Below are 116,438 nucleotides of genomic sequence, written 5' to 3' on the forward strand. Positions count from 1 at the left end.
TCCCTGACCAGGGGATCGAACCCACGCCCCCGCTATTGGAAGCGCAGAGACTTAACCACTGGGCTGCCAGGGAAGTCCCTATTCAGATTTTTATAGGAATAAGTCCCTTGTGTTTCTTTATGTTTTTTTGTTCCACTGGAGTGCACATCTCTAGACACTGCCATTTATTCAGGCCCATTTTTGTTTGTTTGTTTGTTTGTTTGTGGCCATGCCACATGGCACGTGGGATCCAGGATCTTAGTTCCCCAACCAGGGATCAAACCCATGCCCCCTGCAGTGGAAGCACGGAGTCCTAACCGATGAACTGCCAGGGAAGTCCCTATTCAGGCCCATTTTTTAAAAAACCTTGATACCTGGGACTTCCCTGGTGGCGCAGTGGTTAAGAATCCGCCTGCCAATGCAGGGGACACGGGTTCGAGCCCTGGTCTGGGAAGATCCCACATGCTTCGGAGCAACTAAGCCCGTGTGCCAACACTGCTGAGCCTGTGCTCTGGAGCCCGCGAGCCACAACTACTGAGCCTGCAAGCCACAACTACTGAAGCCTGCACGCCTAGAGCCCGTGCTCCGCAACAAGAAAAGCCACTACAATGAGAAGCCCGCGCACCGCAACGGAGAGTAGTCCCCGCTCACCCCAACTAGAGAGAGCCCGTGTGCAGCAACGAAGACTCAATGCAGCAATAAATGAATAAATAAATAAATAAAGGTTAAAAAAAAAAAAACCTGCTGTATAAAAAATAAATAAAATAAAATACAAAAAAAAAAAAAAAGAAGTCCCACCTGAGCCGCTCTACCCTCCAAGGTCTGCGGTGGGGTCAGACCTTGCCTCTCTGACCAGCATCATCTCTGCTCCTCCCTCCAGCCCAGTACACCAGGCAAGTGGAATTCTGCTTCGTTTCCCAAAGGAGCCACACTCTCCCTTACCTCCAGGTCTTTGCTTCTGCTGTTCCTTCAACCGGAAACACTCTTCCCCTCACTTCCTCTGACTGAGCACGGCTGAGCCTTCAGGTCCTAGCAGATCTGTCCCTTCCACCCCACTAGATTTGGTGGGTATCTTTTAGTACCCTCACTTCTCCTAGGCTAACCTCATAAGTAACCTAGTAAATAGCACTTATACCACTACATTAGCCTTGTCTGTTTTCTTATCCGTTTCCCCTTCCAGTCTGAGCTCCTAGAAGACAGGGACCCTGGCACAGGACCTGGCACATAGTAGGTGCTCAATAAACAGTGGTTGAATGCATGCATGAATGAGTGAATGAGTTGCACTTTACAAGTCACAAGGAGGCAAATCCAGGCCCAGTTTAAGACCTTACAGACAAGGAGAACTCTTCTAAGATGACACCCACCCACCCAGGGGTGAAGATGCAGAAAGAATTCCTACCTGGGATAGGGTCCATCTAGGAAAATGGGTCTCAGTTCTTGGAAAGTAAGAGAAACTTTTCTTCAAATGATCTTATTAGGAACCCCTAGATATAAGACAAAGTCAAGGGGAGAAGCACTAGTTTCAGCATTGGCAGAGGCAGAAGCCCCACCTCTGGGCCTCCCCTTGACTTGAGCGCTCCTCTGAACAGTGGCCTGTCATCTTCTCAAGTCGCTTTATCACAGCTGCCTTGTCTATGATTGTAGGAGGCCACAATACTGAGGACAGAAGTGTCCTAGCTGACACCCTAACTCTACCCTCTCCCTGTGGTGCCCCCAAGGGCTCATCCTGTCAGCGGACACAGATGCCCCCAGAAGCCCCCTTTCTACAAATGGCTCCTCTGGCCCTCCAAGGTCACTGGATTTCTGAAACAGTGTAGCTCTGGGGGTCTTTGGGCAGAGCTAGGTACAGGAGCAGGCAGGGCTGCAGGCCTGCCTACTGGGGCACAGAGCCAAGGGCTTAGTCTCAGAATTGGATTATTCAAGCGAATTTGGAGCTCCCAGCCACCCTGGCCTCGGGGACACGAGGATTACCCAGGCCTCTGGCGGGGGGCGGGGCCCACAGTCCTTCCCTGCCAGATCCGAGAGCACGAATCCTCCACCTACCTTCTGCTTCCAGCCTTTAGCCCACAGCACACCTGCCTCCCTCGTGTCTGGGATTTACAGCAGTGTTATCCAAATTGAGGTCCTGACAGCATCAAGCATGCCCTGGAACTTGTTAGAGATGCAAATTCACTGAATCTGAATCACTGGGTGGGGCCCAGATCTGGGGGCGGGGCTAACAAACCCTCCAAGCGATTCTGATGAAAATACTCAAGTTTGAGAACCACTGGCTTGGAGAACATGGGTCCATCCCACACACCTGTCCGATTATGCCGCAAGCCTGTCAAAGATTCTGGGCGACTTCTACCCACAAACTTCTCCTTTGGATTCCTTCAGCCCTTGGCTTATAGAAATTAATTACAATGATTACAATGGATCCTGTTTAATAATGCCACTTTGCACAATTTCACAGCCCCTGGAGGTGGGCAATGCAATACCCTGAGATCATTTACTGTGGACTTTATTATCCTTTATTATCCCCTTATTGCACATGAGGAAACTGAGGTTCAGAGAGGAGACGTGACTGGCCCAAAGTCACACAGCAAGTGAATCCAGCACCTAACTATTATACCATCCTGCTTTTCACTCAGCAGAGAGGCTGGCAGCTGATTCCATTCTAATACATTCGTGTCCTCACACGCACTGGGATTTCCTCCAGGGCAAAAACCTTGTTATCACTTCCTCAGGAAAGCCTCTCCTGATCTCCCCAGAGAGTAGTCCAGGCCTCCTTATCCTACCCCACCAAAGGTCCCTGCATTTTTCCTTAAAAGCAGGATCACAATTTGCAATCACATATGGATGTGATTATCTCGACCAGCGTGAAAGCTCCAGGGAGGCAGGAAATGAGGCAGACCCTGCTAGATGCTTACCCAACCAATATCCAGTCTCCTTTCCTTACAGAACTTGACTTTGTTTGGAGTAGCGGCAAATCCAGCTACATCACTATATGCCCCAGTCTCCCTTTCAGTTAAAGGTGGAAGAGGCTGGGTGCCTAATGGGAACTCAGTACAAGTCGAGTGCAGGGAGGTTCACCCAGTTCTGGGCGCGCAGCTGGTACTCAGGAAACGCGTGTGTCATCCAACCAGGCTGGAGAAGCAAAGACCCCCACCCCCCACCCCCGCCCAACGGCTGCCTTTCTCTTGGAAATATTTTTATTGGTTCTGAGATAACAGGGCTGAGGCGAGGGGGGGACGGGCACAGAGCTAAGGAGGGCGGCGAGAGGCTCTGCCCCGGGGGGCAGACATGCTGTGTGGGGCGCCCCCAGCCAGCAGCGGCTGGGTCTATGGCACTCGGCGCCCGGCCTGACTTCCGCCGGCCTGGCGCGGTGGCCTCCTGGTCGGCGGGCGCCCCCTTTCCAGTTGCAGGAGTTGTAAGTCTTTCACAGTGCGGAGGGGCGGGGGTCCGGGGTGGGCACCTCCCCGGGGTGCAGGCAGGCCCCATCCGCCAGTACGTCCCGGGCTCTGGGCGGCGGCGGCGGCGGCGGGATGAGGCGAGCTCCGGCTCCTCTTCTCCCCGCCCGTGGAGCTTGGCAGTCCTGGAGGGGCCCTGGCGGCCTCAGCGGGACATCATTCGGACAAACTCTGCGGTGGGGTGCACAGGAGGGGGTGCGGAGAAAGCAGCAGTCAGGGCCCAGGACGCTGCCTCCAAACCTCCCTCGGATCGGCGGCCCCGTGTCTATTGCCACGGCCCCTGACCGATGCTGGTCCCCAACGTCCACCCAGCATCTTCTTTTTTTTTTTTGCCCGCGCCACACGGCATGCGGGATCTTAGTTCCCCCACCAGGGATCCAACCGCGCCCCCTGCAGTGGGAGCGCGGAATCCTAACCACTGGACGGCCAGAGAATTTCCCCCATCGAGCATCTTCCAATCCACCTTCTACACAGCAGCTAGCAGGAGCTTTCTATCTGCATATCTGACCCCTCTCAAACCTCTCATGGTCCCCACTGGCTAACGTGCTGGATGCTGACACGACCCCAGGGCCTCCCTGTTCCGGCCCTAGCTGACATCTCCAGCCTCACCTGTCACCACTCACCTCCAACCACTAAGCTCTGACTCCACAGAGCTCCCTGTCAGCGCCTCAGGGGCAACAAACACTCGCCCCTCCCGCTCACCTCTCAGCTTTCCTGCAGCCTATCCCTGCTCCCTTCTCTTTTAACTAGACTTCATTTTTTAGACCAGTTTTAGGTTCACAGCAAAACTGAGCAGAAAGTACAGATTTCCCATACGCTCCCTGCCTGCCATACACATGCACGGTCTCCTCCATCGTCAACATCCTCCAGCAGAGGAGGACGTTGGTTACAGTCAATAAAGCTACGCTGACACGTCATTATCACCCCAAGTCCACGGTTACATTAGGATTCATCCTTGGTATTGGACATTCTGTGGGTTTGGACAAATGTATAATGACATGTATCCCTATTGTACTATCATACAGAATAGTTTTATTGCCCTAAAAATTCTCTGTGTTCCCCGTCTTCATCCCTCCCTCTCCTCACAACCCCTGGCAACCACTGATCTTTTCACCGTCTCCACAGTTTTGTCTTTTCCAGAATGTCATATCGTTGGAATCACAAAGTATATAGCCTTTTCAGACTGGCTGCTTTCACTTACTATGCATTTAAGGTTCTTCCATGTCTTTTCATCACTTGATAGCTCATTTCTTTTTAATGCTGAACAATATTCCATTGTCTGGATATACCATAGTTAATTTATCCATTCACCTACTGAAGGACGTCTTGGTTGCTTCCAAGTTTTGGCAATTATGAGTAAAGCTACTATAAACAACAAATCGGTTTGCAGTTTTTTGTGTAGATATAAGTTTTCAATTCCTTTGGGTAAATATCTCTTCCTTCTTTTTCACCTGCTGGCTCCTACTCATCTCTTAGGGCTCTACTTACTTATAGCCTCCTCCAGGAAGTCTTCCCTAATCCCCCCTCCCAGCTTGGCAAAGGTGCCCCCATTGTGCTCCACAGCCTGCTGTACTTCCCTCAAACAGCATGGGCTATACTGCTGGCTTCGGCTTTCCTTGCTGGTCTTGGGCTTCTCAAGGCAGGGATCAGGTCTCAGCACACACTAGGTGTACAACACATGCTGGTAGAATGAATGGGGGATGCTGCGCTTTCAGGGAAGAGCTGGCATCTGTGGGAGTCACTACCTGGACATGGGGTGACCTGAAGTGTTCAGCTCTCATGGTAGCAAAGCCTTCTCTCCATTGCCACACTCTCTTTGACCTTGAAGACCAGCTACTCCCCAGAAAAGGCCTCCCAGCCTTTGTGTTCTGGACATATTCACAGTCTTGCTCATGTTTATCTTGCCTTTCTGCTCAGAATGCACGTTCCTGGAGTGCAGAATCAATGGTTTGCTGTTTGTTTGGGTTTTTTTCTGTATCCCACGGTGCCTCGGACGGTGTCATGTACAGTGTAATGTATGTAGTGGTTGAGATTCCAGGCCTGAGTTTATGACCCAGCTCTGCCTCTTACCAGTTAGCAAGTTATATTACTTCTCTGAGCCTCAGTTTCCTCATCTATAACATGAGGTAATAATGTGCAGTCCCTAGAGTCATCATGAAAATTAAATGAGATAATATGTGTAAAGCTACTTAGTACAGTGACTGGTATACAATAAGTGTACAGTTATAGATGATCACTATTATGATTATTATTGGTTATTTTAAAAACACTTTTACTGAGCATTCATTATGTGTCCGGTACTGAGTTCTGTGGGAATGACAGAGATAAAGAAAGTGGGGTTCCTCTTCTCCAAAAGTTCAGAGTCAAGCAGAGATATAACTAGCATTTAGGGGTCAGTGTGAAGAATGAGGGTGAGCCTGAGGTGCTGTGAAAGCCCAGAAAAGAGGAAGTTCAATCTGGGGAATGAGGAAAGCAGTGTTGGAGGGAGTGGCCCCACTGCTGGGTCTTGAAGGATGAATAGAATTTAGGCCCAGCGAAGAATAGGACAAAAGGCATCCTGACAAAAAGAACAACGTATTCAAATGAGAGCTTAGGAGGTTCATGGACCACCTATGGCTTTAAGGTGGAGTGTGAGTGAAGGAATGGTAGGAGCTGTGGCCAGAGAGGTGAGCCGTGGAGAGATTTTAGGGGGCCTGAGTGTCAGGTTGAGGAATGTGGTATTCAGAAAATACCTACATGGATGGATGCAGGAGTAGGTGGACAGGTAGATGGAGAGAGATGGATGGGGGCAGATGGACACAGGGATGGATGGATGGATGAGTACATGGATAGAGATGGGAAAATGACTGTACAGACTGATGGACAGATCAGTGGAAGTATGGGTAGAAATATAGGCAGATGAGTAGAGATATACAAATGTATGAATGAATGTTGAGAGGTAGAGATGCATGGATAGATGGAGAGAGGTACATGGGCAGATGGGTGCATGGATGAATGCATGGGTGAATGTAGAGAAGAATGAATAGGTGCATGGATGGATAGATAAGGCCATAGATAAATGGTTCTATGGATAATTGTTTAGACATGGGTGAGTGGGCACCAATTATAAAACAATTTATAAATAGGCACCTGGACAGATAAAGAGATAGATGGATGAAAAGATGGAGAGATAGATATGGAAAATGGACAGATGATTGGATGGATGGATGGGTGTAGGGATGGAAGGCAGATTAGAGGGGTGGCAGGATGGAAGGGTAGGGGGATGGAAAGTTGGAGTGCACTGATGATTGCATCATGGATACACACGTGGAGGGCTCTATGGATGCCCACTACTGCCCTGGTTTCTCTTCCACTCTCAAGACCACTTCCACCTACCTTCAAAGTCCACTCGTCCATCCCCATTGAGGTCCACATCTCGGATAATTTCCTCTATGTCTCGGTGTCCCACCTGATGACCCAGGAGTTTCCTCATGGCCTCTCGTAACTCACTGGTACTTATCTCCCCATCACCATTGGTGTCAAACTAGAGAGGGCAGGAAGGAGGGAGGAGTAGCTACAACATGGAGACTGTTGGAAACAGATCCCGAGGTTGAGCCCCTTCTCCAGCACCACTGTCTCGCCTTCCCCGGATCCCTTCTCTGTCCAAGCTCCTTCCCCTGGTCTGGGATCCAGAGCTCACGTTTCCATCCCGGGTTGGAATTCTAACAAGCTCCCCGCCCCTGCCTGTCCACTGCCCATCACTCACCTCTCGGAAGGCATCTCGCAGTTCCTTTACTCCAATCATATCTGCTGTCTCTGCCAGGAGTTTAGGTCCCATTAGCTCCACAAAGTCATCAAAATCCACATGGCCACCCACTGGGGACAGAGGAACAGGCTGGATCATCCATCTAACCACTGCCCATCTGGGACTTCCCTGGAAGTCCAGTGGTTAAGACTCTGCACATCCACTGCAGGGGTCACGGGTTCGATCCCTGGTCAGGGAACTAAGATCCCGCATGCCGCGTGGTGCGGCCAATAAATAAATAAATAAATAAATATTTTAAAAAATAAAAATTTAACCACTGCCCATCTCCAACTAGGCAACCGAGGGAACTGCCAACCCTCCTTGACCTGCCCAGCTCCAGGCCCAGGGTATAAAAGCAAAGGCCAAATGAGGACAGAGAGGTGACCATGGACGGGGGGTTGTCACAGAATGGCTCAGGGGAGTGGCTGGAGGTTGACTAAAGGAACAAGTCAGGAAGTTGACAGGGGTAGATATGGAGGGGAGAAAGAAATATTAGGTCACAGAGACAGGCAAAGAATTTCAGAGAAGGAGGGACAGAGACACACATGCAGAAAAGCAGAGAAAGAAGCAGAAGCCGTGGGCACCTGGCCCACCTGCCCCTGCCTTTCCCTCATTGTGCAAATAGAACTCACCTTCCAACCGGCCCTCAGTGGGGAGAAATACAGGGGACCTGCCCCCCGGGGCCTGCTCACAGCACTTTGAGCCAGTGACTGAGTTTGGGGGCTAAATACCCAGCCTGAGAGGTAAGGGCCGGGGACAACTCCGAGGCGGGCCTGCTACACCAGCTTCCCGAGCTCCCGGCAGAACTAGACTCCATCACCCACAGTGGCAGCTGCTCCAGCGCCTCCTGCCTTGGCTCCTTGTCTTCGCCCTCTCATCTCGCTACCCCCTACCGATGCCGTCCTGCCCCTACGGAGTAAACTACCGCACTCAAACCCCTGTCTCCCGGTCTGCTCCTGGGAGAATGAAAATGAAGACAGAGAAAAACATAATAATGGCATCCTCTGTTCACCTCTTACTGTGTGCCAGGTATTTGGCTCTTTTAAATACGTCCAAAAAAGAAAAACAGACTCACAGATACAGAAACAAACTAGTGGTCACCAGTGGGGAGAGGGAAGTGGGAGGAGGGGTGAGATAGGGGCAGGGGATTAAGAGATGTCAACTACTATGTATAAAATAAATAAGCCACAAGGATATAGTATACAGCACAGGGAATAGAGCCAATATTTTATTATAACTTTAAATAGAGTATACTATATAAAAATTTTGAATCACTATGTTGTACACCTCAAACTAATATAATATTGTAAATCAAGCATACTTCAATAAAAATAAAAAAGAAACTTCCATAATAGGCAAATCTGCTTAGACAGAAAGTAGATTAGTGGTTGCCTAGGGCTGGGGAGGGACTTGGGGGTAATGGCAAAGTGATACAGGGTTTCTTTTGGGGGCCATGAAAATATTCTGAAATTGATTGTGGTGATGGTTGCACAACTTTAAATATACGAGAAGCCACTGAAGTGCATGCTTTAAGTGAGTCAGTTGTATGGTCTATGAATTATATCTCAATAAAGCTGTTACCAAAAATAAAAATAAAAAATAAATGAATAAATAAACCAAGAAAAAATAATAAAGAAATAAACATACCCCCAATTGACTTCCTGTGCTCTACTCCCTCTATTCCACCCCTCATTTTACAGGTGAGGAAATCGACGCACAGAGAGAGTGAGTGGTTGGCCCCAGGTCACAGACCTGGGAAGAGGTGGGCCGAGAACTTGAACCCAGGCAGAGGACAGCAAGGGCGAGGCCGGGGAGGAAAGGAGGTACCCGGTGGAGGGACTCACGGTTCATGTTGATCTGCTGAGACAGCTCGATAAGCTCCATCTCGGTGGGCATGTAGCCCATGGTGCGCATGCAGTTGCCCAGGTCCCGGCAGTTGATGTAGCCGTCCTTGTCTTTGTCAAACTCTCTGAAGGCCTCCCGGAGCTCTGGGGAAGAGAAGGAAGGGGGGGAGGGTAGAGTCTCTGGGGCAGAGGCAGCCCGAGGGCCTGCTGACTCTTGCATTCCTCCAACGCCTGGCTCCACAGAGGATGCCCGGCTCTGCACCAGGCCCCGTTTGCAGGAGGCCTAGATATCTCTGCCTCTCTTCCCACCCACCTCCCTCTCCTCATCCTTCTGGATGGCTGAGCGACCCTCTCCCCTAAGGGGCCAGTTCTTACCTTCAATCTCCTCTGGCCGCAGTGATCTGTCCTGAAACAAAAGAACATGTCCTATTAGCAGCTGCAAGGGGCCCAGAAGTCATACAATGCCCAGCTGAGGGCCGTCCCAGTGGCAGCAGGCACTGGGCGGGAGATGATGGGGCAGCAGTGGAGGCGTGCCTGGACCATGTCCTGGAGGGGAAAGGATGCAGCCCCACCCGTCCCACAGACATGGGAGATGCCCAGGGAACTAGGAGCCCTCTCCAGCCTGGGTACAGAACCTCTGGGCCCCCAGCCCCTTATTCCAGACACAAGAATGTGTCAGCGAACAGAGCTGGTCTGGAGGCCAAAACCTGTAAATAAAACAGGGTTAGCGGGAGGTCACAACAGAAGGAAGAGGGCTCTACCCAAAGAAACCAGGAAGAGCAAGGGAGAAGAGGCCTGCAAAGCAATGGGAGAAGTGAAGGGCTGGGGGGGGAAGTGGGGGCCCAGACAGGCACCCAAGAGGGAGGAACAGGAGGAGGAGGAAGAGCCGAGGGAGTGGAGGCAGGATGAGGGCGTGCCCTGCTTCCTGGGCACCGCCCCACCTTCTCCAGTTGGACCCCCATCCTATACCTCGCCCTGTCACAGGACACAGCATAGGACCCTGGGGGCTGCCAGTGCCTCTGGCGGCTGCCAGGGTCCAAAGCACACGTCTGCAGCCTCAAACAGTGCCCAGGTCTCCTTGGGGAGTCAAGGAAGCCCTGGGGCGAGGCATCTGAACGGATGGCAGAGAAGTCTCCAAAGAGCAGGCCCAGAGGAAGCAGGGGGCAGGCTCCGGCTGGTGAGGTGCCAGTCGCCCCAGGCCTGCCCAGGAGGGAGACAGACTGGCATGAAATAGATGCGGTGCCCAGATGGACATGCTTAGCAGGCTCCAAAACTGGTCCACGGGGCTCATCCTCTCCATATGTCACAGCTCTCTGCCTTTGGGCAGGGAGAACATGGGGCAGGGTGTGTCTGCCCTGAGGAAGTGCACACCAAGTGTGGGTACACCGATCACGATCACAAACACACAGGTGTGCCACAGCGAGCGTGCCACAGCGAGCGTGCCACAGCGAGCGTGAGGCATCTCAGCTGTGCACACAGGCTGTTCTAGCCAACAGGGCCAGGGCGGGTGAGAGGCCGCTGCCCACCTGCTCCAAACTGGCCCCAGGGCAAGGGACCCCAGTGCTGGAAAATCTGAGAATCTTCTAGAAAGGGGCTGCTGAGCAACATTTTGTGGGACCAACAGCTGCGCAGGAAGGACCCGGCTCTCAGAAGTGGCCGTACGTGGCAGGACAGTGCTGAGAGTGTACGTGCGCCTGGAACAAGTAGGCTGCAGGCTACCAGGTCCTGCTAGCGGCATTTCTAGCTGAAGGTAGGATTCACCTGACGGTGTCTGTTTCTGTGAAATGACTGTAAGGACTTCCACTTAAAAAACCTGTCACTGTGCACAGGGAGGGGTTGTCACTCCCTCTAACACCTACCTAATCCTACCTCTATCACCCACTAGCTGCTCCTAGTCAGACTGGGATCTTGGGTGACCAAAAAGAATGTCTTTTACAATGCCCGGTACCCCCAATAAGTGAAAGTGTCAGCGACTATATGCGTGCACTCACACGTGCAGAGTATGCTCGCTGGGACAAGTGACACAACCTTTCCCACCCTGCAGGCCTCAAGTAGCCTCTCACATCTCCAGGACCCAGCTCTGCAGCCCCCACCATACTTCTTATAAACCCAGAGTCGGGGAGCAAAAAAGCTGGGTACCCCTTGGCAGTGTGCCCGTGGCCGGAGCTGGTCCAACTGAGTCCTGCTGGCTGGTCCCTGAATCATACACTCCCCAGGGCAGAGCGGCGGGAGGATGTGTAGTAGAGCTGGGGATTCCCACCGATGGGGCAGAGAAACGATGAGCACCGATTTGGGGGGTCAGGTGGGAATGGAGCCCACCACACCCCTCACTCCTCAACTTAAGCAGTCGAGGGACGAGCTTGGCCTCTAGAGTCAGATGGACTCAAGGGCAAAGCCCAGATCTGCTGCTTCCTAGATGTAGGACCTTGGGCAGGTCCCTTCAACTGTGTGCGCCACAGTCTCCTCATCTGTAAAATGAGTTAATACCAGTACTCACCTTACATGGCCTTTGTGAGCATCTGTGAGGCAAGATGTGCAAAGTGTTTAACAGGTGGCATTTAAACCTACTGATGTTTGAACATGTAACATCACTATTAATACCCTCCTCTCTGTGACTGTTCAGATACCCATGGGAGGCTGTCCAAAGCAGTGGCCACATGTGACTATTTAAATTGGAATTGGAATCAAAGAAAATTAATAATTCACTTCCTCAGTTGCACTAGCCACATTTCAAGGGCTCGGTGGCCACATGTGGCTAGTGGCTACTGTAGAGGGAGGGCAGCACAGATTGGACAGTGTTTCCACAGAAAGTTCTACTGGATGGTGCCGCGTATTCAGTACTGTTGTTCAGAGCACAGGAGGTCTTTGAGCCAATATCCCTGAATCTGAATCCCACCTCTATCACCCACCAGCTGTTACCTTGAGCATGTTACCTCTCCAACTCAGTTTCCTCATCCGTAAAATGGGGAGGATAATGGTACCTACCTCTTGGAGTTGCTCTGAGGCTTAAGGGAGGTGATGAGCCAACGCACTTAGCACAGTGCCTGGCACATAGTAAGTGCGCAAAAAAAAAAATCCAAATAAAAACACCCAAGCAATATTAGCTGCTATTATTTCTTGCTGGTGGATGTGGACTCACTAGGGCTTTGCAGCCATCAATGGGAAACTTTGGGGGTCAGATTCACAAGTTGCGGGTTTGAGGTGTATCCGTTGGGGGACGCGCACTGCTGAGTACAGAGCCCTCTCTTCTTCCCAGCACCTCCTTCCTCACGCCCTGTGAAGCCAAGTCGAGCGCGGCTCCACCGGGGCCAACTTACGTACAGGCTGCCTGTTCTCCGCGAAGCCCTTACGCAGGAAAATGCAGGCCGGCCCCAGCAGGTTGTGCATGACGGCGCAGTTCTGGGCCAGCATCAGGAGCGGTCCGGGGAGCTCGCCGCTGGCCGCCAGCCCCTCCTCACTCGTCTGCACCACCGTGTAGCTGGTCTCCTCCTGGCGCATCTTCAGCCAGCACCAAGCAAATACAAAAGAGAGGCAGGGCATCACCTCCTTGCCCAGCTGGGTCCTCCTGGCCCCAGCCTGGCTCCTGGTCCTAGAAGGGGCCCTTCTCAAGAGCAGACCTTGCGAGGCAAACAGCAGGGTGCAGAGAGCCCTCAGGATGCTCTGGGGCAGGCATCAAACTGGTCCAACAGGTGGAGTCCCCGATCCTTGGCCAAAACGGATGCTCCAGGGAGAGCTGGGTCTGATACCCTCTGTGTGGCCCATGTGCACACACACACACACACACACACACACACACACACGTACACAGAACCACACACACTCGTGTGCATGCAGAAGCTCAGAGAGAGAAGCAGGCAGAGGGAGGCTTCTGTTCATTCAGGGAATAATGTCCTTTCCCAAGACGCTCCCAACGTCCCAGCGCAATTCCCGGGGCTAAGCTCCCCGACTGACCTCTGACCCTACCCCCACGGGAACCCACTGGAAGGCAGTGAGGACCATCAGAACTGGTGACACAAAGAGCAGGCTCAGCTGGTCTGCGAGACCGGAGGTTGCAGACACAGGGGCCACAGTGAACAGAAATGAAGCAGGCAGGTGTGAGAGGCGGGGCCTGGGGCAAAACGGATGCTGTGTGTCCCCTTTGAAGGGACAGCATTACGTAACTCCAGCCCGGTGTTGCCAGATCTTCTGATTTAAAGCACCAGGTGGGCTAAACAAAGCACGTCTGTGGGTCAGATTCCACCTAGTGTGTGGCCTCGAGACTAGACGCTCTCTACCACCAGCAATTCTCCTCGTCCCTCCCGCCTTCACTGGCTCCCTGCCCAGCCCAGCCTGCAGGACCTCTAGAGACTGAGGCAGAGGCCCTCTCTGCTGGCCGAATATAGCTGTGCTGCCAGGTCACGGCCAGCCCACCCTCTTCCCTGATGTTTCCCATGCAGCTATAAAAAGTCAACACTGCCCACAGACCGTCCCCTTAGGGCAACAGCGGCATCCAGACACAATATTCTCTTCCACCCCAGCCTCCCCCCCAGAATCCAGGTCAGGGCAGTCTGCCTTTGGCCCTGAGCTTGATGCCTCCCCCCAGCGTGGGGATTTGGAGCCAAACCTTCCAAGGAAAGAGAGAGTGGTGGAAACTTAGAGGGCTGTCTTTGTCCAAGAACCCCAGAGCTGCACGCCCTGCCCGTCCATCCTGCTGCACCCGCTTTCTGACAGTTTCCTCCAGCTCAAGGAAGGGCACGCCCAGGAGAAGATCCCACGACCTAACAGGTAGCCTGTCCTCCCAGGCGGACAAGCAGAGCAAACTCTCCCATCTCACCCTGTCCTCGAGCTCCTCCTCCCCGGAGCCCCACACTGTGGAGCTATAGTCTAGACTCTCTTCCAACTTCCTAAGCCTCTTCCAGGCCTAGAGACGAAGGAGCAATATTCTGGCTCCTCAAAGGGAAAGCAGCAACTCAGACCCGAGGTGCAGGACCTCAGTCCAAGGCCTGAGTCCAGTGAGTGCAAAAAAGGGTCACCCTAGGTAATCTTAGAACTTGAGGGGTGTCAGACATGACCAGGGTCCATTCTGGTTTGATGACCAGGAGAGGTTCAGCGCCTCGGCCACACTCACATAGGCTTCGGGGACCTGGCTAGAGCCGGGGCAGGACCAGAGAGACCTTCCTGACAGAGGGAGCCCAGGAGTCGACCATGGCTTAACCCCAGGAAACAATCTCAGGAGATGTTTGTAGAGAATCAGCCTTTTCGTTTCTGGTTGATTCTCACTCACTTGGCTTGGATGAACACACCCAGAAGGAGGCAGCAGGCAGCACAGAATTCCGAGAGGAGCTTAAATATAACTGGCTTTGGACTCAAACAGTCTTGGGGACAAATTCTGGCTCGCCGCTTGCTTGCTTTGTGACCTTCGGCAGGTCACTTGACCTCTCTGGGCTCTGGTTTCCTTCTCTGTCCAATGGGTATGATCAGGGCAACTCACAGGATTCTGTGAGAGGTAAATGGGCTATTGCACGGTGCCTAGAGCATCGTAAGAGCTGACTATGTGGCGTTGCCATGGTGATGACAATGATGATGACAACGATGATGACAGTGATGACGATGATGCAACTTAAGAGATGCTGGATGCCAGAAGGCATTTACTTCCGGCTGCAGAAGAAGTGGGAGAATATTTGCCAATCAGGAAAGAAGTGAGAAGGACAGAGAAACATTTGCTCCCACGAGGGAGGAACCAGTGATGGCTGGGAAATTTCCACTGCATCTCTTGATCTTAACCCTGCCTGGCACCAAGTTGCCCCAGGGCGCTTCTGTTCTTCCCTGGCCAGTGATGGTACCTGACAGCCCAGTCCTGCCCTGCTCAGAGCCTGGAGGAGGCCTCCTCTTTCCATTACCAATTCCCAGCTACTACTTAGGAAGCCAAGTGGGCAGCGGCCCACAGGCTGACAATGTTTCCTGGCACCGAGGGGACGTCTCCTGAGTGTGGCAGGGCAACAGGAGGGGCTGGCACCACTCATGACCTAACAGCTCTCTAACAGCACAAGCTCGCCAAGCGCGTGCTCCCTCTCACTGAAGGTATTCAAGAAGTTGAGTGAGGAAGCACTTGGTGAGGTGGGCGAGAGCATTGCCCAGTGAGTGGGAATTTGGACTAAGATGACCTGTAAGGTCAGGTTCGCGAATCTATGAATAACATCTCTGACAGCAGGAAAAAGAGAGAGGCAGCCTCTCACAGAGGCAAAAATAAAAACAAAATACCAGATTGGGATTGACATATATACACTAATATGTATAAAATAGATAACTAATAAGAACCTGCTGTATAAAAAAATAAATAAAATTCAAAAAAAAAAAAAAAAAAATACCAGCTCTGGATTTACACAGACCAGGGTTTACATCTCAGCTCTGCTTCTGGTTGGCTGTGGGATCTTAGGAATGCTCTTATCTCTGAGTCCAGCTCCTTTCTTTAGAAAATAGCCAAGAGAACTACTTGGTGGAAAAGAGCAAATGAGATAACAGGTGTTGGAGCTCTTTCAGATACTCAGGAAGAAGCAATGATTACTATTACAAAAAAAACCATGAAATTGAATGCAATACGTTTTATGATCTTTTGCCCTACTCCATGGACTCAAAACCTCTCCTATTTCCCTTTTTACTTCCATCCCCCTTCTCAGAAAACCCAGAGTGGAAAAATTATGATTATGATGCTAATAACACTAGCTAACATTTACTGAGTACTATATTCCAGGCAGCGTTCCCAGCTCTTTCTTTAGCCTCCAAAATCACCTTTGGAGGTAGATGTTAGTATTTCCACGTGATGGACAAAGGAACTGCAACCCAGAGGGGTCAAGTAACTTATCCAAGGTCACATGGCTAGAAAGAGGAGACCCGAGAAGTCTGACTCTTAAGTACTCTGCTGTATAAGGGAAGATGGGTTGGGTAGGACAGAAGGACAATACTTGTTCTTGAGTTCACCTCTTTAAACTCTGGACAGAACCCAGGGAAAGGGCCTTCGCCCTGTGGTCCTCTAAACTAATTCAGATCCGTTTCTGCTTTTCTGCAACAGTGTGGAGGCCACCTCTGATGCAAAAGACTCTCCTTTAAGATGACAGATGATTGGGGGGTGTGTGCACAGAAGAAACAGTCAACCCTCAGAAGGATCCAAGGAACAGTGAAGATTAAAAAGAATTTGATGTGAGCAGCTTAGCTAAATGAGGAAGATGATGAGCAGAAAAGCCTGAAATGTCCTAAATTGAGAGGCTGTCAAACTAACAGAGGAGGTAGGATGGGGTTGGGGGTAGAGGAGCCATTAGCTAACCTGAGACCTTGGGTAAGTTACTTAACCTGAATGGCAATCAAGTTCCTCGTCTGGTAAATAAAATAATTTGGAGGAAAGCATCCCTCACATTACTTCTTCCTTTAAGTAATATCTATGAGTTTCTTCTATGGCCTGACTACAGAGGGCTAGAAATACAGGCAGAGCCCACTTAAAGCAAGACCCTACAGATGTAAGCCCAGGTTTGCAGGAAAGATGACTTGGAGGTGATTATTTGCTTTCCAAAAAGGATTCTTGCAAAAAGATACTATCGTGGTGTATAAGCAATACATCCACTACAGTAAGCAACTTACAGACGCCTTTGCTGTACACTCTATTTCTCAATGGAAACAACCCTGGGGCCTCAAACCAGTCTGGTCCTAGCTGTGAGTCTCTGACCTGACTCAAGAATTATCAAGGGTAAAAGGGGACACCTGGCTTGGTTCCTCTCAGGAGCAAGGCGATCTACTTCAAAATCCACAACTCTGAAGGCTTAGAGACCACCAGAGAGGCTCAGAGACCCACAAAGGAGATGAATGAGCCCCCATCCTACTGCCGGGAAGGAACCAGCAGCAGCAGGGTCAAAGCCCAGCTCAACCCTCTTCTGATCCTGTTGGCTCCAAGGGGGTCTGTCCACTCACATCCTAAAGATCCACGCTTTTCATGGAGCTACGTGGTTTCTTTCCTAAATCTTGCACAAATTCCCAAACACAGCGCCCCATGCAGCTTTAAGTCCCAACTTCAGCTCAGAGCCTGGGACATAGAAATCTGTGATAGGAGGGAATCTGGAGGTAGAAACAGGGAAGCAGCTCTAGACAGAACCCAGGGGAAGGGTAGCAAGCTTCAGATGCCCACCCTCTCTGCTCCCAACTTCTGGGGCAGAGGGCAAGATGCCCCAATCCCCCGCCCCAGGTCTTAGGAACTCCAGAAACATACCTTCCTTGAGAGATTTCTCAGGGGAGACTTGACACAGTTGCCCATCCTAAGCTGAGGCAGCCCCTCTCAGGATCCCCGGGTCCATGAAGGAGGCTCCTGGGGGCTAAGAGACCTTAGCCTGGGTCCCCACCAACCCTAGCCTCCCTCTGCCTGCGCCGTTCTTCCTCCAAGACCGATCTGAGTCCTCTCTCTTGCGCGCGTGCTCTCTCACTTGTCTGCCTGCTCCTGCTCCCAGATTTTTTTTTTTTTTTTTTTTTTGGTAGATTGTGTGTGTGTTCATGTGTGTGGGTTTAACTTTCTGGACACTTTCTTAAGGAGATGAAGGCAGGAGGGGAGAGTGCAGGCATAGAGGAAATCGCCCGGAGAGCTGATGGCAAAGGGCAGCCGAGCTGGAGAAGGCTGCCGGATCATCTACATCAGATTACAGCTGAGTCCTCTCCCCGGTCCATTCCCCTTCCCTCGGCCCCTCCTCTCCTGCTGTCAAATCTGCAGGGAGATTGCCTCGGGGAGGGGAGCCCAGAATGGCAGCTGCAGCTGGGAATTAGGCCAGCAGACCCAGAAGGGGAAGCAGGCTAGTTTGGGCCCCCAAAGCCGGGGTGCCTCCCAGCTTCCAACCTTATGTGTGCATTCACACACACACACACACACACACACACACACACACACACGCGGGCTCAGGGACAAACACGCATCTTAATCGCCCCCGGCCATCGCAGCTGGATTGAGAGCAGGCAGCTCCAGTGAGGCCCTGGGAGATCTTGTGACGACTCTCCATCACGCTCCGTTTTTCACACTTGCCTCCTCACGGAAATGGGCTGAGGCTCCAGGGCTGGAAGCACAGCTGAGCCGACGCAGCTCCTTCCTCTCCCTTCACTGTGCGTGGTCTCTCCGACCCAAGGGAAATCAAGAGCCGGCCCTGATGGAGGCAGTGCTGGCACGGCGGGCGGGCGTGAGCGAGCGAGGGCGACAGACCTCCTAATCCTCTGCCTGATCCCCATAGAGGATCTTTCACCGGTTTCCTTGGGGGTGCAGAGAGGCCGCCCTTTGCAAAGCGGTCTTGAAGGTCCCATGAATGAAACTTTTTAGGTAACTGGCACGTCCTCGTCCCTCCAGCTTCCAGCTTTGATGTGAATTCATCTCAAGCCTCAGATGTCACCTCTGTGACCTACAGCCCCAGCCAGATGACCCAGGAGAGGAAGCGTCCCCGCTTCCCTGCACCCGGCTTTTCCCAGCAGGGGGCACCAGAGATAGGCTGGGAAGCCGCGCTCTTCCCAGGCCCTGAGGCAAAACCCTTTACACGCACGGCTGAAAGAGTTCCGGTCCAGAGAGGCTCCTCTCGCAGGAGTTTTTGTCCAGTTTTGGGTGGCTGGTCAGAGCTCCCGTTAGGGGAAGACGGGTGGGGACGCGGCCCAGAAGGTGCCACAGGCCAGCTCCCAGGGAGCTGGGGAGGGAGGTCCCTGGATAGCTTGTGAGGACCGTGCTGCTGCCGACGAGGGAACGGTTTAATCGGGGGCGTCGCTCAGCAGCCTGGTGAGCACCCCCTGAGGACAGAAGGAGGAGCCTGGGTGGGGCTGGGGCGGCGCTGCTACACTTAAAGGGCAGGAAAGGGGGTGAAGGTGCTGCCGGGGAGCTGGTATGGGAAGAGCCAACAAAAATGCCTTCTTCAAAGACCTGGTCCTCGGAAACAGAGCGTGAAGGCAGGGTCGTGGGAAGAGAAACGGACTCAGATGGATGCGAAGGATCTGGAGGTCTGGGGTTGAGTCCTGGCTCCGCGGCTCCTGAGCGCTCACATGGCGGCCCTCAGTTCCCTCGCCTGGTGATAAGGTGCGTGTGGGGAAAGCGCGTGGCACAGGACAGGCACTGGATAAGGAATTATTAAAACGGAAGAAGGAAGTATCCTTTGTCCCATGTGCTCGGCTCTGCGAAAGTTGTGGGAACAAGATACACACGGTCCCTGCTTTCAGGGAGCTCACATTCTGGCAGGCGGGCAGGAGATATTAAAGGGCTATCAACATACTTAATCTCAGTTCAGGTAAATGCTCTGAAGGAGAAACACAAACACTCTGAGAATGTGAGACAGGGGTCTGACTTAGTGTGGAGGGAGCAGGAAAGACTTGTAGACAAAATGTAGAACACTGACCATCTGCAGACTCTTTTGAAAAGCTAGGTCTCACCGCGGACCCCAGAGGGGAGATGAGTTAGGCTCCAGGTACAAAGCCAATTCGTATGAACTAAATGGGTGGATACATGAAAAGGCAGCACAGTGTGAAGCAGGGGGTCTGAATGCTGGCTGCAGACTAGAATCACTAGGGACCGTCCCCAGAGATGCTGATGGAGTAGGTGTAGGTGAGCCCCGGACGCTGCTGTTGTTTAATACTCCAGGTGATCCTAACCTGCAGCCAGTGTTGAGAACCACTGATCTAGAGGTAAAGAGCTCAGCATACAGAGTCAGACAGACCTGCGTTCAAATCTTGCCGACCTGCCTACCAACCATGTGACCTTGAGGACTTCTTAATCTTTCTGAGCCTCAGTTTCTGTATTTATAAAGTGGATACTCTAATAATCCTTCCTTCATAGGACTCTTGTGAGGAGTTAATGAGATAATACAGGCAAAGGGCTTGGCACAGTTCCAGGCACACAGAAGGTGCCCCTTCCCCTGCCCGGTGGCGACGTTAGTCCTCAAGGGCCCAGCAGGGCCTCCATTCATTCAGCAGGGCACCCACAGGCTCAGACCTGGTGACTCCTGCCCCCCGCAGGCCAGTCCAGAGCACAGCACCCATTTGTCGACCTTGGGATATGCCTCTGTCCTTAGAGACAAGGAGACAAGGAGACAGCAAAACCAGGCCCTTGTGGAAAAGTCCATGCACTTGGAAGAAATCCCATCCTTCTTTAGCGAAGAGGGTGCTGACACCAGCTTGAGGCTTAAGGGCAGCCAGGGATTCGGGATTCCAACCCAGAGCTTGCTTAATCTATTTTAGGTTGAACAGATGGGGTGTGTGGTGGTTCTGTGTGACGGGAGTAACTACTGATCTTGAGGAGGCAGATGGCTTGACCTTTGGCAGAAAATTTCACAGAGGGCTGAATGGTGGGGGCTTCCCTAAGGAGTAAAGCACATCCCATGGCCCCGCCTCCCCATCCCTATGCACTGTGGCAGCAGCCCCTGGGCCTCCAGAAGCCACACTTAAAGTTCTGGAATGGAATAATAGGATCAGAGAGATGAGAAGGATAAACCCATTGCTGATTATTCCTGATTAGGAGGGAGGCTGGCTTTGGGCCCTGATCAGTCCTAGCACCAGCATTTGAACTTGGATGGCAGCCCAGTGTTAAGACACTTGGGGAAAGCTGGGTCGTAACCTGAGAAGTGCTTTGTGGATGCTTCTGACAAATAGGAAACACGCTTCTGTGACTTTCCACCGGCCAGCATGGTGTGGCACTGGCAGGTTGTTTGGAGACAGACCCACCACATCACAGTCCTGCCATTTACTTACACTGTGACCCTTGGACAAGCCACTTCCCCTTTCTTGAGCCTGTTTCCTCATCTCTAAAATGGGGCAAGATAATGCTAAGTTTCACAGGTTGTTATGAAGATAAGATAATGAGAAGATACTTTGTCCGTTGTTTACTGGGCTCTAGACAGAGGTTGAAAGTGCCAATGTTGCTTCTGCAAAACCTACGAACTGACACCAAGTGATTCCTATCATCTATGATTGATCTCAACCACAAACTGACCTTCTCTTCCCCTTCCCCAGGACCCAGAGAAAGGCCACAGGGACTCCCAGCCCTCTCAGAGAGCAGTAGGGAGTGACTTGGCTGGGCAGGAGTAAGTAATATACACAAGCCATCATTCTAGGCACACAGGCCTAGTGCACTTGAATCCATTAGGATCCGAACTGTATGATTCCTCTCCCTCATCTAAGCTATAGGAACCAAGAAACTGAAGTCCAGAGGCTGGAGATTCATTCATTCACGCATTAAATACCTTGATCCTCTTACGTACAAAGCAGTTTGGGAATTGGGCTAGCCTACTCAAATCAGAAGAGATGTCTCTATAGTGAAAGAAAGGGGAAGGATGGGATGGAGCTATGGGTTTTTTTCCTCTTTGCCTTGTCTACAAGAGGTGCTTCTTCCCAAACTTAGGGTAAGGAACAGAAAGACTATTCTTAAAATAGTTTTCCAAGACCCAGTGCCAAGAGTTGCCCCCAAGTCATGCCTATTCTGAGTTAATTTCTGATACCACATCTTCTCTCTAGGCAGCTGGGTGGCTTGTCCTTAGCTGGCCACAAAGAGGGTACTAGAGGAGGTCCTTTGTCATTCAGCTCCTTTTTTTTTTTTAATTTATTTAATTTATTTATTTTGGCTGCATTGGGTCTTCATTGCTGCGCGCGGGCTTTCCCTAGTTGCAGCGAGCGGGGGCTACTCTTCGTTGCGGTGCGCAGGCTTCTCATTGCGGTGGCCTCTCTTTGTTGCGGAGCACGGGCTCTAGGCACGCGGGCTTCAGTAGTTGTGGCATGCGGGCTCAGTAGTTGTGGCGCACGGGCTTAGTTGCTCCGCGGCATGTGGGATCTTCCTGGACCAGGGCTCGAACCCGTGTCCCCTGCATTGGCAGGTGGATTCTTAACCACTGCGCCACCAGGGAAGTCCCTCAGCTCCTTCTTTTAGTGGCCTTCCTCACTTGGCTCAGAGACAGCTTTCAAACTACCTGACGCAGGCCCTCGTTCTGACAATTACTCTATTAATAATAGTATTAATGAAGCCTGTGCCCTTTTCCAGCACTCACTCTGAGCCAGCCCATTTGACATCCTTAATTTTGTATAACCCTCATAAGAGCTCTGCAAGGTAGTTTTTTGTCAATCTTATTTCTGGACGAAGAAACTCAGACCAGAGAGAGAAAATAACAGGCCCAAGGTCACAGCAATAGGAAGTAATATTGCTGGGACTGGAACCTGCAGCTCTGTCTCCTAAGCCACCGTCCCATGCCTTAGCCTCAAAACCACACCGTCTCCCTGCAGGCAGTAAGGATGCTCTGTGAGGTCACTGGAAGAACCCTAATTCCTGTTACCCCTAATGAAGGAGTCCACCTTGGTACCTTCAGTGTCACTTTGGCCCCTGGCCCTCCCTGACTATATTACAAATGGAAGGAAGTTCTGACACAGTCCTTGGTAGTTAATCAACAAAAACAACAATAATAATAACTAACATCCATAGACCCTTGCTCTGGGCCAAGCTCTGTGCATATCTCCATAACCCCTTTAATTTCCCCCGAAAACCCATTGAGATACTATGATTATCCCTATTTTGCAGATGAAGAAGCATAGGCTTACTGAGGTCAAACGATTCACTGAAGGTTAAAAAAAAAAAAAAAAAAAAAAAAAAGGAACTTGGGAGACATGAAAAATATACTTCCCCAGGGCTATATTTTGCCCAAAGCAGATCCTATCTGAAAGTTTCTATATTCAGAACCTCATTTCCCTTCTCTTTGTCCTGACCCTGTCTCTAAGGACAGAAATCTCAATGCAAAGAGAAGGGAGGGAAAGCCTAATTCCTGCAGGAGACTGGAGACTCTGACACAAAGTCCCAGGCCGGGTTTTGTTGCTGTTGCTGTTGCTGTTGCTGTTGCTGGAGCAGATGCCTTAGAGCCATCAGCAAGAAGGCCAGACGGGATGTGCCCAGCTTTAAAGAGAAAGCCTGAAGCTCCAGGGGCAAGAGCTTCCAGAGGGAGGTAGTAAATATTTGATGGGACCTTCCAGTTCTTCCTGACTCAGGTGACCCTGGTGACATTTCAGAACATGGGGCTGGAGAACAGCCTTCATTTTATGACTGAGAAAGTAGAAGAAGGAAGACAAGCACATGAGCTGAAATGCTCTGAGCTCACAAAGGGCCCAGGCAGGCAACTTCGGCAAGACTGGAAAGAAAGGGCCCTTTTTCCAGAAACAAAGTCAGATCACCGGCAAACTAAATAACCAGAAAGTGTGTGATCCTGGGCCAATGACCTACCCTTCCAAACTGCTAGATTGTAAGCTCCAAAATAGCCAGAACCCCGGCTATCCTGTCCACTTTCATCTCCATAGTGCCCAGCAAATGCCTGGGCAAAGTAGGCGATCAAAATACATTTGATAAATGGATGAAAAGTTGTCACCAATTCAACGACACAGTATCCCTTTTGCAATCCAGACCACTCCTGCCCTAACACCTGACACCCCCTCACTAATACAGAAGCCACCGCAGTCAACTCTTCAACACATCACTGCACTAACTTTCACAGCTCTGCATTCAAATCTCTACTCTGGAGAACCGTTTCCAGATAACTTGGCTAACGAGGGCTCCTGGCAGGAACAAAGCCACACTGCTGCCCTATCACGCCACCACAGCAGCCCCGTGCAACCCGAGTCTACGTGCAGCTGCCTTCATGTCAGACCTCCACCGGCATCAGCCACTGCAGAGTAGTATTTTGAAAAGGAATGTGCAGATCTGAAGCAAAACACGCACGGCCTCCTTGGAGTTCTGATCCAGCATGGCAAGCCAGGAGCTTGAAACGGCTTCTTTACGCTACATCCTAGCACAGAAACGCACAAGCCCCACCTTCGCCCACACACCACGCAAACACTCTGATCAGACCTGTGTTACACCCCTCCTCGGCTGCCGCAGAACTGTGTCCATGCTGTGCCAACGAGTTTGACTTAATTATGGACTCAGAACTAGAGGAAATCCTGGCTTTGCTCAGGAGTTCACAGGTTCCTTTCTGCTGAGCCTCTCTCCCCAGCAGCACAGCCCCTAACTGTAGACCTGGATTATGACCACGGGGCCATTTTTAAAGGGCAGATGCCCAGCTGCTTGGGGTTCTTGAGAGAAAATAAACAAAACGAGCCACTCATGACCCCTTAGTGACCTTTCTGACCCTAGAATACACACTAACTCAGACTAGGGGTCTCTGGGTGTTATTCCATGTCCCACAACTCGACAACTGCCCACTACTGTCTTAATCTCATCCCTAGATGACAACCTCCTTAAAATACCCCCGAAGTTCCAGTTTGAGCCATAGCTCTGCACATCCCTCCATGCCTACTCAGACACTTCTCTTTTCTCATATTTTTAGCTCTCCTAACTTTTCCCAGGTCTTTGGGGCCACCACAGGCAATGGCTAGGGTCCCTCATCCCCAAGCAAAGCTGTGTACCCCGAGGTCCCCACTCTTGATCCCCAGACTCCATGCCCATTGCTCTCTTGGGTCGCTCATTGGCCGTCTTGGCCAGAGGCCGGAGGAGTGGGTTTGGCGCCACCTGCTCGGAGCACCCCTCCTTGACCCCTGCAAATTTCCAGGCGGTTTGTGGAGGTCGCTCCCGTCCAGGACTGGCTCATTCTGGCAAGTGGAGGGAGGCTAGGCGGTGGGGCCTCGCCCTGAAGACGCCCGGAGCGTGGACAGCGCACAGGGTGCTGAATCAGGCACGGGGGAGGAGGCGCGCGGGCTAGGGCGCCGGGCGGCGGGAGGACCAGAGGAGCGTGACCCGGGGACCCGCGGGCAGCGGGAGGAGGGCTGTGGGCGCGCAGCCGCGGCAGGGTCCCGAGCGTCTCTCCAGGGAGCAGGCGGGAGGCGCGGCCCTTACCTGGCCGAAGGCGGAGCTGAGCATGGGGCGCAGCTGGTGGAGGAACGGGTCTGCCTCGGACGCGGCGGCTGGAGCGGAGTCCCCGCGACCCGGGGCTCGTAGAGAGCCCCGGAGGCCGAGCGCCGGGGACAGCCCCCGTTCCTCCCCATCCCGCCCGCGGGCCGGCGGCAGCGGCGACGGCGGCGAAGGTCGGGACGCCGCGGCCGGCGGCGCCTCCCGGGGCCTGCAGTGCGCCTGGGGGAGCCCGCGCCGGCTCCCCCGCGCGCCCTCCTCTCGCGGCGCCGGCCGGCACAGGGGCCTCCGCGAACTGGGGTCCCCGGACGGCGGCGGCGTGCCCGGGCAGGGGCCGGGCAGCCGGCGGCTGGACAGCACTGGCTCCCGGGCAGGGCCGTGGCGGGGAGCCCGGCTGCCCCCGCTCGCCGCCGCCGCCTTCAGCAGCGACGTCTTGGACTCGCTTTTAGCGATGTGCGAGCTCATCGCGGCGGGGCCCGCGCTCGCATGGCCCGGCGGGGGCGGAGCGGTGCGGCGCGGCGCTGGGCCCCCGGCGGGCAGAGAGCGGGGCGCCCGGCGGGAGCCGAGCCCGAGGACGCGCTGGAGGCGGGCGCCGTCCCCCGGCCGCTTAAATGCGGCCCCGTCGCCGCCGCCCATGTGACAGCGCAGCCTCTACGCCTGGAGCCCCGAGCTCCCCGGCGGCTGGCGGTGCGAATCTGGGGGGGCCGTCGGCTGTCCCAGAAGAGCCCACCCCCGGCTCCCCGGCTGCCCAGGTACCGCCGCGCCCCGCCCCTTGCCCCGCCCCGCGCTCGAGGAGCCCCGCTTCCCGGCGGCCCCTGGCGGCTGAGGGGGCGCTGCGGCGCGTAGCCGGGAGCGCCGGGAGCGCCGGGAGCGCGAGGGAAGGGTCTTGGCGAAGGGCCCCAAAGATGCCCAGACCTTGGTGGCGCCGGCAGTCCCCCTTAACACGCCCGGAGGTTCCCAAATGACCCAGAACCGCCAGAACGTCCAGAAATGCTGGCGGGGTTCACCGTCCACGGGGTACAACTTTGGAAACGATGACGAGAGAGGTGAAGGAAGTAAACTCAAGACCCAAGGAGGATGAAAGCACGCTATGCATGACACCACCACTACAAAGCCCAGAGCCAGAACGGCGGGGAAGGACACTGCTGGAAGGAAAGACTCCACTCTATGGAGGCTTCACCCACTCCCAGTACCCTGGAGTGGGACCAGGACGACTCTGGTGAAGCAGCCACAGGACGTTCAGTTCTCAGAACAGAAGCCAGGTGGTATCCACTTAACCTGGGCTTTGCAGGGTCTGGTGATGCTCAAGTCTCAGGTAAGACCCATTTGCTGCCCCTCCACCTCTTGTCCCCCCTCTCACCCTCTTGCCCTTCTAGATGTTAAAGAAATTCCTGCTCTTGGTAGGCAGCCAGGAAGTCACACAGGCCTGGTTTGAATCTCAAACCCCAGCTCTGCCACTTACCATCTGGGTAACTTGGGCAAGGGTCATCAGCCTCTCTCAACCTTGTTTTCCTCTTCTGTAAAATGCAGATAATAATCATAACTAACTTCTCTTTGACATCCGATGACACCATCGCATAAAAGGCCTAGTCTAGTGTTTGCAACAGGGCCGCACGTGCAGTTAAGCTAGTTCCCTTCCCTCTGCGCCTATGAGGCCCCATCCCCTACTCTTGTTTAGTAATGGGGTACTGGAGATTTGAAGGAGTGGGGTGTGAACCTCCCAGGCTCTCCCTGTTCTGGTCTCTGGCCCTGATGCCATCCATGCAGGAGAATAGGGCAAGTCTGGTCACCGCTTGGCCTCAATAGAAGGACAGATGGACAGATGCTACACTTCACTCATGCCAGGGGTTCATCCTTCTCTGCACTGTCTGCATATGCAGACATATCATTCCATATGCAAGGAATTAAGAAAAACAGGATGGGTGGGAAAAACAACTGCCCAGAGGCCAAAGCGAACAAGGGAAGTTCCTCTTGCTCTCCAGCAATTGTTCCCCAGCTCACCTACTCTCAGGGGCTGAATTGCCACATCAAAGCCTGGGAGTTTAGGAACTCCCAGGTTCCTAAAGCACAAATACTGAGGCCGGCTGGGGTGCAGTAGCCCTGAAGCCTCATTGCCATGTCCACTCTCTCGGAGTCTGAGGTCAATCAGTGTCTTACCTGTTCCAGCCCTGAGAATAATCAGTGTTGGGCAGGATTAACAACAAATGTACATTCTGGATAAATCACAGGAGATAAAGTACCTTATCCGAATCCCCCAGGAGCTTTTGAAAGCAGTGGGCTGAAGGGTATCTAAATCCCTGCTGTGCCCCTCTTGGTGAGCTTTCTGAAATTCCCTAAATATTCTTGGGCAAGACCTCAGTCAGAGACTAGTTTCTGAAAAAGTGAAGAACTTGGTTACATCACCTATGAACTTAGAGTAAATAAAACAAATCAAAATTATGTTCGTGGAGCAAATGGATGAAACACGTGCCTCCAGATTCTGGATTATCGTGGATATAGGCCAAGATGCCATTTCATTTGTAAAATTCGTTAATTTGGTCATTTACTTAACAAATCCGTCTAGAACCAGGCACTGTGTTAGGCACCTGGGATACACAGATTCATCCATTCATTCCACAAACACTTGAGTGCCTGTTGTTTGCCAGGCACTGTGTTAGGTACCAGGGACACGGTGGTGAACAAAACAAAGTCTGTATCCCTAGCAACAAATGAACAACTAGAGATGCACAGATAATTAATAGTGACCAGCTGGTGGTTTAGTGCCGTGAAGAGATTAAAAGCGGGTAGGAGAGGAGGGCTTAATGGAGGATGCTATCTTAGCTGGTGATTAGGGAGGGCCTTTCTAAGGAGGGGATGTTTGAGCAGAGGTCATAATGAAGGAAGGGAGCGAGGCAGGCATATATCCAGGGTAAGCAATTTTCTGGCAGAGGGGAGACAGTTCAAAAGTCCCGAGGAGGGAATGAGCACAGTCACAGAGAAGCAGAGACCAGTGGGGCTGGCATGAGCAAGGGGGAGAGTGATAGAGATGAAACTGGTGAGGAAGGCAGGGGCCAGAGAGTCCAGGGCTTTGGGGTTTTGTTGTTGTTGTTTGTTTGTTTTTTGGTCATGCGGCATGCGGAACTTCCCCGACCAGGGATCGAACCCGTGCCCCCTGCATTGGAAGCATGGAGTCTTAACCACTGGACCACCAGGGAAGTCCTCTGGAAGTCCAATTTGGTTTTTTTTTAAGTGTCAAGGGAAACCACTAGCAGGTCTGTAGTAGAGGCGAGGCATCTGGTTGTTTACGTTGTTTGAGGAGCATTGGCGGCTTTGCAGCAAGTCCATTGCTGGATGGCGGTGTGGCAAGGGGGAGACGGTCGGGTGCTGTTGTGTGGCACAGGCGAGAGAGGGTGGTGGTTTGGACTAGCTTGATAGTGGGGGAGGCGGGAAGGAGTGGTCAGATTCAGGAGATGTGTAAAGAATCACAGTACGATTCAGTTCCTGCTCTCCGGGAATTTGCAAAAACAGAAAAGAGAGGATAAACCCCGCTATAATATAATGGGTAGCATGCAATAAGGGAAGGACGAGCAGGCTTATATGGGAGCGCCAAAGTGGAACCCTTAGGGGAGTTGGAGAAGCATCAGAGAGGGTGACATTTGAGCTGCATTTTGAAGAAGTGAAATTCCACCAGGTGAATAAGGAAGGTAAAAGGAAGGTCATTCCAGGCAGGCGGGACAGCTTTGGTGAAGGCTTGGGAGTGTGAACCTGCAGAGGGTGTTTGGAAACTATCTAATGGTTTGGCGGGGCGGGGGGATAAGGGCTGGAAGACAGGCCTGGAAAGGTGGTTGGAACCAGACCATGAAGGCTCTGGAATGTGATATTCGGGAGTCTGTCCTTTATTCTACAGACAGCAGAGAGTCCTCGAAGGTTTTATGAGTGTATATAGGACATAAGCAGAACTGTGTTTTTGAAGGTCATGCTGATGTATCGTGGAGTAAACTAAAAGGACACTGAAGGCAGGACCAACCAGGAAATTAGGTTCATTTATGTAACAAAATGCTTGAGTGCCCACCATGTGCTAGGCACTGGGAACAGAGCAGTAAATAAGGGAATATCATGCCTTTCTTTATGGATTGTAAGCCTGATGGGGAGGTAATAAGGCCTAAATGTAGAGGCTGGGTCAGATTCAGGAAATATTTCAGAAATGTCACTGTTAAGACATGGGAAGTTCTGCATGTGGAAAATGAGAATGGCTTGCCTCTCTGATTATTGCTATAATGGGAGTATAGTTACTGCAAGGTATCCTGCCACGTAGAAATAATTTTTTAAATAATCCTTTTGGATTATACATATTTTTATAGCTTTAAAAGCACTTTCACATAAAGCCTCTCACTTGCCTTTAAATGTTATACGAATTATAATTATTAAGTAATTACATGTTGCTATATTATTTGACTGCAAAACCCTTGGTGAAAGTTATGCAAAAGAAGAGCTGTTTTGGAGTGCTAGAAAGACACAAGGGCAGTGAAATAGAGAAGATGGGTCTGGGACCACGACATTCGTCTAGAGAGAACAGTGTGTTTAGCTATCTTTGCATCTCATTTCTTTCTTTCTTTTTTTTTTAAATAAATTTATTTATTTATTATTCATTTTTGGCTGTGTTGGGTCTTCGTTGCTGCACGCGGGCTTTCTCTAGTTGTGGCGAGCGGGGGCTACTCTTCGTTGCGGTGCGCGGGCTTCGCATTGCGGTGGCTTCTCTTGTTGCAGAGCACAGGCTCTAGGCACGCAGGCTTCAGTAGTTGTGGCACGTGGGCTCAGTAGTTGTGGCTCGCGGGCTCTAGAGCGCAGGCTCAGTAGTTATGGCACACGGGCTTAGTTGCTCCGCGGCATGTGGGATCTTCCTGGACCAGGGCTCGAACCTGTGTCCCCTGCATTGGCAGGCGGAACCACTGCGCCACCGGGGAAGTCCCTGTGTGTCATTTCTAAGGGCATCCATTCAGATGAGTAAGGCAGGGTTAAGGGCAAAATTCTTAAAATGTACACGGATCTCTCATTTAAAATACCTCTGTCTGATGATGTCATGTCCCTGTAGCAAACTCCTTTAAAAAGTTTTCTGTCCTGAACCGAACCATATGTCACGTTCAGAGTTGTGAAAAAGGTGGGGAGCATTTGGACAGCGGTGCTTGGATTACTTCTCCAGGACGTTTCTTGTCTAGCTGGTTCCTTTCTGCCATTGTCAGAATCAAATTCCGTACTTAATCTCTTCCTTGTTTTCAAATGACAAAAATCTCTCTGTTAGGTTTCAGAAAGCTGGGATTACAAAATGTTCTTATGGCTTTAAGTCCTCTGTGGTGATTGGGGAACTCGGGAAAGGATTGGATGAGAATTTTTTTCCAGGGGGTGGGGGGAGGGGACAGTCAGTGGACTGAATAGGGGATTCCTTTTCAGAAATCTGCCTTTGGACTCAAATGTTCATCACTTAAGAGGATTCCAAGATTTTTAAAATAAAATGAAAAGGGATGTGGGTTATAAGAATATATATGCATATGTCAAAACTGAACTGTACATTTGAGACTAGACATCCTGCTGTGTATAAATTATAACTCAATACAAAGAAAAATCAAACAAGCGGGACAGACAGAGCAAAAATAATTAATACTGACAAGTATAACCAACTACCAAACTGTTTTAGGGACATGAATTATGATTTTCAAAATAATGGTGACTGAATTCCATTGGGAAGAGGCTCTGACAGTGAGGCCAAAGTTGTCACGAGCTGATGCCTACGTAGGCCATTAAGCATGCATGGTTTTGGGGGTGCAGTTTGTACCCCTCCTCCTAGCTAGCAAGTTCTATATTTATTTGTTCCCTGGTTTCAAGGGCAAAGGAGAGAAAAAGCATAGATGAGAGAAATTCTATCCCCTACCGATGACTGATTGGTCAGAAGTTACCCTCTTCTTTTAAGAACAGCATACCTGATCTCCAAATATTAAATATATCATCATCATCATTCTCATTCAGAATATTCCTTATTTTCTTTCCCTAATCCAAAGCAGTTCTCAGCCTCTCTGAGATCTTGACTGGATACAGGAAGTGAACTCACCCCCCGACCCTCGCCCCGCCATTATTCCTTTAATACTAATGCCACACACCCCTGTACTCTAGCAGTGTAGACACATGCACTCCATATACAATTCACCGGAAGTCACCATTACATCCATACAGTTTCCATCAGCTGAAATGCAACCCATGTTCACATGACCTAAGGACACTCCAACCATGGTGGCCTCCTTTATTATCTGTCTCCCCCACTAGACTGTATGTTCCATGAAAGCAGAGACAGGGTCTGTTTTATTCACTAGTAGATATCCAGCACCTAGCAAGGTGACCGACACCTAATAGCATAGTAGGTACTCACCTGACATTGAGGGAATGAGTCACAAATTGAAAGAAGCAAAGCATTCATTGTTTTTATAGAAATTAGTTCCCTATGCTTGGACTCAGTGCGGGGCAGGGGATGGAACTGAAAGAAGATTCTACACGATTTGGTTTGTTTTCCTCTTTCAGACAGATCGTTTCTGTCATCTGTATATACAACCTGGATCCTGAGTGACCAGCCAGCATAAAGGTACATGTGACCCTCAAGGACCAGCCATGTTTGTGCCACAGGCAGGAGGGCTCTATGCTTTAATTGCCTGGAGGTTCCATCCAAAATCCGAGTCAGCCAACAGTCCAGTCTGTGAGCAGGGCAGTTACATCTGCGGCACTTGGAGTTGAGCCTGGCCCGACACCAAGCAGACCTCCTGGTACCACACGGTTGGAAACAAAGTAGCAAAGGAGGCTCACAGTGCTGCATGGAAAGGTAGAGCTGCTCATGAAATCACCTGGGGACTTCCCTGGCGGTCCAGTGGTTAAGACTTCGAATGCACGGGGTGCGGGTTCGATCCCTGGTCAGGGAGCTAAGATCCCACATGCCTCGCGCCCAAAAAACCAAAACATAAAAACATAGAAGCAATATTGTAAAAAATTCAATAAAGACTTTAAAAATGATTCACATCAATAAAAAAGAAATCACCTAAAATAAGAGCCTCTCAACAGACTTACGTATTAGCAGAAGGATGGGAGGCACTTGGGAGTGCAAAGATATAACTATTTACCAACTGATATGGACGTATTTCAATATTTTCACAGCCAGAGCATGTCAGCTGATTTCCGGTCCACAGTATCAGTAGAACTATACCCACCACAGGGTGCTCAAGAAGCCTTTGCTTCCTTGGAAGCTGCCGTTTCCACGTTTTTAGATTAGCTACATAGGCAATATCTTTGCCTGGACATCTAAACATCGTGGTTCTCGCTGACAGGGCCTTGCTGGGAGGCTCCTTCCCTTACAGAGTACCGAGATAATTTTCCTGAAGCAAGGATGACATCACTGGCCTGAAGGCGGATCCAGGCAATTGCCCTATCTGGGGAACAATCATTCCTGCAGGTATGTGACTCACAGAGAGCGAGAGCGAGAGCGAGAGCGAGCGAGCGAGCGAGAGAGAGAGAGACAGAGAGAGAGAGAGAGAGAGAGAAACAGAGAGAGAGAGAGAGAGAGAAATTCAGAGACCTTATCAAGCAGATCTCTGGTCTCCCAGCTCTGTCACAGCCAGCCCCGTCCCTGGGCTATGTGTAACCCAGCAACAAGGATGGACACGGGGACCAGCTGGATGAGGAAGGTCTGGAGCTAAACTCTCCAAAGATGCTCAGCCTTTAATGGAGGAGGCCTTTTAGAAGAGATCTGGCAAATTCTCTGCCCTGGCAACTTCACTTTCTGTTCTCTTTTTTATCTGCTTTCTGTATTTCCAATTAATCTTGGAATGAGAGCCCAAGGCAAGAAGCCAGCGGTGCCTGAGGAATGCTAAAGAGCAGACTGAGCCAGGGAAACAAATGCCAGCGAGGGACCCCACAGCAAAGAGACAGACACCGTGAGCAACTCTCCCGTTACCATGAGGCTTGCGAGGCGTGTGTGCGGGTCTCCGCGTTGGCACCATCTGCCAGTTCCTCAGGAGGACAGAACAAACCAGTGAGGCATGGAGATTAGATTATGTAACGCTCGAGGATTGCTGTTTTCAAAGAGGAAACAAATGGAACGAATTGATTTGCTTGTCAGAGTCATGTCACTAAAGGAGACCCGTTCCCTCCTCTTCCAAGAGGACCTCATTAAAGAGGGTAATGATTTTACAGATTGAGAAAATGTGAGACCACAGTCGACTCCATTCACAAGAGCAAGTCCTATTTCCAGAATTGCACTGATAAATCCTCTTCTGGTCCCCTAGCCTGAAAAAATGACTATTCAGCCACTACCTAAAAGGTACCAACACGGCAAGGAACCTAACTGCCGGTTGCCAGCCACCAGATTCGGAACCTGGGCGCTTTGCCTGAATTGAACTCTCTTGCTTCTGGGGAAGGAAGTAGCATCTAATTTTGAGTCCAGTGGGGTCACAGGTATATTCAGAGCTCTAAACAAGTGCTTCTTTGATAGAGTGGGAATGTGTCCTTAAAGTACATGCATCAGGAAGGAGAATTCGTTGCATTTCTGGGATAATTTTGTCATTGCCGGGCTTCTCTCAAAATGCCCAGCATAATACTTTTTATAGAATGTTCAGTAGACCCGAAGAATGAACGAATGATAACCTTGAACCTACTGCCAAAGGGCCATTCCTAAAGATACATTGTCTAAGACACCAAGATTTAAATGTCGGGTATTTATTCAACTTGGAAATGAAGCCCGCTGTACCAGATGTTTTCTATTTGCCCTTTCCGATCCACCATCTAGCCTGGGATGCTCCCCTGTACAGACTCCATCAACTTGACCCTCTAGCTTCCATTTGGGTACAGCCAGCGGGAGGTGGCAGCAGCAGACTGGAGGGCAGAAGGGCAGTGAGGGTGAAGTATTTATTTCCCTGGTTCTCTCCCTGCCAGATCGCCTCAGGTTGGTTATGTCTTTTGATAAAAGGTCACTGCTCCCTCTCAAGGCAGCCCTTTCCACACAGCTCTCTTTCTGGGTTCTGGAATTTCTCCCTCCCTTCAACTTTTAGATCTAGGAATGGTAAAGACCCCAGCTATCCCTAGCCCCCTGGGTACTGCACTACCCCTGTGGCTTCCCTACACTCTACCCAAACCTTTGTAAATAGTCCCTTTATTAAAACCTCCTCAAATTATCTAATTTGAATGTACCATCTGCTTCTTATACAGAACCTGACTGATACACCTACCACACATGTCAGTCTGTTCCAGGCCCTGCACCACAGTTTAAAAAAAAAAAGTGTAGCAAAATTAATAATACAATATGCTACTACTTTATAGTTGTTCTCAGTGTTCACCTTTTCACAAGGCTATAATAACAACTTAAAGATAACACCTAATTCTTCCTTACAACATAATTGTGCAGTAGTGTTTATATGAGCTAAATATAATTCGAGAACAAGCTTTTTCATGCCATCAAAATTCATGTGAACAACTATAAAGAGAGAATTGCAGAACTGATGCCCCCGACTTGAGATTTAGCAGATTTATTGCAATATTTAAATCAACCATGCAAATATTCAAATGCCTACTACGTGGCCAGAAAGATGGAAATCTTACAGTGAGGAATAACATCGCCACGGGCTCTGACATGGTGAAATGCGGTCTTGTTTTATGCTGTAAATGTGTTCCTAAAAAGTTGAATAGAGATTGTATTTCCATAAATCATATGATATGTTGTATGATCAGGGGGACCTCACTATTTGAATAATAATTTGGTAAAATAATCACCCTTTGATCTTTTGAACCAATTCTGTTTTTTCATCCATCTAAAGTACTTCAAATGAAATTTATCTTTAGTCTGTAGGGAGGATTGGTCTCCTTCCGTGCTCTTGGAATAGCAGAAATTGTGAAATGGAATTCAGAGGAAAGATAAGGGAACTACCATTTATAGACCACACATAGAATGCTAGGCAATTTGCATCTGTTAGCACATTTAATCCTGGAGGTAAATGCATATTCTACCATTCCCTTATTTTCTCCTTCTGAAAAATAAAAAAACCCAAAAAATTACTTTGGCAGGTGTGGAATTCAAAATCCTTTTTTTTTTTTAATGAGAAAGCAAGGCAAAAATATTATTCAGTGAAGGATCATAAACACCACATCATTCCCCAACCTCAATGGCTTTCCACTGCTCTTAGGATCAAGTCCAAAATTGTTCACAGGGCCACCGTTGTGCCTCAGTTCTCTCGACCATCCAGGCTTCTTCCCACTTGAAGGCCTTTGCGCTCTGTCCCCAGATCTGTCTGCAACCTCTTCCTCTCCTTTCTTCTCCAGACTAACTCAGACTCACCCCTCCAGTTTCCACTGGGTTGACACTTTCCAGGGAATGTCTGTCTCCCCAGCTGGGCCTGTGTCACTGTGTCCCTAGATCCGAACACCAGTGAAGAGCTGAAGGCTCAGTTGCTGCCTGACTGAACCCAGGAGGGCTGCCCTGCCTGGTGGTGGCCGTTTCTACCAATTCTTTGATCCCAGGGGCCCAGCAAGATATCTCTCAAAAATGAAAAGGTCGAAAGAACCTCTTTGAGGCTCTGGAAGGTCTTTGCTTTCTCTCTCCCCCTCAAGTGTATACCTAGGCGCTGCAAGACCTGGAGCTCCAGCTGAGATGAGAACATGACAGTACCGAGTCCCAGTGGGAACATAACGTTCCTTCAGCCTCGCACCTTGGGCTTGTCTGGCGTCCAGCCACGTGACTTTTGGAGGCTGCGCATGCGCGGGAGGATTAGTCCTCTCGTTATCTCTCCACCCTCGCCCAGATGTTGCAGCTGCGCATTTCAACTTGGTCCGCTTAAAAGCGGGAGGCAGTGTAGGAATGGGAAAGAGATTCAGGAGGTCAGTGGGGGCGGTCAGGGTGGGCTTGGGATGTATTGAGCATGGCCCAGTGGCAGGCATTGGACTAAATTACCCCAAGGGCTTTATGTAGTAGGGATTGCTGTGTCTATTTACAGATAGAGAAACTGAGGCTCCTGTGGTTTGGGGGACTTGTCCACAGGCATAGGTAATGACAGTCCTGGGATTTGAACCAAGTTTCTATGGCTCCCAAATGCCCAAGCTCTCTTAGGCCCTCCCTCATCTTTCAAAAGTAAAGTTTGTTTTCCCGAAGTGTGGTCACCACTGGGAAGTGATTCCCTCTCTCCATCCCTAGTAACTCTGAGCCAGCTGCCTGCCTGTGTTCATGTCCTGGCTGTATGATTTCAGACAAGTCATGTCACCACTGAGCCTCATTGTCATCTGTAAAATGACAATATTGCCTGCCTTCCGCTACTCAGGAAAATTAATTCTTCTAACAAAAATGTAGTGACGCCTACCAGATGCCAGGTACTGTACTATGTAAGTTCGGGGTGTGCAAAACCAGAAAAGATCGTGTAATTAAATGAGATAGAGTATGAACATGCTAATAATCTCCAAAGCCCTTTAATAATATATGTAGTGTGTTAGATGGTAGCAAGTGCTATGGATAAAAATGAAGCAAAGAGGACTTCCCTGGTGGCACAGTGGTTGAGAATCCGCCTGCCAGTGCAGGGAACACGGGTTCGATCCCTGGTCCGGGAGGATCCCACATGCCGCGAAGCAACTGGGCCCGTGAGCCACAGCTGCTGAGCCTGCACACCTGGAGCCCGTGCTCCGCAACAGGAGAGGCCGCGATAGTGAGAGGCCCGCGCACCACGACGAAGAGTGGCCCCCGCTCTCCGCAACTAGAGAGAGCCCGTGGGCATCAAGGAAGACCCAATACAGCCATAAATAAATAAATTTATTAAAAAAAAAAAATGAAGCAAGGAAGGGAATAAGCGTATCGCATGGGTGCAATTTTAAGTAAAAGTGTCAGGGCAAAGCCTCCCTGAGATGTTGGCATTTGAGGAAAGACCCGAGGAGATGAGGGAAGAAAATGTGCCAGGGATTGTTCTAGAAACCTGGGCAAGTTTGGACCCATTTCCCCTTAAGAACAGATGAGATCTAAAATGGGCCTGGCACCTCCAATGAAGGCTGCAGTGCTCCTGCGGGCCTCCCTCATCCAACAGTGGGCAGTGCTGCTGTGGGTTTCTCACAGCTGGCTCCTGAGGAAGTGAAAACAGCCTGTTACAGGTATGAGGATTCACAGCCAACAAGCTCTTCCCTTGCATCTCCAGAGGAGTTGGTATTTCCATCAGTTAATTGGAGAAGGGTCAGCCATGCCCTTGGAAATGTCTACTTTTTGCTCCATTGAAAACAAAAAGAAGCAGGAAGACAGAATTAGGACCTGTACTGACATTTTGCTGGAATGTCCCATCCCAAACACATGTAGAGGCTCATTCACACAGATGCATCTGCTCAAAGCCCGTAACGTAGATATAAGGGTGCTGGCATATGCCTGATTACAGACCCGAAAGCTCTGCACAGAGAAGCCTAGTCTGGGAGAAAAATATCAAGCCAGGCCTTGGCCAGCTCTCCTTTCAGCAAATGTTAAAAAAAAAAAATGTATATCACAGGAAGCAGGATGAAGGGATAGAGCCCTATGACTATCCAAACTGGGAGGCCACTGAATCCAACAGAGTCCCAGAGAGGGGAGGTTAGCTGTCCAAGGTCACACAGCAAGTCTGTGAAAAATCCCAGTGAATTCATGCCACCAACAAATACTTTCTGAGTGCCATATATGTGCCAGGCATTGTTCTAGGCACTAGGGTTACAGCAGTAATCAAAAGAGACAAAAATTCCTGTCCTCCTGGAGCTGACATTCTAATTGAAGGAGACAGAAAATAAAATGATAACTTAGTAATATATGTAGTGCGTTGGATGATGGCAACAGACACAGAGAGAAATGAGGCAGGGAAAGGGGATTGGGAGTATACTGTGTCGGTGCGATTTTAAGTAGAAGGGTCAGGGAAGGCATCACTAAGAAGTTGGCATTTAAGCAAAGATCTGAAGGAGGTGAGGGAGGAAGACAGGCCAGTATCTGGGGAAGAGTGTCCCAGGAGGAGGAAGCAGAGCCGAGGCCCCCAAGGCAGGAACATTCCAGTAGTGTTCCCAGGAGCAGCAAAGGAGCCACATCATGTATGAACTTTGTAGGCTGCTGTGAGGACTGTGGCTTTTACTCCAGATGAAATGGAAAACCACTGGAGAGTTTGGGGCAGAGAAATGACATCATCTGACCCAACAAAAAGTCTGAAGCTATGGCTGTTCATTCGTTCGTTCATTCGACCATTTATTGAAGCCTCTTAGGTGCCAGGCACTTTGCTAATGAGAAGCCAGACTCCCCCAGAGCGAGCCACAGGGTACTTGAGTGTGTATTTTGTGCTGACTGGAGAGTCCAGAGCAAGGAGAAGGGAGGCTGGGCCATGGCCTTCCCTGACCACTTGCCTTCCCTCCTTGCCCTGAGGCCCAGGGCAAAGGGCCCCAGGTAGCTTCAGGGCTCCGTGATCCGGAGGCTGCTAGAACCTGCGGGTTATAAATAGCATCTCCTGTGGCTGGGAGTCAAGCTGCTCAGTCTGAATGACTCAGAGGCTCAGAGCCACAGCCCCCTGAACTGTAACATCACTTCCCAACCCCACCACCCCATCCTGGGCTCCCTTGCTGACCCCCTAATCAAAGCCGGGCCTCTGCTTCTCACCATGACCCTCTCTGGCCCTGTCACTCTCCTCTGATTCCAGGCTCTACATCCTGGAGCACCAGGAGGCCTACTGCTTCATTAGCTCTGGGAGGCAGAATTGTATAATATTTAAAAGCTCAAGATCTGTACTTGGGGACTTCCCTGGTGGCACAGTGGTTAAGAATCCGCCTGCCAATGCAGGGGACACGGGTTCGAGCCCTGGTCCGGCAAGATCCCACATGCTGTGAAGCAACTAAGCCCATGAGTCACAACTACTGAGCCTGCGCACCCAAAGCCCATGCTCCACAACAGAAAAGCCACCGCAATGAGAAGCCCGTGCACCGCAACGAAGAGTAGCCCCCCGCTCGCCGCAACAAGAGAAAGCCTGCGTGCAGCAACGAAGACCCAACGCAGCCAAAAATAAATAAATTAATTAATTTAAAAAAAAAAAAGATCTGCACTTGGGCCTACCTGGATTTCAGGCCCAGCTCTGCTGCTTCCTAGCTGTGTGACCTTGGGCAAGTCACTTCACCCCGGGAGCCCCATATTCCTCATTCATAATAAGAATAGTATTATAGTGGGACTTCCCTGGTGGCACAATGGTTAAGAATCTGCCTTCCAATGCAGGGGACATGGGTTCAAGCGCTGGTCCGTGAAGATCCCACACGCCGCAGAGCAACTAAGCCCGCAAGCCACAACTACTGAGCCCGCACCACAACTACTGAAGCCCGCTCTCCCTAGAGCCCACGCACTGCAACTACTGAAGCCTGCGCTCTAGGGCCCGCGTGCCACAACTACTGAAGCCCTTGCACCTAGAGCCTGTGCTCCGCAACAAGAGAAGCCACCACAGTGAGAAGCCCAGGCACCGCAATGAAGAGTAGCCTCTGCTTGCCGCAGCTAGAGAAAGCCCGTGCACAGCAACGAAGACCCAACACAGCCAAAAACATTTTAAAAAATTTAAAAATTTAAAAAAGAATAGTATTATAGTAATAATATCAATACTATTGTGATGTTATGATGATGATAATAATAGTACCTACTTCATGGAACTGAAGTAGGTACTATTCAACAAGATACTCCACATAGAGTGCTTAGCCAAGAGCCTGTCTTATAGTAGCTGCTCAATTAATAGACTGACCGTCCCTGTGCTCAATTAGACTATAATCCGGAGAAGGGTAATAATAAATAAGAAAATGACAGCTTTTATCTAATCTACAGAACAACCATGTGTTTGAGGTATGGGCTCCTGACATCTAATGCTGTACATCTAATCTTCATAACCCAGCCAATTTCACCATCTCCATCTTACACAGGAAGAAACAGACTCAGAGAGAGCCGTATGACTTGTCCAAGCCATACGGTACCCGGTGAGGCAGAATCTGACATCAGCAGAAAGGCTTAACCAGCCCCCGTCTGACCGTGGGGACATGTGCAGACACTTGCTCCTAGCCCACCCCACACGTGATGTGCCACTGAGTGGAGGTAGGGGGTCAAGGGAAAGAAGAGGGCAGGTGGGCGGGGGTGCAAGATATCTCTGCTTCCTCTGACCATCCCTCCCACCTCCTGAGATAAGAAGCCCTGTCTCTGCCACCTCCCCAAAGCCTAGACTAGCTCTCCTTTGGGTGATATTGAATAAAATTCTCTCTGCCTAATGGCTCCCCAAAGATGATCTGTCTGTTTAATAATTTTTAGATGTTACACACATTGTTTAAGGATGAAGGTGATGGTGACATTATGGCTTCATTGACCACCTCCCACTTTGATCCTCCAGAGTTGTGTCTCGTCATTCTCCAAAACCCCCAGGTTCCAGAGAAATCTCCGTAAGTCCCCGTCCCCTGCCCTCACCATGCTGGAAGCCTTATAAAATAGTAGAAACGGCATGCCTTTGGGAGTGAGATAAATCTGGGCTCCCTCTTGTCTCTGTCATTTCCTAGCTGTGTGACCTCGGGCAAGTCACTTCACCTCTCTGAGCCTCATTCATTTAGCTAATGAATATTTAGCAACGTGGTCAGGAGGAAAGTGACATTTATTCTGAGACTTGAATGGTGAGAAGACCTAGAGGCACAGAAGCCTCGAGAAGGGAATAACTTTGGTGTGTGGAGCTGGTGTGGTGGGAACAGAGCGAGCCAGGGGGAGAGAGGGAGATAAGGTCAGAGAGGCAGGCAGGGGCTAGATCACAGAGTGCCCAGTGACGAGAATCCCAACTTCTCACGCTTGTGCGCGTTTCGTGGGATGATGCACAGATCGAGCACAGGACCTGGCATACTGTGGGCGCTCAATACGCAGTAACTATCGTGATGATGAGTTTTCCCTGTCCTCCTCCTCCTCCCAGGGACCCTCGTGTCCGTCTCCTGCCTCTTAACCCCCTCTGCCCCACGGTCTCTCCCTGATCCCGGGAAAAGGACAAGGAGTCAGCAAGTATCACAGCAGGAAGGAAGAAGCATTCCCCATTCTCTCCCCCGCCCCAAACCCTCCCACCGTAGCCCAGTGATTTTCCTGCCTCTCACAAGGCGATTTTATTAAACATCTCGAAAAAATATTCTCTCACTCCCTCTCTCTTTATTTATAAAAATCAACTTAACACCCTGCTCCTTTGTTCTATTTGGAAACTGGAACAGCCTGGTTTATATTTAGCTGAAATCCTGCTCCTTTCCCCACAGATTCCAGCACAGCCCAATGAGCTAGAGGGGCTAAGGAAGGAGAGGGGGAGAGGGGGCTGGGGGAGGAAAGGGCCATGGGAAGAACGGGAGGTGCTGTCCCCCAGGGGCCCAGGTCTCCGCTAAATCCGAAGGACCTGGAAGGGTAGGAGCTGAACAGTCCCTCCCAAGACTTGGGATGATCCAAGTCCAGGCTTTGCCCATCATCCTGTCACTCTCTAGTCCCGTTCAGGTATCCCCAGAACAAGAGATGGGGAGATAGAATATGGAGAAGAAAGACCCCAACCCTAATCTGGAACCAGGCTTGGAAAGGCAGTATAAGGCAGTCATTAAGGATGTGGGTCTGGGTTCACATGCAAACTCTCCTCTGCCCCTCACTAGCTGGCTGCCGCCAGGGAAGTTGATGTGCTCGTTACAGTGCCTGGCACATAAACAGTGGCCATCATTATTAATCACTGTGGGCTGAAGGAAAGCTCTCACTCCTCAAACTTCAAGGCTCTCCTCAAAAGCTGCTTCCTCCATGAAGCCTTCCCAGATTAAAACTCATCTCTTCAGTGGCTTCCCTGGTGGCGCAGTAGTTAAGAATCTGCCTGCCAATGCAGGGGACACGGGTTTGAGCCCTGGTCCAGGAAGATCTCACATGCCGTGGAGCAACTAAGCCCATGCGCCACAACTACTGAGCCTGCGCTCCGCAACAAGAGAAGCCACCGCAATGAGAAGCCCGCGCACCTCAACGAAGAGTAGCCCCCGCTCACCGCAACTAGAAAAAAGCCTGCGTGCGGCAACAAAGACCCAGTGCAGCCAAAAATAAAATAAATTAAATAAATAAATTTTTTAAAAAAGAAGAATCTATCTGTGTATACATACACCCCTATGCTCAGAGCAGCACTATTCACAATAACCAAGACATGGAAGCAACCTAAATGTCCATTGACAGACGACTGGATAAAGAAGATGTGGTACATGGGACTTCCCTAGTGGTGCAGTGGTTAAGAATCCGCCTGCCAATGCAGGGGACACAGGTTTGAGCCCTGGTCCGGGAAGATCCCACATGCTGCGGAGCAACTAAGCCCATGCACCACAACTACTGAGCCTGCGCTCTAGAGCCCATGAGCCACAACTACTGAGCCTGTGTGCCACAACTACTGAATCCCGTGCACCTAGACCCCATGCTACGCAACAGAGAAATCACCACAATGAGAAGCCCGTGCACCACAACAAAGAGTAGCCCCCACTCACCACAACTAGAGAAAGCCTGTGCACAGCAACGAAGACCCAATGCAGCCAAAAATAAATAAATAAATAAATAAATAAAGTTTATAAAAAAAAATAGATGTGGTACATATATACAATGGAATACTACTCAGCCATATAAAAGAACAAAATAATGCCATTTGCAGCAACATGGATGCAACTAGAGATAATCATGCTAAGTGAAATAAGTCACAGAGAGAAAGATAAGTATCAGATGATATCGCTTATACGTGGAATCTAAAATATGACACAAGTGAATCTATCTATGAAACAGAAACAGAATCATGGACATAGAGAACAGACTGGTGGTTGCCAAGGGGGAGGGGGTTGAGGGAGGGATGAAGTGGGAGGTTGGGGTTAGCAGATGTAAGCTTTTGTATATAGAATGGATAAACAACAAGGTCCTACTGTATAGCACAGAGAACTATATTCAATATCATAGGACTTCCCTGGTGGTGCTGTGGTTAAGAATCCGCCTGCCAATGCAGGGGACACGGGTTTGAGTCCTGGTCTGGGAAGATCCCACATGCTGCAGAGCAACTAAGCCCGTGCGCCACAACTACTGAGCCTGCGCTTTAGAGCCCACAAGCCACAACTACTGAAGCCTGCACACCTAGAACCCATGCTCTGCAACGAGAGAAGCCACCATAATGAGAAACCCGCGCACCGCAACAAAGAGTAGCCCCTACTCGCTGCAACTAGAGAAAGCCCGCGGGCAGCAAAGAGGATCCAACGCAGCCAAAAATATAAATAAATAAATAAATAAATTTATTAAAAAATATATATCCTATGATAAACCGTAATGGAAAAGAATATTAAAAAAAAGAATGCACATATATGTATAACTGAGTCACTTTGCTGTACAGCAGAAATTAACACAACATTGTATATCAACTATACCTCAATAAAATAAAAAAAACTATCTAGGTAAAGAAATTGTGGTGTGTCCATACAATGGAATATTATTCAGCCAAAAAGAGGAATGAAGTACTGACACATGCTATAATGTGGATAGGCCTCAAAAATGTTATGCAACGTCAAAGAAGCCAGACATGAAAGGTCGAGTATTCCATTTATATGAAGTGTCCAGAATGGGCAAATCCATAGAGAAGGAATGCAAATTGATGGTTGCCAGGATCTTGGGGAGAGGGAATGGGAAGTAGTAACTGCTTAATGGGTGCAGGGTTTCCTTTTGCAGTGACTAAAGATATTTTGGAACTGGATAGAGATGGTGGTTGTGTAATGCCACTGAATTGTTTGCTTTAAAATGGTTAATTGTATGTTAATTTTATGTTCACCTCAATTTAAATATATATACATATCTGGGTTGACTTCATGGTCATGTTAATTGATATGAAAAAAACATTTGATAAAATTAACACCTAATCATGATATAAAAACAAAAACAAACAAGTCAGAATAGAAGAGAACTTCCTTAACCCATTAAAAGGCAAGGCTTCAAAATACCTCACATATATAATGCTGAAAATCTACACACTTTCCCCCCTGAGACTGGGAACAAGGCAAGAATATCTGCTCTCACCACTTCATGCAACATTGGGAGGTCCTAGCCAGGAAAATAAGGCAAGAAAAAATAAAAAGGAAAAAGGACAAAGTTAAATCGTCTTTATTTTCAGATGACATGATTACGCATGTAGAAAAGCCTAAGGAATTTACAAAACAAAACTAGAACTAATCATTTTATTTAACAAGATCAAAGGATACAAAGTGAATATATAATGTGTTTCTATATATAGTTGTCCCTTGGTATCCACAGGGGATTGGTTCCAGGATCCACCACCCTGCCCATGGATACCAAAATCCACAGATGCTCAAGTCCCTTATATGAAATGGGATGATACAGTCAGCCTTCCATATCTGCAGTTGCAGAACCCCTGGATACAGGAGGGTGGACTGTACTAGCAAGGAACAATCGAGAAGTTAAATGTATAAAAATATTTCCAATAGCATCAAAAAACATAAAATATTTAGAGATACATTTAACAAAACATGTGCAAGATTTGCAGTCTGAAAACTATAAAACCTTACTGAGAGAAATTGAAGACCTAAATAAATGGAGAGATATACCATGTTCATGTATAAAATGCCACTCTCCCCAGGTTGATCTTAGATTCAATACAGTCCTGATCAAAATTCCAGCAGGGGTTTGTTTTTGTTTTTTTTTTGTAGAAATTATCAAGTAGACTCTAAAATGCATATGGAAATGCAACAAACTAGAGTAGCCAAAACAATTTTGAAAAACAGGAACAAAACTGCAGCACTTAATGCTACTTGATTTTGAGAATTACTATGAATCTGTGGTAATCAAGACAATGTAATATTAGCATAAGGGTAGACATATAGATCAATGAAACAGAATAAAGTCCAAAAAATAGATCCACATAAATACAATCAATTGATTATTTTAATGAAGTTCCACGATGATTCAGTGGAGAAAGGATGTTAGTACTGAAACATATCAACACAGAAGAGAAAATGAACTATGACCCCTACCTCACATCATACATAAAAACTAACTCAAAATGGATCAGAGACCTAAATGGAAAGACCAAAACTATAAAATTTTTAGGAGAAAACCTTTGTGGCCTAGGGGTAGGCAAAGATTTCTTAGGACACACAAAAGCACAAACATTAAAAACAATTCACTGGGGACTTCCCTGGTGGCACAGTGTTTGAGAGTCTGCCTGCCAATGCAGGGAACATGGGTTTGATCCCTGGTCCGGGAAGATCCCACATGCTGTGGAGCAACTAAGCCCGTGTGCCACAACTACTGAGCCTGTGCTCTAGAGCCCGTGAGCCACAACTACTGAAGCCCACGTGCCCTAGAGCCCACACACCACAACTACTGAGCCCACGTGCCATGCCACAACTACTGAAGCCCGCGCGCCTAGAGCCCGTGCTCCGCAACAATAGAAGCCACCTCAATGGCTGCGCACCGCAACGAAGAGTAGCCTCTGCTTACCACAACTAGAGAAAGCCTGCGCACAACAACGAAGACCCAATGCAACCAAAAATAAATAAATAAATAAAATTAATTTATTTTAAAAAAGACTTACGCTATATCTATGCAGTGGAATACTACTCAGCAATAAAAAAAAAGAATTACCAATACATGTAACAATGTAGATGGACCTCATAAGCATTTTTGTTCAACAAAAGAAGCCAGTCACAAAAAACATACTGAATGGTTTCATTTATATGAAGTTCTAGAACAGACAAAGCAATCTATAGTCACAGAAAGCAGATCAGAGCTTGCCTAGAGCAGGGTCCAGGAGGATTGACAGCAAAGGGCATGAAGGAAAATTTCGGGGGGTGGGGGGGATGAAAATGGTCTATATCTCTACTGTAGTGTTTTTATTGTATGTAAATTATAGCCCAATAAAATTGATTGAAAAAAATACTCCATCTGCATTCAGTTCCTGGGTTTGCCGCTTAGGTGTTTAATCTTGGGCAAGTTATTTCACATTTCTGTGCCTCTGTTTCCTAAACAGAAAAGTGACAATAATAATAATAGTACTCATAGGGATTTTTGTTTTGTTTTGTTTTGTTTGGATAACCTCCTAGGGATTTGGAAAGGATTAAATGAGTGAATGTACTGGGAACTGGGGTAGCCAACCTCCAAGAAGGCCTCCAATGATACCTGCCTCCTGGCATTCCTGCCCCCATCTGCCCCCACCCCCCACATTGAATAGGCTGACCTGTGAAACCTACAGGGTATTGTCGAAATGATGGTCTGTGGTTTTTGAGACGAGGTCAGAAAACATCTTGAGGATTCTGCTCTTGGATCATTCTTTCTGAGGGAAGCCAGCCACCCACCACACCATGAGGACTCTCAAGCAGCCCTGTGGAGAAATCTGGATGGCAAAAAACTTGAAGCCTCCTGCCAACAGCCAGCGCCAGGCTTGCCAGCCTCAGGAGTGAAATTATGAGATGAGCGGCCAACAGCTAGGCTGTAACCTCAGGAGAGACAGAGCCAGGACAATCCAGCTGAGCTGCTCCCAATTCTTGACCCACAGGAACTGTGTGAGGTAATACATGTTTATTGTTTTAAGCCACTAAGTTTTGGGGTAACCTTTTTTTTGGCTGCATGGCTTGTGGGATCTTAGTTCCCCAGCCAGGGATTAAACCCACGCCCACTGCAGTGGAAGCGCAGAGTCCTAACCAATGGACCACCAGGGGCGTCCCTGGGGTAACTTGTTACACAGCAGTAAATAACTAATACAAGCACTGATAATAGTAGCTGACATTTATTGAGCATGTCTCATGGGACCTACTACTACTTCTACTATTACTAACCAGATAGTGATAAGTCGATAATCCTCCATCTGTCCATCTAGGAACACTCTGCACCTTTTCCCACCCTGCTCTGTGCCCAGGGAGACTGACCTCTTCAGACTCAACATCCCCTGACTTCTAATCAGGTTTGGCCAATGGGGAGCCCCAGGAGGAGGTGGAAAGGGGAAGGAAGAGGCAGGCCAGGATGTTTTTGGGTTTTTTTTAACATCTTTATTGGAGTATAATTGCTTTACAATATTGTGTTAGTCTCTGCTGTATAACAAAGTGAATCAGCTGTATGTATACATATATCCCCATATCCCCTCCCTCTTGCATCTCCCTCCCACCCTCCCTATCCCACCCCTCTGGGTGGTCACAAAGCACTGAGCTGATCTCCCTGTGCTATGCAGCTGCTTCCCACTAGCTATCTATTTTACATTTGGCAGTGTATATGTGTCCAAGCCACTCTCTCACTTTGTCCCAGCTTACCCTTCCCCCTCCCCGTGTCCTCAAGTCCAGTCTCTAAGTCTGCGTCTTTATTCCTGTCCTGCCCCTAGGTTCATCAGAACCTTTTTTTTTTTTAGATTCCGTATATATGTGTTAACATACAGTATTTGTTTTTCTCTTTCTCACTTACTTCACTCTGTGTGACAGACTCTAGGTCCATCCACCTCACTACAAATAACTCAATGTCGTTTCTTTTTATGGCTGAGTAATATTCCACTGTATATATGTGCCACATCTTTTTTATCCATTCATAGGTCAGGATGTTTATTCCTCTGCTCCCTCCCTACAGGGCACCTCAGGCTGGCTGCTCCCTCAGCAGAAGATCACAGGTTCTCTCCACACATCTCCTTCTGGGTAGTAGAACTGCTCCCTGGGCCCAGCCTGCCAGGCCTGACAGCACTTTCCTTACCCCCTGCTCACACCTAAACTGTCCCTTTATTCAGCCTTCCTGAAACTGCCCAATTTGAACATGCCATCTGTTTCCTTGTGGGACTGACTGGCCACCCTAATTAAGATCCCCCACTTTAGGGAAGGAAGTGGAAATTCAAAGAGAAGCAGGGAGATATCTCAGAAACAAATGAGAAAAGAATAGAGGCCACCCAGAGGTGTGCTCTGCAGATAGCAGGCGTTAATGATGCTTGCTGAATGTCTGAATGAATGAACGACTTGATGGGCACCGGGGAGGACCCTGCTACCTTGAAGGTAATGGATGCTAGACCCAGATGTTAGCATCTGAACTACTTCAGACAGACAACCAATGACCTGCCCCTGGCCCAGCCTGAGTCGGCTTCAGGGAGTCTTGCCTTGAAAGGATTAACACACAGACTGGGTGGGACACCAAGGAAGCAGCCCCCCACCTCCGTGAGAGACTCCAGATTTATTTTTGAAAAGCAAGCAAGGCCTGCGGGCGGCCCTGGCAGAGCTCAGAACTGGAAGGGAGAGCCAGGCACAGAGAGAACAGACAGGGACAGCAGAACCCATGCCGCGTCCCTGTGACGTCAGCCCCGCTCTCTGTGACATAACATTACCCGTTCCCCCCCCCGCCGCCCCCCCATCCTGAGTCCCCTTGGGAATTTTTTTTTAACTGTGGTAAAATTTACATACCATAAAATTTAGCCTTGGAAATTTCTGAGCTACTCCCATCCCAGGCTGAATGACATTGGGGACTGGATACCAAAAGGAACAGGGAGAAAATACTTGCATCCAAATGGTGTGTGACGTTTTGCTGGAAAAATCCTGAAATTGGAGGGAGGGTCACCACTCCAAGTGAGGCAAAGTCTGGGGACCAAGGATTAGGAAAGAGTTGATATCCCCACCCTACCAAATCGCGGGGAGGCAGAAGCGGCTGTGGAGCGGGGAGCGGGGAGCGGAGAGCAGGTGTCAGGCTCGAGTCTGAGCTGCAGGGGCAGAAAGTGAGCGGTGGGGAGGCAGCTAACGAACCCTAACGTGTGCAGTTGGAAGCAGAGGTGTTTGCTACCGGGTGCGGGGGAGGGGGAGTGAGGCCAGAGGGAGCCATCAAGGCCCCGGAATAACTCCTGCTTCTGCCAGGAGACTCTGGAACTAATCAAGGTGGGGATAATCCGAAAATCCATCAGAGAGAGGTTGCGAGAGCCCTCCTGTCTCCAAGCGGGGATTGGAGGGGAGGGAAATGAACAAAAGGTGTGGTTTTCAGGGAGGGGCTCTTGTCCTCAAAGATGGTTCGAGGCTTTCCTAGGGCCTCAGTCAGAGGGGTACCCGTAGCTACCCTCTGTTGGGTGCCTGTTGGGTGCCTGCTGTGTGCCCAGGGCTGGTGCACCGGCTGAGAATGTGAGCTCTGTCGTCAGCCTGCTGGATTCGAATCCCTGTTCTATTTTTTGCTGGCTCTGTGATCCTGGACAAGTCACTGTGCCCCCATTCTGAGCCTCAGTTTCCTTATCTGGAACATGGGCATAAAATTCATACCTGCCCCGTGGGGTAGTTGAGAATAAGTGCTCGATACATGAGGATTTTTTTTTTTTTTTTTGGCCATGCCACACAGCTTGCGGGATCTTAGTTCCCCGACCAGGGATCGAACCCAGGCCCCAGTGAAAGCGCTGAGTCCTAACCACTGGACCGCCAGGGAATTCCCTGAGGACTTTTAATACAAATCTTTCTAGTGACCCCAGAGGGTGGGTTTTCATCTCCTCGTTGTCCAGGGGAGTAAACTGAGGCTCAGAGAGCCCAAGGCCACATGGTTACTAAGTAGAAGCGTCAGAAGTGTGTCCCTTCACTAGGCCCGGCTGCCCTGGCCCCTACTCCCTGGGGGGGAGGGCAGTAACCCAAAGCCCTTCACTCACCACCTGTCTCCAGGCCCCATGCAGGGAGGCAGGACCAGCATGGACACTGAAAATAGCCTCCAGGTGACATACGTGGGGTCCAGTGGGGAGAATGTTGCCCTCAGCTGGCTGTGAGACCTTGGTCCAGTCCTTTCTCCTCTCTGGGCCTGTTTCCTCAGTTTCAGAACACGGGGGTAGTGACAGGTGATTCTAGTCCCAGAGCGTCTAGATTCTCACTCACTGCTCTCTTGTGGATGCCTCATGTAGGGGGCAGTGAGGAGGGGGTAAGAGAGAGACCTGGGCAGCTGCAAGGCAGTCTTTTTTTTTTTTCCTGCAGCATGTGGGATCCTGCAGCATGTGGGATCTTAGTTCCCCGACCAGGTATTGAACCCGCACCCCCTGCATTAGAAGCGCAGAGTCTTAACCACTGGACCGCCAGGGAAGTCCTAAGGCAGTCTTTCTTCATTGCTCCCCTCCCTTCCTCTGGGGAATGAATGGCTCCAGGCAGAGGAAACGGCAAGCACAAAGGTCAAGAAATGAGAGGGAGCGTGGCATGTTTGGGGAGCTGCAAGCAGAATCATCTAGCAGCCTGGTTTATTCGTCCATTCGATTTATTCGACCCAAGTTTATTACTGCAATCCAGGCACTGTACAGGGCACAGAGCAGTGGACAACATAGACGGACCCAGCATCTTCATGGGGCTCACTTTCTAACTGGGGTAACAAGTAAACAAACCAGTAACCAAGATAATTTCAGAATGGGATGAGTATTGTGTGAATAACAGCAAATTTTTATAAAGCATCTACAATGGGCCAAACATTGTTAACAGATGTTAAATAGTTTCATCCTCACTACAACCCTATGAGGTAGGCACTATTATCATTGGCCCCACTTTACAGCTGAGGAAACTGGCACAGAAAGGTTAAGTAACTTGCCCAATGCCACCCAGCTAATAAGCAGCAGAGCTGAGATTCAAACCCAGGCCATCTGGCTCCTTTGTGCTGGCTGGTGGGAAGGGCATTAAATAGGGCAATTTGTACAGGGAAGAGCACGCTGAAGACGTGACATTTGAGTGGAGACGCATGATAAGACACCAGCCCTAGGAAGTCCAGGAGGAAGGAGGATCCAGATGGAGGGAACATTGAGTACAAAGGCCCTGAGGCACGTAGGAGCTTGACAGGTTGGAAAGAAAGCAAGAAGGCCAGTTTTAGCTGGAGCACAGGGACAGGAGAAGAGGTCAGAGGGGTGCAGGGCACATAGAGGTGGGAAGAGGTGCAGAGGACACTCCTGGGGTCCTCCCAGCTGCTCCCGGGATGCTGAGGAAGTGGTCCAAAGCCCCCTCCTCTCCTCACTTCGGGCCAATCAGGTCCAGGCAGAGTTGAGCTTTTCCCACAGGGCCTATTGCTGGGAAAGGACCCCAGCTGGACTCCTGCCCACTGTTCATCCTCCGTGACCGGTGGGGACCGGCACAAGGAAGAGCTCGTTTCATTCCTCTCTCCTTATCCTAAATCTGCATCCTCCCTGGCCCTGCACTCCCCACAAAACCACAAATGAGGGACTTCCATCCTTCAGCAGAGGCCAGCTCCTGCCTTCAGGGACCCCCCAGGCCTGAGTCCAGTCCCAGCCCAGTGGGGGGTAAGGTGATCCTCAGCCTGGTCTCAGAGGGCCTGAGAGTCTGGAGTCTGGCCTCTGGGAGAAATCTTGGGGTGGGGGGAGGTGGAAAGGACTCCAAGCTCCTAGTCCTATAGGCCTGAGTTAGAATCCAGATTCCACCCCCGTGTGGTCTTGGGCAAGTGGCTTCACCTGTCTAAGCCTCAGTTTCCTCATCTGAAGAATGGGGACAATAATAATACCTACCCCTTAGGGTCACTGTGAGAATTACATATGCCTGAGAGGGAGTTTTCAGGGGGCTGGAAATGTTCTACATCTGTACCTAGGAGGTGGTATATATAAAATTTAATAAACAAATTTGAGATTTGTTTGGTTTACTGTATGTACATTATAGCTCAATTTTTTGAAAAGTGAAAAAGCCCAGATCTTGAAGAGAGAGGGTCTGCGGTTAAATTCTGGCTCTGCTGCTAATCTGCTGTGCAACTTCAGACAGGTTGAGGAAACAAACTGAGCTTCAGTTTTCGAATATGAAAAATGGAGCTAGGAATACCCATCACTCTGAATTTTTGTAAGAATTTTAGATTAACATTTGTAAAGCACCAAGTAATGAGCACATAGTAAATGTTAAAAAAAAAAAAAAAGTGCAAAGTGCCTGGCCCATGGCTGGCACCACGTAAATGCTTTGTGGTATTAGTATTAGGAGTCCTACAGCTATTCGTTAAATGAATGGAACCTTAGCATCCTTCCATGTTTCCTTGATCATTTATTTGGTGCCTGGATGCCTGAGGAAGCTCAAACTCAGCATGTCCAGGACTGAGTTCTTATTCCCTTCACCTAAGTCTTGCTCCTCCCCCAGGCTTCCCCATCTGCCCAGTGACACTGACTCAATCCAGAAAGGTGGATGTCACCCTGCCTGCCTTCTCCACCCCCTTCCCTCCCCAGCCCCTCATGGCAACTCATCACCAAGACCTGCTGTGTTGAACTGTCTCTAAAGATGGCCTCCAACCATCCCTCCCCTCCCTGTAAGGGCATGCTGACCTCCCGTCAAGAGGTAGAGCTTAACCACATGCAAAAGAATGAAGTTAGACCCCTACCTCACTCCATATACACAGCCTCCTGGACTTCCCATGGCTGACATCTTATGTGTCTCCACTCAAATGTCATGTCTTTAGAGTGTTTCTTCCCTGAACAAATTGCCCTATTTACTGCTCTCCCCTCCAGTCAGCACAATGAAGCCAGATGGCCTGGGTTTGAATCTCAGCTCTGCTGCTTATTAGCTGGGTGGCATTGGGTAAGTTACTTAACCTCTCTGTGCCTGTTTCCTCAAAATTAACACAAACTGGATCAATGACCTAAAAAGCTAAAACTATAAAACAATTAGAAGAAAATACAGGGGTGAATCTTCATGACCTCTAATTTGGCAATGAATTCTTAGATTTGACACCGAAAGCATGAGCAACAAGAGAAAAAATAGATAAATGAGACTTCATGAAAAGTAAAAACCTTTGTGCGTCAAAGGACATTATCAAGAAAGTGAAAAGACAACCTATAGGATGGGAGGAAATATTTGTAAATCATATACCTGATAAGGATCTAGTATCTAGAATATGCAAAGAACACTTACAACTCAACAACAAAAAGACCAAACAACCTAACTGAAAACTGAGCAAAGTACATTTCTCCAAAGAAGATATACAAATGGTAAAAAAGCACATGAAGAGATGTTCAACGTCATTGGTCATTAAGTAAATGCAAATCAAGACCACAATGACATATCACCTCACACCCGCTAGGATTGCTTTAATTTAAAAAAAAAAGTTGGCAAGGATATGGAGGAACAGGAACCTTCATACATTGCTGATGGGAGTGTAAAATGGTACAGCTGCTGTGCAAAATAGTTTGGTGGGTCCTCAAAAAGTTAAACCATACCACATGACCCAGCTCCTAAGTATATGCCCCAAAGAATTGAAAACAGGTGTTCAAACAAAAACTTATACACAAATGATCATAGCAGCACTAGTCACAATCACCGAAAGATGGAAACAACCCAAATGTCCATCAGATGAATAGATTAGCAAATTGTGGTATATCCATACAGTAGAATATATCAATAATTCAGCCACAAAATGGAACGAAGCACTGATACATGCTACAACATAGATGAACTTCAAAAACATTATGCTAAAGAAACCAGACACAAAAGTTCACATATTTTCTGATTCCTTTTATATGAAATATCTAGAATTGGCAAATCCATAGAGACAGAAAGCAGACTAGTGATTGCCAGGGTCTGAGGAGAGGGGGAATGGAGAGCAATGGCATAATGGGTACAGGGTGTTCTTACGAGCTGATAAAAAGAAGTTGAAATTAGGGAAAAGTGTTGGTTGCACAACAGTGTGAATGCACTAAATGCCACTAAATTGTACAAATTTAATAAAAGAGGTAGTGCTTATTTCCCCTCGCCTTGAACGAGGCTGGTCTTAGGACTGGCTTTGATCATTATGATGCAGCAGAAGTGACGTTCTGCGACTTCTGAGCCAGGCCTTAAGGAGCGCGGCAGCTTCCGCTTCTTGGAAGCCAGCTGCTATGCTGTAAGAAGCCCAAGCCCCATGGAGAGGCTACATGGAAGTGATCTGAAGCCCCCTAGACAATAGCCCCAACTGACGGCAGCCAACACCTACTACCAGACTTCTGTGGGTGAGGCCACTTCAGTACCTTCCAGCCATCCCAGTGCCCCAAGCCACATGAATCAGAACTGCCTTGTCACCCGACAGAATCATGAAAACTAATAAGTTGTTGTTTTAAGCCGAAAAGTTTGGGGGTGATTTATTATGCAGCAACAGGTAACCAATTCTACCTCTAAAACCTTCACAAAGCCACCCATTTCTCTCCATCCCCCCCTCCAGCACCCTAGTCCAAGGCTCTCTTTTCCCCCCAGGCAGCACCCTCTTCATCAAACTTCCCACCTTCAGTCCAACCTCCTGAGGTCCATACTCCCTTGAAACCAGACGGAAACTTCTAGCCCCCGATCTCATTCTCTCAGCCCTCCAGATGGTATCCAAGCCCCTTAGTGTGGACAGCAAGTCCCTGAATGACTGTCCCCATCCATCTCTACAGCCCCAGTGTCCCTCACCCCCACCTTTAGCCCCTGCTCCTCAGAGTTCCCAGAATTCAGCACTTCCTCTCCTAGCACAAGCTGTCCCTCTATCTAGAACACTCTTTCCTACATCTCTTTCTTCTCCTGGCTAACCATTTTTCTCCTTTTGGGCCTCAGTTCAGACATCACCGCCTCCAGGAAGCCTTCCCTGACTTCCAGGCTGAGTTAGGTACCTCCTCCCGGCAGCCATTTGCTCCTGTTCTTACACCCTCATCACAGCAGCTGCCCTGTATTGCTCTTGCCATTTGGGCAACCTCTTTCTCTCACCACATCCTGAGCAATTTCAGGGCAGAGACGAAGACTTCCTTGTGTTTTCAGAGCCTAGCACAGGCCTGGCATATATTGGGTGCTCAGAGAAACCCAGGGGAACAGAGGTGGGAATTCGGTAGTGGGGGCTGAGGACCAGCTCACATCTGACATGGGACTGCTGTGTGAGTGAGACTCAGCTGTGGACTCCCCCTGCCTCCGCACTGAAAAGGCCCTGGCTACTAGGAGGGGCCTGGAGAAGAAAGAAATCAGGGAGGTAGAGTACAGCCCTCCTCCATGCATCCAACACTTCCTACCGGGGACTTCCCTGGCAGTCCAGTTGTTAAGACTCTGTGCTTCCACTGCAGGGGGCACGGGTTCAATCCCTGGTCGGGGAACTAAGATCCCTCATGCCATGAGGCACGGCCAAAAAAAAAAACCAAAAACCTCCTACCCAACCTCTGGACTGCACCAACTGAATAACTTTGTCCGTCTCCCCAGTAAAGAGACAGTGTCATGCAGTGGTTTGCATGAGCTCTACAGGCAGGCAGCCTAGGTTTCAAATCCTGGCTCTGCAACCTCCTGGCGGTGTGACCTTGGAGGAGTGACTTCACCTCTCTGAGCCTCACTCCCTTCAGGCCTAAAATAGGGCAAGATTATGGCTCCTCATAGGTTGTCATGAGGAATAAATGGGATGCTGTAGGTAAAAATGCTTTGCATAGTAGCTGGCACATGGCAGATTCCCTGAAATATCAACTAATCTCTTCTTGCTACTGCGTGAGCTGCGCCGATCTAGGCCTAGCACTGTGCCTGGCACACGGCAGGTATTCAGCCAATGCCTTAAGGATGAACGAGTGAGGAATCTGATAAGAAAACACTAGCAATCATAATAGCCACAAGTATTAATTCACTCAATCTTCACAACCACTAAAGAAGCTGGGAACTATTATTGTGCCCATTTTATAGGTAATGGTAATGGAATTGAGGCCCGAGAGTATGTATACAGGTCATGTAAGTAGTAGTGGCTGGATTAGAACCCCTATATTCTGAGTCCTTTAACCCTTTAACCACCACCCTATAAAGCCTCTCAAAGCCCCAGGGCCTGCCTCTCCCGTCAGCTTGGCTTCTAACCAGCTTTGTGATCTCGAGCATGTGAACCTCTCTACGGGCCTCAGTTTCCCCACCTGCCAAGAGAAGATTGTGAGGGCCAGTGTTGAAGGGCACTTCCTACTGGTCTAAGAGTCCAGGTTCTGGCCAGGATCTAGCCAGTGCTGGTGACCTGCTGACCACCCAGCCCAGGTGGGGCAACACTTGGCATGGGCCGGATTGTCACAGGTGGGTCACTGCATACTGACAGCTGCACTATCCACCTGCCCCGCATTGGGGGGAGTCTGGCCTCTGCCTATTCCCGGTCCCCCAGGGCTCCTGAGGGAAGCTGAGGCGGCCACCCCCAGATGTCTATTCCTGTCCCTGGCCTAGTGCCGTGCTGGGGAAGCAACAGCTATTTTGAGACCCTTCTCCCTCCAAGCATGAGCGGTGGGAAGGCGCTGGGAACATCCCGAACTGGGAGGCCGCCCGTCGCAGCCTCACCCTGGATCTGGGCCACACCAGCCCTGTGGCTCTGCCCCTTTTTCCAGCTCTGGTGATCAATTCTGATCACAGCAACCACAGTGGGATAACCCAGGAGAACAGATCCCGAAGGACTTCTGCTGGAGGCTGGGGCACAGGGCAGGCTGGGCCTTTCCCTTCAGAGAGGGGACTGGAGCAGCCACAGCTGAACCCACCAGCTGGGAGATAGAACTGCTCTGAGCTTGACATTGGGGAAGACAGCATTCAGGACAATATATAAAAATACTCAACATTTCTTGAGCGTTCACAATGAGACAGGCCCTGTTCTAAGCACTTGACATGGAGGTAATGTTCTAAGCACTTGACATGGAGGTAAGTCATTTAATTCTCACAGAGAGGAAACTGAGGTTCAGAGAGGGGAAGTGACTTGCCCAAAGTCACACAGCTGGTGAGTGGCTGAGTCAGGACTTGAACCCAGGTGAGCTGGCTCTGGAGTCCATGCTTTTAACTGCTTTTCTCACCTCTGGACCTTCCAAGCCCAGGAGGCTAATATAAATTAGGGGAATGAGCACTGGGTTGAGGGTCAGTACCCCTTTGCCATTCCCAGGCATGTCACCCAGCAAGACCACCTCGGTGAGCTCAGCTTCCTTACCTGCAAAATGGGGTTCATGATAGAACCCACGGCCAGGGTTGAGGTAAGGATTAGTAATAACATACTATAGTGACTGGGGCTCAGTAACTCCTCTAAATTATGAAACTAACATATGCACATGGTAAAATAATATGATATAAAAGGGGACACAGTAAAAAGTGAGGTCCCCCTCCTACGTCACACCTGTAATTCTTCTCCCCACAGTTAACCACCATCAAAGCTTTTTGTGTCACCTTGTGGAAATTTTCCATGCACATAAAGAAAGAGAAGCTGAATAGGATAGTGGTTAAGGACAAGAACTGCCTGGTCCAAATCCTGGCCCTGCTGCTTACCAGCTATGTGAAGCTTCGGCAAGTTACATGTCATATGGGGTTAATAAAACTAAGTCCCTGTTTTACAGGGTAGTTGTGAGGATTAAATGAGTCAATCTATGTAAAGCATTTAACAAATTCTCTGGCACATGGTCATTTAATAAATATACACATACAGTGGATCCTTTCTGGCGGACATTGAGGTAGACTTTTGCTATCACAAACAATGCTGCAAGACACGTCCTCGTCCACCTGTCATCAGGCACAAGTGCAAGAATCTCTGTGGGATAAATTCCTGGTGGAGAAATTGCTGGGTCAAACAGTAGTGCCCTTGTAATTTCAATTAAGTTGGGGATGAATGAATCCTCACAGCAGGCAGGGCAGAGGGAAAGAGGTCCACAAAGCAGGGAGGATGAGGGAAGAAGCAGGATGGTTCTGTCTCTGAGGTCCAGGGAGGGCCGTGCCTGCCCCTGCAACCCGGTGGATACAGCAGCTCCCAAGGCCCCTGGTCAGGCAGATGGAGGGTTTAATTTTATCCAGATTGTCCCCATAAAGGTTTTATAGGGAATTGGCTGATTGGATTAGAGGAGCAGGAGCCCCTAATGAGCAGCGGCTGCTTAACAAAATGCTGAAGCTGAACAATTTTCCTTTGCCACCATCCACCACGGCAGCATCCAGGCTCTGATCGAGACCCCCTGGATGCCAAAGACACTTCAGAATGTATATGCCTTCTTTGAACATTCTGCTAGGTCCCAGACATCCCAGAAGAGGTAGAGAGCAAGGGCTTAAGAGCACAGGTTTGGGGGTAAGACAAAAGGTCTCTGTCTGCTGAAATTACTGTGTGACCTTGGACAAGTCACTTCCCTCCCTGAGCCTCAGAGAATAATGGGGCCTACATTCATGGGGTTGTCCTGAGGACTAAAGGAAGTCAAGCGCATGAAGTGCTCAGTACAATGTCTGGAACAGAGAGCCTAATAAATGGTAGCCGGCGGTGGGGTGATGGGGAGGGATAAATTGGGAGACTGGGATTGACATATACACACTACTACATATAAAATAGATAACTAATATAGCACAGGGAACACTTCTCAATACTCTGTGATAACCTATATGGGAAAAGAATTTTAAAAAGAGTGGATATATGTGTATGTATAACTGCTTCACTTTGCTGTACAGCAGAAACTAAACACCACATTTTAAATCAACTATATTCCAATAATTTTTTTTTTTTTAATTGGTAGCCCAGAACGTAAGGATGAAGAATAAAGCCAGCTACTCTGGATCCCACCCCAGAAGGCTCTGAGAACAAGGTACATAGGTATAGCTTCCCACCCTCATGTTATGGGAGCATTTTAGCAGTTGCCTCAACTACCTCCTAGGGAATGTGCCAGGTTTCCCAGTCCAAGAAATGGGTTGTGTGATTTACGTTTCCAAGTAAGCTTTAAAGGACTTACTGGAGCTGATACTCGGCTTTGTGACTGATCCAAAAGGGCAAATTGACAGTGAGAACCTTCAGATGGGAAGGAGGGGAAGAGCTCAAAGGAAGTTCCCCCCCCCACACACACACACCCATTCCTCTTTTTATCTGATCTGAGACCCACTCTTCTGAGAAGTCCCAGGAATCACACAACAGCAAGTACCCCATTGATCTAGGCAGTAGCCGGTTAAGAGCACAGGCTCGGGGGCAGGGAGGTAAGGATTAGACTATTCCAGCGTGAGTTTCGCGCCTGTGAGTTCACTTCTCCGAGCCACAGGCCCCCTCCCCACAGGCCCCTTCCTCACCTGTAAAAGTGGGATGATAATGGTTCCAAAGACTGACGGGCGCGCATTCGGGGGGCAGGCACGGCCGGGGCGCACACCCACCGCCGCCAAGCGGATCTCCTGGCCGGGGAGGCAGCCGCTTGTCCACGCCCCAGCGGGCGGATTCCCCCGCGGCCTCCCGCGCCGCGCGCCGGGGACCCGGGTGATTGCAAACAGCCGCCGGCCTCATTAGGAGACGTGTAATTAGCGGCTGGCGCAGCCGGAGCAAACATCGGCTAATTACCGCGGGGAGCGGGCTGAGCCGCCGGCGCCGCCCCTCCCGGCCGCCCGGGACCCTCGTGGGGCCTCCAGGCAGGCCGCCCGGCCGGGTCGGAGGAGGGGAGGCCCAGGACCGCCCCTCTGTGTTTCCCCTGGGACTACGCCTGCGGGTAGCAGTAAATCATTCGTTCAAATCCGCGTTTACTGTGCACTCACTGTGCCAGGCGTTTGCCCACGGTATCTGGTTTAAATTTCATATGCACCCATGAGGGAGGAACCATTATTATCCTGTTGCACAGATGAGGAAACAGATCTTGGAGACGCGAATTAACCGCCTCGACAGCACGTGGCTGGTAAACGACGGAGAAGAGATTCTAATCTACTTCTGTAGTCTCTCCAATTTATACGAAGTGGACAGCGAAACCGTGCACCGGAGGACATCAGCGGTGTAGACCGGAGCAAGGACCACGGAGTCGGATGGCTTGGAGTTCGAATTCTGATCCTGCTCCTTATTGGATGTGTGACTTTGCTCAAAGCCCCAAAGGCATCTATGAAATTGGCGCGGTGTTTGGATTAAGTGAGTTGAAGGCTGGGAAGTGTTAGAGGAGTTACTTTAGGGACGGGAGAGGACGGGGGAAGCTCAGAGGCTGAGACTTTCTCCACGCACTACGAGCCTCTGACGCCCCCTGCTGACCAAAGGAGGACGCTGGCGGGGACAGTTTTTGGATAAAGAGGTGGTTCTTGGGCGAGGGTCAAAGAGCCCTGGTCCCTCAGCAGGACCACTGCTCTCCCTCTTCTCCTTACTTCCTTAGCATCCTTCCTTTAAGGTGATTTAGAGTGAGAGATGGAAAAATTGAGAACTCATTCCAGATCTTGCAAACAATCGGTTGCCCAACTCCCTTCAGGGACCTCACAGAGTCCGCCAAGTCAATGACAGGTCTACAGATAATCAGGGATGGATATAAAGAGCTAGTTACAAGGCTGGGCATCAAAGTGCTGGGTATAGGGCTTTCCTGGTGGTGCAGTGGTTGAGAGTCTGCCTTCCAATGCAGAGGACTCGGGTTCGAGCCCTGGTCTGGGAAGATCCCACATGCCGCGGAGCAGCTCGGCCCGTGAGCCACAGTTGCTGAGCCTGTGCGTCTGGAGCCTGTGCGCGGCATCGAGAGGCCGCGATGGTGAGAGGCCCACGCACCGCGATGAGGAGTGGCCCCCGCTTGCCACAACTAGGGAAAGCCCTCGCACAGATACGAAGACCCAACACAGCCATACATACATACATACATACATACATAAAAAGAATGTAAGCAGACAAGAATATCATTAAAAAAAAAAAAATTAAAAAAAAAATCAATTACTTAAAAAAAAAAAAAGTGCTGGGTATAACAAGAAAATCTGGAACTAATTTAAACGTCCATCGTGGGAATATTGACCAGTTTAGCAGCTGAAAAATAACCTTGAAGAACAGTTGACATGAAAATATAGTCAAGTGACAAGAATGAATCGTACAGACAATATGTTGAGAGAAAGGAGCCAGACGCGCACACACAAACATGCTGTTGGAGATTTATATTTATATAAAGTTCAATGACAGGCAAAGCTAATCTATCATGATAGAAGTCAGAATAGAGGCCACTTCTGGGAAGGTTTATGGCTGGGAGAGGGCACAGGAACATTCCTGGGTGCTGGAAATGCTCTCTTAATGTGGGCAATAGTTGCAAAAGTCTATACGTATGTAAAAATTCAATGAGTTGTACACTTAATATGCGCTTTATGTATGTTATGCCACATTAAGACAATTTTTAAAAAAGATATTCAAGGGGAAAGAAAAGAAGAGTACTAAACAGTATGATCCTATTCTTTTTTTTTTTTTTTTGTCTGCTTTGGGTCTTGTTGCTGCGTGCGGGCTTTCTCTAGTTGCGGCGAGCGGGGGCTACTCTTCCTTGTGGTGCACGGGCTTCTCATTATGGTGGCTTCTCTTGTTGTGGAGCACGGGCTCTAGGGAAGCGGGCTTCAGTAGTTGTGGCCCGCAGACTCAGTAGTTGTGGCACACAGTCTCAGTAGTTGTGGCGCACGGGCTTAGTTGCTCCGCGGCATGTGGGATCTTCCCGGACCAGGGCTCAAACCCGTGTACCCTGCATTGGCAGGCGGATTCTTAACCACTACGCCACCAGGGAAGTCCAGTATGATCCTATTCTTTAAAAGAAAATAAAAGGAAAAATATAATTTAACATACGGCAGAAGTTCTCATCTCATACTTTTTTTTGGTCTCAGGACCCCTTTTCACTCACTAAATTATTGAGGATCCCAAAGAGCTTTTGTTTTGTGGGATATATTGATACCATGTCTGTTAAAACTGAGAAATGTTTAAAACACAATACACAATTCTCTTAGCCATCAGAGCGATAATGTCAGCACATGTTATGTGGCCTCCGGGAAACTTCACTGTCCACTCTGAGACAGTGAAACAAGTAACATCTTAGTATTGTTATGAAAGTAATTTGATCTTGGGGACTCCCTGAAAGAGTCTCAGAAAACCCAGTGCTTCCTGGACCTCCCTGGAGAACTGCTGGCACAGGGGGAAAATGAAGGAAGAAAACCCACTACATTATAAATTATTCTCTCTCGGTGCTGGGATTATAATTTATTTTTATTTGCTTCTTTGTGCATTTCTGTTCCACACAGAAAATATAAAGACTACGGATGGTTTTTGCAAACAGAAAACGAGACAATACACCCGACTCCATAAGGTTGTTGAAAGGCCTAAACAGTAATAACATATTTGGCTGTATGGGGAAATTAAACCGAGCTCTAATCTGAAAATAAGGGTCCGATTTCCCCTCTGTCAATCCCTGGCCTGTGAGTGCAAAGTCTTGCCCTCATTCCACCGTCCATCTTGGGGAGAAAATATAAGTGCACACACGACTGTGTTGCAAGCTAATAGAAGGTAAACGTCCTGGAGGCTCCAAATGCCGCGGCTGCGTCCTACACAGCGGTGGAAACTCCGGCGTGGGGCGTAACCACCCATCACAGCACAAGGTGTTCAATCTCGGAATCCAGCTCCCAAACACCTCAATCAGCGAAGAGCTGAACAGACCGCCTGCGCTCCTCAGAGGGAGGCGGAGCTCGAAGGAGACCGACACGGGGCTCCGCCTACATTCTAGCTCCGCCTCCCCCTCTGAGTGGCTGCCAGGCCAACTTCCCATTGGCCGCCGACCAGAAAGCAGACATCCGGTTTGCGGGTCCGGCTGCTGAGGCGGAGGCCGCAATGGTGCGGTTCAAACACAGGTAAGCAGACCCTTGCCCGGACCCCGGCGGCCTGGCCCCGCCCGCGCTCACCTCCCTCTCGCCCGCCCTTAGGTACCTGCTCTGTGAAGTGGTGTCTGACGACCCCCGCTGCCGCCTGAGTCTGGAGGACCGAGTGCTGGGCGGCCTGGTACGGGACACGATCGCCCGCGTGCACGGGACTTTCGGCGCGGCCGCCTGCTCCATCGGCTTCGCGGGTGCGAGGGTGCTGGGGAACCGGGGACCGGCGGGATGTGGAGGGGGCGGTGGCCAGAGGAGGGAGAAAGAAGGGGCACGAGCGACCCCAGCAACTGCCAAACCCTGTGCACAATCCTATGTAAGATATCGTCCTTTGGGACCTTCCTGGAGGTCCAGTGGTTAAGCCTCCTCGCTTCCAATGCAGGGGGCGCGAGTTCGATCTCAGGAGGGAGAACTAAGATCCCACATGAGGGGGGTGGGGGGTGGGGCAAAAGAAAAAAAAAAAGAGATATCGTCCTTTTTAGGAATCTCGGATCCGAGCCCGAGGTCTGCGTGAGTCCAAAGTTAGGCGGAGAGCTAAGAGCAGTAGGCAGTGAGACTTTGGGCAAGAACCCCCTGTACCTATTTGACATATGTATTGAGTTTAACAGGATGGTGAAAATTAAATGAGGGAAACCGTGTATGGCTCTAAGTTACTTGACTGGTTACGTTGACATCACATGGAAAAAACATTGTCAAAATTAACCCTGAAAAGGGCCTGTGATGTACAGAATGTGTGTAGGTAAATGCAGAAGGCCCTTTCAACAGGCACACTATGTAAACTCATTCTCTTACCATACGCTCGAAATTGAATCCAGTAAAAGGTAATGCACGTAGGCACAACTCTCCTACATCAGGTGAGACCCAGTTGGCTGCTATGAGAACCTGCATAGCCCAGTTGCAGAGCAACCTGCTTTTCAGCCAAGTGTTTTCTGAGGAAGATGGATCTTTGCGCTCCCCACCCATTCACTGAGTTAACTAGTCAGTGGATTAGACCGTTTTAAATTCTGAATTCACCAATTCTGAGTGGTGTGCGAGGCACTGGATGTTGTTTCTCTCCCTTCTGTAAATGAAGGTCTGTCCTAATTTTTTTTTTCTTCAGAAATCAGTTTTTGCTTACTGCTGCATCCCAACTGCCACTGCCTTGAACGATCTCTAGTGCATAGGCTCTCAATTACCCCAAGATGTTTAACCCATTCCCGAGAATCCAAAGTTTCCCCAAATGATTTTTTTTTTCCTGCTGTAGTGCGATACCTCAATGCCTATACCGGAATAGTGCTACTTCGATGCAGGAAGGAATTCTACCGGCTTGTGTGGTCAGCTCTTCCCTTCATCACATACTTGGAGAACAAAGGACACCATTACCCGTGTTTTCTCAACACCTTACACGTGGGAGGTATGGGTGCATGTGGTATGTCTCATTTTCAGTAGGTAACAGGTTCAGTGTTCAGTCTTCAGTGGTGGGTGGGTCTTCCTGCTCTCCTGCGAAGAGCAAGATACTTCTTCCTAGCTCTGCAAGACTCTTGAGGCAAACACTTTTCACAAGCTGTTGACCACGAAGCTCTTTCATGTGCCAGGTACAATTAGAACATGTCAGAAGTTCCTGATTCAGTACAACAGGAGACAGCTGTTGATCCTGTTGCAGAACTGCACTGATGAAGGTAAGGCACGCTATCCCTGTGCCCACTGAGCAAGTGACTGGCCTCCTCCTCCAGCTGAATGAAAGGCCACTCCCAAAGACATCTTTAATCACCTGTACTGTACTCTTTCTTCAGGAGAACGAGAGGCTATCCAGAAGTCTGTCGCAAGAAGCTGTTTACTAGAGGAGGAGTCGGCTGGGGAGGAGCTTTCAGACAGTGGTGGTGAGGAGGCTGCTGAGGCAATGGAGTGAACCTCTGCAGACTGCCCTGTGCCCCAGCCTCAGGGCCCACTTGTTGGGACAGGACATTCTGGGAGGCAGCAGCATCTTCTGTACTTCTCAAACTGGATGACTGCTGACCAGAGGCCAAGTGACCAGCTCAAAATGGACTTATTTGCTTAAAACTAATCGAAGTCACCTTTACCCAGCATTGCCTGGTTAAGTGGGTCTGGAGGTTGTGAAGCCCCTGTAGTTATAGACATCTTTGTATCTAACTGCCTGGCTGAGAGCAGGTTTAATAAATGTATTTGGCTTCTGTAGCATTTAGTGCGCATGTGAAGTTCATGCTTGGCCTAGTCTCTTTCACCCCTCCACCCTCGGCCGGAAAACTGGCTCCCCATGTGGTACTAGATGCATAGCCTCCCACTTGAGACCTTGTAACCCTGCCCCTAGGATGGGCCCTAAGTAATCCAGGTCATTCAGAGTAGCAGTTTTAGTGAGACACAGCAACTAAACTGGCACAGATCTATAGCTGGTCTCAGTACTGACCGACAGGACCATAAGAATTCCAGATTCCTTGCCAATACTTAACCAAGTAACCTGACAAAAAATACAGTTCTTGCACTTTTGAGTGGGGAAAAAACCTGGTCTCACCTGACCTCATTATTACAAAGTCAAGTAGCAGCTGCCAACTTCTGGTAGTTTTCCGCAGTTCCACCCTTCCCTATTGCCTTTTACCTACCTGGCACCTGAAGGCAGGTGAGACAGTGCACTCACAGGAATTAGGAAGGACAAGAGACTATAATCAGTTTTGATCTGCTACCTATGAAAGACATTTCTAGCACCTATTTTCTACTTAATGAAATGGACATCACTCAAAGTCCCTTAAATATTTAACAAAGATTCGTGATTTTTTGCTTCACATGCCCCTTCATCTACCCAGAAGAGTTCCTGACCCAGGATCTCTTCCTTTTAAGAGTGGGAGGTTAGAGCTAAACCCAGCTCAAGAACCCTTTAGGCCCGACACTAGGAAAGACATTACTCGAATTGCTCAAGCTCACAGTAGCTGTTACTTTAATCTATTAAGAAGTATATGTCTAGCAACTTCCCTGGTGGTGCAATGGGTAAGCCTCCGTGCTCCCAATGCAGGGGGCCCAGTTCGATCCCTGGTCAGGGAACTAGATCCCACATGCATGCTGCAACTAAGAGTTCACATGCCACAACTAAGGAGCCCGCCAGCCACAACTAAGACCCAGTGCAACCAAATAAATAAATATTTAAAAAAAAAAAAAAGCTGACCTGAAATCATCTTAAAGAAACCAGAATGCTAACAATGCTTGTGCAGGTGATTTATTGCAACTATTTGCCTTCATAGTCTATTACACCTAGAGGTCACTTTATTAAGCTGCAAAATAGTTCACATCACTCAACTTCAGCTGAAACCAAGGCATAAGACTGCTCTAGGCAACAGGGAGGCAGTGGGCAAGCCCACCGCTTTTAAACCTGTCCTGCTCTTCCTCCCGGTGTGCCAGGCTCCTCTGTTCCTGTAACTCAGGCCACTGTCACTTGAAACAAGCTTTATCTAAAGGTTGCCAGGTCCCCAGGCTTCCTTCGTCAAGGACAGTTACAGCTTTCCTTGCCAAACAGAAGCCACGTTCAAGAGGCAAAACCCTCCATCACACATGCCAGTGCAACCTGGGTCTGACACCACAGCATGGTTATTTGTCAGAAGAAAAACTGCAATTTAAGCTGGGTGTCCTAAATCCATATTATTCCCATCCCTCTGTTTCTTAAAGATAACAAGAGGAGAACTGAACAGATAGAAAAGATTCAACTATTAGGTGTGCTGAAAGCATGGTGCCCTGACCCAAGATGTCACAGCACAGCAGTGCTGTAACACTAACACTGGTTTGGGCTGCTCCAAGGGACTCAAACTTAGTTCGGGTTGAGAAAAACTAACTACACATGGGTCAAAAAGACTAACCTGGCAACAAACTAAAAACCATGGCAGGAAGAGATCTCTTGTGAGTGTCAATACTTTATTTTGGTGTGACGATGGGAAGCTGGAAAATACACTGTATTTAAAATTTTCTTGGTTCCCCCTCACATTGTGGAAACCCCCTCCCCCCAGAGCTAATCTGTTCAAACTCAAATACTTAAAAATTACAGCAGCAAAACAAAAGCGCAGAAAAAAGAAAACCAGATGGAGAAGGTAGCCAGGGCAGTAGTGTCACTTGGTGTGGACGACTGAGGTGCTGAACAGGAGCTTCTGTTTCTGTTTTTTTCTTTTCTTTCCTCCTTTCTCTTCTAAACAGAAAACAGAAACAGCTTAGCTTAGAATGCCATCGCCTTGCCCCCTGGCCAGTTTTCATTAATGATAGTCGCAGGCAGCTAGGAGTGCAGGCTCTGGAATCAGACCTCCTGGATTCAAATACCAGCCCTTGCACACTCTGGTGTTTGTCTTCAGGTACATCACTTACGTCCCCAGCCCAGCTCCTCATCTGTAATGTGAGTTATACCCATTTAATATGGGTATTGGGAGAATAAAATTAGCACAACGCCAGGCACACAGGAAGCACGCCATAAATGCCAGTGTTGTTCTTATCTAGTTCATGACCACCACAGAGCGGGGGTGTGCTTCAAGCCTGACCTTCTCCATCTATTAGCCACCCTCCACCACTGTGTCTTAGAAGGTTAAAAAAAAAAAGGTCCTCAGAATTTCACACCAAGGCCTCAAAAGAACTAATCTGGGGTGCAAAAAGGTGCTAACGTACCAAATGGAATGTTAGTTGACACTAGAACGTGAGCCCTGAGGCTCAGAGGGAAAAGTGCAACTGATTAGTGATGTCTGCCACTGGATCCAGGAGGGAATGACAGCCCTGAGCTGAGCACCCCACTCTGTGCCTTTACCAGAGAGGGGATCTGAAGTAGCTGGCGTGTCCAGTTTCATGAAGGCTGCTTCAATAGCTTGGCTGAAGGAATTCTGGAAACTGGGCACAGGAACACGGTCTGAGTTATCACTCTCCCCATCGCTGTCCACAGGGGCAGGAGGACCTAAACTGTTTTCATCTAAAAAACACCAGTGTTAAAATTGCAGAAACAATACTAGAGCCTTTTACTTTCTGAAAGGGGCCAAATTTCCCCTTTACCAGAGGGCTGTTCTCACCTTTCTTTGGAGCAGTTTTGGGCCACACATCTGCTTTTGCTTTTCCAATTCTCAGCATCTGCCAAAGTGTGAAAGGGGAGGAAAGAATTTAAGTAGCTGACCCCATTTCTTCTCCAGACTCCTACCTTGACACCAACTGGTACAGGGGACAAAGAACCAACTACCTCCTCTGGGAAAAAGATTTTCTAGATACTTCTCTCCTTAACACTGTTTTGGTCATGTCCTCTATATCCTGACCAATGGAACTGGCAATGAAACCCACAAGGTGGGAAACCAGTTGTTCCTTAGGAAAGAAACAGGTAAAGAATATTGCAAAGAAGGCACAAGAGATTCATACTCAGATTCTGAAGTTGGGAATCCTGACTCTGTGTCATTGCCTGCTTCTGACAATTTTCCTACTCCTCTGGAAACTCCTAAAAACATCAACCTCTTAGAATAAGGAGTATACAGGACCTTCCAATTTTAAAACAAACCACCTGGTTATCAAACCTCAGTTACTTAAGGCCACAAAAATCAATTTAACTTTATCCCGAAACTGCTCCCACAGCCCTCATTACCTTGTGGTCTTTGCTTATCCAATAGTTCCTTAACTATTAACTTTTAGATCCAGCCATAAACCATATCCCTGCAAGTACAGTAAAATCAGAACAACTATTCCTCTTGCCCGAGTGAGGAAATTTTTCATCCCACTTGGCCAAGACCAGCTTTGTAAGTGCTGAGGGCCACTATGCATCCCAGCTGCCACACATACCATGCCACTCAAAGCAGGGTGAATTTTACCAAGAGACAAGCCCAAGAAGATACAAGTAGGAATGCCTGTCCTAAATGTTTACCAAAGTGGGGCTTGCATGTTCTGCAAGATGAGTTCAACTGGCAGATGTTGATTTCACTGATAAACTTTCTTCATCATGTACCACACTTTGATGATCTGCTCCCTTGGTCCCTGGGAGTCTGGGGTCCAATAGTACGACATCTGAATCATCTTACTCTTCAAAGGTCATTAAAATATATCACCTATATTTTAATCTTGACAAAAATGTTTAAATGTTTAACCTGAGTCCACTCATGAAAAAACAATCAGAAAAATCTCAACTATAGGATAGTCTATAGAACAACTGGTCTGGATGCTTCAAAAATATCCACGTCACAGGTAAAAAACAAAAAAACAGAAGCCAGAGGAACTGTTATGGATCAAAGGACACTAAAGAGACTTGAAAAACTAAATGCAATGAATAGTCTTTGATTAAATCTGACTGAAAACAATACAGGACACTGAGACAAATGGGAAAATAAAAATATGTGCCATCTTAGATAGTATTAAATCAGCTGTCTTTGATGTGATAATGGTAATTGTAGTTATACAGGAGAATGTCATTTTGGGGGCATGTATCTCCCAAGTATTTAGTTGTGAAGTGTCATTCATGAGGTCTGTAACTTACTTTCAACATAGCAAAAAAAAAAAAGAGAGAGAGAAAAGCAAGCAAATATAGCAAAATAGTAACAACTGGTAAATCTGGGTGAAAGGTATGAATGTTCATTATACTATTCTTTCAACTCTTTAAGTCTTAAGTTTTTCAAAATATAAAGTTGAAAAAAGCAATGGCAGTAAAACCTAGCTAAAAAAACTTAGGCATTGACCTAACTCCTAGGAGCCACTTGCTTTTAACCTCTGAAACCTAGCAGTTCATTCTCAGGATTGCTCTCTATTATTTCATTCTCCTTGACTTCAAGGACTCTCCTCACCAAAGTTCAACTCCTGCTTATTCCTCAGCACAAACTGCCATTTGTACGTGAGAAATATCCGTATCAACTAACTGCTCTAAAGAACTGTTAAGCTAATGATTCCAAACTAGCCCCAAAGAAGTGAATACTAACCTCCTACAAGGCTGCTTGTCAAGCTGTCTGTCCATCTTCCTCAGTTATCTGAATGCAGGAATGCTGAGTGTTTTGCTTGTTTTAAAGATTAATACTGATCTGACATCAAATGTCACTAGCCTAGTGTTGCCTCCAACCCAACTCCTCAAGAAAGCTGATTTGGCTACTTATAGGATAACCAAGACAACTTTCCCTTTCCCAAAGTGAAGAAGAATGGTTTATTATATGTAACAGATACCACTGAATCAGAGGTCCTAGAACCAGGGACCAGTTAAAATTGACTGACATATCCCCAGCCCCTAGAACAGTGCTCAGTACAAAAGTATCTATTGACTTGTTAAATAATTAAAGCTCCTGATTCTTCCTCAACTACTCTTGGCCTCTTTCCTTGGTAAGTCTATGGTAATATCTGAGACTAACTCCATGACCTTCCGTCTTTAAAAAGCCTTCCATGGTTATTAGAGTCAGTGCAACATTAGCCTGTAAGTCTCCCCATCTCCAACAGAGGGATTTCCAGAAAGAATGAGCATCAGAGTTCATGTTAAATACCCTTGGGCTGCTTCACAAGCAACGGGTTTACCTGGGCAAAGGAAGGGAAGGGAGAGTCTTCTTCCAGACTCCCAACGCAGAATGAAGAACTGCCCTGACTGGCAGTGGGTGACAGAGGGGTCAGCAGAAAGTCTGAAAGGGAACCAGAGACCTGATTATACAAGTCAAGTTCCAAAGAGTTAGTGTCCTGTTAATAAGAGAGAAGAGACAAACCCAGAATCGGGTCTGGATAATTACCAACCCTGCCTCAGAAAGCTAACTGTGATCCACTTTCAACTCTGCCATGTGCTTATAAAGCCAAGAACATGGCCTATTGTTCACATGAGTAATCAGCATAGAGAGAGAAAAGTTTCATGGTTACAATAACACTAGAAGGCATAGCAATATCTATTCCCACGGTAAGAAAAATCCTCTCCACATCAGCCGGTTCTCAAGGCCTAGGTATCGGACTGTCATAGAATGGTTTTATATGGATGAAAAAGCTCCAAGAAAAAAAGATGTAAAATGTAATCATGTCAGCCTTTATGTTCCAGCCAAAAGAAGTCTATGACCTGGGAATATTCAGTTAGAATCCAAAACACATACAGCAGCAAAATCCAGCAAGATGCAAGCTTTTCCCTGATACTCCCTAGGTAACAGTCTTTTCCATCCTTTCTGACCTAGGGTTGAACACTTCCCACAGATCAGTCTACCCACTGCCCTGATCACTGCTGGAAGGGAGAGGCCTATTCACTCTCCCAGCAGCAGGCCCTGCCATGGTCAATCAGCCAGGGCTCTGTGGTACTTTTATTCCTAGGACCATCCAACTGCTCTTGCCTGAATACATTAAAGCCCACATAACTTCAGAAAAGCTAGTATGTGAAAACGCAGTCTTTGTATCACAGATGATGTAGTCAGTGTTTTGCCATGTTCCTTTGTTTAGTAGCTCTCTTCTCATTATGAAGAGCAGAATGGCTGTGCAGCCCTCGAGACCCAGATTCCAGTCCCAGTCCCTGCCACTAGCCAAGTCCCTGCCTTGGTCTCAGGCTCCTAAATCTGCCAAGTGATGGGCATATGATCACAAGGGTCACCAAGAGTTTTAAATATTCTGATCTTGGACCTTTCATTGAAAATGCCTGACAAAAATAAATTTTAAGTATCAAAAACTATCTGCCAGGAGGATAAAGATCAGAAAAGACAGCTCTCTGAAATTACAGTAACTCCTTTTAACTGTTTCATTTCATGACACATTAATACATTCTATATATAAGGAAAAACATTTTTAAAAGGCTGAAGGCCTATACCCTGAGAAAACCATAATTCAAAAAGAGTCATGTACCACAATGTTCATTGCAGCACTATTTACAATAGCCAGGACACGGAAGCAACCTAAGTGTCCATCGACAGATGAATGGATAAAGATGTGGCAAATATATACAATGCAATATTACTCAGCCATAAAAAGAAACGAAATTGAGTTATTTGTAGTGAGGTGGATGGACCTAGAGTCTGTCATACAGAGTGAAGTACGTCAGAAAAACGAATACCGTATGCTAACACATATATATGGAATCTAAAAAAAAAAATGGTTCTGATGAACCTAGGGGCAGGACAGGAATGAAGACACAGACGTACAGAATGGACATGAGGACACGGGGAGGGGGAAGGGTAAGCTGGGATGAAGTGAGAGAGTGGCATGGACATATATACACTACCAAATATAAAACAGATAGCTAGTGGGAAGCAGCCGCATAGCACAGGGAGATCAGCTCGGTGCTTTGCGACCACCTAGAGGGGTGAGATAGGGAGGGTGGGAGGGAGATGCAAGAGGGAGGGGATATGGGGATATACGTATGCATATAGCTGATTGACTTTGTTATACAGCAGAAACTAACACAACACTGTAAAGCAACTATACGCCAATAAAGGTGTTAAAAAAAAAAAAAAAAAAAAAAAAAAGGCTGAAGGCCTCTCAATCCTGATCTCACTCCCGGTCTGGAACACAATCATCCCAGTATTTTTCTATACATTTAGACATATAAACCCATATTGAAATGCTTTGTTTTGTGTGGCTTTTTTAACCCAAAAATGGTGTCATGTTTTGTCTTGTTCTACAACCTCCTTTTATCTTAAAGGTCTAACCATTAGTTCAGGAAGACAGCTATTTTCTTTTTCAGTAGGTGTAAAGAATTTCATAGTATAAATGCTGTAATTTAGCCATTTCCCTACCAGTAGACTTTGTAGGCTGTTTTCTCCCCCTATCATAAATAAGACGACATAAATAAAGATGTTCACACAAACGGGGGGAGTATCTTAAAGGTAGAAACTAGAAATAAAACAGCTGGGTTGCGGAGAAAAATCTAGGTTTAACCATCCTGCTATATGAGCTGCCTGAGGTTTTTGGAAGCCAAGTCGGTACAGCCAATGGAAAAGTGAATCAAATGGTAGGAATTTGATGGATCTCAGGAATCTATTAACCACCCAAGTAAGGTTAGTCCCCTAAAGACCCCCACCATGCCGAGATCACAGCTGTAAATTCAGACACTAGGGCTTTGCTTAAGGCCTGTGTCTGGTGGTCAACTTCATTCTTTAAATCCCAACTCTATTTACCTGCTTGGGAACCTGGACTTCTGCTAAGAGGAGAAAGGGAGAGAGCCCCATGGCCCTCAGTGCTGGTGGGACCCAAAGCAGAATCAGAGGAGCAGGTATAGGAATTGAAGGCAGGAAACTGCTGTAGATTCTCGAGGGGAATGTGGACTTCTGGGTCTGCAAAGCAAAGACGAGAATGGTAGGCCCACGTACAGAATTCCTCAGATCTTTTCCAACAGTTGTGGACAGTCAGTATGAATCCCCCAGGGGTCTGAATGATGGAGACAGAGCTTTAAAACCCAAATTTATAGTAACTGTCATTTTATAATATGTCTTTGTTTTAATATAAAAGCCTTGTTCTAACTCTTCTTGGTTGAAGCTAGGTGATAAACCTGGGGGTTAATTATAATATTCTGTATACTTGTGTTTGAATATTTCCATAATAAAAAGTTAAAACAAAAAAGCCTTTGTTCCTGAAACATCACTTTTCTCAAATATTCAGGACTTGTGCTAAACAGCTACACAACATTGGTATGCCGGCTATATACTTATCCCAGTTGAAGAAATAAAATTTATGTTTACCATACCACGTGGAGTCAAAATAGTTAAGTCCTTTCCCTAGCCAAGGACTCAATTCCTTGTTTTCAGGAGGTTAACTAGACCCTCATGTCACACAATCCTTGGTTCAGTGAAGCTTATGTTTAAGAACCAGATCAAAAGATTCTACTTACTGGTATGAAAGAGCTCAAATCTAACTTCCTGCACTTATTTCCTAGTTTGTCAATAGGTCTCTACTATTTCAGACTCTCCTGGTAGACTTGCTATGTACAGATGTCTCCAGAGTCAAAGGTGAGGCCAACAATGTATCCAGAGAGCACAGGGCCAGTTATCCCCAACATGCAGCAGATCTCCAATTCCCTTCCCCCACCCGCCCAGGTTTTTTTCACCCACTATGCCAAGGATGAACTTACTATGTGCTATGCACTTTGACCAACATCAACTCATTAATTCTCATGTAAGCCTACAAGTAAGGAGGTACTCTCACAACTCACATTTAAGAGCTGAAGAAAGCAAGTGGCAGACCTGACATAGGACCTAAACAGTCTGGCCCCTGGGCCCAAGCACGGGATCTCTGTACAATGATGCACAGTTGTGCTCATCATTCAGATGAGAGTTCTTGAACTTACACTTGCCCTGTCTCTTGTTCTCCTCCATCTCAATCCGGCGCTCTCGGCGACGTTCCTCCCGGGCCTTCTTCTGGCGCTGCCGCTTCCTCTTCTCAATGTCATCTGCGGGTTGGTGAGGTTGTGAGGAGGCAGACCCAGGACAACCTGGCCATTAACTCCTCCCACTTGGCTAGTAGCTAAGGGCACACGAGTGGGCCCAGCTGGATTGGATGAATGGATGGAGTGTATCAGGAGGTTCTGAGACTCATGACAAAAGCTCCTTACTTCCTCTTGTGGGTTTCTAGTCACAAGAATCCCTGAACTCCACTAAAAAGGGAAGCAAAGTAGGGGGCATTCTCACCTGAGAATAACTCTAGGGTTTCCTTAGAGACCAGAGGAGGCTGCAGAGCCAGTTCACAGATGCTGAACTCGCAGGTGAGCGGCAAGTGAGAGAGGTATCTATGACGCTGTCGCACATCCTACAAGGGAAAAGGGACCGATGCTCAACTAAGACCAGGCCTAACTCTAAGAGCAGAGGTTCCCACCCCAGATATCCGGCAGTATACCACACCCTCTCAGATGGCAATGGGGCTCAAAGAGTTATCAGCTTTTGAAAAGCTGAATAGAAATTGTCAATTAACCTACCATAAGGTAGAATAAGCAACCAAAAGCAGTTTTTTGGTTTGTGCTGCAAATGAATGAATTGAGGCTGGTAATGAATGATCTAAAGCTGATCAGCTGTTTCAGCTTTTCTGGGGGACCACAACAAACAGGGGAGAATAAGGAAGATAAGAGTTATTTACTGGGAAAAAAAATCTGGGAACCACTGACTGAATTAATGATAACTGGGAAGGCAGATAAAGCAGGTTTCCCTACTGAACAAAGCTTGGCCTAAAACAATAAAAAATGAAGGCCATTAATTTAATTTTCTTTTTATTCTTTTTCTGCATGTTTGATGGAAAGTTCATAGTACTTAAACAATCTCTAAATTTAAGGCTTTTAACAAATTTGTGATCAATACAACGGTAACTCTCAAAGAGCAAAAATTCACATATGTAAATTATCAGACACTAATTCATAGGTACCTGCTAAGCCAAAAATTCATAACGAGCTTGTGTAAGCTACCTTAAAGCCTCCAAGGACTTTGTTTTCTTGGCCATTTCTCCCAAGCAATAAGAAGAAACAAAAACAAACTCATCTCGGAAAGTAGGAGACATCTCTATTCCCAAACCACAATAAATGAACCTGTGATACAGAGAGCAGTGGTGAGTGACCTAACAGAACCCTGGCATGGTGGGGGAGGGTCATTTAACTTTTAAAAAATTCACAGGCACCATCACTAACAAAAAGACTTAAAACCTTTCAAGACTAAAGGCCTTGACAGTCTGTGAACTTGGATCAGCTAGGCCCACCACAAAGAGATTAGGTTAATGCCGCTTCCTGCCCCTCCACCTCGCAAGGCAGGCCCTTACCTCAGACATGGAATACCCAGCGATCTCCACCACCGTGGCTGAGATCTTCTCAGGGCTCTGCTCCAGGCTGCCATACTCCCGCACGAGGCAGCGCACGTTCACGGGGTGCAGGAACATGTGCTGCCCATCCTCCGCTGAAGACAAGTGGCTCTATCACACAATACTCTTGGCCAGTCCTCAAGTCAGGCCCTCCTTATCCCAGGCCCAACTCTCCCCCCCATAAGCTGAGAGGCACAACAGACCCAGCTGCCCAGGAGCTAGCGGCAACACCTCCCTCTGCTTAGAGAGCCAGACCACTTCTCTGAAACATTAGCCAGCAGCCCAGCCCTCCTCCTCAGGGACACTCACCTTGGTAAAAGTAGTAACAAGGAGAGCTGCTCAGGTGTGTGATGCTTGGCTTGGTGACGGGTTCCTGCTGGCTGGACTCGGTACAAATGGTCCCCTCTCCAAGACTGTCTTCTGCTAACTCCGAGTCCTCACAGGCCTCTGACAACCCTTCAGGCTCTGGTTCAGAAACTGCTTCCTCTTCCTCTACCAGAGGGAGAGCAAGAGGACGAGGAGGAGAGCCCAGAGGACAAACTCCTGTGGTCTCTTCATCAAAAGCAGACAGATACTCCAGCATGCCCTGTTGGGACAAACTGTAGGTCACAGAAAGAACATGTGGCAAAGGCAGGCACAGGAAACAAGCTCTCTTGAGGTTTACCTTAGCTGTCACGTTCACTGATTTAACATCACTGGGGAAAGAACACACATAGAAAAAGCACATAGGAAAAATTTAAAAATAAATAAATAAATTAATTAATTAATTAAAAGGCACATAGGAAATACTCATAGTTCCCTCTTCTCCCAAAAAAGTTCAGACCTCACAACAGGGCCTAACAGCTGAAGAGCAGCACTTGAGGAACAGCAGCCATTTAGCCTGTAACTGGGACACTAACCTTCCTGGGTTGAAAAACGGACTCCTTCGCCAAGGGAGCCATCAGCACCAGTTGTTCCAGAGCAGCCACGACACCAGCGACCTCCCCTCTGCTTTCAGCCAGTCCTGACAGAGCCTCTTCCCGAGTCTAGAGCACCGGAGAGAAAACCAGAAACATACTTAGTTTGTAGGGCCAAATCTTACAATGGCCTTTCTCAACAGGAGCAAAAGTTAAAAGGCAAAAAGGAAGAGTCTAAGTACTTAAAATTCTCAATCTTTAAGGGAGGCAGGAAGCAAAAGTGCCTAGTACTCAAATGGGATGTTACTCTGCTTAGCATCTCTGACAATGATAACGACAACACTACAAAAAAGCTTCCTGAACAGAAATCCCAGGACACAGAACTAGTCTTCTAGTTTTTACGAACGAAGCTTTGAGAGAGCCCCAGTGCAGGAGATAAGAGTCTGGGCAACCCCCACCTCAACCCGGACAGCTCTACTTCTACGCAGCTTTTCTTCTCCCTGAAATGCATTTGAAAAAATGCTCCGCACTACAGAAAGAAATTAAAAAGTATTGGGCTGGCCAAAAAGTCCGTTCGGGTTTTTCATAGGATGTTACAAAAACCCAAACAAACTTTTTGGCCAGCCCAATAAATACAAAGAATGCTGCCCAAAGAGGACTTATGAGTCAGAGAGATAGAAATTCAAATACCAGCTTCACCTCTTATTAGTTATATGTCCTCAAGTAAATTATCTAACCCATGATTCCATTTCCTCATCTATGAAAGGGGATAGTTGTTCTATCACACCAGGTTATGAGGCTTAAGTGAGATAAAAATAAGTACAGTACCTTAGCACAGCCCCTTTCATGTGGGCTTTCATTGTTCTAATATATGTCAGTGATTCTCAACATGTGATCTGGGGATGAGCAGCATCAGAGCCACCCTGGAACTTGGGATAATGCAAATTACTAAGCTTACTGAGCCCAGACCTACTGAACCAGTCCCTCAGGGTGGAGCACAACAACCAGTGATTCTGATGCTTGTTCCAGTTTAAGAATCTCTATTGTAGAGGATACAGGACATAAGGGATTCTATATTTGGATAATTCTTGATGCTCCAAAATCCTCAGCAGGCATTGCTAGAGCCCGTTGGAGAGGCCACAGTAATTTCTCCAATGTCCCTCAAATAAAACATCTCCAAAAATAAATCCAAGTGTTTTCCTAAAGAACAAAAAAACCCACCTTGCTTAATTAAGAACACAGCTAATCTAGAAACTCAAGGGTCTCAGTTGTAAGATCACCTTGACTTGTTCCTTTCAGCTCCAGAGAGCAGTTTAAAAATCCCTAGGTCAACCCCTTCCCTCCTATCACCAAAGCCCAGAGCAAACCTACTTTTTTAGCCATTCCCCGCTCGTAATCTTAAACGTGGGGCTGAAGTAACTAATCCCCACCACCCCGTCCCATTTCCAGTGTATCGTCTCACCTTGAGCTCCTGGATAGCTGCCTCAATAAAGCAGGACTCGGGAGTGTGCTTCTCCTCTGCCAGCTGCTGCTCTAGTGCTGCTTTCTCTTCCTGAACCACCCGGTGTAGCACCTGCTCCTTCGAGGCCAGCAGCAATTTGGAGTACTGGCTGTGCTGTTCATCTACAAGAAAGCCAACAAGATGACAGAAATGCCGGACTTCCCTGGTGGTGCAGTGGTTAAGAATCCACCTGCCAACGCAGGGGACACGGGTTCGATCCCTGCTCCAGGAAGATCCCCACATGCCACGGAGCAACTAAGCCCTTGCGCCACAACTATTGAAGCCTGCGCACTCTAGGGCCCATGTGCCACAACTACTGAGCCCGAGTGCTGCCACTACTGAAGCCCGCGAGCCTAGAGCCCGTGCTCTGCAATGAGAAGCCCGCGCACCGCAACGAAGAGTAGCCCCCACTTGCTGCAACAAGAAAGACCGCGCGCAGCAACGAAGACCCAATGCAGCCAAAAAAAAAAAAAAAAAAAAAAAAGCTCATGGCTGTGTGACTAAATAGGAACGTTCATACACAGCTTTTTTCCTAAAGTGAAAATGGACTGATTTAGCATGTTTTCCTTAAAAAATTTTAGCAATGACCTTAATATAAGGTTTGTAACTCTGACCCCGTAACACAAGAAAGCTATCCTAAGAAAACCAAAGATGTAGTCAAAAAATTAATGTTCTCAGAACGCCCTGGCGGTCCAGTGGTTAGGACTCCGCACTTTCACTGCTGAGGGTCTGGGTTCAATCCCTGGTTGGGGAACTAAGATCCCACAAGCGGTGAGTTGCAGCCAAAAAAAAAAAAAAAACAATGTTCATTAATTATAGCATTATCTTTAGTACCAGAAAAGCTGCAACCAAACAGTAAGTCCAATAAAGAAACAGTTAATGATATGATGGTATATTCATTAAAGAGAATTCTGCAGACATTAAAAATGCTTTTCTAAGAAGGAGGCATTTAGTGACATGGAGAAATAGCCACATTACATGGGGAAAGAAAAGATGCCAAAGAAGAAAACAATCCCAATCTCACAAAAACATACACGCATAGAAGAAAACTGTACAATTAACGTTTGGGGGGTACCTCTGGGTAAAAGGATCATGGATGATTTATTTCCTTTACTTCCCTCCCCCCGATTTTGTGGACTTTAAAATGTAATATACAGATCTATCTCATTTTTACCTTCTGTATCGTGTTCGACAGCATGATATACTCTAATGAAAGTTTCTTGTGGAACATTTAGGTTATTGCCAATTTCTATTACACTGTAACAAAAATATCCTTATACATGCTCCTTGGTACAAATGACTTCTTTATGATATTTAAGTATAAATGCAAAATCAAAGGTTGTACATATTTTAAATACTACCAAATCCACCCCCCACACACACACACAAAAGGCTGTATCGATTTAAACTCCTACAAAGAACAAGAGTACCCAATTCCCCACCCCTGCCAAAACCCAGTACAGGCATACCTCAGAGATATGCCTGTTTGGTTCCACTGCAATAAAGTGAGCATCACAATCAAGTGGATCACAAATTTTTTGTGGTTTTCCAGTGCATATAAAAGTTTTGTTTACACTCTTCTGTAGTCTATTAAGTGTGCAATAGCATTATGTCTAAGCAACGTTGATACTTTAATTAAAAAATACTTTATTGCTAAAAAATGCTAACCATCATCTGACAACAGCAGGGTTGCCACAAACCTTCAATCTGTTAAAAAAAAAAAAAAAAAAAAAAAACTCACTATCTGTGGAGCACAATAAAACGAGGTATGCCTATATTTGCTTCATCATGTGCGTGTGGGTGTGCGTGCGTGAGAGTGACTATGATAGGCATTTTGATTTGCATAACTCTAGGCAAAGTTAGGCCTCTGTAGATACTTGGAGTTATTCAGATATCCTTTTCCGGGAAATGCTTTGCCAGATGCTTAGCCTATTCTACTAGACTGTTCATCTAATTTATAGAACACCTGTATGTTCTGGACATTAATCTGTATTTTAAATGTGTAAATCTTCCCCTAAGTTTATTTATCACCTGTTGACTTTGAGGAGTCTTGCTGGATTTTATTCTTATAAAATCAAATTCATCAATCTTTTTCTTTTATAGCATCTATGGTTTCAGCCTGGTTCAAAATTCCATCCAGGTAAAAAACCTGAGGATTTATAAAGATATTTTCTTGTATTTTCTTTTAAAAGTTTTGGATTTTGTTACATTTAATTTTTCAATCCATCAGAAATTGATTTTTATGAATGGTATGAGATAGAGATCTAATTTCATTTTATTTTTTCCATAAGACTCAATTGTTTCAATACTGTTTACTGAAAAATCTCTTTTGCCCAGAAATTGAAATGCCACTTTAATTCAATGCTCTCATTTCCATGTGGAATACAGAGAATACAACCTCTTGCACTTCTCCCACTGTAAGCACTGCCCACACTCTAGATCCGAACTGCCTGGCCACCAGTCTGTCTCTTCTATGAGACACGGAGTTCCTTGATGACAGGTGCCAAGACTGGCTGACTGTGGAACCCCCAAAACCTGGGCACAGAGCCAGACACTATTCAACAAAGCTTTATATGTATTTTAATTTTTCATTTTACAACTGAACCAAAGTTGAAACCAAGAGTTAAACCACTTTCTGCAAACTCCACCCCAACCTACTGGAACACTATGAATAATTTGGAAATGCTAGAAATGGCTTGCTGAAAGGCTAAATCTCTGACACTAGAAAGATATATTCAAGTAACCTTAAAGGGTATATACCCACCATTATCTGCCCCCAAATTAACCAAACTTACCTCCAAGATGAATAGGATGTTCTACATTCATCCATTTGGATTTGGGCAAGGCCACCAACACCCCTTTCTCCCTCTTCATCAGCTGCATTGTAATGGTATCACCAACAACATACTGATGTGATTCTGTGGCAACAACACTGTAACATGGACATTTATATGTAGCAGGGCAAGGAGTTAGCAGACTGGGGTCTAATCTAGTAAATATCTCCGTCTTACCTCTTGAGATCCTTCTTATGCACAGAACTGTAACAGATGGGACATTTACTCCAGGTCTTCTCGCTCAATGAAAGATAGTGCAGGATGCATGCCCAGCAGAAGATGTGTCCACAACGGGTTATCTTGGCTGCAGTAGGTGGATATAGGCATATTGGGCAAGATGGCACTTCATGGCTACAAATGCGCTGAAACAAAACGCCACAAGTTAAACTACTTTCAGAATTGACTAGAGATTATCAAAGTTAAAGCCTCTCCTCTTCCATCCCCATCCCTATACAACTCTAACAACACATCTTCATAAAACTGTTCAACAGTGCAGGTGTATGTACAATAGCACTTCAAGCAAATCATAAAGGAAACAGTAATAATAGTTTAATATACTAAAACAACTATACAACAGGTATTTTGGGGGTTCTACATCAAAGGGAAAAAATGACAGAAATCAATATATGATCCCATTTACAAAAAAAAGATTTATATGTACGCATACATAAAGGCACAAAAAGGTTCTAGAAGTAATGTACCAGTAATTTCCAACAGAGGAGTCAATGAGACTTCCACTTTATACTATATGTCTCTACTTTTTTTTTTTAAACCAATGCATATAAAACCTAAGTTTCGTAGACCTTCTATGTCATTTTCAGATGATTTTATGAATTTTCACAGTAATGGGAGTCCAGGCTTTGGGTCCATCATTTTGAAACTACATCATATAACCTAGGAGTGACAAGGGGATACCCAGAGCCCATAACTTCAAGAGACGACAAACACAGCAGTAGCTTGGACAAAGTACAGCTGTGTGGCTCATTTCACCTGTCACAAGGCCAAGGCCTAATCTGATACTGATTACTACAAATGGCTACCAATGAAGCAGTGTCCATGTAATGAGTCCATCCTGGGTCAGGAGGGTAACCAGAGTTCTCATATTCCCCTGATTACTTCTTCCCAGAAGAGAAGAGGTAGTAGACAGGACTGCTTTTATCCTACAGATCAGAGCCCTCCAACACCCAGTCCTGCAGGCCAGAGCCAATTACCACAAAATGAACTCCAGAAGAAACCAGGACTGATCTCTGGAAAATGTCTACTGTAAGGCCAGGCAGAAAGGGGGATCAGCAGTAAACCCAGCCAAAAGCTGCTGTCACCACGGTCCCTTTCTTTAGTTCTCTCTCCCACTAACAGGTTATAAGCTTAGCTGAGCTCCTCACCACTTGTTCCACAAAGTCCCAGTTGACTAAGGTATCAGGATCAGCAAAATGAACTGTGTAGTCTTGGTCTTCAGACACCACAAACTGGCAGCTAAAAACAGGGAGAGACAAGTAAAAGGCAGACTGTCAGAATCCACCAACAAGCCTTCAGCAGAAATTCATCATCTCTTCACTTAGAAATCAAATGCAGGCCATTAGCAGCCATGCTTTGTGAAGCACTAAACTAGGACTTCAGCCTCAGTTCCAAGTCCTGGCTCTGGAAAGAATCCAAAGACTCAGCGGGTAGGCGTCTAAATCCATGAACTCTGTTTCTTCTGCTTCCAGGCCCAGCCAAGCTGCCTGCAGGCCCTCCTCTGAACTAAAATTAAGCCAGACTGTGGCTCCATCAACCAGAAGGGAAGCCAGATCTCCTCCCTCACCCCCAGAAACCACTAGTCTTCCAGGCAGTAGAAAAAACTGTCCCCACTCAATCTTTTGAGTACTAGTTTTTTGCTTTTTGGTTATTTTGGCCACGCCACACGGCTTAGGGGATTCTCAGTTCCCTGACCAGGGATCGAACCCAGGCCACAGCAGTGAAAGCCCGGAATCCTAACCACTAGGCCACCAGGGAACTCCCACCAGTTTATATAAAGTACTAAATGGTTACTTCAGTCTAGATCCAAGGTCAAACCTTACATTATAACTAATGCCACACAAAAGGAAACAAAAGAGAATCAGTATTTGAGCAAATGTATGCCAAGCACTCCAACTTGGCACTCAATTCTCCCTTAAGCAATTTCTCCTTTATAGAGGAAAAACTGAATCTCAAAGTGGTTAGGTAAGTTACCCAAGGTCAAAGGCCAAAACAAGATTCAAATCTGGATTCAATTCCAAAGCAAACACTTTTACTACCTCATCATGATACTAAAGCATTATTTAATTTTAGCATTTATTTATTTAAGCTAAATATTCTTTTGAGCACCAAGAACATCCACTTGAAACACATCCGTGTTTTCAAAGCGAGGTGAGAGAGAGAGAGAGAGAGAGCAAGAGAGAGAGGGAGGGAGAGAGAGAGAGAGAGAGAGAGAGAGAGAGAGAGAGAGAGAGAGAGAGAGAGAGAGGGAGGGAGGGAGGGAGGGAGGGAGAGAGAGAGAGAGAGAGAGAGAATCAACTCCATTTCTGCCTCTCTCCCACAGTAGTTTAAACGAAGCCTCTTTGCACCATAAATGCCCAAAGGCTCAATTTCACTTCCCTCCTAAGAGTAGCCATACTCACTTGGCTTGTAAAAACAATTCCTTGTTAAAAGGCTTATGCCCCCACTTGTTCCTTTTTCCCCAGCTGCCATGTCCACTGCCTTCAAAATGACCTGCCTGGCCACGGGGTTCAAAAGTGAAATTCAACAAGTGATTCAGGTTGATCTTCTTCGGACCAGAGAACTGGGCAGGGCTAAACTCTGCCCGCTGAGCCTCTGCTACCTAGAGAGAATGAGAATAAATCAGAGGATTTTAGATTAGGATGACACTTGCTAAATGACAGCAGAAACCTGCACAACCCCTCCTTCTACACGGCTTAAAATATTAACTAAATAAAACACAGGCTTATATTTAGTAAACAATTTTCCTAGGATGTGGTAATGCAAAAGTCTACCTAAGATCTAGATGGGAGTGGAAAAGAGAAAAAGAGCCTCTAACATACAATTACTTATAAACTATTTAGACTGCCCTAAGTGGCAATTAACCATTAAATGACAAAACCCAGCATGAACTCCTCTAGCTATCTTGAAGCACAAAGATTTACTTACTGGATTAATCTTTCCACAGTCCCATAAGACTCCTACACCTTCACTCTTGTTAGCTACTTGCTCTCTGGTTTGTTTCTGGTCAACGTGAATCTGTGGAACTGTGCTCTGGAGGCGGCCTGCAGGCAGCTACTAACTGCCATAGGCTTCAGGATCCTTCCAGAGACCTCCTGTCTAAGACACACACTGCTATTCATTGTTAATTAAAACTGACAGAATTAGAACATGTAGGCAGACTAGCCCTGTGTCCAGAAATAAATCCAATCAGCACATTCAGAAACAGCTTAGAAAGTGACAAGAAACCACGTATGAAAAATACCATTGCACAGAGATGGAAGATTTATTGTGTTGGAGCTTTTGTGGTACTCTTGACGTTCCCAAATTGAATTGGTACAGGTACCTGCTATAAGTCAGCTAGTGCATTTTCTAATGCCACTTTCCCATTTAATATCATAGGCACTTGGCCCTGTCACTAAATACTAGTAAACAGTCACTTTTAAAAAAAATTTTTTTTGGTAAGCCAGTTTTATTTTTTTTAAGATTTTTTTTTGATGTGGACCATTTTTTTTTAAAAGTCTTTATTGAATTTATTACAATATTCCTTCTGTTTTATGTTTTGGTTCTTTGGCTGTGAGGCATGTGGGATCTTAGCTCCCCGACCAGGGATCAAACCGCGCCTCCTGCATTGGAAGGTGAAGTCTTTAACCACTGAACCACCAGGGAAGTCCCTAAAGAGTCACTTTAAATAGCTATATACCATTATATTACGATGGGTATACTATAATGCCTTAGTGTAGGACACAGATTGTTCATGGCTTTTCCAGCAATAACAAAATAATGCTATGATAAACAGCTGATAGATCTTTGTGCACAAATATTTGAGCACCTACAATTATTTCTTTTGAACGTAGAGTAGGAATTACTGAGTCAAAGGAAATGCAAATTTAAGGCTTTTGCTGCTTGTTAGTAAAGTCAAATTTAGAGTTTAATAAGCAGCACTTGCATATACATGATAAAGAAATCTAAAGAGTACAAAAAAGCGGATTTCCCTGGCAGTCATGTGGTTGAGGCTCCGCGATTCCACTGAAGGGGGGCGTGGGTTCAATCCCTGGTCGATGGGGAACTGGGATCCTGCATGCCTCGTGGTGAGGGCAAAAAGAGTACAAAAAGGGATACAGCCAAAGATACCTTCTATTCCAGAGGCAACCAATATACCCTCTGAGATATTCTATGAATACGGAATCAGAGTATACAAACGACCTTTATGATTAAATACAGTGGCATATCACACAGTTAGGCAATCTCCTTTTATCTTAACAGATCTTGGGACACAACACCTCCCCCTCACTGTTTATGTAACTCACCAGAGGAAGTCCAAGACTTCCAGGTCATCCCTTATCTCTCACCCCTTAGACTCTCATCTCCATATGGCTCTGCCTCCCCTAATCAGTCTTCCACCCCAATGCCCCAAACTGAGATAAGAGCTCGTGTTCACTCAACAAAATTTCCCACATTCTCAACCTTCTACCTTCATCTTTTTACCCTAACTGGCCCACTGTCTCTAATACTGCCCATCATAATTCCTGATTACACTTCCAACACGTTCACCTCTCAGTTCCTTGACTTCCTCTCCTCCAATCAGCTTGCCCTCCACTCTACCTCTGCCACCCACTCCCATGGGCATACCATCTAGAGCTGTGCTGTCATAACAAAGCAGCCACTACTATCCAGATATGATGGCTACTGAGCACTTGAAATGTGGCCAGTACCACATCATGAAATAGCATTTTAGCTATACTGGATTAAATATATTAACATTAATTTCATCGTTTTTACTTGTTTACTGTGGCAACTAGAAAACTTTGTTACATATTTGGCTTGCCATTTCTATCTTAGCATTTCTACTGGATGGCACTGCTCTACAGTCTAGACCACGGTGGTAATAACTGCACCTCTTCCACCATCTTAATTTTGGGCACCCTACCAGTAACACTCCTTTCTCAGCTTGTTTCCGTTAGTTCTGATTCTAACAACTTTTCACCTCCACTGGGATCTCCAAACCAGTGATCCAACACCCTCCCCCCAAATTTTCTTTCCTTATTTGGCTCTGATCCTATTCCATTGCCCTCTTCTCTTTGTCAGCTGTACTCACCGGGCAAAACTTTCCCAATTAATCCACACCGGCATCAGAGCAAGTAAACATGGCTAAAGAACACAACCACACCATACCAACCAGCCTTACTAAAGTAGACCTTTGTGCGGCCCGGCGGTCATACTGCAATCCTATTACACTTCTGAGCTCCACGGATTCCCCCCCACACCCAGACAAATCCTCCAGTCCTCTCTCCTCTCTCGGCTCATCTTTTACATTTCACTGAGACAGTAAGAACAATCAGAAAAGAACTCCAACGTGCTCCTACCAGCAGTCTGCCTTCCTCTTGTTACTGTGGATGAACTGGTGAAGCTCCTAAGCCAACTCCTCCACCTGTGCACTAGACCCCAACTCCTCAGGAACTCAAGGACACTATTAGCAATTCTCTCTCTCTCCTCTGCATCACGTTTTCCCTCTTACCAGAACAATCCCATTAGCAGAAATATGCTGCATTTCTCTAAGCTTAAAATCTATCTTGACCTCACATTCCCCTCAAGCTACTGCCTCACCTCTCTGGTCCCCTGTAAGAGCAAAACCACTAGAAAGTGACTATCTAAACTTGCTGTTTCTTCTTCATATCCTCCCTAAAGCTATGCCAATCAGGTTTTTGTCCTCACTACTCCACCAAAGCAGCGCAAGGCCAAAAACCTAAACTACCTTCCCATTTCCAAATCTAATGGTCAACTTTCCATCCGAATCTTCTTACCCAGCCTAATAGCAGCACAGGACAAAACAAGCCATTTCTCCAAATGGCTTTCAGTTCTCTTCCTCCCTTTTTGCTGGTTCCTTATCATCCTGACTCCAGGCTCAGTCCTTGAATCTATTCCCTTTTTGCAACACTCACTCCTTAATGATCCTACTTAGTTCCATAGTTGCAAACACCAAGTATACATACATGGACAGCTCTCTAGCTAGGGTCTCCTCCTTGAACTCGACTCAGTTATACTTAGAGATCCAACAGGCATCTCAACGCAAATATAACACTTCCAAATGACATTCTTTATCTAAACATCCCTCTTCCCTCCCCATCCCAAAACCCTGTACTCCTCTTGAACTTGCCCCCATTTCAGCAAACGGTACCTGAATTGGGCCCCTACCAAAAACATTAGTCATTTATTTCTCTGCTCAAACCCCACATCTAATCTATTTAGAAGTCCTGCTGGCTCTACCTGCAACTATCTCCCCAAATATGATCCCCTCTCATCACTATCACTGTTTCAATCACTCTCACCAGGAATACCTTAATAAGCTCCTAACTAGTCTCCCTGCTTCCACTCTCCCCTTTACAACTCCAAATCAGATTACCTTACTTCTCTTCTTAAGCCCCCCAAAAGCTTCCCATCTCTCTGAACAAAAGCCAAAGTCCTTCAAGGGCCCACGTGATCTGATCCCTCTGTCTTACTCTTTGGCTTCATTTCCTGCTTCTCCACCCATGATAGCCTATTTGCTTTACCTCAAAAACACGAAAAACATTACCATCTCTGGTCCCTTGTACTTGTAAATTCGCTCTTGCTAACACACCCTTCCTCAAATTCTACTGTGTGCTCCCTTGCTTCATTCAGGACTCAGAGAGTCCTCAGAGAAGCTTTCACCTCCTCAGAGAAGCTTTCCTTAGCCACCTCCTAAAACTACTCTTTGTTACTCTCTATCCCTTTACCGCTCTCAGTCTACTTTTTTTTAATTTAATAATTGTATTTATTATATAACAATTTGTTTATTGTCTCCCCAAACTAGATTGTAAGCTCCACCCAATGCTGTATTCCAAACTCGAAATGATATTTAGTGCATAGTAGGTGAGGAAAAAATTTCTGGTGAGTGAATGAATTCTTCCATTAGTGCATCCATTAAATCTTGTTCTATACTGGTTACATAGTATGGAACATTCGAACAGCAGGATAATATATTTAACCAATAATATATTTAACTTTGATAGCATTTAGTCTGTTTCCTAAATTGTGCAACTACAAACAATGTTGCAATGACCTCCCTTGTACATGAGTCTTTATGCACTTACAGAAAGATATCTAAGAAACTCCTAAAATCAGAGTACCTGGGACTAAGGATATATAGCATTTTACATTTTTCTAGATACTATAGGGCAAATTAATGTCATTAATTAATGCCATTTTATTACCTAAATATTCCAAAGGGTACCTATAAATCAAGAGTGATAATAAAAGGATGACACAAAATTTTTTTAAAGGATGATACTAATTAAGGTACCCGAAATCTGCTATAATTTCTCACAATCCATGATTACAATGTCTTCCAAGAAAATGTTCATAACCTTCAAGGGAAGAAAGGAGGCAAAGTTCCAAACCTAGTTAATCCTCAACTACTCAAGTAATTCAGAAAGGGGGGGAACTCTTGCTCCCACCCCTGCCCAACCACTAACAAACTGGGGATAGGGGATCAGACCTCATGCTTATGTTCTAGAAAGGACATTCTAAATTCCATACCTCATCTCGTCTTCCACCATTAAAAGAAGAGCTAAAGAGTTTGTTGCTGCTGCCGCTGCCCCTTTGAGGAGGCATCTTATTAAAAGTTTTGCTTTTCTGTGAATTGGAACGACGGGACTGGTTGATAAAATTTTCATTTTTGGGGTAGGAAGGTTCACGTTTGCGATTATAACGCTTGGATCCACTTGAGTTCTTTCCATCTGAAAGCAAGAAACGTGAAAAAATTAGTTAAGAAACGATACATATACTTGGCGAATTGCTCTCCACCTCCCAACAAAATTGTGTTTAAACAAAGGTAAGTAGGCCCTTCCATGACCTCCAAGAAATCTGGGTTGGACCAGAGCATCAGTGCTTTGGGCAAGACATTACACAGTAAGGTGAAAAAAAAAATTTGCTTTTGGAATGAAGCCTAAAGGGTCCCTCCCTCAGGAGGGACACAATATAGATCAAACCACATAGACTCTCAGTTCACAATGTCTTTCTTTGTAACAGAGCTTAATCACTGCTCTTGTATTGATAAAAGTCCATTCAGACAGAGTGACAGAAAAAGAACAGCCTATCTATATTGAGGAAAAGTACTTTATCTGGAGGCAGGACAGAAGGCATTCTTCTTAAATTACTACAACACAGTTAGACCCTATACCGCAATGGTGTGGCCTAGGTCTTAGCAGATATACAGAAGGCACAAAAGCAAAACAGTATTTACAAACGTTTTAGAGGTCAAACTGAGAAGCTATTAAATTGACAAAACAAAAGAAGTTGGACTCTAAGAGTATATCAGCGTAAAGTTATACCCTTTTAAAAACTGCTTCTTGCTTTTTTTCTCCAGTTACAAGAACGTATGTTCAATTTTGGAAACAACAATAAATTCGCCAGTGCCTATGGAATACCAACCTATGAAGTGTTTAATTTCCTTTTATTCTCCATTTTATACACTCATCACACATCTTCCACAGAATGACAGGCATATAAGATATATTGTCTTCCACCTATTACTCCATGAGCATTTGCATGCACCCTTAGGCTTCAAAAACATGATTAATGGCCACACTGTTGTCTACCATATGTTTACGGCGTAACATAACCAATTTGTTGTACATTTAGGTTGCTTCTGACTTTTTGTTTATTTAATATGATAGTATTGGGAGCCTCTTTATACAGAGGCCTGTGTGTATAATTATGTCAAGTTCTCAAAGTAGAATTAGCAGATTAAGTATGATCATAAAGCCTTTTACACATCCTCAAGTTGCTTTCCAGAACCATACTAATTTACTTATATTCTAACAACAGTATAAGAGAGAACATCTAGTTTACTACATTCTTTATAATACTGAGTTGAATAAACTTTCTTAAATTGAAGGGTCAAAATAATTTGTTTCGAATTTGAACTTCTCTGATGACTAGCAACAAACATTTTTTTTTTTTTTTAAACACTGATTATTATTATTATTTTTTATTATTATTATTTTTGGCTGTGTTGGGTCTTTGTTTCTGTGCGAGGGCTTTCTCTAGTTGCGGCAAGCGGGGGCCACTCTTCATCGCGGTGCGCGGGCCTCTCACTATCGCGGCCTCTCGTTGGGGAGCACAGGCTCCAGACGCGCAGGCTCAGTAGTTGTGGCTCACGGGCCTAGTTGCTCCGTGGCATGTGGGATCTTCCCAGACCAGGGCTCGAACCCGTGTCTCCTGCATTGGCAGGCAGATTCTCAACCACTGCGCCACCAGGGAAGCCCCAACAAACATTTTTTTAGTCTGTTAACCATTTGTATTTTGTGTAAAGAGCTCGTTTGTATTCTTTGCCCCACTTTTTCTACTGCGGAGCTGAACTGCATAGATTATTTTGTCCAAATTGAACAAAGAACCCTGACCAGACACATTTAACATGTGCCAAAGTTTACCAGCTTTAAAAAAAAAGTGGGGGAAAAAAAAAAAAAAGCGGGGGAGGGGGGGCAAAATAAAACCTGTCTGAGAACCTGAGAACCATACCAAGTAAATAACGGTGAAAGGTCCCCAAATTAGTTTTTGGACAAAAAAAGACTAATATTTCTTTCTTGTCCCTTCACTCACTCCATCTTGCCTTATTTCAACACAGAAATCTGACCAAATCAAGTCTGTACCCTACTTTAATGGCTTTAAAAGCAAAAACAGAGAAAACGGAAGTTGGGGGACTTTTAATGAAGAAGTCCATTAGGCTTACCCTCAAACTTTAAAGGGGTGGTAGTTTATAAAGTCAAGAAGACTCCAGCAGGCTTCCCTGGTGGCGCAGTGGTTGAGAATCTGCCTGACAATGCAGGGGACACGGGTTCAAGCCTGGTCTGGGAAGATCCCACATGCCGCGGAGCAACTAGGCCCGTGAGCCACAATTACTGAGCCTGCGCATCTGGAGCCTGTGCTCCGCAACAAGAGAGGCCGCGATAGTGAGAGGCCCGCGCACCGCGATGAAGAGTGGCCCCCACTTGCCGCAGCTGGAGAAAGCCCTCGCACAGAAACGAAGACCCAACACAGCCATAAATAAATAAATAAAATTTAAAAAAAGACTCCAGCATGAGCCTCAGAAACTACAACCCCTCCCAACTGCCAAAATATAGCTTAATCCTGTTTATGTTAAAAATATATAATTAATAGAAACATGTCTGGAAAGGCAACAGAGCAGGCTGTTAATGACATTTACCTCTGGGAAATGAAGCTATTCACGCTGGCCTAAAACAGTGGTTCTCAATCCTACAGTTCATAGGAATCACCCAGATGAGCTTTTAAGGGATTCTTGTGCTCAGGCCTCACGCTCTAAGATTCTGACCTAAGTAAACAGAATTACTGTTCTGTATACTAATAATTTGGATAATTAAAAAACTGTAAGTACCTACAAGAAATTATTTCTAGACAAGGTGACCAGCTTCTTTTACAGCACACAAAAATAAATTCAAGGTGAAGCATATCCTCAGGGAAAAGGAAACATTAGCTGATAAACCAGAGTCCAAATTTTCAAAGCAACCACTTCACACTCAGTTTGCCAGCAACATGGGATAAATGAGAGGTATGCCATCCTCTCCAAACCTGACCAAATAGTCATGTGAGATGGCAGCACTGTAAACAGAACAGATTGTCAAAGAAAGACTGCCAGGCTAGGGTTCACTCCTACCAGCCACCTTTCAATCTCAGTTAGGGAAAGTGACCAGAGCTTAAAAGTTAGAATTTAAGAACTAGACTTTTACCTACTACTTCAGTTCGCAACAGTTACTGTCAAACATGGCATCAGTGGTAACAATTAGAAAATGAAGCTTCAGATCTCAAATTCTGCCTTGCTCTCAACCCATGGAATTAGTTTATAGTAAGATTTCAAATAAATAGAAAATTCAGAGGGATACAGAACCCCAGCTAACTTTACCATGAAAAGAAATGAGGTTTTATGAAGAGGATAGGCATATGCAGGAAACATATGTTCCCCAAACCATATTATCCAAGACTAATTCAGATGATCCTGCATTTGACCCTGTTGTTTTCAAGACCTAACAGATTTAGACATAGATTTAGGTAAAGCCAGATTCTACACTTCAAGGGCTCAAAAAGGTAAGCTGGCACTCAGGAGGAAGGCTGTTTTCATTTCTTCACTTATTACCACACTGGAAAGGAAACGGTTTCATAATGCTTACAGAACTGCTCTCTGACAGTGAACTGCTCACTTCTAAAACATTACAACTGACCACATAAGGATTCATGATTTTAGTTGCTAAAATCCACTCCCTCATCTTGTCTTTCACTTACCTACAGGCATGAAGTCAGACATCTAAAGTGAGAGGCTGGCTCTTATCTCTAGACCCAGGCAGCTAAAGATTGAAGGTACAGTCAGGCCTGGGACCCAGAGATAAAACTCGGAGTGCTATTTTTGAGGTGTCCTACAGGCAACTTGCCAGAATATACATGTGAATAAGTTGGGGGTTGAATCTGTCCTCCTTTCTCTAATAGGAGATAGCAATGAGGTGATCTGCTTTAGATTTTGGAAAACAGACAAAAAAGTCAAACTAAGTTCCTAGGACACACATATTCTCTGTTGAAAGTTTTAAATTTCAAAGTGGTTGTTCACAATCCTGGCTGCACAAGAGAATCATTTGCAGAGACTTTTAAAACTATGGATGTCAGGGCCCAAACCAGACCTAAAGAATCCGAAAGAATTGCTAGGGAAGAGCCCCACACATCCTTATTTAAAAAAAAAAAAAAAAAAAAAAGGTCCTTAGGAGATTCTAATGCACACCCAGAGCTGAGAACTGCCAAAAACTGTCAAGACACATTCCAAAATGGACCATTAGTTAAATGGCTCAAATCCAGAACACAGGATCCTAGATTCAAGAGACTTGAAAACTTAATCCACTGTGTCTCAGCTGTCCCACATTTCCCTAAGAGAAAGGTCTCCACCAAGTAACAGTAAGCATATCTCAGTCTCTTCCCCCGATTACCAAATTACAGGCCATAAACTTTTCAGTTAAAAAATTTGGCATCATCAACACTTCTAGCTGTAGTTGTAACAGGTGGCACAGTCTAGAGATCAGAATACCAGCCAGGAAGTTTCTGCTGCTGATTCATGCCATGTCACAAGCAAGTTGCTTACCCATCGTCCAAAGCGGTTGACAGGCACCTCTGGAGGGGCAACATATGGCCTTACTACAGAATCAACTGATAACTGAATCCAGCTGAAATTAGTAATTCTGAATGAAAGGAAGAGACAGGGGGTATCAGGAATGACACATGTGCCAATAAGTTACTTGCTTGTTAAGTGAATTTATATAAAGTGTATTTAGTAACATTGCCTGGGACTTCTTAGGAATTTACTTGGACAATTACTCTAACTCCTGGTTTTCTCGTCAGTAAAATAGGGCTAATCCTCTCCCCTCCCTCCTTATAGAGTCATGAGGACTAAGAGAAAACTTCTGTAAAATGCCTACCATGGTGGCTGGCACATAGTTGCTGTTGTTATTTGAAAGCCTATTATTAATAAATCTAAAATTCCTATCAAGAGCACCTATTAGACTTTCAAAAAGCCACAGAAGCCAAGGACTCAAGCCAACCAGCCTGGAAATTCTTTTAACTTCCCTAAATGGTGTTTATTGAAGGCTTTAAGTCACCTCAATTTTCAAAGCCATCAAAACCTCCAGGTCCATTTACAGCTCAGAGGCTTTCTTCAGAGCAGATTACCCCTAGTAACCTGGCTTCTGGTATCGGAATATAAGAGGAAGAGTGTCAGGACAGTGCCTCACACCACCAACCTCAAAATAACTGCTTCATAATACCTGACCTTCCTTTAACCTCCATGGCAGTACCATCCCCCACCCAGAAGGATGGGGCAAGAGACTGGTTCCGGGCCAGGGTCCACTGTTTGCCCCCAAACAGCCAGGTCTCTCTCTTGCCTCTTTTTACTTTCTTTGTTCTTTTTTTTTTTTTAAATCAGTTTACTGTTTGTTTTTTTTAGTATTTATTTATTTATTGGCTCTGTTGGGCCTTTGTTGCTGTGTGCAGGCTTTCTCTAGTTGCAGTGGCTTCTCTTATTGTGGAGCACGGGCTCTAGGCACGTGGGCTTCAGCAGTTGCGGCATATGGGCTCCAGCAGTTGCGGCATGTGGGCTCAGTAGTTGTAGCTCGCAGGCTCTAGAACGCAGGCTCAGTAGCTGTGGCACACGGGCTTAGCTGCTCTGCGGCACGTGGGATCTTCCCGGACCAGGATGGAACCCGTGTCCCCTGCACTGGCAGGCAGATTCTTAACCACTGTGCCACCAGGGAAGCCCCTCTTTGCTCCTTCTAAACAACTTTCCCCAAACTCTAATCCACCTCTCTCCTCTGGGCTACATTCCTGGGATATTTACTGTTGAACGTTCTTAGAACTACATCTTAGCCCTACTGGAACAAAACTGTAGGAACAGATCCAAGAAAAGGAGTATTATGCGAATGTTTGAAGCAATTAGCCAAGGCAAAGAAACTGTGGTATGCCAATCTGGCCAGAAAGATCAAGTAAATCCTGTTAGCCAAATATACTTATTTCCTGTGTGCATGAAGGGCAAACTTAAGCCAGTCACAGGAACAAAGACTCAAGTATATTAATCATGTAACTAGGAAGCAAATGACCATTTATTATACACATGGTTTAGAGAATAGAAACCAAAGGTTTTGTTCTCATGTGAGGTAGGGAAAGGAGAGTGAAAAAAGGAATTAAATATTTAAAAACTGAAAAACTCTTGTTCTTGTTACTTTAACAACAGAAAGACAAGTTGTAAGTCATGTCTTTTCACCTCACCTTTCCTGTACTTCCTTCACCTCAGTACCATGAAACTCAAGAGATCCCTTCAACAATTTCCAGCTGAATCAAGTACATCAAGCGTTGAGTCAGCTTCTGAAATCCTACAGAAATCTTTTTACGGAATTATGCAGAATTTCAATCTACTCTTTTGTTACAGCAGCCATCTAGAAGTAGAATTCACTGTGTAAGAGGTCCTGAACAATATCTGCTGTGGTAGCATTAGTCTTAGTTGTAATGTTCTTAAGGCAGTATATGCTACCTTTCAGCTCAACCTTAGCCAATATCTAGCTTCCTAAGCCATTTTTAATCTCTATTTACTCTCTTTGAATTTGTTCCTAAATGCAAACAGGTGATTATGGTTGATGAGGAACTCTATTTAGCTACAGGCCTATCCTTCCTTTTTGCTAAGGGAATATACATAGCAGTAGCCAGAAAAGTATGCAATAGCAATGGCAAACATATTCAAGCTCTCTTACAAACACATTAAACAAAAACTAATGCTACCAGAGGGCACACCTGTGTATTTCATAAAGCCCAGCAAAAAAGTCCTTTCCGTGAGTTTTTACTTCCTTCCTCAGAAGCTTTCAATTGATAAGGTGAATAGTGTTTTAAAAGTATTTTATGTTTTTTGGGGGGTGGGGGGGGGGGAGGGGGACTTCCCTGGCAGTCCAGTGGTTAAGACTCCATGCTTCTACTGCAGAGGGGATGGGTTCCATCCCTGGTTGGGGAACTAAGGAACCCACATGCCCCATGGCAGCAGCGGCCAAAAAAAAAGAGTATTTTATGGTTTTCTTTTTTTTTTTTTTTTGCCGTGCAGCGTTGCATGCGGGATCTTAGTTCCCCAACCAGGGATGGAACCCGTGCCCCCTGCAGTGGAAGCGTGGAGTCTTAACCACTGGACCAACATGGAAGTCCTTTTATGTAGTTGCTTAAAAAAAAAAAAAAAAAAAATTCACTTTAGTCAGAATGAACCCAGCAATTAATACTCTATACAAGTCTGACTGAAATGTTAACACTGACAAATATTTGCTTTGGTCAAACCACAATAGAATTCTGTATCATCCTGTTGCGTAATGAGAGTTAGTTCCACTAATCAACATATTCAAAGTCAGGACAATACAAGTAAAATGCCTTACATACCTCAGTTTTGTTGCTGTTTTATTTTGTTTGAGTTGGGGCAAACTTTCACCTACTGTTTCACTAAATAATAAATCAACTTAAGGCATTTACTGCAACTGACTCATGACTGTATGTTAGTGGCTTAAACAGGAGCCCCAGAAAAATTAGTTGAGAATTAAGATAGCTGGAGAACCAGAATCTTTAACATCTAGGAATAGAATGCAAAAGTTATTTATCAGCTACACTGAAAAACATGCAGACTGTTCTAAACTAGTTCCAACACTGGCCAAGAGGACTGGCAAACCTCTATCTCTAGGGGAGATCTCCGATAAACCCACGCATGTGCAAAACCCCAAAATTAGTCTACATAATACTGCCTGACGTGGCCTGAGAGTCTACACTCATCCCTGTTTACATATTTAAAGCATTCATTCTTATCAAGACAACTGGTCTCCACCTGAGTTCCAAAAGCAAGCTCTAGAAGACCTTGACGTACCAGGTAAACAAGTTTGCTATATCCAGCAGAAAAACTCTGAACTCAACTCAGCCTTACAGTTGTTCTTCTGGTTTTTAAGTCAGCCTTGCAGTTTTCTTAATCTTGGAAGTTTTAAACAACTGGAGTTCCACATTTGGGGACTCCAAATGTTCCCCTCTCTGCCACACATCCCCACTATTCCCACTGAAAACATCTCCTATTACTGCTAATATAATCAAAATACAAAAGAGCACAGCTTTGAAGTAAGACGAAGACATTCAACTCCAGACTCTGCCAACTCCTGAACTCCTGGCCTCTCACCTTTTTCCTTCTTTAGATGTGAACAATTCCACCCTGCTGGACAGGTGACTGGAGTATTGAGAAAAGAGGTAAAAGCCTAGCCCAGTACCTGGCACATGGTAAGCCCTCAATAAATGGTAGCTATTATCATCATGATGGTCATATTTTAATATTGAGAGGCATGACTACAGAAATGACAAAATCTTCCCCATAAGACGACACCACTCTAGTCTAACAAGGAAATAGACATGATGTGCATTTGGTGCCTAACAGGTGTCAGGTACTCTAAGCATTAGTTCATTTGTTTCCTAAGTTATTTTCTCCACCTTTACAGGTAAGGAAACTGAGACACTCACTCAAGGTCTAGCAAACCTAAAAAGACTGAATCCACAGACTGTTCTCTTAACCACTACTCCACACTAAACAAAGCCATTCAAAGATGAGTCCTCTTCATCTGAGGAGATCTGGGACCAGGTTATTCAACATGAGATTTGAATTTAACAAATCTCTGGGCCCCACCCTCCCCTGTTTAAACTTGAACACTACCCAATTCTAATTCAACATTAAGGGTAAATGAACTTAGTGGTTTTAGGAGCGTACGCTGATGCGTCAGACAAACCAGGTCTTCAGGCCTGCTACACATACTAGGTGGTGACCTCACCTTTTCTGAGCCTCAATTTCCTCATCCGCAAAATGGGGATAAGAATAGCACCTACTTCACCGAGCTATTTCGAGCTTTAATGCAAGGATGTACTAAAACCACGCAGTACCGTTCTCATTAAGTGTTAACTAAAAGTAATGGGAGCCATGGAAAAGAGAAAGATATGAATAGTAGAAAGCGGAGCTTGTCCCTGGGTGACCCAGCAGGCACACGAGCGAGGATCCTCCCCAGCATTAGGAGCAGTCGCCCCCCGCCCACCGCCACAGGGGCCCGCCCTTACCGCTCTTGGGTTTAGACTCGCCGGCCGGCCCTGCAGAGGCGGAGCGGGGCGGCTGTTGCCCTTTGCTGCTGCCCGAAGAGGCGGAGGAGCTGCTGGAGCCGCTGTTCTTGTCCATGTCGGAGGCGGTGGCGGCGGCGCTGGGGGAGCTCTGCGGCATCAAAGGGGGCCTTAGCGGCGGCGGCGGCGGTCGGAGCGGAGCGGGCGCGGCGGAGACCCAGGCTCATGGCGTTCGGGGCCGGCGGGGGTCGGCGGCGGCAGCGGTTCTCGGCCTTCATGGCGACATTTTTCCCTGTTTCCTTCCTCGGTTTCTCAAACTGGAAGGAGAAGCGGCGGGCGGGGCTCTTGAGCCCGGCGGCGGCGGTGACCGAGAAGGAGGAGGAGGCCGGGGCTCGGAGGTCCGGGCCGGGCCTGGCGGGGCGGAGGCTGCGGGGAAAAGGGAGGCGAGGGAGGGTGCGCGAGCCCCGCCGGCCGGCCGGACACGCTCTCCCGCCGCGGGGCAGGGGAGAGGGCTGGCTGTCTTGGTGTCGGGGACAAGTGTCTCCGACACAGCGACCGACACTCGCCCCTGGGCCGAGGCCGAGCTGCTCTGGGAATGGCGACGAGTCGCCAAACAGCATCTCGAAGACCCCGGATGAACTATATATAGCGGAGATGTGGGCGTGAAGCACGCTGGGAAATGTAGTTTTCTGTCTACATCCGGGTCCAATGGGGTTTTTGTTTGTTTGTTTTTCCCTTTTTTCCCTCCATGTGTGAGAGATCTTACAGGATGATGGGACTTGCAGTACAGGTTTTGGTCTTAGTACACTAATAATAATATATACCACTCATAATGCATCCAAACATTGGAATACCTGTGGAATTCCTTTATTGACTCATTGTAAGTTATAGTTCTTATTCTAGTATTAATATCAATTTATTTATGGCTCTTATTCAATCTCCTAATAATGATAATAATGACAATACTTTACATTTAATATCACTACAGCACTTCCTCATACAATTACTTCATTTCATTGTCATTTATTAATTAATATAAATCATTATTAATATTTCATTTCAGTGTTAATAATAATAGTTATCATTGAGTGCTTATCATTAGCAGACACTGCTCTGTGCACTTTTTATGGAGTATCACATCTATCCTCACAATAAGTCAAATTTAAAGACAAGGAAACAGGCTCAAAAAGCTTAGATCATTTGCCATGATCACACAGCTAATAAGTGACATTCTCAACTACCTGTAAGATAAGCAGTTCTCCATTTTACAGATACGGACACTGAGACTTAGAAAATCACATATGTATGTTAGAAATCATATGACACCCATCTGTACTTTGGAAAATTATAAATGATTCTTTGCAACCATAGCAGTTCAAGATTTAAAGGATCACAGAAAAACACTGTGAAAAAGATAAATAATTCTTATAAATATAACAATAAATAAGGCTAACCTTATCTAGTTAGAAACCTATTATATGCCAGGCACTGTGCTCAGCACAAAGAATTCCAAAATACATTAATGCAAGAATGTGATAAGGACTATAATAAAGTTAACGCAAAATGCTGACCAGAGCAGAGGCCTCAAGGAGAGACGTACAAAAATTTAGGAGGAGTAGAGGAGGGCTTCCCCAGAGGTCGTGTTATTTGAGCTGAGCATAGAAGGATGAGCAGAATATCAGCAGTCATAGATGAACAAATAAACAAATAGACAAAATCCTAGACTTCCCCTAATTAGGCCCTTTTGGGTTCCTTATTAATCGTCACATGTTATACAAAACATTAATAAGTATATACAAGTCAATCAATCTTGAAGTTAACAGTTTTAACTGGGATAAAGGAAATTAGATACTAATCTCATTTTTTAATTAATTAATTAATTTATTTATTTATTTATTGGCTGTGTTGGGTCTTCGTTGCTGCACGCAGGCTTTCTCTAGTTGCCACGAGTGGGGGGGCTACTCTTCATTGCAGTGCGTGGGCTTCTCATTATGGTGGCTTCTCTTGTTGCGGATCATGGGCTCTAGGCACGCAGGCTTCAGTAGTTGTGGCTCGCGGGCTCTAGAGTGCAGGCTCAGTAGTTGTGGCACACGGGCTGAGTTGCTCCGTGGCATGTGGGATCTTCCTGGACCAGGGCTCGAACCCACGTCCCCTGCATCCCCTGCATTGGCAGGCGGCTGCGCCACCAGGGAAGCCCTAATCTCATTTTTTTTTAAATTAATTAATTTATTTATTTTTGGCTGTGTTGGGTCTTCGTTTCTGTGCGAGGGCTTTCTCTAGTTGTGGCAAGCGGGGGCCACTCTTCATCGCAGTGTGCGGGCCTCTCACTATCGCGGCCTCTCTTGTTGCGGAGCACAGGCTCCAGACGCGCAAGCTCAGTGGTTGTGGCTCACGGGCCCAGCCACTCCGCAGCATGTGGGATCTTCCCAGACCAGGGCTAGAACCCGTGTCCGCTGCATTAGCAGGCAGACTCTCAACCACTGCGCCACCAGGGAAGCCCCCTAATCTCATTTTTAAAATTTCCTTAAATGCCCTCCACAAGTCCTTATCTTGCTTTCCCTTTTCCAGCTTTTTTTCCCCCGACAAATCATATCGAAATGAGAGAATGGCTACATCATGCATCAAACTAAGTCTAGAAAATCCTAAAGTGCATTCTTATGTATGAATAGATGTGGAAGATACACTAAGATTCCTGGATGAGTTTTTATTTCCTTTAACAAAGATGTGGGAACTCTGATTACATGGGTGAATCATTCCTTTCTTCTATCACTCTTAAAAGAGAGGGAAAGAGAGAAATCCCAGTGTAGTTCTTCCAAAATAAAGCACTAGGTGTCCATCTGTCAGGTTACATTAAGCCAAGAAGAGATTTTTCCTTTTCAAAGTAGTTTCTTAGGGTCCTTGGCGCTTTCTCCTTGTGAAACATTTACAGGAAACATACTTTAAAGAAAATTAAAGCAGAAACATACGGAAATCCAAATAAAACTCACCACCTCCATCCTCTTTTGCGCAAGATGCTCTACATTACCCTTACCATAGAAAAGAATGGGAAAATCTGGGGTTGAAGTAAAGCACTCATTCTATACCAGTTGGAGCTAGAAATGTAGCTTTGTGATAGCAGGAGAGGGAGCCTGAGTGGTGTTTGCTTGTGCTTACTAAATAGACGCCAGAGCTTTCCTTCCCACCTATGAACTTCCTAGGTTCATAAAATGGAAAAACCAACGAACAATCTTTCCTATGTTTATTATTCAGAGTAGTCTAGCATATGTTTCTCAAGACTGGTCTGCCAATCCCTCTCATTGAAATCACCAGAGAAGTTTGGTCAAATAGATTCTCAGTATCCATATCAGATTTACTGATCCAAAATCTTTGGTATTTGGGGCCCGGAAACGTGCACTTTAAGATCAAGCCAAGTGATTCTTTATGCACGCCAAGGATTGCGAGAATTGACCCTATAATATTAGCCTTTTACCACACTGTACCTCCGTTTGCCCTCTTCTGCACCAGAAAACAAGAGTTACTCAATATCTTGGAAGTTAGTACTACGGGTTGGCAAGATGCAGAGACGTGGCCTCTGAGAGGTGATTGGGGGTTCTCCCTAGGGCCCGCTCATTCCTGGTGAATTCTATATTCAATTTGGAGAGAGTGAGAGAAAGGGATTTCGGGTACTCAAAGACTAAATAGCCTCAGAATCCCAGAGGTCCTGCAGAACTCCTTAATATCAGGTTTCAGGACGCCTTCAGCTAATAATGTCTCCGGCCGGCCGCCGTCAGCCATCTAGTGAGGCAACGCGACATCCTGTCTGGCGGCGGTCACCCGACTGTCAAGATGGCGGCGCCCAGGAGCTGGGCTTTATGGAGCTTCTGCTGCCGTGGGTGGTCGCGGGTGTTGCCGGGCTGCAGGCTTCCCGGGCTTCGTAGCTCCTGGCCCAGGGGCCCGCTGGGTGCGCGGCCCTTGTCCCAAGAGAAGCGGGCAACCGAAACGCACTTCGGGTTTGAAACTGTGTCGGAAGAGGAGAAGGGGGGCAAAGGTGAAAAGGGTGAGAGGGTGGAGGTGGGGGAATCTGACCGTCTGCGATCTGGTTTCTTCTGCCCATATTAAGGGTTGATTTAACGTCCTGTCGGCTCTGATGCATTATCTTCTGCAGTCCTAACCTCCAAGGAGTAGCCCCAGCCTAACCCTGCCAAACTGAGACGCCTCCTCTTTTTAAGTAATTATCACAAAACCCCATCAGTTGGGCGTTTATGATGTGCCAGGCAGTGTGCAGACATTGTTTACAATTCTCATTTCAACTTCCCGATGATGAATATTGCTATCCCATGTTACGTATGAGGAAATTGAGGCTTAAAAGTTAAGCAAAAACTTGCCCAGTTTAACATAGCTAGTAAGTGGTGGAACTAGTATTCCACCCCAGTTTGGTCCGACTACAGAGCCCACGTTCTTAATCTCTTGCTAAAGGGATAGGCCATCTTTTATACAAAGAAAGAAGGAAACTATTTTCTGTGTGCCTCAGCTTCCAAATTTGCCCGGTAGGAATAATAGCAACTTTTTTCGTAGAGTTCTTGTGAAGATTAGATTACTTCATACACTGAAGAATTTTGAATAATGCCTGGCACTTCATAATTGCTCAGTAAATGTTAGATATTGTTGAGCAGTTTTTTGTGTTCACCGTAAGCATGGGAAAGGAAAAGAACTTTTTAAGAGATTTACAGCTGAGATAAGAAGATAACACAACTACATGCTTTGCTGTCTGCATGTGAACTGAATAACTGATGTATAGTAACCAACCACCTACAAACTGTGAGAGAAGTGACATTATTGGCTTCTGATCATGATGCATGTCTGTTATTTATGTATGATTTGTGGACTGAAGAACTACTAGCAAAATTTGTACTTTATGTAATTAGTCACAGTTAATATACCACTGTATTTGAATGATGTTGCTAGAGGACTGGTATTATTGAACTAAACCACAGTAACTGAAATTCTTGTATATTAGAACCATGTAAAACAAGAAGGGCTTATACTTAGTGGGTTGAGCCTTAGTGTCCCTCTAAGTACCCCCAAAAGATGTTCAAAAGCAAAGAGCAAGCTTATAGGATCCCAAGGTTGAGAATAGACATTCAAGATTGAGTTAAAGGAGGGGGCTCTATAGTCTGCTGATTCAGCAGAGGACAGTAATGCTTTGGGTCTAAGCAGCACATTTTATCTGAGGAACTCAACGTGTCTCCCCTTCATTACCTAATTCAGCCTTATGGCAGGCAGGTAGCGGGCTGGTGCTGATATTCTCATCTCATGGGCAGAAATTGAGGTGCAAAGAAGTTAAGTGTAGCCTGTACTTTAAAGTGTATTGGATAGTAAATTCCTTAACTCTTCAGCTGGCCCAGATTCCACATTCTGCCTTAATCCTATGGAGGGTCATGAGGACCCTCTACAGTGTGACTTGGCCCTGATTCACATCCTGCCATCCATCTGCCCACCAAATTGTACATGAGGTTTTTCTCAGTGATGCTGGCAGAGATGAGCTGAGGTCTTCCCATCCATTTGTCATGTGTTTCTAATGGATTTTGTTGTCTTTTATTATAATAATATTAGAAACATTCCAACCACGCCCCCCCCCCGCCCCTTCCTCTAAGAAACAGAAACTGGGGAATTCCCTGACGGTCCAGTGGTTAGGACGCAGTGCTTTCACTGCTGAGGCCGCAGGTTCGATCCCTGGTCAGGGAACTAAGATCCTGCAAGCCAAGCCGCGTGGCCAAAAGAAAAAGAAAAACAGAAACCGATTCAGTACTTAAGTATGTGCATGACATTATTACAAGGTAATGGTCCTAGGTAAAGCTAACTAAGATAACAGAAAAGAGGTTGACTTCTTTCTTACATGATGTAATTTAAGCCTTTTTTAGAAGGGGTAATGTTAAGGTGCAGATGTGGGCATCAAGCATTATGACTTGGCTCCACCTTGCAGACAGTTAATTTCATGGGGGGGAAAGCTTTCTCCTCTTTCATTTAGGACTTTTCCAGGTTAATCTTATGAATAGTCCAATCATGTTGTATTTCTCTCAAGTCTATCAGGTGTTTGAAAGTGTGGCCAAGAAGTATGATGTGATGAATGATATGATGAGTCTTGGTATCCACCGTGTTTGGAAGGATTTGCTGCTCTGGAAGATGCGCCCGTTTCCGGGGACCCAGCTGCTGGATGTTGCTGGAGGCACAGGTAACATACAGTTCTGTATCCTGGGGTACCACTAAGCTCCTTTTATAAAAATTAGTGTCTCTTGGGACTTCCCTGGCGGTCCAGTGGTTAAGACTCTGCACTTCCGCTGAAGGGGGCACAGGTTAGATCCCTGGTCGGGGAACTGAGATCCCGCATGCCTCGCAGTGTGGCCAAAATAAATAAATAAGCAAAAATTAAAAATAAAATAGTTTAAAAAAATTAGTGTCTCTTGTTGGAATGAGCTAGCTCACCTACCATTAGCCTGAAGATAGTAATTGAAAATCAGTACACTTCTCAGAAAGATTTACTCTTTTCTTTTTAACTGAATGTCAGTCAAAAGCACAGAATATCAGCTTTGTGCCTGTCACTTTTCTAAAATTCAGAGGATTACAAAGTAAAACGACCAATTTTTAACTCCAGTGGCATTTCCCCATCTAAACAACCGTTTTACCTTCTGTTTAACCTTTATCCCACTTTCCCTCTTTCTTTGGTGTGGGGAATGGGGAGAGCTTTTATCATGTTATGTAAGCTTTCTAGGCAGACTTTTCTGCCTAATCTACTATGATATCAGATATCAAAAGCTCATTGGTTTATGCATGGTCCTTTGTTATTTGGTGTACACTAGGCATTTGGAGAGAAAAATGTCATAATATGTAATATAATGTAATAATGTCATAATCTATACTAATAGGATAATGTATAATAATAAATCACAGTAGAATAATGTCCATGTTTGAAACATGTTTATGTGTGGCTTTGTTGGTGTGGCCCTCTACCCAAAAGGAAGCTCAGAGGGCAGTAAGGTGGAGGACAATTTAGCAGAATCTATCAAAATCTAAAATGCTTACAGTCTAGGATCCCACAATTCCAATTCTAGACATCTAGTCTGAAAACACAACAAAAACAAAAACAAAAACTTGCACAGAGAGATAGCTACAGAAGGGGGTCAGTCAGAGCTGCTTCCATCTCCTATGTACCCCAGCCAGTAACATTACCACATGCTGGCAACTGCCCATTTAGAAAATGCAATTGAAAAGTAATCCCGTATGTTTAAAAAGACATTGAAAAAGTAGAGCTACAAATATGCCCACTGCATAATTTTTAGTCATAGTGAAAAATTGGAAATAACCTATTTCTACCTCAATAAAGAAATGGCTTTAGGGACTTCCCTGGTGGCGCAGTGGTTAAGAATCTGCCTGCCAATGCAGGGGACACGGGTTCGATCCCTGGTCTGGGAAGATCCCACATGCCACGGAGCAGTTAAGCCTGTGCGCCACAACTACTAAGCCTGCGCTCTAGAACCTGCAAGCCACAACTACTGAGCCCGTGTGCCACAACTACTGAGCCCACGTGCCACAACTAGTGAAGCCCGCGAGCCTAGAGCCCATGCTCCACAACAAGAGAAGCCACCGCAATGAGAAGCCCGTGCACCGCAATGAAGAGTAGACCCCGCTCACCACAACCAGCGAGAAAAGCCCACACACAGCAACGAAGACCCAACACAGCCAATAAATAAATAAATAAATATATTTTTTAAAAAAGGAAATGGCTTTAAATTAAGATACATCAATACTATAAAATATTAGGTAGCTATTTAAAAGAATGAGGAAAGCCTATAAGTACCAATGGAATGGTCTCAAGGACATATTAAGTGGGAAGAAAAAGAAAAGTTGTATACAATGCATATAATATGATCCCCATTTATGTTTTTAAGTTGTTTTATATGAGTACATATAATTATATTTAAATATATAGGAAAGTGACTAGAGAATACCTAACTGGATGGAGAGAATGGAAAAGCTTAAGGATATATTTCGTACAGTGTAAGAAAAAAACAAAGACAAGGAAACCGCATTATAAAAAGGGAAATGTGATCCCGGAAAGCACTGGCTTTGCCCGAACAATATTTACCTGGTCACAATAATGTACACACTTGATTTTCAGCTTTTAGACTCAAACCATCAACAAAGCACAGAAGACATAGCTATAGAACAAATAAAATGTTATCAGACTTGACAGAATAAAAATATATATATGATGGAACGCTGAAGGGAGTCAAGAGATACTGTCTGTAGTTGGTGGAATAAGAAATAAAATACTGGGGTGGAGGGATAAATTTGGAATTGGGATTAACAGATGTATTCTACTATATATAAAATAAACAACAAGGACCTACTGTATAGCACAGGGAACTGTATTCAATATCTTGTAATAACCTATAATGGAAAAGAATCTGAAAAAGAAAAAAAAATGTATATATATGTAAGACTGAACCACTTTGCTGTACACCTGAAACATTGTAAATAAACTATACTTCAATAAAAAAATAAAATATTGATTAGTTTATTACTCTAGGTTACAAAGGTATCTGTGAGGAATTGTGAAAAGTGATAAAATATATTGGGAGGATAAAAGCAAGCAGAGATGGGGGTGAGTAAAGAAGTAGCTGGTGAGTAAAGAAGTAGCTGTAACCAACAGAATAAACAGTTAAAGGAGTTGGGAAGGATGGTCTGTGGGGAACTGAACTGGGAGTAGGAAGTGGTGTGGCAGGGAACTGTTGCTTGTGACTGTGCCTTTATTTTACTGTCATAAAAATTATTAGAAAAAGACTAGAAGGCCGCACACTAAGCTCTTAACACTTGTTATGTCTGGAGAGTGTGGACAGAGAATTCAACTTTCATGTTTTATTCTACATGTTTAGGTATTGAGTCTTATAGTAAGAATGTGTCCATGCATTACATATGCAATTTTTTAAAGGTTTTTTTTTTTAATTTATTTATTTATTTATTTTTGGCTGCTTTGGGTCTTCATTGCTGCGCGCGGGCTTTCTCTAGTTGCGGCAAGTGGGGGCTACTCTTCGTTGTGGTGCGTGGGCTTCTCACTGCGGTGGCTTCTCTTGTTGCGGAGCACGGGCTCTAGGCGCACGGGCTTCAGTAGTTGTGGCACGTGGCCTCAGTAGCTGTGGCGCACGGGCTTAGTTGCTCCGCGGCATGTGGGATCATCCTGGAGCAGGGCTTGAACACGTGTCCCCTGCATTAGGCAGGCGGATTCTTAACCACTGAGCCACCAGGGAAGTCCAGGATTTTTAAAGAATCTTAGACGTTAAAAATTTGCTGTTAAAATAAAAAGTTACTGGGCTTCCCTGGTGGCGCAGTGGTTAAGAATCCGCCTGCCAGTGCAGGGGACATGGGTTCAAGCCCTGGTCCCGGAAGATCCCACGTGCCGTGGAACAACTAAGCCCGTGTGCCACAGCTACTGAGCCTGTGCTCTAGAGCCCGCGAGCCACAACTACTGAAGCCCGCGCACCTAGAGCCCATGCTCCACAACAAGAGAAGCCACCGCAATGAGAAGCCTGTGCACCACAGTGAAGAGTAGTCCCCGTTCGCCGCAACTAGAGAAAGCCTGCGCGCAGCCACGAAGACCCAACACAGCCAAAAATAAATAAATAAAATAAATTAAAATTAAAAAAATAGTTACTGTTGAGATGAGTACAAACTTCAATTTTCATACACTCCTCAACCCCTGTACCTTTGTTGCTCCTTTTGGATTTAAGAAATGCTGGGTTTTTGCTTTTGTTTGTGTTTGATCTTTCCTCCTGTTGGCTTCCCACAGGTGACATTGCATTCCGGTTCCTTAATTATGTTCAGGCACAGCATCAGAGAAAGGAGAAGAGGCAATTAAGGGCCCAACAAAATTTATCCTGGGAAGAAATTGCCAAAAAGTACCAGAATGAAGAGGATTCTTTGGGCGGTTCTCATGTCATGGTCTGCGACATCAACAAGGAGATGCTAAAGATTGGAAAACAAAAAGCCCGTGCTCAAGGATACAAAGCTGGTAAGTCCTGCAGAAAGTGGACCCAGAGGAGATGTTTATATGTTTATAAAATAAGATGGAATATGTACAATGCTGAAGTGCTTTCTTTTCCAGGTTTCAAAAACTTACAGATAGGTAGGAGTGGAAGATAATTTGTGTGGCTGCGTCCAGCATGTGTGCTGTTATGTACAGTATTTCAGCAACCCAGGGAGTTAGATTATCAGCCACATGTGACAGGGGAGATAACCCAAACCCAAAGAGGTTAAGTATCTGCTTCAACTAACACAATTTAAATGGCAGATCCGGAATGGGGGCTGACTTTTTGGATCTCAGCTCTTGGACACTGAGACAAGTTTGGCTTTTAATTCCCAGCAGCTCCCCAGTGACCCCCATGCCCTGTTCTTGAGCCATTTCGTCCCCCTCCCAAAACTAAGCTCTGCTTCAGCTTTCAAACCAGGGCTCCTGGGGCCTGGACATTTCCCACGTGGGGCTCCTTTTACAGGCAGTCTTTGTTCCAGAGCACCTCCACCCCACCCCCGCCATTGGGTGGGCTGAGGCTTTCTCAGATCTTCATCCAGGTCTAATGGCTTTGTTTTTTGGGGGAGGGGGGGGTTTTGTGATTTATTTATTTATTTTTTTAATACATCTTTATTGGAGTATAATTGCTTCATAATACTGTGTTAATTTCTGTTGTACAACAAAGTGAATCAGCCATGTACACACATACATCCCCATATTCCCTCTTGAGGCGCCCCCCCACCCTCCCTATCCCACCCCTCTGGGTCATCGCAAAGCACCGAGCTGACCTCCCTGTGCTATGCTGCTGCTTTCCACTAGCTATCTCTTTTACATTTGGTTGTGTATAGGTATGTCGATGCTACTCTCACTTCGCCCCTCACCCGCTGTGTCCTCAAGTCCATTCTCTACGTCTGCGTCTTTATTCCTGCCCTGCCACTAGGTTCATCAGTACCATTTTTTTTTTTTTATTCCAAATATATGCGTTAGCATACGGTATTTGTTTTTCTGTTTCTGACTTACTTCACTCTGTGTGACAGACTCTAGGTCCATCCACATCACTGCAAATAACTCAGTTTCGTTTCTTCTTATGGCTGAGTAATATTCCATTGTAGATCTAATGGCTTTTCCCACACAGCCTTGCTTCCTCTCCTTTTTATTTTTCCCAGGTGTCTCCTCTCACCCCCTGCCCCCAAAAAAGAAAAAAAACCTTTTGCCCTCCTACCTCTATTTCATCGTGGGTTTCTCAGAGGGCCCAACTGATGCAGTTGAAGAATCACCCGTAAATGGTACTCCTCAAATTTCCCTAGCACGGTACTCTCAACGGCCAATGGGAGAATGCCTGGGTATCTCCAGGAACCTGTTGCAGCCTCCAAATAGACAGTTTCTGCTGTAGCTTAAAGATATACATTTTGCACTTGGCTTTCTGTTTGTTTTCATATTTTGAAATACTTTTGCCCCCGGTTTTTTGCCCCAGCAGAAGTACTGATCTGGCAGCTGCAGCATGTATACCCAGCTCTTCAGAGCCGCTGCACTGCCCTCTTCCACGCTGGCCAAGCACTGCAGGCAGCCCCCGTGAGAGGCAGCGGTGCACAGCAAAGGAAGCCAAGCCCCTTGGGTCCATATCAGCACTTCTCCCCTCCCCCACCCCCACCATGAGTGTCTATGGTTATTTTAGCTCAATTCTGCTTCCTCCTCCTCCTCCCACCCGCAGAATGAGCTGCCTAGACGAACTGCAGCCCACTTGGCCCCCCAGATGAAGGGCTCTTTTGTTAACCATCAACACTGATCAGAAGGCTGACAATCACTAGTGTTTCTAGACAAAGGCACCGTGTTCTTACTCCTACTGAGAAACGTGTTTCCCTTCTCTCTGGTGCTTAGCCATGAAGAGTGGAGAACAAAGATGGAAATGATGGGTAATGTTCCACCTCTGGAATCATCTCTTCCATAGCATAGCTTGCCCTTCAGGCTGTCCTAACAGACAAGAAATCCACCTGCGTAGGAATCATTACACGCTGCATAGTATGGTTTTATCTTTCCTCCTTGCTTTATCAATCTCCAATAATAATGCCTTTGCAAAAAATATCATGCAAAAAAAATTTGAAACTAAGTAGGAAGATCCTAGAAATGATTTAATAGTTTAAAAAATTAATGTGTAAAGGCATTTTTGTGTGTAGTACTATTATGTGTTTTACTTACATGTAGCACTTCCTCCCAAAATGGAAGCTTGGAGGGCAGGAACCTTAAAAGGATTATTTGATGGGTTATAAAAATGATATATTTGGGAAAATTTTGGATATTAGAAATCAAAAATTTGAAAAGGTACTAAGAAGTAAATATTAACCAGAGTTTCAGCATCCAGAGATGACCCTCAATATATTTCCTTCCTAGCTTTTTCCTAATTATTTTCTTTTTATAAAATTGAGAACATCTTATGTATATAATTTCTGCTTTATTTAATTCAGCATTGTATCATGAGATTTTCCCATGTTATTAAAAACTCCTGGGAATTCCCTGGTGGTCCAGTGATTAGGACTCCACACTCTAACTGCTGAGGGCTCAGGTTCGATCCATGGTCAAGGAACTAATATCCCACAAGCCGCATGGTGCGGCCAAAAAAAAAAAAAAATTCCTTAAAATCATTTTTTATGATATTCCCTCATATGGATGTTTTATGATTTGCATAACCAATTTACGTAACTAGTTGATCTTTCATTTTTTTCTGATGTTTTTGCACGTAGCACAATGTTGTGACATCCTTATTTGTAAATTTTTGCATGCATCATTATTTTCTTTTTACTGACTATATATTTGGACAAGTGTTTAGGCTCTCTAGATCTCAATTACCTTATCTATAAAATGGAGAAAATAATAACCCTTCTCACAGTAGGAGGTACTATCCCATAACTGTTAAAAACACAGGCTCTGGAATAAAACTTCCTGAGTTCTCATCCATCTGTGTGACCTTAGGCAAGCTACTTCAATCTTTCTGATACTCAATTTTGTTCACCTGAAACATGAAGATGATAGTACGGCTGTCTCAGAGTCGGTATGAGGATGTGAGAAGATAATGTACGTAAAGTGATAACACAGACCCTGCCATCATGGGCTTAGTAAGCAGTAGCTTTGATGATGATGTCATTAATGTCCTCCTCCTAAAATTCAAATAGCTGGGTCAAAGGATATACTTATTACTAAGGCTCTTGTTAAATACTGCTGGCGTGCTTTCCAGGAGGGTTATTTCCATTTACCTTCCCCTATAGTGCCTTCCTTCTATATCATACTTTTTTTTTTTAAGTTCCATTGAGACACTGAACGTGACAGTGCTTTTATTTTATTTATTTATTTATTTATTTATTTATTTATTTATTTAAGGAAGCCGAGTGTTTTATTTTATTTTTAATGTATTTATTTATTTTTGGCTGCATTGGGTCTTTGTTGCTGCACGCAGGCTTTCTCTAGTTGCGGCCAGCGTCGGCTACTCTTCATTGCAGTGCACGGGCTTCTCATTGCGGTTGCTTCTCTTGTTGCGGAACATGGGCTCTAGGCGCGCGGGCTTCAGTAGTTGTGGCTCGCGGGCTCTAGAGCGCAGGCTCAGTAGTTGTGGTGCACAGGCTTAGTGGCTCCGTGGCATGTGGGATCTTCCCAGACCAGGGCTCGAACCTCGTCCCCTGCATTGGCAGGCGGATTCTTAACCACTACACCACCAGGGAAGTCCCTATATCATACTTTATGTCTGATTCACTGCAAGTTGAATAATATTAAAGCCAAATCAGGATCCTCAGAGGACATAGCTACCCTGATGGGGAGCTCCCTTGGGTGTTTTCTGAATTCATGACCAGACTTGCAGTCAAGACACTCTGCTTCTCTATGACTCCAGTAGAACCAATATAATTATACTAAATTATGTACTTAGAATACTTCCAATGACTGTCTGAAGTAGGTACTATTATTGACTCCATTTTACAGATGAGGAAACAAAGTAGTTTATTAAAGATTATACAGCTAATAAATGGGGAAGCTGGAATTAGAACACAGGCAACCCCAGGACCTGGGCTCTTAACCACAGTGCTTTACACAAAACACCTAGTTGGATAAAAATTGCTTAAGGGTAAGGCATAACTAAGTAACCAGTGTCTACTCTGAGAAACTTGGGGGGACTTCCTGCTAAATTTCAAGGGCACCAGCTTCACATTCTCAGGACTGGAGGACACCGTGAAGACGGTGGCCAGGAATCCACTGGAGAAGGCAGGTGTGTATTTTCTGACACCACTTCAGATACCACACGTGTGATGTTTGCCCAGCAGCAAACAGCTCTCCAGTTCTCCAACGCCAACCAGCTGTCCAACAATTCAGTTCAGTTCTGACACTAATTACCCAGAGTTAGCGTCAGATTCCACAGGTTTAAGGGCTAATTGCCACAGGACTGCCCCCACTTCACAAGCCAGCCGCAAACAGGGTGTCCACGGTACCCACAGTTCTGTCCGGCCTACTGCAAATTCAGGGATTCCCACGCCCCCTCCTCAGGTTTGACAGTTCACTGGGTGCAGAGGAGACAGCTATCCAGACTGAGGCCAGAACTGCTTTTCTCTTTCAGGACTTGCTTGGGTATTGGGAGATGCTGAAGAACTGCCCTTTGATGATGACAAGTTTGATGTTTACACCATTGCCTTTGGGATCCGGAATGTCACACACATTGATCGGGTAATGAATGGCTGCATCCGCTTGCGTGACTCAGGATATTAGTTCTCCTGGAGTGGCTCCACGGTGAATGAGGAAAGGGAGAGATTCTTCTCTGGGCTCACCTCCTGAGTTGAATGTTTCAGGCTTAGAGGTCTTAATCCTTTAAATTGCCAATTTTCCTGCCCACAAAATTGAAAAAAAACCACAGAGCAGATCTCCACAGAAGCCTTTGTTGCTTGGGTTGGTATTTACATCTTTTTTAAAAAAAAAAAAAAAAAAATTTATTTATTTGGCCGCATCAGGTCTTAGTTGCGGCAGCGGGCTTCTCTCTAGTTGTGGCGCGCGGGCTCCAGAGTGCGTGGTCTTAGTTGCCCCGTGGCATATGGGATCTTAGTTCCCCAACCAGGGATCAAACCTGCGTCCCCTGCATTGGAAGGCGGATTCTTAACCACTGGACCACCAGAGAAATCCCGGTATTTACATTTTTGAGACTGTCAGTCTTGCTCTCTCATTTCATCTGCTTCCTCTCGCTTGTGAAGCCACCTGACTCTGACACTGCAGATCCGAGGGATTTCCAAGGCTGACAGAGAAAAAGGCACTCAAACCCTATTGTGGCAGAAGGTAGCTAGATTCATGGTTCCTCTGTAGGAAGAAGGGAATGTTCAGCTCTTAATCTGATGCAGCTCTTCTTTATTTCTGCTTGAACATCCTGTCCAAACATTTGAAGATGGTAAGCAAGGCACCCAGTTTCATTTCTGTAATGTGGACTCCAGTTGCCTAGTTGCCTGCTTTGGGTGGGACATCCTTTATGGTGTACTTTAGCTTCATTTTTATGACCTGTCCTGTGTCTGTAGCCAGTTTATTATTCCTTTTAAATTAAAAAAATAATAATGAATTTTAGTAGATTCAAAGTTCAAAAGGCACAAACGGATATATCAGTAAAAGTCTTCACCTTGTGTCCCAACCATTCAGTGCCTCCTCCCCCTGCAGTCACCAATTTCTTAATGTAGCTTTGCAAAGATGTCTTGTGCATATAAGTGTATTTATTTTCTTTTTTTATACAAATATTAGCATATGAAACATTTTGCCCATTGCTTTTTTTCCCTTAAAAATATACCTGCAGACTTTTCCATGTCAGCACATAAAGAACACTGGCTCTTCCTTTTTTTAATAGCTGCATAGATTCCCTTTGTATATATATTCCATAATTTAGCCAGTCTCTCATTAATGGTTAAGATGCTTCTAATCTTATGCTGTTCAAATCGTGCCATAATGAATAACCTATGTCGTTTCCACAATAGAAACATTTCTGTAAGATAGATTCCTTGAAGTAAAATTGCTGGATCAAAAAGGAATATCCATTGTGATTTTGAGACGTAATTCAAAAATTGCCGCCTGTGGGGGGTTGTACCAATCTGAGTCAGTTAAGATTACTCCAGGTAACCTTCTCTAGTCACGGGCAGCAGAATGCCTAAAAAATTTAGGAGACTGTGGGTTATTTCTGCTGTTACAGCCTCCCAGCTGAGAGAGTGAACAGGGGATCTGTGGGAAATAACTTTTTTTTTTTTTTTTTTTAATTTTTATTTATTTATTTTTATTTATTTATGGCTGTGTCGGGTCTTCGTTTCTGTGCGAGGGCTTTCTCTAGTTGCGGCAAGTGGGGGGCCACTCTTCATCGCGGTGCGCGGGCCTCTCACTGTCGCGGCCTCTCTTGTTGCGGAGCACGGGCTCCAGACGCGCAGGTTCAGTAGTTGTGGCTCACGGGCCCAGTTGCTCCGCGGCATGTGGGATCTTCCCAGACCAGGGCTCGAACCCATGTCCCCTGCATTGGCAGGCAGATTCTCAACCACTGCGCCACCAGGGAAGCCCGGAAATAACTTTTATAATGCCCACAGAAGCTGATGCCGCCTCAGCCTCCCAGAGTTGAATGAGGGCTGCTGACAAGTGTGTCCTGTTGTTCCTGTCTTGCTCAGGCGCTCCAGGAAGCCCATCGGGTCCTGAAGCCAGGAGGACGGTTTCTCTGTCTGGAGTTCAGCCAAGTAAACAATCCGCTCGTATCCAGGTTGGTATTGTTAACAGGGCTTGATTTTCATCATCTAGCCAAGGGTTTCCCATCCCAAAGTGGACAGAAAATAGCCAGTAAGCTATAAGCATGAACCTCATAGTTCAGTGTCCCAGAGTCCCTGAGGGACAGTGCCACCTCTGAGGTCAGCCAGTTCTGAATGACAACACTTAGGCCAGAAGTGTCTCAAACCAGTAACCAGAGACTCAAGTGGGCCCACATATGTATTTTGTTTGACTCACGGTATTTTAGAAATTGACTTAGATGTCCATATTTTAAAATCAGGAAATTTTACATAAAAATCTAGATTTCCAGCTTCACGTGAGAAATCAAATATATGGCAACCCTGGTTAAGCCCATATTCCCACATGGCAATAGTCAGAGCTGAGAAGTAACTGCCCCTTCTCCACTTTTCTGGTACTTCCTGTGCCTGTCACCACACCCTCACTACTCCCTATGGCTCTTGCACCTGGCCCACTTCACTTATTTCAGGTACTTGCTTGACCCTTATAGGCATTTGAGTTTATAATCCCAGGCTTAGACCTTCTTGCTTATTAACGGTCATGTTCTAATCTTAATCTTTTGCCTTTTTGTTTAGGCTCTATGATGTATATAGCTTCCAGGTCATTCCTGTCCTGGGAGAGGTCATTGCAGGAGATTGGAAGTCCTATCAATACCTTGTAGAAAGTATCCGACAGTTCCCATCTCAGGTACAAAACTTCTACAGCTTACAACAAAGGCCCTACAGTTGAAATCCAGGCGATTTTTACTGTATCCTTCTTTGTGTTTTAGGAGGAGTTCAAGGAGATGATAGAAGATGCAGGTTTTCAGAAGGTGACTTATGAAAATCTAACATCAGGCATTGTAGCCATTCATTCTGGCTTCAAACTGTAACTCCTTTAAGATCCTGGAGTGTGACCCAGTCACATCCTGTCAAAAGGCTGGAGCCGAAGGATAATGTGGTTAGTGAGACCAGCACAACATCTCCTCTTAAGGCTGTGTGCCTTGGACTCATGTTCTGATGTGACCAATCTCAAAGTGAAAGAAACAAGCTTCTGTCACTTTATTGTAGCTTTCCTTTGGGGCTGCTTCAGGCCTTCTCCCAGAGGTATTTGGTCTGTACTTTTTGCTTAACTCCTACTAATTTTTCTTGGCTCTGTAGTATGTGGTTAAGGAAAACCAGCACTAAAACTCAGTTTTGAAGTGTATTTGTGGCTTCTCTGCCAGTGCTGCCTTCCAGAGGGATAATGAATCATTAGAACCCAACGATGATCTGAACCAGAAAACTTCCTAGCTGTACCCAAGTCCATCTTTCAGCCTAGGACTAAGTCTGGGGCCAAAAGCCAAGGCCCAAATTAGAGGGCTAAGGATCACAACTAGAATTGTGCACTGAAACACTAAATGAGTTTACGATTTTCATGGGTTTTGTCATTTTTTTCTTGAGGGAGGTGAAAGAAATACACTTTCATCATTATTCATTCAGTCCTCTTCTACCAAAAGCCACTATTGTGTCCTCAGTGCCTGTCATGAAGGAAACTTGACAAATCCCTGTTGAAAGAATAAATGTACCTGATTTCACGTCTTACAAAGAGAGCTTCTTTGTCAGGATACGTTTGAAGTTAGGGTCTTATAGCCAAAAAAAAAAAAAAGTTTGATAACTATTTGTCTAGCCAAACCCCCTCCAGTACTCAGCAGAGCTGGACAGAGCTCTTGTCTCCTTAACAGTTAAAATGAGACCATAAATATTTTCAGTGCGGATGAAACTTAAGGGTTTTTTTGGAGGTGGGGGAGGGTTGGTAAGAAATTGCAGAAATCAACCTGTGAGTTGGCTGGCAGTTGAATTGCAGAGACCTTAGTTCAAGGCTATTTGAAAAGTCTTCAGATATGCTGCCTCTCTCCCCAGCACAGAAGGGGTCATTTACCCCTTCACGTGAGTCACGACCTTCACTCACAAGATTGTGCCCTTGTCACTGAAAAGCTTCCAGATACAGCACTCTATACACCTGTCTCAAAGAACAGCACCTAAGAACGATTGATAAAGTGCTAAACCTTAGAAAAACTTTTAAGTTTTGTTTTCAGCCAGCTGGTGCCTTTGAAATTAACAAGGAGCAGGCACTAAAAAAACCTTCATAGGTCATCAACCCAGTCCCCTCTCAGTGGCAATGTGATTCTCATATCTGAATCAAGAAGGAAAAGTTAAAAGGTGTCACTTCCTGGCGATAGATATGGGCCTGATCAAATTAGAACTCCCATTGTCCAGCTGTTTGTGGCCTGAAAGCAGCTGGAGACTGGAAGTAGAGCTAAAATCGACAAGATTGATGCAGCTTTGAAAGCCAAACACCTGTTGGGCTTCAAACAAATATAGCCAGGTCACAAAAGAGGAAAAGGAGGTAGAAAAAAGATGTATTACAGGAACATTCTCAGTCTGTTCATATAAATACAAACCTAAACCACTGCAATTGCAGTC

General features: G+C 46.5%; 4 protein-coding genes across 14 annotated transcripts; 2 read left to right on the forward strand and 2 right to left on the reverse strand.

Moving 5' to 3' along the window:
- Positions 1–3,152: 3,152 nt before the first annotated feature.
- On the reverse strand, positions 3,153–59,048 carry CABP1 (calcium binding protein 1). 3 transcript variants are annotated; one of them, XM_082417552.1, is made up of 7 exons: positions 58,846–59,048; positions 12,378–12,554; positions 9,432–9,462; positions 9,057–9,200; positions 7,174–7,283; positions 6,804–6,951; positions 3,153–3,599 (listed from the first exon to the last, which is right to left on the reverse strand). In XM_082417552.1, the coding sequence occupies exons 2-7, from the start codon at positions 12,552–12,554 to the stop codon at positions 3,574–3,576; spliced, it is 636 nt and encodes a 211-aa protein (XP_082273678.1). In that variant the 5' UTR covers positions 58,846–59,048; the 3' UTR covers positions 3,153–3,573. The 3 variants fall into 3 exon arrangements, with proteins under 3 accessions (XP_082273678.1, XP_082273676.1, XP_082273677.1); XM_082417550.1 differs by lacking the exon at positions 58,846–59,048 and adding an exon at positions 24,889–25,616; XM_082417551.1 differs by lacking the exons at positions 12,378–12,554; positions 58,846–59,048 and adding an exon at positions 24,889–25,613.
- A 3,188-nt stretch (positions 59,049–62,236) lies between these two features.
- POP5 (POP5 homolog, ribonuclease P/MRP subunit) lies at positions 62,237–64,560 on the forward strand. Of its 2 annotated transcripts, none has more exons than XM_082417624.1 (5): positions 62,237–62,367; positions 62,440–62,582; positions 63,629–63,793; positions 63,960–64,043; positions 64,158–64,560. In XM_082417624.1, the coding sequence occupies exons 1-5, from the start codon at positions 62,348–62,350 to the stop codon at positions 64,271–64,273; spliced, it is 528 nt and encodes a 175-aa protein (XP_082273750.1). In that variant the 5' UTR covers positions 62,237–62,347; the 3' UTR covers positions 64,274–64,560. The 2 variants fall into 2 exon arrangements, with proteins under 2 accessions (XP_082273750.1, XP_082273751.1); XM_082417625.1 differs by having other exon boundaries at positions 63,629–63,778.
- Positions 64,561–66,260: 1,700 nt separating this feature from the next.
- On the reverse strand, positions 66,261–97,493 carry RNF10 (ring finger protein 10). 8 transcript variants are annotated; one of them, XM_082417435.1, is made up of 17 exons: positions 97,191–97,493; positions 88,077–88,276; positions 82,943–83,142; positions 81,689–81,779; positions 80,484–80,668; positions 80,268–80,404; positions 77,434–77,594; positions 75,975–76,100; positions 75,385–75,661; positions 75,037–75,170; positions 73,926–74,043; positions 73,586–73,687; positions 72,420–72,575; positions 69,862–69,962; positions 67,407–67,464; positions 67,151–67,309; positions 66,261–66,547 (listed from the first exon to the last, which is right to left on the reverse strand). In XM_082417435.1, the coding sequence occupies exons 1-17, from the start codon at positions 97,345–97,347 to the stop codon at positions 66,471–66,473; spliced, it is 2,439 nt and encodes an 812-aa protein (XP_082273561.1). In that variant the 5' UTR covers positions 97,348–97,493; the 3' UTR covers positions 66,261–66,470. The 8 variants fall into 8 exon arrangements, with proteins under 8 accessions (XP_082273561.1, XP_082273562.1, XP_082273564.1 ...); XM_082417436.1 differs by lacking the exon at positions 73,926–74,043 and having other exon boundaries at positions 69,862–69,981; XM_082417437.1 differs by lacking the exon at positions 66,261–66,547 and having other exon boundaries at positions 67,172–67,309; positions 69,862–69,981.
- Positions 97,494–100,973: 3,480 nt separating this feature from the next.
- COQ5 (coenzyme Q5, methyltransferase) lies at positions 100,974–115,560 on the forward strand. The gene is made up of 7 exons (XM_082417572.1): positions 100,974–101,214; positions 103,249–103,398; positions 107,011–107,232; positions 111,824–111,930; positions 113,883–113,971; positions 114,570–114,681; positions 114,764–115,560. Exons 1-7 carry the CDS (start codon positions 101,013–101,015, stop codon positions 114,863–114,865), a joined length of 984 nt encoding a protein of 327 aa, XP_082273698.1. The 5' UTR covers positions 100,974–101,012; the 3' UTR covers positions 114,866–115,560.
- The last annotated feature ends 878 nt before the right edge of the window (positions 115,561–116,438 follow it).

Source organism: Balaenoptera physalus (genome assembly GCF_965194825.1).
Source record: "Balaenoptera physalus genome assembly, chromosome: 12".
Classification (NCBI taxonomy): Eukaryota; Metazoa; Chordata; class Mammalia; order Artiodactyla; family Balaenopteridae; genus Balaenoptera; species Balaenoptera physalus.

What these genes read in the sequence shown, in the direction of transcription:
- CABP1 (XM_082417550.1), bottom strand. Translation starts at nt 25,536, where the DNA reads ATGGGCGGCGGCGACGGGGCCGCATTTAAGCGGCCGGGGGACGGCGCC. An exon ending in TCGCGGAGAACAGGCAGCCT is followed by an intron (nt 9,463 to 12,377) that starts GTACGTAAGTTG and finishes CTTTTGTTTCAG; the next exon opens with GACAGATCACTGCGGCCAGA. An exon ending in TGCGAGATGCCTTCCGAGAG is followed by an intron (nt 6,952 to 7,173) that starts GTGAGTGATGGG and finishes TGCCCTCTCTAG; the next exon opens with TTTGACACCAATGGTGATGG.
- POP5 (XM_082417624.1), top strand. Translation starts at nt 62,348, where the DNA reads ATGGTGCGGTTCAAACACAG. An exon ending in ATGGTGCGGTTCAAACACAG is followed by an intron (nt 62,368 to 62,439) that starts GTAAGCAGACCC and finishes GCCCGCCCTTAG; the next exon opens with GTACCTGCTCTGTGAAGTGG. An exon ending in CTGCTCCATCGGCTTCGCGG is followed by an intron (nt 62,583 to 63,628) that starts GTGCGAGGGTGC and finishes TTCCTGCTGTAG; the next exon opens with TGCGATACCTCAATGCCTAT.
- RNF10 (XM_082417435.1), bottom strand. Translation starts at nt 97,347, where the DNA reads ATGCCGCAGAGCTCCCCCAGCGCCGCCGCCACCGCCTCCGACATGGAC. An exon ending in TTGTTACTACTTTTACCAAG is followed by an intron (nt 75,171 to 75,384) that starts GTGAGTGTCCCT and finishes ACTTGTCTTCAG; the next exon opens with CGGAGGATGGGCAGCACATG. An exon ending in CCTTCCCTTCCTTTGCCCAG is followed by an intron (nt 67,465 to 69,861) that starts GTAAACCCGTTG and finishes ACACTTTGGCAG; the next exon opens with ATGCTGAGAATTGGAAAAGC.
- COQ5 (XM_082417572.1), top strand. Translation starts at nt 101,013, where the DNA reads ATGGCGGCGCCCAGGAGCTGGGCTTTATGGAGCTTCTGCTGCCGTGGG. An exon ending in GGATGTTGCTGGAGGCACAG is followed by an intron (nt 103,399 to 107,010) that starts GTAACATACAGT and finishes GGCTTCCCACAG; the next exon opens with GTGACATTGCATTCCGGTTC. An exon ending in ATGTCACACACATTGATCGG is followed by an intron (nt 111,931 to 113,882) that starts GTAATGAATGGC and finishes TGTCTTGCTCAG; the next exon opens with GCGCTCCAGGAAGCCCATCG.